We start from the raw sequence: 107,918 nt of genomic DNA, 5'->3' as shown, positions 1-107,918 counted from the left end.
TTTGCCCAGCCCCAAGTAATGTTTACACAACATATAGTGCCCGTTTAGGCATGTAGCATCCTTTTGTAAGAAGTCGGTTTTTATTTTTATCGATTTATCAGTGTAAAAAAGCTCCGGAGAGAGAAGTAGCAAGTTGAAAAAGCTAGCTTCATAATTTACTTATCTTTTATAAGCCACTTCTTTACTTTAGATGATCCTTTGCTCGCCTTACAATTGCAAACTACGCTGGGTCAGATGCCTATTCGTTCTTGTTGCCTAGGTGACCCCTTCATAAATCACAACTATGCCTCTTATCCTGCATTTGTGCTTCTTTTCAATTTTTTGAGATTGAATAGTTAATCTATCGACTATCATGAAATCGCATAGAAGTCTCTTAAGCATCAAGTGTAGTTAGGCGAGGCAGTTAGAGTAAGGAACCAAGTGTGAATTCTGGAATGAGTTTGTGGTTTAGTTGGTGTTCTGTGCTGGTGCTACAAAGTACTCGCGTAATTTCAACAGAAAATTTCTCGACGATATTTAAAAAATAGATATTTTTGACGGAATCCCTGAGCATCAAAACCAAGGGCGTCGAAGTTAACCAATCTATCAAAATTAACTATTTTCGACAGTAGTCACTGCTGCATTGTGATTAGCTTTCCTTTGTCCATTAATGTTTTACTGGTTAGCACTGCTGCAGTATTGTGATTAAGTATCCTTGTTTCGGTTGCAGGAGAAGCAGTTCTAAATGTTTAGGCATAGGTATATAAGTAAAAAAGGATCCATGACTTGATGCATGGCTAATGCAAACAATTTATCCGTACTCAGAACTCTGCGGTCTGCTAACTAATCTGTGATATGTTGTGCATCCAGTTGGCACACTCACACACCAGCTATAAAGTTCTAACAAATATATGTGGAAATAAAGCAAGACTGTGCTTGTATTTCATGAGGTTTACAAATTCTAGCCTAAATCTTCACTTCTAAATGTTTTTTTTTTTTTTAACCCAATTAAAGCTCGTTTAAATTTCATTGGGTTGGGTCGGTTTAAATTTATTTCGGTTTGGGTCGGTTTGGATATGTTACTAGAAAATGAGTGTGAGGTAAGATCACTTAGTTTTGTAATGTCAGAATTTTTTCGAGACAAGTTGAGCTCATTATCGAGTTTGTTTGTCAATAGCTTAGTTCATGATTTGTTCAAACTAGAAACTAGAAATTGTTTCATGCACTTATTATGAATTTAAGTGATATGTGATATAATGTTAGTTTAGATAGAACGGCACCTAAAATTGTTTCAGTAAAAACAATTAAAATATGTGAAAAGTAAATAAAATATGCGGGTCGGGTTAGAATGGGCGGTTATAGGCAAAATCCTAACCCAACCCATTTAAGTCGGTTTTAATAATTTTCAACCCAATCAAAATTCAATTAAATATTTTCGGGTTGGTTTAGGGTCGGTTTGGGCGGATTTTGGTAACCCATGGGCACCCTAGTTGGAATAGATTAGGGGAAAGCGCGTGCGGGTTCGGAAAACCGCAACCGGAACCGCATGCCCTCGGTTTTAAAAATCAAAAACCTCAACCGATATACTTAAAATAGATGATGTTTTATTGCGTGGAGTTTTGTATTGTGTGTTTTCCCATGATATTTACTTTACGCTTCCATGTTGTTAATTTTTGTTTTCCGTTCGAGTTCTGTTAGTTGGTTCATTTATCGGTTCAGGTTCGACCGATATACTTAAAATTCATTCGGAAACTTAAAATTATGATGTGTGATTTATAATGATCTAAAAAGTGATCAGTTTAAACAGACCGTTTGAGTAATTTTATATTATAGGTGATTTATGAGTTTTAAATAATAATAAAATTAAATTAAAGAGATTATTTATTTTATTATTGAAATTAATTTTTATTAATAAAAATAAAATACGTTGATCATAAAAATACATTCTAAATCAGACTTATTTCTAATTTATTGATTAAACTGGATTTTCATCCAATTTTCTTTTTTGTTTATCAATTTTTTATAATAAATCTATAATTAGATAGAAGATTATATTAATGAATTTTTTTAAAGCTAATAAAAATATGTTACAAAGGAAATATTAGAATTTACTTCTATATATAAAAAAAAAAGAGTTAATTGCAATTGGCACCCCTTTGGTTTCGGCTTATTGCACATTGCACCTAATAGTTTTGGAAAATACACTTTGCATCCCCAGACTTTTAACCCGTAGACACTTTGCACCCTTTCCGTTAAATTTTGCCGTTACCGTTAACTTTTGCAGGGGCATTTTGGGAAATTTAATTATATTTAATTAAAATCAGACCTTTATTTAATTTTTTTGACCATCTAAACGATATTTTTCGGAAAAACTTAAAGAACGAAAGTTGTAGAGAATAAAAAGATCTTTTTAGAACAATAAGGTTCAAAATTTTCGTAATTTTTTTTATAATTATTTTTAAAAAATTCAAAAATTAGCAATCTTGTAAAAATGAACAATCATTTTTAAATAATTATTGAAATTTTGAACCTTATTGTTCTAAAAAGGTCTTTTTATTCTCTACAACTTTCGTTCTTTAAGTTTTTCCGAAAAATATCGTTTAGATGGTCAGAAAATTTAAATAAAAGTCTGATTTTAATTAAATATAATTAAATTTACCAAAATGCCCCTACAAAAGTTAACGGTAACGGCAGAAATTAACGGAAAGGGTGCAAAGTGTCTACGGGTTAAAAGTCTGGGGCTGCAAAGTGTATTTTCCAAAACTATTAGGTGCAATGTGCAATAAGCCGAAACCAAAGGGGTGCCAATTGCAATTAACTCAAAAAAAAATTATTCAGTATCTTGTGTCAAATGTCAATTCTGCCCTTAATACTTGACCCAATCCCAAACCTCGTGCATATATATACACAACAGCGCAATCTCAAAACCCTAGTTATCGTCTCGGCCCGCTTCTCTTACCCCAAAAGGTCAGTCCTCGCCGCATCTCTATACCCTTTAATTTCACAGCTCTCTTAAGTTTAGCTTTTAACTTGATCTGTTCTAAGCATAATTTGTATGTATTGTGCTTTACATATACTTTTTTGTTGAGATAAGACTCAATTACAAGTCACTAGCATTTTATTTATCACTCGATTTCATTATTTCGCTAAATCTTGTTGTTGTATTGTTTATTTTGTCAAAATATGTTTACTGTAATTATATATTTTCATCCTTCCTTGATTTGTGTACATTTTTTCTGCATTTGCTATAATTGTTCGCTGAGAATACTCTATTTGTCATTGCTGTTATTCCGGGTCTCATTTGGATCGGATATTTTAATGTGATGTATTGCTAACCAAATTTTGTGTAAATGCTTTATTCGACTTGTTAGATTTATTCGCGGTTTCTGGGTGATTTGGCGTGGGGGAGGGTTAGAATTTGTAGCTATTGGGTTAAATGTTGATATATTTTTTAGGTGAAATATGGCTCCGAAACAGCCCAACACTGGACTCTTTGTGGGTCTCAACAAAGGACACATTGTAACGAAGAAGGAGTTGGCACCTCGTCCGTCTGATAGGAAAGGAGTATGTTCTTTTGGCCTTGATGCTGCTTCTGATTATTTTGTGTGTGCCACTGATATGGTTTTTTATTGTCTAATATATTTGTATTTTTTTTAGAAAACTAGCAAAAGAACCCACTTTGTGAGAAACCTGATCCGGGAAGTTGCTGGTTTTGCTCCGTATGAGAAGAGGATTACTGAGCTGCTCAAAGTTGGAAAAGATAAGCGTGCTTTGAAAGTGGCCAAGAGAAAGTTGGGCACTCACAAGAGAGCAAAGAAGAAGAGAGAGGAGATGTCCAATGTTCTCCGTAAGATGAGGTGCGTATCTTGTTTACAATAATTACCTAAATTGCATTCTTTTGTAGGGGGTTTAGCATCTTTGTGGTGTACTAGTGTCTAATGCTTAGTTACTCTTTGTCAACAGGGCTGGTGGTGGTACTGAGAAAAAGAAGTGAGGAGTATCAGTGGATCCTACTTTGCAGTTATACCAAGCTAATAGCAGCTGATAATTTTCTTTAGTTTGTATTTTTGTTGTCACAGTTAAATTCTGTCGAAGAAATTTAAGACTGGTTTTAGACGGCGTGTTATGCAATTTATCATGCGAAACTATGTTGCGCAATTCTAAAGTGTCGATTTAGTTTTTGTTTTTGCTTATTGTGGAGTAGTGACATTAAATTGCCTAAAATACGAAATGAGGAAATATTATGCAATAGGGTGATATAAAATGAGGGTAAGGTTTTGTTTTAAATTTGTATTTGAATTTCAGTTCTTTTATATAAGGTTTCTTTTTCAGATAATTACTACACCATATGGGTTAAGGATGAGCATATAACTCTGTTTTTATCTCAACTGTTTCAATTGCTCAAGTCATGTTCAAAAGTAGAGCTATGAAAGAACCGAGTTGGTCGACTTGTAAAAAAATCGGCTCGACTTGGCTTGTTAATGAGCTCCAGTTTGAATAACCAAACCTGTTTGGTAAGCTCAATGAGTTGATCTGAGCAACCAAACATGTTTGATAAGCTCAACGAGTTGATCCGAGCTTTTAGATATCCAACTCGACTCAATTTCAACTTGAATTGGAGTTCAACTTGTTAAATTCGACTACTTGCATAATGAAAACCGGAGTTTTTCAACTACTTAGATTTAAACTAAAACTCGACTCAATTTCAACTTGAATTGGAGTTCAACTTGTTAAATTCGACTACTTGCATAATGAAAACCGGAGTTTCTCAACTGCTTAGATTTAAACTAAATTACTCTTTCAATACAAACATTGTTTGTGGAAAACATCAGCTATGCTTGCTTTCATAAACGGAAAACAAACAGAAAAGAATATAAGTGTTGCAGTCCAGAGTCTCTGATCTATTGCATAATTATTTGTTCTTGAGATTTGTGGGCGCCAAGTAAATCTTACTTCTTTCTGAGACATAAATTTACTTACAGGTAACTGCAATGGGACTTCTAACTTTAAATTTGCCAGAAGTGAAGGTTAAGGAGCCAAATGAAGAACTACCTGGACCAGGCCTTTGTCCAACTGTAGTAAAACTGACTTGATAGTTCAATTTCATGCCCACACTTGAAAAATGTAGGGCTTTTGGTTTGACTCTTACTGATGTTCCACTTGGTGCAATCACCTGTGCAACATAGACACTCTTTGCAGTCCCCACATTTGTGACTGTTCTCTTGTGTGTAATAGTTACATTTTTTGAAGCCTTCTTGCTGAATGTTACCGCGAAGGATGGATAATTTAAGTTGCGTGACTGCACATGTTTTGAATGACCAGGACAACTGAGATTTCCCCGCGACAACAGGGCTAGCTGTGTAGAGTTATACTTAAGACTGCAAAGGTAATTTTGGATGTCTATTGTAGTGATGTCGTAGATGAGACCGGGGTTGGAAGCCTTTTCAGGATCAACATGACCTGAACCATATGCAAAAGGGGTTGCATAACCATCTGTTGAGCCCGTGTCGCCTATTGGGGATTCTTTGCTGTCTACTGTGTAAGCAGTTGTCATCAAGGCGGATTTGATTGCAGCTGGTGACCAGTCCTTATGAGCAGCCTTTATGAGTGCAGCTAATCCAGAAACATGAGGGCAGGACATGGATGTGCCTGAGATTATGTTGAAGATAACGCTTCTGTTATCGCTCTTGAGCTGTAATGGACTAATATTCGGTGGCCATGCGGCTAAGATATTCACTCCTGGTGCTGTCACATCTGGTTTGATTATGTCAGGTCCAATAAAACTTGGCCCTCTAGATGAAAATGCTGCCATAACTGGTGCAACATTCTTGTATGTTGTGCCTTCAAACGTAATTGAAGCTGATGGCTGTCTAGTTGAGTTGACATACTTCTTTATAGCATTACCAGCTAAAGCTCCTAAAGAAGTTGCAGGGATTATATGTGGATCAGCAAAGATGTCTTCACCTTCATTATCAGTGTTTACAAGCAGCATTGCAGCACCCCCTGCAAACATTACTTGTTCCGCTTTCTTGGCTCGGCTATTCCCTCCTCTTTGACAAACTACAATCTTTCCCTTCACAAGCTCCGGTGTAAGGGAGCCATTAGAACAGTACTGAGCCCCTTGTATACCTGCAGTTGCACCATACACAAGTTGCAAGCTTTTAATATTTTTCCCGGAATACAAAGAAGCCCCTTTAAATTGTTGACCATCCCCAAGTTTAACTGTGGTTGGAAAGCTCCTGTCAAGGGAGCTTGCACCCACAGTCATGATCCATGGTGCGACGTTGCCAACAGTGGAGCTATAGGGGCCTGAATTCCCAGCTGAGCATGACACAAAGACCCCCTGTTGAAACGCGCCAAGTGCTGCAATAGCTATGCTATCTCCATAATAAGGCTTTGCGATGCCACCTAATGAGAGTGACAATATATTGACTCCATCACTGACAGCTGTATCCATGGCAGCTAAAATATCTGAGCTTGAACAACCGAAAGCATAACAAACTTTATATGCTGCAATTCGTGCTGTGAACATCATTCCAGTAGCTGCGCCTTTAGCATTGCCAAAAAAGCTTGCACCTGGTACAAGATTACCAGCTGCAGTTGATGCAGTGTGTGTACCATGGCCTTCTGCATCACGGGGAGATCTGTAGTCCTCTGTTTCATTAATAGTTCCTCTAACAGATTCATAACCTTTGAAGAAAGCTCTTGCTCCAATTAGCTTTCTGTTACAATTTGAAATTGTAAAATTTGTGCCCTCTTCGCATTTGCCTTTCCAATTTGAGGGCACTGGAGGCATGCCAGTGTCGAAGAAACTAATGTGTTCAGGCCATATTCCAGTGTCCAGAACGCCGATTATGACATCAGAAGCCAAGTTCTTGGGATGCCAGAGTCCGCTGCCAGGATTTAGGCCGAGAAAACCTGGTGAATGAGTGGTGTGGAGGCTCAGCATTTCATCAGGAATGGCATAGAGAAAACCATTGATTTTGTCTAATGATCTTAGGTTTGATTTAGTTAGTGTTGCAGAAAAACCAAACATGGTTGTTTCGTAAACATATAGAACATTGGGTGGATATGCTTCTTCTTCTTTATTTTCTTGAATTGACAATTTATGAACAGAGTCCATGACATATTCATGCCATTTCATTGTCTCAAGACTTTTGATCTTCGACTTGTCCATGTGAACTATGTAAGTACCTCTATCTGTCGAAACAGATGAAGTTACTGAAACCATCAAGGCTAGTAACAGCAAGGCTGTCCTCAAGCTCATGGTTGCTGATGTATACTGCCAAAAACACAAATATATTGTCAGAACCATACATCAAGTTTATACCATAACCAAGCTTAAATTTAAATACAAATGCAGCATTTTCTATTTTATTTTCATCTCTGAGTAAAATTTTCTCAGAACATGTAAGAGATAGTGGGGGTAAGAGGAGAGGGCAGAGAGAAATAACAATGATAATGTCGAGAGAACACGTACATGCACACCTGACCTTGGCATGAAAGCAAGGAAATGAAGCAAGCCCGAGTGAATGAGTAGTGTTTGAAGGAAGATATAAATAGTAAAACAGGAGATATAAAGTGGACAACAAGAGCAATGTATTATTATGTTGGACCAGGCATGTAATCTTCTAATCTCTCACTTCTTGCTGAAGCAATGAAAGAAGAACCAGGTCGACTAATCTGAAAGGGTGAAAGAAAATTAACTTCTCTCTTTCTGTAATAATAATTTCATATTAGCTTTTTTAAACTTCGAAGTTCTATTTTTCTGCACATTGAGCAAGGACATGTTATATATTCCACAAATTCTCTAATGTTCACTAGTAAACCACCTGATTGAGTTGTGCTTGAGATTTCAAGAGTAAATGGGAGGTGAGAATCGAGTTCTGGACCTTTACTAATCTTAGGAGTGGCCTTTACTGTGAACTACACATCTGCGGACATATCTGGTATACCATACAGCCAAGCGAGAAGGCAATGAAACACAGCATTCTATGTAATTTTGGAGTTCAATGTGTGTAGAAATACTTCCTGGACTAATGGGAAAAATAAACAACAGAACTTACAAGCTGGAACAAGTAGATTTTGGAGTTTCTTGAAGCTGTGTTTTCCACTTTGCTTTGTGCATACATTTTACAAACTCCTTTGTTAGATTAGTCTAAGATCTTAACTAAATTTACTTAACAGAAGAAAGAAGAATAACAAATTATCTCAGAATGGGGATTAAGCTAATAATAGCAGAAGAAAAATACGCCATTATATTTTACTAAATTCTACAACTTGGATAAACCAGCTACAAGCTGTATTACTGTAGTAAATCACTAGTCTTAATAATCTAGTACAAATTAATTAAACATTTTGATCATCAATAAAGAGTCCGTGATGAGTCTCTTTCTTCTTCATTCGGGTACAATCATATATAAAATATCGGTTTTTGCCCTTTTGGTCTGTCAGACCCGGAAAACTGTCAGAATCAGAAGTTGCAGACGATGAATTTGTAGAAACACTAAACAGAAGACAATGTGAAATCTTTAGTTTTCATTGAACAAAAACCTCAGTTCTTAAAATTTGATTTTTTTGGTTCTTTACTAAAGAGGGGTGTGTTTACCATGAGTAGAAGTTGTTTTGTGTCATCATCATGCATATCAATTTACAAAATTAATCATTGCTTCTGTTAGCAAGCGTGAAATGAAATTCTAAGCCATATCTGAGAGGAGTAGGTGAGTGTATTAGCCTTTCTGGTGGGCATATTTCATGGCACTCTCCAAATGGTAATAATCATTAAAGTTTTCATGGAGTGAACTTTAAGTTCTGAACCACTTATGATATTGCTCCAATGTGATTCTACAGAGCATGATAGTCACAAGTACATCACACTATTAAACTATTGTCAGATAATATTTTGACACGACAGTGAGACAGAACAGTCGAATATCAGTAGCATGCATCAAGCACAAAAAAGCGCTGGACGAGAGAAACTTATTGTAACTTCTCGTGCATATGCATCAAAACCTCGACACTCGTATGTCAGAGACTTGGACCTTTTTGGTATTCCCTGCATTCCCCTTACATTGTCATCCGACAAATATTCATGTTCATATCGAAGTTTATATTCTAGACGGCCTAAATTTATACCGACTTGGTGTCTTGGGCTTGGACAGATGTTATGCAAATGAATAAAGAAACAAATGAGTAGGCTTTGTTGATAGAAAACGTGAGAGGAACTTTAGTGTAAAGAGAGAGTAATTTGTTGTTTGGACCATGGATAAATGAGAATATGTAATGTTTGGGTGTGGTAGGACATGGACAGCCTTGTTGTGGCCTGGATGGAAATGGTAGTGGGCTGTGGGCGATGATCAATTCTGTGGAGGTGGTCTGCTAACAAGATGGGGCGATTACGAAGTGTGCTGGTGAGTTGGGTTGAGCAGATAAACTTTGATGCATGGCTCAACATCTTCAGTTTTTAATATGATTTCTGTATTGCGGGAACTTATGAAAATATATAAATTATAAAAAATCTGGACTCGACATGATCTAGCATGACCCGATCCGGGGATTTAATTATGCTTGAACATTTTTGAGCAAACTGAATTTAAAGGATTTCTATGACAACAAAATAGAGTGATGTATAAAGTTGTTTGTACTCCTTTGCTAAGCAGCGCAGCTTGGTTCAATTATGTCACTACGCGGCATAGTTAAAAAGAAGTGCTTACAATTTATAAAATGAGAAGATAATTACAAGTAAGAAATAATTTTTATTTTTTCTTTAAAAAAAGAGAGTGAGAAGTAACCTGTTTATATATTTGGATAATTTTTTTGATGTTACAACCTATTGAGTTAATAAATTATTATTTAAAGTGCTATTTTACATATTTACAAAATCAAATTTTAAAAACAAAATTAAGTCATTACAAAAATTAAGATATTCAACTTCTCATATTATGATGTATAAGTTAGAAATTGACTTATAAGTTTGTTATACAAACAATGCGAAAAAACTGTAGGAATTATAACTAAATGATTTCTGGATTAGCTAAATTATTATACTCACTCCGTTTCAAATTAGATGTCCACTTTCAAAAAATCACACAGTTTAAAAAAAGTAGTTGTTCACAAATTAATTGCATTAAATGAGCATAATATGTGGTGTGAGATTGAAATAAGAGATATGTGGAGGGGATTTGATTTAGGAAATATGATTTTGCTTTGAAAGTTGAAGTGGACAAATAATTTGAAACAAAAAAATTTCTTTAAAGTGGACATGTAAATTGAAACGGAGGGAGTAATTATTTTGATTGAACTATAAATACTCCCTTTGTTTCATACTCCCTCCATCCCATTTTAAGTGTCCACTTTGCAAATTTCACACATTTTAAGAAACAATTAATGGGATGTTTTTATCATTATCTTCACACACCTATTCACCTTGGTTTTTATAAATATTAATTACGTATAGCATCACTCCTACTTGAATACCGTGTATTTCACTTCAAATTATACTATACATTCATATTCCCTACATTAATGCATTAATGAATTTAGGAAAGGCTTGTTGGTTGTATTTAATACTATATTGGAACTAGTAAAAAATTGCATGGGTTAAAGAGTATGACACATATTTTGGGAATTTTTTTTTTGGCAAAGTGGACACTTAAAATGGGATGAAGGGAGTATTACATGTCCACTATTAAGAACAAAAATTTGTTTCAAATTACTTATCCATTTCAACTTTCAATGGAGTGTAGTCAATATTTTTGTATTTCCAAGATGAGTTTTATACCACACCTTACTAAATTATATTTACTAGGTTAAATATATGTCACATAGTATTATACTTGGTCAATGCAATAAATACAATAATAAATGAAAGATTTCTACAAAAGTTAGTTTTTCTTAATATGCGTAATTTGTTCAAAAGTGGACATCTATTATGAAACGGAGGGAGTAGTAATTAAGACCTCATTTCTTAGTGATAGAAATAATTTTTTTCTAAATTATAATTTTAGACATTTCATTTTCAAATAATGATAGATGGTAAGTTTTTCGGGATATTTTACTTCTAAACTATTTTCGCTGTTTTTCTCAATTTTTTACATCACCTTTTGACATGCTTTTTAAGACTCATTTAAAGTATAGTTTCTTGATATATTTTTAATTTTTTTTCTAAATAAAAGTTTGATGTTTAAATTTTTATTAAAAAAGAAAATTTTAAATATGTTATGAAACTATAATTTATAAGAGTTTCAAAATACGTACAAACAGTTAGGGTAACTAAACTATTCCCAGTATATTTTATAAAATATTTTATTTTTTCACCCAATTTTACCAATTTCATGGTTAAAATGAGGATGGTTGAAACTTGAACCGACAGAAAAACCAAACATAAATGATGGATGGTAATCGAATAAGTTTAGATGTTGAAGATGCAATTGACCGTCAATAATTGAACTTTTTTTTTTTCTGTTTTCTTTATTCCTGTGACTTAATTTGACTTTTGTACCCAAACGCCAGAAATAAGACCAAAAGAAAGCATCCTCTAAATAGTTTGAATGATAGGCGGCTTTGATGCTCTTTGATTATCCCAATTCACGAATTGTTTTCATCTCTTCAACTCTCAGACATGGATACTGAATCAGGTTCATTCACTAACCTTAATACTTGCAATTTCCATACATACATATAATTGTTTAATTTGATCATGTGTAGTAATGGAGTTCTTGGGATGCGTGCCGTTGCTTCAAAGACTCCCTGGCTCATCTCTGCGCAAAATTGCTCAGCTCGTTATCTTTAAGCATTTTGGTATGCTTCCTTAATCTTACCTGTTTTTTTTTTTTATATTTTATATTGCGTATTGGAAGAATGGATGTAATTTACTAAAACAATCTGATAAATTTGGGATTAAAATACGCTAGGTGACTATATCGACTAGCTAAAACAAGTATAAATTAATGATGGGTTAAAATATTAAATAATCGAGAAATTTTTATCACAACAATAAGGTTGGGTATGAGTTATAACTAATGAACTATTATATATATATATTTTTAGTTAACATATTTGTAGAATTTGGCTCAGTATAGTTTATTGCTAAAAGTTTTGTTTTACATATTACCATTGAATTGTAACCATTGCCAAGGTGTTGTTGCGATCTAGTATATTGCTATGGGGTTGCATCCCCTTGGAAATGCTCTAATTTGTTTGGATCGACCAGCTTTGGACCCGTATCTTAATTTGTATATGCCTATAGTAGATTAATATTATTTTTTTTAATATTAAAACTCTCCTAATTTTATAGTTTTTTATAAAGAAAATTATATTTGATGCTAGTTTATTTTAACATTTAACTACAAATTTTATGTTATTTTGTAAATTTTGGATCAAAATATAGTTATGGCATACTTTATATATATTGATATCCAGAATGCTGCTATTATTATAATGATATTTGTTGTCTGAATTGTATTAGTAAACAATTAGGTTCACCTGAAATGAGAATGGTGCATCTTAGATTTTTATTTTTAGTTTTATAATGAACATGGGTAAATGAGTTAATTCACCACGGTATTATGGTGAAAGTTTCAGTTGGGTCACCGGCCTAAAAAAGTTTAAAATCGTATCATTGAATTGTAGTTAACTTTCAATCACATTACTGAGCTCCAAAATACTTTCATAACCGTTGAAATGCGTTGACTATTAACAAAAGTCCGTTAAGTGATGCCACATCAGTTGTAATATGGGCACCACGTCAGCAACCATGTCGAAATTTGAAATCTCGAAGCTAATTCATCATTAAACAATATGCTAACTTTCAGTTGGGCACCGAGTGGGAAAAAATATATAAAAAACAAATAAGGATATAATTTTTAAATTATATTAAATTGTAATCATAAAAAAATAGTAAATATTCAAAACTAATTAGGTGATTTGTTACCTTTTATCGATTTAATTCCTTAAATTATAATTACTAAAATATAAAACTTTGAGATTTTACATTTTGTTATCAATATCATCATTATACAGATAATGTATTATCTATAGATATTCATTTGCTTGTATCGAGAGAAAAATATATGTATTAAATTATTATATTGTATTTTAAATAAATTGTAAAGTTTTTAGAAAAAATTAGCTGATGACCAATTTGAAAATGATACAAAGTTAAGTGATTAATTCGCTGTCAAACTTGATGCCACATGAGCTTCCAACTCACTTTTCTGTTGGGTTTTTAACAGAAAATTACGGCGAAAACGGTGAAAACCTATATGAAAGTTTTTCATAGTTCAAGTATTTGACTGGAAGCTTTTTTGATACGGTGATTCAACTGAAAGTTTCAATATAGTACAATGATGGTTTAGCTTATTTACCCCAATGAGTATTTGTAAATTGCCTTTAAATAGGTTTTTTGTTTTTATAATTTTAAAATATATAAAATAATTATAGATTAGATAAATTTAATAATTATAAGTTAGAATTCCTCTTTATTGTTTAGAAGCTGTTGCACAAGTTTTTGACCTGCATCCAAGTGTATATATACCGGGGTTTTTGCTCCTTGTTAATACTTTAAAAACTGTTTTAAAATCACTTTTTAAGTTATGTGGTCCACAGGACAACCACTCCATATCATACCCCAATAACAGCATGAGGCCAATTATCTATAGGATAAATTGGAAATAAGTAATGCACTTGTGGCATTTTCTGTGGACATGCTTTACACATATTACCAATGCCTAACAATTGCTGTGCAGTTGAGCAATGCGCAATAGTCCTGCACATTGCTTGGAACTCAGAAGTTGCAGAGCAATGAGCAATATGTTAGTAGTTATATCTGTCCCTTGGCCATTCAGCCATGAACAACATCTGTAACATCATCAAAAACAGTGCATGTCTCTCATGCACATTGCTGATAACAAGTAACTCTCACATATTCTAGAACCGGAAGGAGAACACAAAATTAAGCTTATTTTACTTCATATTTCTGCATATTATGCTACATCAGAGAACCTGCTAGAGAAAAACTCAGTTTGGAATCTAATAGTTGATATTGTATTCACCCTCACAGACATGAAGATGTTAAGTATATATAATTTTCATGCAACTTCTCACTTACAAAACTTGTTTGAACTTTCATGTTAGAAATTTGTCAATGTTATTCTTCCATAAATAACAAAAGCCGCCAACATATGTGAACCATATTCTAACAAGCATTCAAGACCAAGAAAATCAACTTTCATGTAACAAGTCCCCTTTCTCAGAAATATTAATACATGTCGTCCCCTTGCTTTTTTAATTTCTCTGGAATACTTCTTCTCTTCGTTCATCTCATCAACTTCATTAAGTTTCTCCATGTGTACCTGTTGTACTATAACTTCTGCCTTCCCACCAAGTCCAAAATTTCGCAAAAGTCTTATCTTCAGAACTATTTTTTGTAGTTACCTTCTGTGAAAGTCTTTAGAACCATAAACAGAAATCTGCACATATCAGAATCTATTACTCATTCATTTGCTTCTGAAATTGGTTGCTAAACACTTTCTTTCATGCGTCTTGTTTTTATTTCAATGATAAATCTACAACTTCATCAAACACATAACTTTTTTCAAATATCCAATTGTTGGATCCTCACAGGTTTCTTTCCCGATTATTTGCCAATAAATCTAAAATATAAATATGACAATATATATATATATATATATATATATATATGTATGTATGTATGTATATATATATATATATATAGAGTTTTACTCCAATAGAAACCTGCTTAGTCTAGAAACTAAAAACCAAGCTGAAATATCACTAAATCCTAAAGCAGATACCACTAAATTCTTAAACAACCACATCTCCATCTCTATCTTCACCAACCCCACCTCCATCTTCACCAACCCCACCTCCACATCCACCATTGCCACCACCTCCGTCGTCACCTCTTCCATAACCACCACCACCTCTATGCCACCCGCCTCCTCCATCTCCACCTCCATTATTTCTCTAATAACACAATCTCCACCTCCATCTTCACCAACCCCATCTTGGTCGCTGCTTCAACCTCCTTCAGCCCCGTTCATACTTCTTTCTCCACCTCAGCTCAACTTCAAAACGCGGCGGAGCCGCCACTATTCCGGCAACGCTCCAACCCCCTACTTCAAGTCACCCACACCTTCGCTACAATCATCCTTCCTCCATCTCTACCTTCACCTCCACCATCTCCACCACCGTCACCACCATCTGAATCGAAAACGTGAACAGATCTGGAGATTTGAGCAGTTTTTCGAACATATATGGAGATTCTGGGCTGTTTCTGCAAGTTTTCACTAATTTATGCAACACATATCACTAAATCCTAAAGAGAATATCACTAAATTGAACTGCGAATATCACTAACTTGTATTGGTTTCTAGTTTTTATTTTAAAAGTGGTTTCTATTTGATCATGAGCCTATATATATATATAAATTCTTTATTATCTTTTAATAATATTTTGAGTTTATTTATGTATTGAGTCTTTAGTTGAGGATCTGTTATTTTACTAATTAACTCAATTAATAAACTTTGTTCTTCTTCTTCTTTAGTTAAAACATTTAATGTTTTATTCTTTGTTAAAACATTTACTGTTTTATTACAACAATCTTTATTGCAATTATCTTTACATCCTATGGTTATATTTGGTTCACTATTACTATTAGGGAAAATAGATTTTTTTGCCACCCAACTTGTTATTTGTTTAGAAACCTACCACTGAACTATAATTTTTTTGTTTTTTGTCACTAATGTTAGGTTCGGACTTTTTTTTGTCACTAACGTTAGGTTCGGATTTGATTATTAACACTATGTTATTTTTTTAGTATTATTAAAATATAGTGTTAGTCTGCAATATAATGGCGATCTGATATGTGTCTTTATCTTTATGTAATGTCCTAGGTAGTTTATCTTGGAGGACGAGAGTTGGACACGCATTTTGAGACTCCAAAAAATTTCAAAAATTATTTTATTTTATTTTTTCTGAATAAAATTTAATGTTGGTTTTTTTCCCCTTAAAAAAACGTTGGATTTTTTTTGTCACTAACGTTATGTTTTGATTTGATTATTAACAATATGTTATTTTTTTAGCATTATAGAAACATAATGGTAGTCTGCAATATTATGATCATATGATATGTGTCTATAACATTATATACAGTCATCTATATGTCCCTTATCTAGTTTATCTTGAAGTACGAGAGTTTAACCGACATTTTAAGAACCAAAAAAATTTAGTTTTATGAATTATTTTAAGACTCCACAAAAATATAGTATCATTTGACTTTATAGTTCTTTACCACTACTTGTCACGTATTTTAAGACTCCCACTTTATATAAATATAGTTCCATAAGTTAATTTTGAGATTTCCTTTCTGAGTAAAAAAAATCAGTACTCTCGTCCTCTAAGATAAACTACCCAGGACACATATGGAGTACTACATATAAAAATATAGACACAGATTACTATTATATTGCAGACTATCGAAAAATAGATTTCCGAAAAATATCGTTTAGATGGTCGGAAAATTTAAATAAAAGTCTGATTTTAATTAAATATAATAAAATTTCCCAAAATGCCCCTTCAAAAGTTAACGGTAACGGCAGAAGATAACAGAAAGGGTGCAAACTGTCTACGGGTTAAAAGTAAGGGGCTGCGTAGTGTTTATTCCAAAACTATTAGGTGCAATGTGCAACATGCTGAAATCAAAGGGGTGCCAAATGCAATTAACTCTAAAAAGAATAACATAGTGTTAATAATCAAATCCGAATCTAACGTTAGTGACAAAAAAAAAAATCCGAACCTAACATTAGTGGCAAAAAAGGAAAAAATTATAGTTCAGTGGTAGGTTTTTAAACAAATAATAAGTTGGATGGCAAAAAAATCTATTTTCCCTTACTATTATCATCAGTATCACTAGTGTTGTGGGAAGGTATTCCAGAATAATTATCAGAACTATAATTATTTTCAATTCGCATTTAAATTAAAATTATATCAGTATTCTCATCTGATATATTTAATTGGTTAAGTTTTTCTTTAACTCTACATTCATTTTTATAATGACCAAGTTTACCACAACCATGACATATGACTTTACTTTTGTCAATTTTTTTATTAAATTTAGGATGACTCTTAAAGTTTCTTTTCTTAAAAGTTTTTGGTTTTTTATAATACTCTAGATTATTTCTTTTATGACTTCTTGTCTTAATATGGTGCTTAGTTTTTCTAGAAGGTGCTATGGGAGGTAAGCCATATTGTTCACAAAAGGTTCCTAACTCATATTTAGCCTTATCCTTATCTTTATTAATTTGTTTATTGATTTTGGAATCAATGCACATTTTTAATCCTGTCTTTTGAATTTGACTTATTATATCACCGTATGTTAAATTATCATAGTCAATGAATCCTAAGTTTTTACTTAATTCTTTTCTAATTTTGTGTGCAAAAAGATTTGGTAATCCATTAACAAATTTTTCTTTCCAAAAAGAATTGTTACTGTCATCTCTCATCATTACTCTTGAGGTAAAAACATCTTTATACCATCTAAAATCACTTAAAGTAGGACAAGTTAAATTGCTTAACTGATCATGAATTCTTTCTGTGATATTACTAGGTGTTCCTATGAAATGTTTTATTATAGTGTATATTAATGTATTTATTCCATCAGGAGGTCCCATTCCTATATCTATATCGAATATAGGATTCCCTTCATCATCTTTCTGAATAGCATACATAATGCTATCTCTAGTTTCTGTAGTAAGATGCTTATCCCACCATGCTCTAATAGTTCCAGTAAATCCTCCGGCTAGGATCGCTACGATTTCTGGTTGTCCTAGGTTATTAAAGGACGTCAAATAACTGCTAGCTACCATGGACATGTGATTTAGTTTTATTAATAATTCGTGTTCGCTAAGACCATCTATATTCCATTCGTAAGTTTGACTAGAGGAAACAGAAAATTGATTATCTAAATTTCTTTCTTCAAACTGTAGATCTGGGGGAGTTGGTCTAGAGTACCAATTTTTTTTTTAAGCTAGTTGGATTAGGGTTTTTGAAACTTAATTTTTTAAATTGATTTCTAATATTACTGATAATAGACTCATCACTATCACTGGTATCTTCTTTTCTTCCTAAAACTGCTACGGTTTTAGTTTCTGGTTTATCTAATTTTTTAATTAACCATTTAATAGATTTTACCAGTTCTTGGTCCTTGTTGGGTAATCCCTTACCATATCTATTATTTGTTAAATTTAATAGAGGTTTTTCTAGTTTAATTTCTTGCTTTTGGATTAAAGTTTTATCTTCAAATTTTTCTTCAATTTTATCTAATTGTTTTCCTATGGTTACTAAACATTGATTAGTATAATTATTTTGTTCAATGATTTTCTTCTCTTCACTATTATTCCCATTAGATATTTTAAAAGGGGAAGCAGTAACAAAGTCGTTTTTTACTGGAATAATTATGTTTTCTACAGGTGGATGACTAGAAGTTACTTTTGATCTATCTTCTTTATTCTATTGAGTTTTAGTAATTACATTACACTTACCATAATATATTTCATACCATATATAAAATGTAATATTTATTTTTTCTTTTACCATAAATTTTTTCCATTTATTAACTATTTTTTCTCTGTCTTTATGATTGTGGTTATTCCTAAATTGACGTCTTTTTTCTTTATTATTTTTTGAATTAAAATCTTCATTTAAAATTTTCCAATTAACTGTAAATTCTTTATTAATAACAAGAAGTTGGTGATTAGTAGGTTTTGGTTCGAAATCTGAATGTGTAGGAGATAAATTTTGTTCATCTTCTTCTATTATTTGACTGTTGGTAGAATAAAAAGGACAACTAGTTTGACCTTCGTTTATTATACCTTTCGTTCTTATTTCTTTAAGTTTATGTTTACTTAATAGCTCTGAATCTTTCCTGGAGGCTGTTGATGGATCAACTAACTCTTCTAAGATTAGAGGTCTATTTGGATTATCAAAACTTATTCTAACTGTACCATCTAAATATTGTCTAACATTTTCTAAATTCATTATATTATTATTTATCGGTCTTTGGGGTGTTTCATTTTCTAAAATCCATTGACTGGGGAGATTAATATCTTTCCAAAGGATTGTTTTTGGAACTTGAATATTAGCTTCACTCGTACTTCCTTGAATTAAAACAGTTTTATCTTTAGGACTTTTGTTTAAAGAATGAATATTTAAATCTGTTTTCATAGTTTTATAATGGATTCTATATATTAAAGCTAAAGGTTGTGACCCTTCAATCATTTCGGTTATCTCTCCTGCAGTTTTAATATTTAGTGTTAAAGCTTTTAATAAATGGGGATCATTAAGAATTAAGGTAAAGTCAGGAAAGCAATTAAAATGGATTGGTCCATTATGAAGGCTAGATTCCATTATTCCTAATATACTAGGAACATAGTTTAAAAATATCGCATCTCTCAGGCATAATAATATACTAGAATTAATACCTTTAATAGTTAATGGTTTTACTGCAACTTGAATTAATCCTATGTGAATATAATTGTAACCTTTTTTTCTATATTTTTTAATTATTTCTTTATCTAAAAGAGAACAGTTTTCATGTTCTTTGTTAATAGCATAAATTCTTTCAACAGTTTTAACATTATAGTTTGTTTTAAAATTATCAGTAAACGTTGACTCGTAAATTTGTTTTGGGTTAACACTAGGAATATTCCAATTTCCTAATTCTTGACTAATGTTTTCATAACTGTGTTCTTCCTGATTAATAAAATCTGGGATAGGAGGGATCGAAGACATAGATGACCTTGAGCTTACTGAAGAGCTAGATCTAAAAAGTTTATTCATTAAAATCTAGACTGAACGTATTATCTTCTAATTTCAGTTTTTAAATGCATACCCTCTTACCTTAAGTAGGCTCATACCTATGTTTTAAATACCCTTACCTAAACTGCTCACTCTCTTGAGACTTACAAAGGTTCCTGGCTATGACAAACAAGGTGGACTACAGCAAGATAGGTGACTAAACACTGGATTATAAAGATAATGAGATAGATCTGAGAATTTCAACAAATAACTGGATAGATTACTAGGTCAACAAAAGCACAATAATCACTATGTGGCTCTGATACCAAAGGTAGGCGGAAGCAGATATAGGGTGAATCAGAGAATATTGCATAGGAATTCTAGTGAATCGGGATAAGGATCATAGTCATTTTCAAGATCATTTACTAAAATATAATTATATATAATAAAAATTGTAAATAATACTAGGTCTAGGAGCATAAGATAAACTAAATAGATATATAAACAGAATAAGCAAAATATAAATAACATATCTTAAACATAAACCATCCGTAGGTTGGTGAAACCAGCCAAATAGGTGGATATAACTAACAAAAACCAGCCATGAAGGCGGATATAACTAACAAGATTTATATTTACTAAAATATCTTTCAATATATATGGAAGTTACTTACAAGATTAGCAGAGCATATCTTGCTTGAATGGGTTCTCACTATTACAAATGTATTGTTCAAACTAAATACAAATGTAAGCTTTGTACTGGTTTCTCTCTTCAGACGCTTCAGCAAAGATGTGTTTACAGAACGAAAATATGAAAACTCTCTTACCAAAATACAATCTGCCTTCTTCTGAAGTTCAGACCTCTTTAAATAACCAGAACTAGATCACTGTGGACACAAGCGTCCGAAAATTGAATTATTACAAAAGTAAATAGAAAAATTACTTTTACAAAAGTAAAAATTCGGGTGAAATGAATAGTAGAATTGACTTTTCACTGTTTGGCTTCTTCTGCATTATCACATGGCAAAAGGATCCTGCGAATCTTGAAATAACTGGCTGTTATATGGATCATTATTTTTGTTGAATTTTGACTGGAGCCTGTCTCTTCTTTGTCGGAGGCATCTTCTTCAATATTGCTTACTCTCGCATTAATTACTTGAATCAAGGATTTCAATTCATCATTAGATAATTTACTGACTGAATCAAAATCCAAAGATGTTGAAGGACCAGAAGGACTACTACAATGTTCCTTTTCTTTGGAGATAGCTTTACTGATTTAAATTGGAGGGAATTCCTTCTAAACTTGACCAACAATCCGATTTACATCAAATTTATCCCATCATTTAATGAAAAATGTTCTGGAGACATGACTAATCTGACTATGTTGACTGATTATTGCTTCCGACTGCATTGTGGAAACAATTGTTGACTGAACTGGAGTCTTCAGGTTATATTGCCATTTTAAAATCCAAGGGATTTTATATTTACTACAAAATTGAAGCAATATTGGGATACCTTCAGATTTAGGGTTTACTTTTTGTTTACTAAATTGGGTTGTCTGGGCTTTAAGCTGATCGGGAATAATGGCATTGGAAGGGCCAAATCTAGACCACCAAACGGTAAACCATAGAGGAATCTGACTTTTGAATTTATGATCAAATTGAATAAACCAGGAATGACTAAAAGTCTGATTCTGGTATAAGAAAACTTTACTCCATGCTTCAATGTAATCATAATAACAGAAATGGTTATTTTCTACTAAATGGAGATCAGAAGGATGATCACAGAATTCTGTTTGAGAAATAATCTGTTTAATATACAAAGAATGATTCAAGACTTTGGTATCATCTTTTCTGTCCAAAATGGGCTTGATTACTATGGAATCAGTTTGAATTATCTGTTTATATATCTATTTAGTTTATCTTATGCTCCCAGACCTAGTATTATTTACAATTTTTATTATATATAATTATATTTTTGTAAATGATCTTGAAAATGACTATGATCCTTATCCCGATTCACTAGAATTCCTATGCAATATTCTCTGATTTACCCTATATCTGCTTCCGCCTACCTTTGGTATCAGAGCGAGAGGAAACTTCTAAAAATGATACAGAAAACAATCTAGTAAGCCTAGGACATTCTTTAAAAAGATTAAAAGACATCACTATCCAAAAATGGTATATCAATGTTAAATTAGTTATTAATAAATCATTCACCATAGAGCTCCCAGCTTTAATTGATTCTGGTGCTGATTTAAATTGTATCCAAGAAGGATTAATCCCAACTAGTTATTATGAAAAAACTAATGAAAGGTTAAGCTCCGCTAATGGTAGTCAAATGGATATTAAATATAAATTATCTAAAGTATATATTTGTCAAGACAACATATGTTTCAAAACGTCCTTTGTTTTAATAAAAAATATGACTGATAAGTTAATTTTAGGATTACCGTTTATATATTTATTATACCCATTTACAACCACTACTAAAGGACTAATAAGTAGTCATTTAGGACAAAAAGTAACGTTTAAATTTACTACTGAACCTAAAGAAAGAGATTTAAAAATTATTCAAGAACAATCAATTTCTAAAACTCTTAATATATTAAATAATAAAAGGAACCATTTAAAATATTTAAAAGCTGAAATTAAATATAAGAGAATTGAAGAACAATTAAAAGATAATCATTTACAAAAGAAAATAAAAATCTTCAATGACATATTAGTTAAAGAAGTATGTTCTGATGTTCCCCATGCTTTTTGGCATAGAAAAAAGCATGTTGTTAAAATTCCTTATGCTAAATAATTTAAAGAACATTTAATACAAACTAAAGTTAGACCTATCCACATGAGTCAAGAACAGATGGAACTATGTAAACAAGAAATAAATGATTTATTAAAAAAAGGATTAATCACGAAAAGTAAGTCCCCTTGGTCTTGTGCAGCATTTTACGTTGACAAAAATGCTGAAAAAGAAAGAGGTGTCCCTAGATTAGTAATTAATTATAAGCCATTAAACAAAGTATTGAATGGATTAGATATCCATTACTTATAAAGAAAGATTTAATTAATAGGCTAAGTGAAGCAGTAGTCTTTAGTAAATTTGATCTAAAAAGCGGATTTTCGCAAATTCAAATAGCTGAAGAAGATAGGTATAAAACAACATTTACCACCCCTTTTGGTCATTTTGAATGGTGTGTTATGCCATTTGGTCTTAAGAATGCCCCTAGTGAGTTCCAAAATATCATGAATGATATTCTAAACCAGTTCAGCCATTTCACAATTGTTTATATTGATGATGCTCTTATTTATTCAAATTCAATTGAAGAACATTGGAAACTCTTGAATTCTTTTTTCAAGACAGTCAAAACTAATGGGTTAGTTCTTTCTCCCAGTAAATGCTCGCTATTCCAAACCAAAGTTAGATTCCTTGGTCATAATATTCAATATGGTCATATTAAACCCATTGACAGAGCTATTGAGTTTGCAGATAAATTCCCAGATGAAATTTTAGACAAAACCCAACTCCAAAGGTTTTTAGGGTCTCTTAATTACATAGGAGAATTTTATAAAGATTTGAGGAAACAGTGCAAACCCTTATTTGAACGTCTACAAAGTAACTCTTCCCCTTGGACTTCAATTCATATTTCTATAGTCTAAGATATTAAAAAATATGTTAAAACTTTACCCTGTCTTGGTATTTCAAATCCTCTAGCTTTCAAAATTGTTGAAACAGATGCCTCTGAAATTGGATTTGGAGGAATCCTCAAACAAAAGTTAACTCCTACTTCCCGTGAACAAATTGTTTGTTTTCACTCAGGTGCTTGGAATATTACTCAGAAGAGTTATTCAACTATTAAAAAAGAGATTTTAAGTTTAGTTTTATGTATTAATAAATTCCAAAATGATATTTTAAATCAAAAATTCTTAGTAAGAATAGACTGCAAGTCAGCAAAATATATTTTAGAAAAAGATGTTGAAAATATAGCTTCTAGACAAATTTTTGCTCGATGGCAAGCTTTATTGAGTATTTTTGATTTTGATATTGAGTATATTAAAGGAAATGAAAATTCTATCCTTGATTTCCTAACCAGAGAGTTTTTATAAACAGGAGAGTCAAAATGAGTGTTAGAGGTGGCAGTAATTCAAGAAGGGAGAGGAAGATCTTCTCCAGTTAGTTATGCTAGTTCTGTCAGAGGAGCTATTGTTCCCCATCCAGTAAACCCAGTCTAAGCCATGGACATAGTAAACAGATATCAGGTTTTGGGCCAAGTCCCTAGGCCTTTTAATTCAGTTTTAGGCTTTTAGCTAGTAAACCTCCAGCTTTTGACCCTTTTGGGCCTTCAAATGCTGCTAGTAAAATATCCCAAAAGCCCATATTTAGTAAATATAGTTCTACTTCAGACTACATTGTTAATTTCGAAGTAAACTTATTTTTTGTGGAACATTTCATGAACCCAAAAAATGATCCAGTAAAACTTGCTGCCTAGTTCTTTCCTGCGGGTTGGCATTTATTCCATTTGCTCCATACAAGTCATTATCCTATTATAAAGACATTTTAATTCAAACTGATTTCATAGTAATCAAGCCCATTTTGGACAGAAAAGATGATACCAAAGTCTTGTATCATTCTTTGTATATTAAACAGATTATTTCTCAAACAGAATTCTGTGATCATCCTTCTGATCTTCATTTAGTAGAAAATAACCATTTCTGTTATTATGATTACATTGAAGCATGGAGTAAAGTTTTCTTATACCAGAATCAGACTTTTAGTCATTCCTGGTTTATTCAATTTGATCATAAATTCAAAAGTCAGATTCCTCTATGGTTTACCCTTTGGTGGTCTAGATTTGGCCCTTCCAATGCCATTATTCCCGATCAGCTTAAAGCCCAGGTAACCCATTTTAGTAAACAAAAAGTAAACCCTAAATCTGAAGGTATCCCAATATTGCTTCAATTTTGTAGTAAATATAAAATCCCTTGGATTTTAAAATGGCAATATAACCTGAAGACTCCAGTTCAATCAACAATTGTTTCCACAATGCAGTCGGAAGCAATAATCAGTCAACATAGTCAGATTAGTCATGTCTCCAGAACATTTTTCATTAAATGGTGGGATAAATTTGATGTAAATCGGATTGTTGGTCAAGTTTAGAAGGAATTCCCTCCAATTTAAATCAGTAAAGCTATCTCCAAAGAAAAGGAACATTGTAGTAGTCCTTCTGGTCCTTCAACATCTTTGGATTTTGATTCAGTCAGTAAATTATCTAATGATGAATTGAAATCCTTGATTCAAGTAATTAATGCGAGAGTAAGCAATATTGAAGAAGATGCCTCCGACAAAGAAGAGACAGGCTCCAGTCGAAATTCAATAAACAATAATGATCCATATAACAGCCAATTATTTCAAGATTCGCAGGATCCTTTTGCCATGTGATAATGCAGAAGAAGCCAAACAGTGAAAAGTCAATTTCACTATTCATTTCACCCGAATTTTTACTTTTGTAAAAGTAATTTTTCTATTTACTTTTGTAATAATTCAATTTTCGGACGCTTGTGTCCACAGTGATCTAGTTCTGGTTATTTAAAGAAGTCTGAACTTCAGAAGAAGGCAGATTGTATATTGGTAAGAGAGTTTTCATATTTTCGTTCTGTAAACACATCTTTGCTGAAGCGTCTGAAGAGAGAAACCAGTACAGAGCTTACATTTGTATTTAGTTTGAACAATACATTTGTAATAGTGAGAACCCATTCAAGCAAAATATGCTCTGCTAATCTTGTAAGTAACTTCCATATATATTGAAAGATATTTTAGTAAATATAAATCTTTTTAGTTATATCCGCCTTCATGGCTGGTTTTTGTTAGTTATATCCACCTATTTGGCTGGTTTCACCAACCTACAGATGGTTTATGTTTAAGATATGTTATTTATATTTTGCTTATTCTGTTTATATATCTATTTAGTTTATCTTATGCTCCCAGACCTAGTATTATTTACAATTTTTATTATATATAATTATATTTTAGTAAATGATCTTGAAAATGACTATGATCATTATCCCGATTCACTAGAATTCCTATGCAATATTCTCTGATTTACCCTATATTTGCTTCCGCCTACCTTTGGATATATATATATATATATATATATATATATATATATATATGCTTCCGCCTACCCTATATCTGCTTCCACCTACCTTTGGATATATATATATATATATATATATATATATATATATATATATATATATATATATACCAACTTCGCAGCAACAATAAAATACAATATAGATTATATTTTTGTAAGAATCTCAGCACATGAGTTAGAGAGAAGAGAAAGGAAAACTTTTATTACGTTCCGAAGTCTCGACTTCGAAGTTCTGCCTTGCAGAGTTGCATAAGAACCCTTCATTGGATTCGTTACAAACAAATACAAACAAACAACTTTTACAAAAGTAAAATGAAAACAAATAACTTTTAAAAAAGTAGACAATATTTGATGCCGGGTGCTACTTTGGGCCCCATCGTCACATCTCATAATGTTCACTTTGTACAAAGAAACAAACAACTTTAATAAAGTAACTTTAATAAAGCAAGTATTATTGCTGGCTGGAATCTTTGATGATTTTGGATTGAGGTCTTCATCTAGCTGGCAATAATTTTTACCCTGTGATATTTTTCCCTTCTAGAATTCGATCGTCTAAGAAATCTCTCAAGAGTTTAATATTCCTTAGATTGAGGTAATGACTCTTATAATTTTCGAAATCTTCTTGGATTTCTCTGACTGTTCTTTTAGCCTTTTCCTCTGGGGTGGCTTGACTGTATTTTTTATAGATATTATCTTTTTCAGCATTGATTCTGAGAATTTCCCAGTCTAATCTCTTTATCTCTTTGAATTCTCTGGCAAAAGGTATCATTATAATTCTGGATCCTTTCCTTTCCCCTTAAAATTTGAAGTTGTAAGGGATGCAATTAAACCATCCCAGAAATCTTCAGGAGTAGGAGTATATTCTTCTTCCTGAGATTCACCTGCTAAAACATTAAAAGAATTATTAGAATCCATTGATCCTGGTGATGACGCCGTTTTCATTGACTGATCTTCATTAAGGAAATGAAAATGTACTGAAGAATTGATTCTTCATATGGTCTAAAACCCTCTTCATGATCTTTTGATCTGATTCATTAGGGAACTTTTTCTGAAAATAAGTTTTCAGGTCCTCCATTGGAGTCTGCTGTGAACTTTGTCCATCAGGGATTTGTTTTTCATCATGGTTTATTACCATCTTGACGTTGGACTCTATCTTCTGAATATCTTCAGAACTCATCTTCGTCCACCATTTATAGAAGAAATTCCTTTGTAGCAGAGGAATTCCTAGCTTGTCTTTATCGATAGAAATTGTCCATCTCCAAATCCAAGGAATTTGAAATTTTGAGAAAAATATGAAAGGACATTGTCCAAAAATTAATCTTTTAGATTTAATGCGTGTTACCAGAGGGCTGTTATCACACCATGAGTTATATAAATTCATAATTTTTTCTGGTAGAATTTCAAGAGAAGGGCCAAATTTTGACCACCATTCATAAAACCAATTTGGTATGTGCTTATTAAGCACTTTAGGGTTTACTGAGAAAAACCAAGAATGTTTATTCTTGGGATTTTGATAATAAAATGCTTTAGAAAAAGCTTGGATATAATCCCAGTAATTGAAATAAATATATTTACCTTCAGCAATTTTTATTGCTTTACCCTCATTAGGATTCAATCCCCATTCTCTGGGAGTTAATACCTTGTTGATGTGGCATTTGCTGAAGTTTATAAAACTTTCAGGATTATTGTTCTGATAATGATGAACAATTGTTACCGATTCGGTAATTGTCAACAGAATTTCCAGATATAATCTGGGCTGATTTTGCAAAGCAGCATACCCTCTATTTTCAAGGTACCTGGTTTTCAATGACCATCCATCATTTGGAGTCATAAGAATATCTTCTTCTTCAAGGTACAGAATATTTTCTGTAATCGGATTTTCAAAGTATTCGTGATCTGGAGGAGTTTCAGTAATTGCTGCCTCTTTAAAAGTCATTGTATTTGATGATGAGGAAGGTATATCTTCCTTTTTAGGAGGTGCAGGCAATTGTTGCACATTTCTTACCCGATTATTTCGGTATACTGTCCAGTCTCCAATTAGAGGAACAGTTGATTCTGTATGGGGTAGCAAATTGTTACTCCCACGTCCTCGCCCTCGGCCATAGCCGCGGCCTCTGCCCCTATTAGGGGTACTCATTCACCCTGTAAAAATTCGCGGGTTAGATAATCAGCAAGAGAATTATTTTCTCCTTTGATATATCGAATATCAAATTCAAAGACTGAAAGCTGAGCTTGCCAGCCTGCAAATATTTGCTTGGATACAAGATTCTTGACATCCTTTTCTATTATGGATTTTGCAGAACTACAATCAATTCTGAGCAAGAATTTTTGATTTAATAAGTCATCCTGAAATTTAGAGATGCACTTGATAATAGAAAGCATTTCTTTCTTAATAGTCGAGTATTTCGACTGAGTGAAATTCCATTTTCCCGAAGTAAATCTAACAAGCTCTTCTTTTGAAGTGTTTGGATTTATTTGTTTTAAAATTCCACCATAGCCTATATTAGAGGCATCTGTCTCAACAATTTTGAAATACTTTGGATTTGCCAAAGATAAACAAGGTAAACATTTTACCTTTGCTTTTATTCTCCTTACTGCTAGAGAATGTTCTTCAGTCCATGGCTGAGGATTTTTCTTGAGCCTAGAATACAGTATTGCTGTATCTTTAGCTAGGTCTTTATAATAGTCTGAAACATAGTTCAAACTTCCTAGAAACCTTTGTAACTGTTTTGTATCTAGAATATTATCAGGAAACTTAGAAGCAAATTCTATACTTCTTTCAATTGGAATAATCTTTCCTTGACTAATCATATGTCCTAAGAATCTGACTTGGACTTGAAAAAGTTTCATTTTTGGGGCAGATATTACTAACCCATTTTTTCTAATTAAATCTTTAAAAATTTTTAAGTGTTTTATATGTTGATCTAATGTTTTAGAAAATACTAAAACATCATCAATATACACAATTATAAATTCGGTATAAGGGTTGAATATCTCATTCATAATATTCTGAAAATCAGAAGGTGCATTTTTTAAACCGAAAGGAAGGACATTCCATTCATACTGACCAAATGGAACTGTAAATGCAGTTTTATATTTATCAGATTCTTTTATTTGAATCTGCCAATATCCAGACTTCATATCGAATTTAGAGAAAATTAAAGCATTGTTTAATCTGTCTAATAAATCTTTTTTATTAGGAATTGGGTATCTAACCCATTTCAATACCTTATTAAGGGGTTTATAGTTTATAACTAACCTGGGAACACCTCGTTCCTTTTCTGCAGCATTATTAACATAGAATGCTGTACAACTCCAAGGGGATTTAGATTTTCTAATTAATCCCTTTTCTAAAAGAGAATTTATCTCCTTTTTACACAGCTCTAAATATTCATTATTCATTTGAGCTGGTCTAGCTTTAGTAGGAATTTGGTTTTCATTAAAACCATCTATGTAAGGAAGAGAAACGACATGTTGTTTTCTATTCCAAAAAGCATTTGGTAAGTCATTGCATACTTCACTAAGAAATTGCTTTTCAATAGTTTTTATTTTTTCTTTAACTTCGCTTTTATTAAGCTGCTCTTTAATACTTAAAATATTAATTTCTTCTTTAAGAAAATTTAATTGTTTTTCTTTATTAAGAAGAACATCTTTTACCTCATTAAGCATTTGCGTCTGAGGGTCTGTTATGAAGTTGAATTTAACTTCTTTACCATTTATGGTGGCTAGAATTCCTTTAGTGTCAATTTTATTAATAGGCATTAGCATATGCAAAAAAGGAGTTCCTAATATTATCCTATGAGTAATATTTTTTACAAGGATAAAAAATGCGGGTAAACAAACTTCTTTGTTACACACATACGCATTAGATAATGTATAATTTACTACCTCCTGCTGCTGTTAGCGATCGGGTAGTTTTTTCAAAATACTTAGTGGGAATTATTCCCTCTTTTATGCAGTTTAAATCCGCGCCGCTATCAATTAAAGCAATTTCATCTTTTAAAATGAAATTTTTATCAATTACTAAAGTAATTTTTACAAACCATTTTTGTGAAGTTACTTGATTTAAAAGATGTAGGTATTCTTCATTTGAAGTACTTTTTTCTATTGGGTTTTTATCTTTGATTAAATTTTTATCTTTATCAGAGGATTTTGTCTCTAATAAAGTTAATCTTCTTGATAGATTAGAATTATTTTGTTTTATATCAGAAATTTCTGATTTTAAGAAATTAACTTCTCTTTTGAGATCACCAATAGAAACTGGAGTTTCTTTAGTGTTAGATTGTTGAAATCTATTTAAAACCTCACTTAATTGGTAAGGTGCCTCAATTATTTTAGGCGTTTCTGAGTTATCTCTTATTAAGGCTTCGATTAATTTTCTTTTTAATTCGGAGTCCTTAATTAACTCTAAAGCCTTTAAGACTTTATCTTGATCTTCTGAAAGGACATTTAATCCATTCATTTCAACTATTGATTTCCAATAGTTTATTTCGTTACATTGACAATCATTATTGTCAGAATCAGAGGAAGATTGATCAGCTAACTCTAAATTATCTTCTTCAGAAGATCTTTCTGAATCAGAATTGAGAAGAACTTTCTCTAATTGCAACCTTAATTGCTCATCCTTAATCTCATTAAGGGCTTTCTTAGTCCAACATTGGTTGGCATAGTGACCAACTTTGCCACATTTATGGCAAGTTATGTCAAGCTTTTTAGCTTTTCTTTTTCCTGGCTTAGGCATAAAAGATTTTTCTTTTGGCCTAGACTTATTATAAAATTTTCTTTTATAATTCTTTTTATTAGAATTGTCATTTAAAATATTTTTAAACTTATTTTTATGTGGTTTATATTTTTTAGAAACCATTTTCCTTTTATTATCTAACCTAGGAGGTTTTCCTAAGTCGAAAGCGAATTGTTCACAGAATTCACCAAGTTGGTGTTTTTCTGAAAGATTCTGCTTTTTTAATTGGTTTTTTAGCTTAATGTCATTACATAAAGCTAATCCTTCGTTAATACAACTAACAATTAGTTGTCCGTAGGTTAAATCGGAATAATTAATATTTATTCCATCATTCTTATTTCTAAGTTGTTGCCGAACCTTTTCAGCAAAAAGATGAGGTAATCCGTCTATAAATTTAGACTTCCAATGAATTGAATTAGGGTTTCTTAACTGATAAACCCTTGATAAAAAAGTGTCTTTATACCATCTGAAATGAGTTAAAGATGGACATCTAAGGTTTTGTAAAAGAGTTTGAATTTTCTCTCCTATTGGGGTTGTAGTTCCTACAAAATGTTGTAGAATAGCTAAACACAGTGTATAAACCGCATCTTCTTCCCCAGTAGTAGTTATACTACTACTAGCATTGTTAGGTTCTATTTTTATTAATTTCTTATGATTAAAATCAGAAATTTCTGATATAAATCAAAATAATTCTAATCTATCAAGAAGATTAACTTTATTAGAGACAAAATCCTCTGATAAAGATAAAAATTTAATCAAAGATAAAAACCCAATAGAAGAAAGTACTTCAAATGAAGAATACCTACATCTTTTAAATCAAGTAACTTCACAAAAATGGTTTGTAAAAATTACTTTAGTAATTGATAAAAATTTCATTTTAAAAGATGAAATTGCTTTAATTGATAGCGGCGCGGATTTAAACTGCATAAAAGAGGGAATAATTCCCACTAAGTATTTTGAAAAAACTACCCGATCGCTAACAGCAGCAGGAGGTAGTAAATTATAAATTATCTAATGCGTATGTGTGTAACAAAGAAGTTTGTTTACCCGCATTTTTTATCCTTGTAAAAAATATTACTCATAGGATAATATTAGGAACTCCTTTTTTGCATATGCTAATGCCGATTAATAAAATCGACACTAAAGGAATTCTAGCCACCATAAATGGTAAAGAAGTTAAATTTAACTTTATAACAGACCCTCAGACGCAAATGCTTAATGAGGTAAAAGATGTTCTTCTTAATAAAGAAAAACAATTAAATTTTCTTAAAGAATAAATTAATATTTTAAGTATTAAAGAGCAGCTTAATAAAAGTGAAGTTAAAGAAAAAATAAAAACTATTGAAAAGCAATTTCTTAGTGAAGTATGCAATGACTTACCAAATGCTTTTTGGAATAGAAAACAACATGTCGTTTCTCTTCCTTACATAGATGGTTTTAATGAAAACCAAATTCCTACTAAAGCTAGACCAGCTCAAATGAATAATGAATATTTAGAGCTGTGTAAAAAGGAGATAAATTCTCTTTTAGAAAAGGGATTAATTAGAAAATCTAAATCCCCTTGGAGTTGTACAGCATTCTATGTTAATAATGCTGCAGAAAAGGAACGAGGTGTTCCCAGGTTAGTTATAAACTATAAACCCCTTAATAAGGTATTGAAATGGGTTAGATACCCAATTCCTAATAAAAAAGATTTATTAGACAGATTAAACAATGCTTTAATTTTCTCTAAATTCGATATGAAGTCTGGATATTGGCAGATTCAAATAAAAGAATCTGATAAATATAAAACTGCATTTACAGTTCCATTTGGTCAGTATGAATGGAATGTCCTTCCTTTCGGTTTAAAAAATGCACCTTCTGATTTTCAGAATATTATGAATGAGATATTCAACCCTTATACCGAATTTATAATTGTGTATATTGATGATGTTTTAGTATTTTCTAAAACATTAGATCAACATATAAAACACTTAAAAATTTTTAAAGATTTAATTAGAAAAAATGGGTTAGTAATATCTGCCCCAAAAATGAAACTTTTTCAAGTCCAAGTCAGATTCTTAGGACATATGATTAGTCAAGGAAAGATTATTCCAATTGAAAGAAGTATAGAATTTGCTTCTAAGTTTCCTGATAATATTCTAGATACAAAACAGTTACAAAGGTTTCTAGGAAGTTTGAACTATGTTTCAGACTATTATAAAGACCTAGCTAAAGATACAGCAATACTGTATTCTAGGCTCAAGAAAAATCCTCAGCCATGGACTGAAGAACATTCTCTAGCAGTAAGGAGAATAAAAGCAAAGGTAAAATGTTTACCTTGTTTATCTTTGGCAAATCCAAAGTATTTCAAAATTGTTGAGACAGATGCCTCTAATATAGGCTATGGTGGAATTTTAAAACAAATAAATCCAAACACTTCAAAAGAAGAGCTTGTTAGATTTACTTCGGGAAAATGGAATTTCACTCAGTCGAAATACTCGACTATTAAGAAAGAAATGCTTTCTATTATCAAGTGCATCTCTAAATTTCAGGATGACTTATTAAATCAAAAATTCTTGCTCAGAATTGATTGTAGTTCTGCAAAATCCATAATAGAAAAGGATGTCAAGAATCTTGTATCCAAGCAAATATTTGCAGGCTGGCAAGCTCAGCTTTCAGTCTTTGAATTTGATATTCGATATATCAAAGGAGAAAATAATTCTCTTGCTGATTATCTAACCCGCGAATTTTTACAGGGTGAATGAGTACCCCTAATAGGGGCAGAGGCCGCGGCTATGGCCGAGGGCGAGGACGTGGGAGTAACAATTTGCTACCCCATACAGAATCAACTGTTCCTCTAATTGGAGACTGGACAGTATACCGAAATAATCGGGTAAGAAATGTGCAACAATTGCCTGCACCTCCTAAAAAGGAAGATATACCTTCCTCATCATCAAATACAATGACTTTTAAAGAGGCAGCAATTACTGAAACTCCTCCAGATCAGGAATACTTTGAAAATCCGATTACAGAAAATATTCTGTACCTTGAAGAAGAAGATATTCTTATGACTCCAAATGATGGATGGTCATTGAAAACCAGGTACCTTGAAAATAGAGGGTATGCTGCTTTGCAAAATCAGCCCAGATTATATCTGGAAATTCTGTTGACAATTACCGAATCGGTAACAATTGTTCATCATTATCAGAACAATAATCCTGAAAGTTTTATAAACTTCAGCAAATGCCACATCAACAAGGTATTAACTCCCGGAGAATGGGGATTGAATCCTAATGAGGGTAAAGCAATAAAAATTGCTGAAGGTAAATATATTTATTTCAATTACTGGGATTATATCCAAGCTTTTTCTAAAGCATTTTATTATCAAAATCCCAAGAATAAACATTCTTGGTTTTTCTCAGTAAACCCTGAAGTGCTTAATAAGCACATACCAAATTGGTTTTATGAATGGTGGTCAAAATTTGGCCCTTCTCTTGAAATTCTACCAGAAAAAATTATGAATTTATATAACTCATGGTGTGATAACAGCCCTCTGGTAACACGCATTAAATCTAAAAGATTAATTTTTGGACAATGTCCTTTCATATTTTTCTCAAAATTTCAAATTCCTTGGATTTGGAGATGGACAATTTCTATCGATAAAGACAAGCTAGGAATTCCTCTGCTACAAAGGAATTTCTTCTATAAATGGTGGACGAAGATGAGTTCTGAAGATATTCAGAAGATAGAGTCCAACGTCAAGATGGTAATAAACCATGATGAAAAACAAATCCCTGATGGACAAAGTTTACAGCAGACTCCAATGGAGGACCTGAAAACTTATTTTCAGAAAAAGTTCCCTAATGAATCAGATCAAAAGATCATGAAGAGGGTTTTAGACCATATGAAGAATCAATTCTTCAGTACATTTTCATTTCCTTAATGAAGATCAGTCAATGAAAACGGCGTCATCACCAGGATCAATGGATTCTAATAATTCTTTTAATGTTTTAGCAGGTGAATCTCAGGAAGAAGAATATACTCCTACTCCTGAAGATTTCTGGGATGGTTTAATTGCATCCCTTACAACTTCAAATTTTAAGGGGAAAGGAAAGGATCCAGAATTATAATGATACCTTTTGCCAGAGAATTCAAAGAGATAAAGAGATTAGACTGGGAAATTCTCAGAATCAATGCTGAAAAGGATAATATCTATAAAAAATACAGTCAAGCCACCCCAGAGGAAAAGGCTAAAAGAACAGTCAGAGAAATCCAAGAAGATTTCGAAAATTATAAGAGTCATTACCTCAATGTAAGGAATATTAAACTCTTGAGAGATTTCTTAGACGATCGAATTCTAGAAGGGAAAAATATCACAGGGTAAAAATTATTGCCAGCTAGATGAAGACCTCAATCCAAAATCATCAAAGATTCCAGCCAGCAATAATACTTGCTTTATTAAAGTTACTTTATTAAAGTTGTTTGTTTCTTTGTACAAAGTGAACATTATGAGATGTGACGATGGGGCCTAAAGTAGCACCCGGCATCAAATATTGTCTACTTTCTTAAAAGTTATTTGTTTTCATTTTACTTTTGTAAAAGTTGTTTGTTTGTATTTGTTTGTAATGAATCCAATGAAGGGTTCTTTTCTCCCTATATAAAGGGATTTATGTAACTCTGCAAGGCAGAACTTCGAAGTCGAGACTTCGGAACGTAATAAAAGTTTTCCTTTCTCTTCTCTCTAACTCATGTGCTGAGATTCTTACAAAAATATAATCTATATTGTATTTTATTGTTGCTGCTTATTGTTGCTGCGAAGTTGGTATCAGAGCCAGGTTGGAGAAAGGTACATAATCTTTCTTTAAATTTACATTATATTAATGTATAGCTAAACTGCAGTTGTGGTTAGTAAGATAATGTTCTAGAATCAGAGAGAGAGAGAGAGAGAGAGGAGAGAAGAAAAAAAAAATAAAAAAATATAGGAATGTTTTTGCTAAAAGTATTTTATTCATCTTTGTTTTCATTGGATTTTTTCCTGTCTATCCCGTTAGGTTGATAGTGAAAACAAAGATAACCAAAAAGATTTAAATTTTATGTTTTTCTTAATAAGTCTTGATTCTAGATACAGTTAGCTTACTACCACAACGCTTTTAAATTTTGGGATATATGTCTCAAGGTGACTGGGATGATAATGATCATCAAAATGATTCTGTAAAAAATGCAGAATTGATTGAATATCCAAAGAATTTGGATAAACTAAACAAGTGGGTAATACCCTCTGTTGCTCCTAATAAGATTTATGAAATAGGATTTCTAGATTTAAAAGCAAGATTTGCTATTAAGACTTTAGAGCAAACTATCAGAATATCTGATAGTTCTCAGACAATTAGGTTATTAACTAAAAAGGATTTAGCTCCTTTTAAACAACACAGATTTATCCATATTGGATTAATTCAAGTAGCTTTTAAGCCCCTAACACTGTTAGGAGTAAACTCTAGTATCATGGCATACATAAGAGATGGTAGATGTAGAGACTTTAAACCCTCTCTAGCTGCTTTAATAGAAACCAGCCTATGTCACGGACCCGTCTATTTTGACGTATCTCCAAACTTAACCCTATCTTTAACAGATAGTAATTTGTTAGATGCTATGCAACTATCAATTCATACCAGTGGTTATAATTTTAAACCAGGTAGTGAAATAATAGCTATATGCTATAGAGTATACTATAAGGTTCTACAAACTTTGAACCCTAATATCAATAAAAAGATATTAGCCCCTCCAGGAACTACAACTGTGGTTCAAACTAATTTGTTAACTTCAAACATAGCCACTAATAGATTGATTAAGTGGAATGAAATCAATTTCCCTGAGACTTGGAATCTTCCTCAAGAATTAGAACCCAAGCCGATAATAAATCAAGAAATAGATCAAATTGTTGAGACATCAGAAGGAGATGTCGAAGTAAGATTTGGTTCTCAAAGAACATTAAGACTTCCTAGGACCACATCCTCTAGGTACTCTACTCCTAGTGAGTACTATTCGGTCCCTAACGAATCAGCTAGGGCTTCCACTTCTCAAATAAGAGAAGAAACAGGATCTGTAGAAACAATACGAATAAGTCAAAATAAAATTCCAGAAGGAATTTATAATTAGAGTAGACAGTCGCCTACTCAATCTGAAATGAGCTTCCATTTAAATGATTAATTTAAACCCAGGAAGTGAGTTTAGAAAAATTCTTAATAGAGAATTTATAGGAGAAGATAATAAACAATTTAGGGATTGGTATTTCAATAAATACAATCCTGAAGAATTAAAAAATTTTAAAAATCAATATTATGATTATATGACAAAAACTAATGATATTATATTTTTTGTCAGATGGTTTATTAATAATTATATTAATAACCTTAAAGGTGAAATATTAGTCTTACAAAAAACTTGGAAGACTAATCAAGGAGAAACCATATCCAGGTTTCCTCCAGAAAAAACAATTTTCTTAAATACTAATACTGAGGCTACAGCCTATTTAAATTTGCAAAAGGTTGAGAATGCTCAAGTGACCCTAAAAGAATTAAATTCGATTATTAGGTCACAAAACTATACTAATACGTATTTGAATTGCTTAGGAGATCAGTTAATCTCTGTTGAGCAAGAAGTTTGTAATCTTCAAAAACTTATTAAGACTCAAATTGAGCAACAAAAATTAATCTTAGAAAAGATTAGTAAAACTGAGGAGAATAAAGAAGAGTCATGTTCTTCGAAAGAAGAAACTCCCATGATTCAACCTCCTGTTTCCATACAAGGATTTAAGATGGAAACAAATCAAGATAATTTTGTTCAAATTCTTGAACAAAAACTCAAAGAAATGAGTCTTAGAACTGTTTCTGAAGCAGAACAGTCAGAAGTAGAATCTTCTAATGGAACAGAAGCCTCCGAGAATGACAGCCAAATAGGCGATGCCAATCAATTAATTGAAATGTTTGGAAATCAGAATTTAAATTCTGAAAGTATAAATCCTATTTATACTCCAAAACCTCTTGAAAAATATTATTACAAGAGACATTTCCCGCAGGATCTTCTATTTGAAGAACCTGAATCTTTTCAAAATTCTTACTCAGGAAAAGCTATCTATGAATGGAACATTGATGGCTTAAATGATAAACAGATAGTTGATGTAATACATAGAATTATTATGTATTCTACTGTCTGTAAACAACATGGAAATAGTGATAGCACTATAGCATCTTTCATAGCCACTGGCTTTATAGGTCAGTTAAGAGGATGGTGGGATCATTATTTAAATGATACCCAAAAAGAAGAAATTCTTAATCATAAGAAATTAATAAAAATAGAACCTAACAATGCTAGTAGTAGTATAACTACTACTGGGGAAGAAGATGCGGTTTATACACTGTGTTTAGCTATTCTACAACATTTTGTAGGAACTACAACCCCAATAGGAGAGAAAATTCAAACTCTTTTACAAAACCTTAGATGTCCATCTTTAACTCATTTCAGATGGTATAAAGACACTTTTTTATCAAGGGTTTATCAGTTAAGAAACCCTAATTCAATTCATTGGAAGTCTAAATTTATAGACGGATTACCTCATCTTTTTGCTGAAAAGGTTCGGCAACAACTTAGAAATAAGAATGATGGAATAAATATTAATTATTCCGATTTAACCTACGGACAACTAATTGTTAGTTGTATTAACGAAGGATTAGCTTTATGTAATGACATTAAGCTAAAAAACCAATTAAAAAAGCAGAATCTTTCAGAAAAACACCAACTTGGTGAATTCTGTGAACAATTCGCTTTCGACTTAGGAAAACCTCCTAGGTTAGATAATAAAAGGAAAATGGTTTCTAAAAAATATAAACCACATAAAAATAAGTTTAAAAATATTTTAAATGACAATTCTAATAAAAAGAATTATAAAAGAAAATTTTATAATAAGTCTAGGCCAAAAGAAAAATCTTTTATGCCTAAGCCATGAAAAAGAAAAGCTAAAAAGCTTGACATAACTTGCCATAAATGTGGCAAAGTTGGTCACTATGCCAACCAATGTTGGACTAAGAAAGCCCTTAATGAGATTAAGGATGAGCAATTAAGGTTGCAATTAGAGAAAGTTCTTCTCAATTCTGATTCAGAAAGATCTTCTGAAGAAGATAATTTAGAGTTAGCTGATCAATCTTCCTCTGATTCTGACAATAATGATTGTCAATGTAACGAAATAAACTATTGGAAATCAATAGTTGAAATGAATGGATTAAATGTCCTTTCAGAAGATCAAGATAAAGTCTTAAAGGCTTTAGAGTTAATTAAGGACTCCGAATTAAAAAGAAAATTAATCGAAGCCTTAATAAGAGATAACTCAGAAACGCCTAAAATAATTGAGGCACCTTACCAATTAAGTGAGGTTTTAAATAGATTTCAACAATCTAACACTAAAGAAACTCCAGTTTCTATTGGTGATCTCAAAAGAGAAGTTAATTTCTTAATATATATATATAGTCAAGTTCTATGGAGTACAAAAAATATTGGAGTATTGGAGTACAAGATTCATACAATATAATCTAGTCATCCAAAATCTTCATTTTTTGTGTTCTACAATATTTGTAAACATCCGACAACCTGCAGATTATGTTCTGTAACACAAAAATTGTAATCAAAAGATAGAACAATTACTTTTATAAATCGTAGGATATTATGTTCTGCAATATAACTTATAAGCAGAACACCAATCTTAATGCTTGTTAAAGTTGAAAGATATTAATGATTAATTGATAATTATGTTTAATACTACTTATAAATGATAAATTATATTTAATTTTGGATAATCAAAGATATTATTTATGATTAAACTAAAAAATTATAATTTGTACTCCAATACTCCAATGTTTATATGTACTCCATAGAACTTAACTCTATATATATATATATATATATATATATAGGGATAGGATCAAATAAAAACTTTTTAAGTTACAAACTTACAAACTTTTTTTTATTCTCCCATCGTGTTAATCCTTAGCTATATAAAGTATCCATGTTGAAAATTCATCAAAAAACATCACAATTTTTAAAAATAACGCATAAATAAATCGCGTTTTCAACACATTTATAACTGAGGTTCAACATCGGGTGTTGAACACTAATTATCATTGTGTTGAATATATCTAAAAATATGTTTAAACTATACCTCTGGGGTTTGGGTAGGGTCTAGAAAAATAAATATTAGTTAAATAACATGTTTACCTTAGTTCTTACATTTAAAAATTAGTTTATGTACTTCTCCACCACTATTTTAATCAATGTTCAACAAAATATGTTAAAAAAATGTTGAACTCAAGTTATATATGTGTTGAACAAAAAAAGTTTGTAAGTTTGTAAGTTTGTACCAGAACCCTCCCCTATATATATATATATATATATATATATATGGTGAAGTTCAAATTAGAACCCGTTTTAAATTAGAACTTAGAACTCATATAGAATCATTAGATTGTTGTTAAATCAATGGTTATGATCAAATGTTGCATTTAATATTAGTTATTTAATATCTTTTTTTACTTGATTATAGCCTATAGGTAATTAATGAATGCATTAAATGCTATAATTATATGTATTAAAATTTAATTATTGCCTTCTAATCAAATTGTTTGTTATATTAGTTGATAACATACTTCCTATGTTCTACAGTAGTATTGGTATAATTATTAAATCATATTAGTGTATAATATTTACGTGCTATAACAGTATTTGTATTTTTCTACAAAAATATTACATTATAAAATAATTTTCTACTATATTAATATATGTTCCGCAGCAGTATGACGTAATAATTTGTATTTTCCTATAAAAATATTGCATTGTAAAATTGTTTTCTAATATATTAATATATGTTCTGCAGCAGTATGACGTAGTAATTTACATTTTACTACAAATGTATTGCATTATAAAATCATTTTCTATTATATTAATATATGTTCCGTTGCAGTATATGCATAATTTGTATTTTCCTACAATTTGTAAAATCATTTTTAATTATATTAATATATGTTCCGCAGCAGTATGATGTATTTTCCTACAAAAATATTGTATTATAAAATCATTTTTAATTATATTAATATATGTTCCGCAGCAGTATGACGTAGTAATTTGCATTGAAGATCTTTAACAAATATCAGCAGTACAAGCCTATAAGTTATATGATTGAATTATATAATTTTGGAAAGTTTACATTAATCATGAAATTAAATATTGTCATTTAATGAAGGTTCTAAGGTTCTAAAATTAAGAGGTTCTATGTGGAACCTGACCCATATATATATATATATATATATTTCCCATTCTATGAAAGAGTTTCTCACAGTTATAAAGGATGTTGTGTTGGTGTTTGCTTCAATTTTTTTAAATTATCAACTCTTTTCATAAAAATTATATTCATTTGGGCTAAGGAATTAGTGACATTTCTTCCTCTCAACCTCTTAAAATTTTGATCCTCATCATTATCCAAACTATGCATAGTTACAACATAATGGTCACTTTTATCCCAAAGTTTAATCAAAGAATCATTATCATACCTAGACCTGTGGGATATTCATATTCCTATCTGTACATATGCCTGGGAGATATGATTGGGTACAATGATATCAGAAATTTATTGTGTTCATTTTTGTTCTTGGCTGATAAAGCTATCAGGCTCCGAAAGTTAATTATATTATGTCTATAAAATATTTATCTATTTTATAAAGAATCGTTTGGTCGCACAATTTAAATGCATGTGTTAATTGATTCCTCTAGACTCTTATTATTTAGGAAAGAGCAAAGTAATAGCATTATTTAAGATACAAGTTAAGGGATTGGACTCTTTTCTGGTCAATATATACAAATTAGCCTGTAAACAAGTTATTGGCTCCAGTGGACATTTTCAGCGGGCAGCCACTGTGTGCTTGTATCCTGGAAATTGGGAGAATACTTAAACTGCAAAGTAGATGAATTAGTTTCTGTTTCTTGTATATTTTTTAATACACTTTCTTATGATGGAATGATGCCATTAAAGATCAGGGAGACTATATTGTTCGAGAAGGGGATGCACTGGATGGAACCTACTTTATATGGGATGGGGAAGTAAGTTAGCTATATGATTGTCAGTTTATGGATTTTATATATGACCTTTCTAATAATTTGTATGATTGTATAGGCAGAAGTTTCCTCAGTGCAGGAAGATGATGAAAGCCGCCCGGAGTTCCAGTTGAAAAAATATGATTATTTTGGTCAAGGTGGGCATGGCTGATCTCAGTATATAGTTACATCATATATAACTTATGAATCTCTGCTCATTTTGGTTAAGTTCCTTGTATTATCCCTTTATCTTAATTCTAATTTGAAAAAGAACTATTAGTGGAGGCAATAAAGTTAGTAAATTTTAGATTTATCTGATAAAATTCTCTTCATGCAGTGAAGTTTGTGAATATTTAGCCTGAAGGCCTAGATCTCATAACCTAATTATTATCTGGCCTCTGTGTGTGTCAAGTATTTGCAAGTTAGGAGAGCATTAACAGAGAACACAAGTACATAGACAAAACATATATGATCGTGTAGAATTCTTTTGATTCCAGAAGATGCAGATTTACATTCACAAGTACAAAGTGCACAGCAGTATGTTGTTGTATGTCTCACAAATGGTATCTTCTGGTGAAATTTTGAAAATTATGGACTTCTTTTTTGTCTTTAATAGGATTTAGCCCATAATTCCATATTGTAATTTTTCTAGTTATATTGATCTGCATAATTTGATTAGAGACTGAAAGATTATCTGGTGCACATCCAAAAGGTTAATAACATGTTGTTGCTTCCATTTGAGCTATATAATGTCTTTATAGCATATGAACAAAATTATACTTTAATATATTTAGAAGTCAATTCCAGTTAGTAACTTGCACTTTTCAGGTTTGGAAGCATCCGTGCATCATGCAGATGTTGTTGCATTAAATAAGGTACTTAAGAGTCGCACACTTCTGGCATTTCCAAAACACCAGCGGAAGATATAAAAGCTTGTTGTTCTTTGTCTGTGGTGACAGCTGATTTGCTTGGTGCTGCCTCACGTGCATTCAAATCTGCTGCAGCCAAATTCCATCTGGAATGCAGATTACTCCTCTGAAGCATGCTCTCTTGTGGAGCAGATACTTCACTTGAAACCTATAGAAGTTCGTACTTTCATGTTTCAGTTTGGTGATTATGCTTTCTATCTGTATGTTGTAACATCTTAGTCTAATATTCCGATAATATTCAGTGCATGCTTCCAGTGTCATATATATTTTTGAATCAACTCAGGTCGATAATTCAGATTTGTTCATCCTAAATGCAATTTTGGAATATCCAGCTATTATTTATATTTCTTTTTAGAAAAGTTATCTATTAATACAGGAATAACTAAATTTATGGAATATCAATGTCGTTTTTTCTGGTCACTTATTATTGTTTAGGATAGGACTGGCTAAATGTATGTGTAGTGGTATTTCTCCTACGATTCTTGTTCTTAATCAAAATGATTATGGCATATTGGATTAATATTATCAAAAAAATGTTTTGTCAGTGAAATTTATTATTTGTTGTGTTTCTAGCTATAAGTTTTTTTACATTTTGCTGTGCTCTAGCAGAATTTTTAAAGGACTACTTATTTGGTATCATTACTAATCATATAATATTTCCATATATGGGGGTTTGCCTTATATTTTCTGTTTTTGTTTGAAGGTGAACATTTTTCAGGGTATCACATTGCCAGATGCTCCAAAGTTTGGAAAAGTTTTTGGAGGACAGTTCATCGGACAGGCATGAATTAACTTTATAGCTAACCATTTCCGGTGTAGTTACAGAAAAAGAAAATGAAATTTTATATAATGAGTTTGCATTAAAGACATACATTTGTCTTCATCTACTGGCATGATAACATCCGCCAACTCCTCAAAAAAATTTGAAAGTTAACAAAGAAAGAGGTTTATACTTGTTGCTAACATGCAAGAATAGTATCCATCAACACTATGTTAACTTTGTCACAGTTATATGTTTATCATAATACTGTGATGACAGTTGCTGATAGTTTACTCTAGCTTTTCCTCTTCTTTGAGATCTCATGCACCAGTTATGTCAACTTTAATCCAAGCCAGTACTTTCAGTTGACTTATTTTCATGCCTACAAAAACAACATTCATCTAAGCCAACATCTACTGTCGACTTATATTCATGTCCACAACGCATCTCGTATATATTGCTTATAGTGTCGACTGTGTAGTTATGACAAGTCTTTGTCAATTCATGTCTAAGTCGGCTCCTAATATATTTTGGAGAAAGTGATAAGTGGCTTTCTGAAAGACCTTAGGCCTAAGTCCACAGGCCCACTTTGGTACACTCCGCAAGTCTATCTAAAAGAGCTAGCAACTTTGGGATGCATTAGTTCCAGGTTTATGCTTACAAAGACACTTAAACTTATGATGTTGAATGTTACAAGAACCCTTACTTTGTTGGGCCATGGTGTGTAAAGCACTTCGGGTTGGGCCTGGGCCTTAAATCAAATGAAACACCCAAGCTTGAGTCCACAAGCCTATAGCGGCTCCTAGTTCTATTTTAAAGAGAGTGATAAGTGGCTTTTGAAACACTCTAAGCCAAAGTCCACAAGTCAGCCAGAGTCCACACGCCTATAGCGGCTCCTGGTTCTATTTTATAGAGGGAGATAAGTGGCTTTAAAACACTCTAAGCCGAAGTCCACAAGTCATTCAAGCCAAATCAACTAAGTAATGTAGGCTGGGTCCCTAATACCAGATGAAACACTCTAGCCCGAGTTCACAAGCCTATCACGGCTCCTAATTTTATTTAATAGAAGGTAACAAGTGGCTTTAGGAAACACCCTAGCCCAAGTATACACACGGCCTTTCAGACTTACTTAAGTGTGAATGCGTTAACTAAATGATGTAGGATGTCACAAACACCTCACTTGTTGGCTCGCCTGAAAGCACTTTTGGCCGGGCTTGGGGTCCTAGTACCAGATGAAACACCCAAGCCCGAGGGCCAGGGCCAAGACCAAGCCTATTTGCGTACCAAAACATACTAAAACCCACCACAGGTTGATCTTACTAACTGAAGTGGGATGTTACACTTTCTATTGCTGATGACATAAGTACTTGTAAGGGTAACTTCAAATATATCTGTATTACCAAAACATACTAGAATGTATATTTTGTAGCCTCACATTATGAAATCTTTATTCGATGCATATTAATTGTGTTTATTTATTTGGCAGGCACTGGCTGCAGCATCTAAAACTGTTGATTGCCTTAAGATTGTTCATAGTATGCATGCTTACTTTCTACTTGTCGGGGATATAGACAGTAAGATTTCTGCTCAAGTGGATTGGACCAACTATTCCGGTTATATATCTCTAAACTATATATTTACTTTCAGTTTGTCATTTAAAGAATTATATGTTTTTGCATATATTTTGGAAATAATCTGGACACAAACAACTTCCGTGAGCATAGACAATTCAGACTGAAAAACATCTCTCCTGATCGAGTGTTTCTTTTTTATCCTGGCTATAGAAATACTAAGTACGGCACCATCTTTAACTAAAACATTATGTTCTGTCTAAGGGTTGCATTATTTGATTCATCATTAGAAAGGGGTATGTTTAGGATTTAGTCTTAGTTTTAGATGTCCTGATAAAGCTACCTCTAGGCGAGTTAGCTTCGAAATAAAATAAAATAAATAACACTAAAAACACACGTCTTAGCATAAACTAAAATACAAGTGCTTGGGAGAGTTGGTGCTATGGCGTACACACTAGTAATTGGGTACAGCAGGTCCACATAACCTTTAGCTGCTCCAAACCTTTTTTTGCTAGTGCATAGACTACTTGCTCCTCCAGCCCTCCTAATGTAAACATGCTTTCTAGGTCTATCCTGAGTTATTAGGACTTACGCTTAGGTGTCAGTTTTAGATGCGTGTGCAGATTCTGGACTCTTAAAAATTTAAGATCTTGTGGATCCAAATTTGGAGGTTGGACATGGTTGCGGGGACTCGGCATGTAAAATTAGCACATTATGTATGTAATAATTGTAAATTTTGTCCTATAACTTTAATAATATGTACGTTTCGTAAATACAATAACTACTCTGAACATATATATGATGAAAGAATAACTTCAATCCAGTTTTAGAAAATAAAATGTCTTCCATTACAAAGTACTATATTAATAAGTCACCGGTTAATAATTAGTTCCAAAACCAAAGTTTCATATGTCAACATAATAGTTCTCTATAAAAACTTTAGACCATATATGTTTTTCATTAACAATTTTGTCCTATAACTTTAACAATATGTACGTTTCGTAAATACAATAACTACTCTGAACATATATATGATAAAAGAATAACTTCAATCCAGTTTTAGAAAATAAAATGTCTTCCATTACAAAGTACTATATTAATAAGTCACCGGTTAATAATTAGTTCCAAAACCAAAGTTTCATATGTCAACATAATAGTTCTCCATAAAAACTTTAGACCATATATGTTTTTCATTAACAATTTTGTCCTATAACTTTAACAATATGTACGTTTCGTAAATACAATAACTACTCTGAACATATATATGATGAAAGAATAACTTCAATCCAGTTTTAGAAAATAAAATGTCTTCCATTACAAAGTACTATATTAATAAGTCACCGGTTAATAATTAGTTCCAAAACCAAAGTTTCATATGTCAACATAATAGTTCTCCATAAAAACTTTAAACCATATATGTTTTTCATTAACCTGATCTATTTCATTAACCTAATCTACCTCAGAAAACAGAAATGTCATGTCATACTTGTTTTCAGCTACTTAAACAAAACTCATAAAGATCCGAAATGTCAAATTGCGCAAGCCCCTGCATTCCAAATGTTAGTTTTTGGTCTACATGACCAGTTTCATATGGAGTTTCCCGATGACAGAAACATTTAAAATTTTCAGTTCCAATCATCTATTATGTTGATCGTGTCCGTGACGGAAAAAGTTTTGCTACGCGAAGGGTAGATGCAATACAAAAGGGGAATGTTGTGTTTTCGTTACTTGCGTCATTTCAGGTATCCTCTCTGCTTTCTGTAGTCAAATTAAGTTAAGTAATGGCATTTGCATTCAGTTTTTTGGTTATAGTATGTGAGTGTCTGTCTTAAGATATGAGAAAATAATGTGTAAAATTTACTTATCTGTGTCCAAGTGGTTCAACTATATAGTTTTAGTTTTCTGCCAATTGGAGAATTGAGCAAGTACAGTGAACTAAACACAAAATCTTATTAACAAATTCAAGACAACAATATGTATAAGTAAATCCAAAGAAAGGTTGTACATGCCAATCTAAACCTAAGATATTTCCTTTTCTTTCTAGTCTTTTCAAATGTTGTACTTTTAACATTTGTAACGGTTTTCCCAAATTAAGAACAGAACATAAGCACTTTATATCAATTCCCTTCGAGTAGGATTTATTTTTTTCTCCAACAGTGTCCTAAAACCAGAATAAATTGGGGAGGGGAAAATTAGCTTATTATAAACTAGTCAAATCATTTTATTTGCTAAAATCGGCTTATAATCTATTTGTACCCATAAGTTCAAATAGTTGAGCTTAAAGAGAATTCAAGTAGTCGTCTACTGTATCTTTTTATGACAAAAATTTTCTTAAGCCATCTTTATAACGCAAAAGTCAGCTTCACAATTGTTTTTTACGTACCCTCAAGTGCTTATTTTACGATACAAGTAAAAAAATGAGTAGTTCACCCTGGTTGCTAATTGACTTTTTGTTTCAATAAAGAAAATAATTAATTTTGCTTAAAAAGAAGCATTCTGACATTAAAACTGTATCCTTACTTTTTTATATTGCGCGCGCACACTCACACACACGCACATATATGTATGTATCCTATGCGCTGCTTTGATTTACCCATAAATCAAACTTCCCCCTCCCCCCATTTGCCCTCAATTGATTGAACTTAAAAGATCGCCAATAAAAACAGATGAATAATTCACCACTACGAGTTTTCAAGTATTTGTTGCACCATAAGATTTAATACATCCTCTCTTGAGTGTTTCAGATTTTATAATATGTCAATAAATCCAAGTATGTGTCAAATAACATAAACTAATCTTACAGAAAGAAGAGGAAGGGTTTGATCACCAGTATGCAGTGATGCCTTCTGTGCCTGATCCAGAAACAGTAACAAAATTACGCTTATCTTTAATGTTCAGCCATTCAGTCTAATTTATCAGCTATCTTTAGACATCTATATCAGTGATTTCCGATTTTTGAACCCAACAGCTTTTATCAATGGAAGAGTTGCGGGAGAGAAGATTAACAGATGCTCGTCTATCCAGGTAGTCTTAGTCCCATAAGAGATATATAGGGTCCTACTCCACTACAAACCCTTCTTACAAATCATTCTTAAACTAAAAACTACAAACTGAAATAAAAAATTCTCTGAATCACATCGAAATATAGCACATATGATATGGAAATCGATCGTTGGAATATATATATATATATATATATATATATATATATATAATATATATATATATTGTCGTGCTCAAGAGGAAAACAATCTTTAAATAGAAACTTAGACCACTAAGGTTCTACTGCAGAACCCTAAATTTTAAATAGACTTTCAGGATTTAAATCTAAAATACATGTTTTTTTGCATCATTGTGTGTGTTCAAAAAATAATTTTAAAATATAATACATAAACATGACATGTTTTGCATGTGCAATTCTGTTGCAGAATCCTAATTAATACTAGAAATAAGGCTAAGGGTTCTAAGAGTTTTTAGACTTAGGGTTCCAAAAAGTTTTTAGACAAAGGGTTTCAAGTGGAACATGACCCTATATATATATATATATATCCCACAAGGTAAGCAATTATGTACAGTAAATTTATATTACTCGTATACACAATAAATTTATATAGTATACACATTATATTATATATATATAGTTTTCGGATTGGGTTCGGGTACTCGAGGTCAACCAAGCTGACCCGAAACACAGAATCTCAACCCTAATTCATAAAATTTTGAGTTGGGTTAATTTCGGGTTTCGGGGCTACTCGGATTTTGCCACCCATAACTTATGTAACATTGGCGAAAATGTGAGTTCCGGTTATCACTTTAATGACTACTTTGAGATTTAACCAGTTCCATTTCATTTCACTTTCACATCTATGCATTTGTTTTCAAGGAAAACTTATGTTTCCAGGAAGAGGGTATATTAGAGGTTTATTTTTCATTTTTTAAAATCTTGCATGTTTAAAAAAAATTGGCAAGTCTTTTAACTGTTTTATCAGACTAATATATAAATTAAAAATATATATTTTTTATTTGCTGATCATTTAACTATAGTAAAATCATATCACGAGGCCTGTTATGACTTTGGAAGTTTTGTGATGTACTATTATATTCTTAAGATAAATTCCATCTGCATTCTAATATTGGTAAGTTTTAAATGCATATTTAACTGTAATTAGCTTATGACCCGTGCCAAACAAGGTTTTAAATAAATATTATAAATTTATTATTTATTTGAAATATAATTTCTTTTTATTTGATTACATTGTCATCTTTCTAATATACTTATTTAAATTATGGTTGTTCAAATATAAAACTCTCTATGTATGAACATTATATTCTGTTTAAAGTTTGATTTTTACTAAAAATTTGTTTTTAAATACATGTAACGATATGAAATTATTCTAGAGTGATGTTTTATTTTAGTAAAATCATTATATTTTTTTATGATTTCCAAAGTGATGGAAAAAATATTCAACACCAACAAATATAAGTTGATTTGTAGGGTCTTTAATCTTAATAAACTTTAAAAGTTTTTTACTCATAATGTTTTAGACGTCTAATAGGTAATTGTTACGTGTAACGCTAATTGGAATTCTTGTAGGTGTAGTAGTGGTATTTGTTTTAAGAAATTAATATAAAAGTCTAACGGAGTTTTCATATTAAATAACTTAAATTCAAAACTAATTTGTTATCAATTTTTTTTATATGTCTTGTGTTTCGATCCTTTTATAAATAATACGAATTTGGCTAATAATATTAATATGAACATTTTATTTGTTTAAATTCTGAAACATGATAGGAATTTTATAGAATTGTATCGTAAATTAAATTATTTGAGTTTTAAAAATAAAAACAAATAATTTTGTTGGCGAGGTCATTCTATTGGTAGGATAATCGTTACATTACAAAATCTTAGCCAATATGAGAGTCTAACAGAGCTTTTAAGTTAAATAACTTCAATTCAAAACTAATTTTTATCATTTGTTTGACAATATCTTGTGTTTCGGTCCTTTGACTATATGCTGAAAATGGGACAATTATTTTATGGTAGTTAGTATTGGCAGTGGCTTCATTTTCATGGACTTTGCGTTTGTCATGGCAATGTTACCACCACCTTCTTCGTCTTTATCGCGATCTTGTGAAGGACACGAGTTTCAATTAAATTTTGTATTAATATGGATTTGGCTAATAATATAAATATGGAGTCTTTATTTATTTGATTTCTAAAGCATAATAGGAATTTTATAGAGTTGTTTCATATAAATCGTTTGAGATTTAAAAATCAAAACAAATAGTTTGTTGCCTTGTTGGCGATGTAATTCTGTTGGTGATATAATCGTTGCATTACAAAATTCTAACCAATATAGAAGTATTTTTATAGTAGTATGATAATATTAATTATTATATAGAAAAACCTATAGGATGATAACCAAATTTCGGTACTTTGGTATTTAGCACTTCTGATATTCCACTGAAAGGGGGGTTTTGCTTTGCTTATTAATAGAAGGTATAAAAGGTTTTGAAGTCTTTATCTGCATATTAAAAGAGTACGTCAATATTCACCTTGTAAGTTTATCGTATTCCTGGTGAGTCCTAACAGTCAGATGTAACAGGACGTACCGAAATAAAATTGCTACTCAGAAGTTTGTCCCATATCCAGTTGATATCAGGTTTTGTGATCCTAATACTTCGACGAATCAGACTAAGTCTCCTCCAAGGTATCCAACCCCCCCCCCCCCCCCCCCCCCCCCCCCCAAGATTGAAAAAAAAAAACAAAATTTATGGCTTATGGCTTATTTTTAGCAAAACTAGAGTTTATAAAACTATATTTCGTGCTATTAAATTATTGTAAAAAGTGTCACGGCTCATTGGCACCTCTTGATGCAGTCAGCGTTACTGGTTTAGAGCGAAGGGAAAAGTTTCGGATGACCAAGCTCTGCACAGGTAAGAATCTAATTTGATCAGATAAAATTGTATATTTGGTTAATGTTTTCTGCAAATGGTGATGGAAGCATGAGAAAAAGTATCAGTTGGTTTTAGAATAGGAGAGGGCCTAATGACACCACTTATCTGCTTGGTTTGGTCCTAGTGACAGATTCGCCGTCTCTAAATTTCTCTGTTTGTGCCTGTTTTCCACTGTAATGTAAAATTTTGTGTTTTGTTTAAACTAGGGAGGTTGATGACTGCTCATTAAGATTACTACATTCTCACTTGCATAGATGGGCATCGCACAGATTTTCCTAGATCTTCTAGTAACTTGTTCCTACAGTATATAACTTCTCCTAGTCTTTAAAAGGAAGTAATTATCATAAAAGCATCATACTGCAAATATCTTATAATGGCATATTGCACTCTGAAATAGCAGTCTAGTTGCTTACAACCACAGATCTGTCATCAGGAGCATTCATAACAAGATTAAATAGCTAATTTTTGTCAGAAACTACACATTGCAAAGTGGTGATGCTTATAAAGATATCAATTTTTCACTAAATTCAGATACCTTATTTAATGTCTAGCTCTTCCCTACTGGTTCTATGATCAGTGTATTAGATATTTTGTAACATAATAATCTATTGTATTTCTGAGACATTGTAAATAATCACACACCAATGTCTGCTCTGAAGCTCAAACAAATCTCAGCCTCTTGTTACCTAGAGGAGAGATATATCTGCTAAGATTTAAGCCAAGGAATACATATCTTCTTTTAGCTGAATTTATGTTTTTCTAGAGCTAAAAGTTATTATCTAATGTGATTGCAGATGTATAGCTGCGTTTACTTCGGATCTGTCATTTGTGGGAATAAGTATGAATCCACATCGTGCAAAGGGTTTGAAACTATCAGCTTTTAGTTTAGATCACGCGTAAGGGCAGAAGTTCTTTACCGCATTTTTCATGACAAATATTTCCCTTAAATATGTTTGACTTGTTAGACACTTTCTGAGGTTCAGTGATATCAAAATTCTCTTTTCAGAAGGACATGTACATTTCTGATACATTTTTCTACTTTACTTTCTACAATTGACGTAGTCAAAATATGTAGCTGTAGCCTAACTAAAACTTTTTCACAGAATGTGGTTTCACAGGCCCTTCAGAGCTGATGACTGGACATTATTTGTGGTGGGGACCAATTAATTCAATCAAATATATCATATATCTTTTTCTTCATTCCCCCTCTATTATACTATTATATCGACTAAAGGAGCCTATTGAAATATATATATAATTTATTTTTACAGATAGAAAGTCCTGCGGCTTACAATGCACGTGGCTTTGTTACAGGACAGATGTTTAATAGAAAAGGAGAGGTATGTAACTTAACAAGTATTATTTGTTTGTCCAACTATGTTCGTTTATGTGCTACTATGCAGTTGAATCGTCCAGCAACTGAGTGTGTGCATGTTGATTTGTAGCTGCTTGTAACAATAACACAGGAAGGGGTAATTAGAAAGACGAAGACCCCAGATGTTGCAGCTGTGTCGAAATTGTGATGTCACACACTTAAGTATACAAAGGAGATATACCACTGAGTCCAAGCTTGACGAATTGTGATGTATATACTCAAGTATTTGTGTTACATTTTTAAAACCCATATTTGCAGATCCATATTTTTTTAAAAACCCTTATTCATATCCTTTTGCAAGAACATTTTTATCTTGATCCATTCTGGGACCAGAGCAGATTTACGCTACAGAGCAGAAAATTTATGCGGACAGTCTAGTTGGATGTAATGAGGGTTGGCATTTCAAACCGCAAACATCACTATTTTGTTTGCAAATTTTCTCAAAGTTCTTTCGTAACTTTGTTCGCTGTCTATTAGGCGTGTTAGCTTCGAAAAGTGTTGTCAAGCGATGTTGTTTTGCATATTCAACTAGACACCCGTAAGAAACGCAAGGAAGCCGTGTAAACCTGTTTCACATAATTGGTCTGATCCATATAATCTTGCATTTGATCTCCATGTATTTATAACATGAGTGGGAGTTGAGTTCGTAAATATAACATCTCTGAATAAATTCTTGCATAACTAACATGTTTAAATATTTATAGAATTTGTTTAATATAAGATATATTTTGTATAATGAATAAATTTGTACTTAACTAACATGTCAAAATGTTCGTATTTCTTTTCTTAAGAGCAAGTCCAACACTATGCTAAGGGGTTCCCTAAAAATATTATAAAATAATATGTCTTAGTGATTTAGCACAAGATTTAGCACATGAGCTCCAATAGTACTTCCTATATTCATTCCCTATTATTATAATAATATTAAATTTAAACAACTTTGGTGTGGAGGAGAGAGGGAAATGATGTGGAGAAGAGAGAGAAATGAATATTTTAATGATAAAAATAGTTTAGGAGTGGCTAGCATATTCTAAAAATAGGGAAGGGGAAGCTTGTGCTAGTGATTTAGCGCATCACTAGCATAGTGTTGGAGTGCAATTTTATCCCATATTCCCTATTTTTGGATTTAAGACTTGATTTAGCACACCTATTGGACTTGCTCTAAGACATTTTATATCTTGTTACTCCCTCCGTCCCTAAATACTTTTCCTGTTTGTACTTTTCACGTTTGCCAACACACACTTTTCATCGTTAATATCTTTCATTTCGTAGTAGCATTAAATATAAAAACTTCACCGTATTAAAGTACTCGTGAATACGAATCTAACAAGATCACTCATGACTATATTTAGTTTTATAGATTAGATGTAAATTAGTAATTTGTCTCATGTTATGAACAGTACCGACATTACAAATAGGAAAAGAAAAAAGATACGGAGGGAGTAGTTGAGATATTACTTATTTATAATAAAAAATTAATAATTTTTTGTTCGGAACAAAAAGTTATAAAAATCATTTAAAAAATACTTTCTTTATCTCATTTATATGATCTCCTTTTATTTTTTGGATGCATCAAAAAGTATGAATCATCCATTTAATATTATACAACCACACATTCATAAAATATATTTATATATTTATTTTAATACCTGCCATCTCGTTTTTATGACTATTGTTAAGTTAAGTTTTAATTTATTAAAAACCATGTTAGCTAAATAAGGTCATATAATTTAGGTTATAAAAATTCAAAATACATGTCAGAAAATATAAAATAATTGTAAAAAATTCTTTAAAGAAATCAGTAAAACTAATTATATGAAACAAAAGCTTAACTATAAAAGTGACACCGGGACATATATACTCCGCCGTTACTTCTTCATTTTTGCTTTATCAAACGCATCGATTTTCAAACCGCAGGTGAGTTTTCATTGATTCACTTCCGTATACATGACATGACGTATTTCAGATTTGTTGATGATTATATTTGCTGCATTTGTTTCTTGTTGATCTGTTTGTTTGGATGTTCCTTTATTTGACTTCTCTATTAATTCCATGAATTGGGTTCTATTTGTTTTTATTCATCTATATATCTGTGTGTGTATATGCTTGACTTGGGTTTGCTAAGACTTGTAAAAATGGTTGTGGATCTGGTGAGTGATGGCAGGGTTTTGATCTTTAGCAAGACTGGAATTTTGGGTTCAAAGATTGTGTTTTTTCGACAGTAATGTTAAATTTTTAGAGACACTCAGAGTTGGCCTAGTGGTTAAGGTGCCCAATTGATGACCAAAATGATCTATTTTTGAGGGGGATAAGTGGGTACGTCCGAATCTAATTTTTTTTTTCCTCGGGGTCGATGACTGTGAATATTGTGACCCCTGGATACTGCAATAGACTGACTGCAAGCCCCAATTCTTTCGAGAGTTGAGAGAGAGGGGGGGGGGGGGGGGGGGGGGGGGGATAATGTGATATAGTAAAAGCTTATGTTTGTTATTCATTTGTCTTCAATTTATATGTTTCATTTTGGAAATTTCCCTTTTGATTTGTGTTATCTAGTTGTTGTTCCCGTGGATTCAGCTTTATGTGATATTTATCAGGTTCTATTGGGATGAAATCTATGTGAACATTGGAAAATAGTCTTTAGTTATATGGTTTAGTGTAGGCTATTGCCTCTACTTTGATTTTCTTTTAAAGAACAGATGCTGAGTTATTGTGTGGAAATTGCTTATGGTACCAAAGTTTGGGTTGGCCATCATTGACAATTATAATGTTCTTAGGTGGCTTTGTTTTAGTCTATAATATATTTTAAGCGGTGATCTTGAATCATTGCGTTTACTTTCTAAAAACAAACTTAAAAATTCACATTTTTTTTTACTACTCCCTCCGTCCCCCGTGGTGGTTTACGTTCACTGTTTGCACGCATTTTGAGGCTCCTATAAAGTATAGTTTCATAACTTTTTATACAAATTTTCTTTTTTATGAAACTATACTCTAAATGAGTGTGGAAAAACGTGCCAAAAAGTAACGTAAAGAAATGAGGGGGACAGAGGGAGTAGTTATCTTTGGCATATTATAAAATTAATTTGTAATCGGAAGGGTTTGGCTTTGCAGCTCTGGTATGGAACCTACAGATAGTGGATTGGGGACTAATCAAACAGATCCCGAGCGATCATCAATATTATATGGGCTCCCTGATGACATTGCCATCTTGTGTCTAGCAAGGATTCCAAGGAAGTATCATGCAAGCCTCAAATGTGTTTCAAAAAGGTGGAGAGAATTGGTTTGTGGTCAAGAGTGGCAGTCTTACCGTCAGAAGCATAATCTAGCCGAGACTTGGATATATGCTTTGTGTCGAGATAAATCTGAAAATCTTAGTTTCTATATGTTGGATCCTAACATGTCGAAAAAGGGTTGGAAGCGTGTTCAAAACCTTCCACCTCGCAGCTTGAGGAGGAAAGGGATGGGATTTGATGTGCTGGGAAGTAAAATTTACTTGATGGGAGGCTGTGGTTGGATTGAAGATGCCACTGATGAAGTATACTGCTATGATGCTGCTACAAACACTTGGAATGAAGCTCCTCCCTTGTCAACAGCGAGGTACATTTCTTTGTTTTCTGTATTCTTTATTTCTTCTTATAATTGTAAGTTTGCATGCCTACTGTTTCTTTGTGTTCACAGTGATATAATGTCTTCAGTTTACTTATTTATTTCAGATGCTATTTTGCTTGTGAAGCTTTGGATGATAAGATGTATGCAATTGGGGGGATAGGATCGGGATCAAGTGATCCACATTCTTGGGACACCTTTGACTCTTGCACAAATTGCTGGAAATCCCATGTGGACCCAAACATTGTGCCTGATATTGAAGATTCTGTGGTCTTGGATGGAAAGATCTATATACGCTGTGGAATTTCTGCAGTTTCGTCTCATGTGTATGCTGTTGTCTATGAACCGTTAAATGGCACATGGCAGCATGTAGATAGTGATATGGCATCAGGCTGGCGCGGTCCGGGTGTTGTTGTAGATGGCAACTTTTATGTGTTGGATCAGAGTTCAGGAACCAGACTGATGTTGTGGAAAAAGGACACTAGAGAGTGGGTGGCAGTCGGGAGGCTTTCACCTCTACTAACAAGGCCACCATGCCAGCTTGTTGCAATTGGAAAAAGTATATATGTTGTTGGAAAGGGGCTTAGCACGGTGGTATTCAATGTTGGGAATGCAGCAGGAAGTATGGATGGACTACTGGTGAGTTCATCTCTACCAAGATTAACTTCAGACGAGTCTGTACTTAGTTGCAAGTCTGTTGCAATTTGAGTTATTGAAATTGGAAACCGAATTCTGGCTTGGGGCTGCGAGGGACTAGGGAGTACCCTTTGGATGTTGAGGCGGTTGTTTCTTCTCCCATGATATGTCTAATATATATGCATATCTTGTTCTTTTTAATAACATATAAAACTACTAGTGCACTCTTACTGGATTCCCATTTCACACTCGATCCTTTTGCTGCTGTTCATGTAACTTTGTGACCTACATTATGTACAAACTGTGGATACAAAATCCCCAGGCAAGGATTTGGTACTCTAAGCATTTATGTCATTATGCAAACAAAAGAGTAACATTTACAAATCTGTCTGTAACTATTTTAGTGTCCAGATGTTGGCATTCTTTCACCTTCCAGCGCTACTTGTGCTTTGTTATCCATTCCAAGGGTAAAAACTGATGCTGCTTGTAGACATAACACAATGTGCAAAACCGGAAAATTTACCCTTTTCCAATTGCAGTCTGAAATTCCCTGCGACCTGAAAGCAATATCACCTTTTTTCTTCGACTCTAGTGACTCTTGCATAATTGCGTCTGATCTGGCCACTTCCGAATGAGAGCTGCAGTTTTGAAAGGCAAAGTGAGCAGAACAAGTAGGACTCATGGTTAGATCAGGATTATGTATCTTCTGAACAACCACTACTCTCTGGATAAATTTTTACACCATGGTAATCAGAAATATGATCATGTTATATACCCATCACTACTTGCAAACAGAACACATGCCCTAGAATACAACTAGATATGCATACGAATGAGTGTTGCACAGCTTTGGTGCCATAGTTCAATATTCTTCAGCAATGCCCATGTAGCAAAAATCCTCATCACTCCATCAGAATATTCTGCTGCCATTTTCAGCATTGTTCGTGAATTTTGGCGGACAAGCATCTGATCAAATAAAGCACCTTGCGCTTCTTTGAAAATGACTACTAGTTTCTTTTTATTTAAGGTCGAATTGTCTATTAAATTTGGTTCTAATATATCCAAATTCTAAACTATAATACTATAATGGATAATTTATTGAAAATATATATTTATTATTGCTTTTATCTGGTATTTGTAATTGTATACAACATCTATACAAATTTCTTTATATCTATTATCTCAGATCTGATTTCATTCGACATATTAACAAAACCTAAATCACTAACAACTTGCTCTATGTGTTACTAGTTTTGTGACTAAATATACGGTCGAACTATAAATTTTAATCATAAATTTAGCATATTAGTAAAGTTTAGTATTCTAAAAGTTTAAAATATTAAAAGGGAAATTTAATATCGTACATCAAATTTAAGTAGTAATATATTGCAATTTTTTTAATTTTTTGAATAAAATATATTGCTATTTTGTGAAAAAAGAAGTAGAAAAGAGTATTATTTGTGAATGGACCGGGTAACCGATTGAAAACCGACACAGCCCAATTAGGCTTGTATATATAATCAGGCTCGGGTGGTTCAGACCCGATTAATTGCTAGGGTTAGAGTTCCACAAAAATGTCGAAGAAGAACAATTTGGGTCGCAGGAAGAGACAGTATGAATTCGAGCTTCGAAGTAAGTCAGATTTACGTATTTTAGACCACCCCATTTATTCAATTTAAATTTTTATGTATTGATTTGTGTGTTTATGTGTTGTTTTGGCTGATTTGTTGCTATGAAATTTAGGGGAAAAAGAGCAGCTTGAGAAGCTAGCTAAGAAGCTTCAAGCCAGGAAGAGCAAGATGAAGGTAAGTGATTCTTTCGATTTCTGTATGAATGAATTGTGTGTATTATTTTGCTTTGAATTTGTTGTGTTTGTGCTTTGATTTGTGATGTATTGATGAGAAGATGATTGCTTTAGTAAATTGTGATTTAAGACTATTTTGATTTTGGTTTTGTGATGTGCAGCATGTTTGGTAACCCATTGTGTACATAATTCAGTTTGAGTATGAGACATTATGATCAATGTTTTGGGTAAAATTAGGTAACTTTAACATTTGGCGGGACGTGTTTGCTTGTGCTTAGTTGGTTATCTTTTTTAGTCTTTTAGAGGTGGTCTCGGTTCTTTCTTTGGCTGTTTATTTCAAAAATAAAAATGGTTAAGAACCTGTGCTGGGTTCATATTGCTTCATTGTCGGTTTGTACTTTTTTTTATATGATTCTGACATGTATTTGTCATAGAGATAATCAGCAACAGCTTAAAGCTCTATATCATGCAATGATTACGTAAAAACCTGTTTGAGTGCAGAATTTCAAGTGTTCCTAATTTTATCTGTTGTGGACTTGTGGTTTAATAGTTTGTGCATTTATTTTAAAGGTGGATGGTACTGAGAAGAAGAAGAAAAAGGGTGCAAGTGGTTTCACTGTTGGCAAGAAAAAGTTGAAGACGAGACTGACACCATTGGCTAAAGCAAAGGCTTCCCAGGCAATGGAAGTTGATAAATAGTTGTGCTTAACTTATCTAGTTTTCAGTGTCAACAATTACCAGGGTCGTAGCACTTTAGGTCTGTTGGAAGAAGATTTTGAAATTCATCCCAATCTTGTTCACCGAGTTGAAGGTCTTTTCTTGCTTGATATAGATCAAATGTTTTTGTTTCTGTCTTATTTTGAAGATGTTCACTGCTCTGCTGAACCCTGTTTTGCGAATATATTACAGAGTTGTATTGTGGGAGCATCCAGTTATAATTTTTATAAACTTGTTTGATTTACATGGTCAGGTTAGCTGCTACTGGATAATTGTGCACATAAATGGTCTTGCACATGTATTACTTTCATATTTAAGTAGCACAGTGATTATAATAGTCATATTCGGGGAAGTAGTCGAGTGTCTCTGCTTGCTATCCACCAAGTCACAGGTTTAAACCTCTAGCGGAAAGCTCTTTAACTTAAAATAGTGTAAAAATGTGGCATATACAAGACCTTCCTTAGTGATATGGCCTTTTTTTACATAAATCTGTCAACTAACCGAACAAACAGAATTGGTCTTAGGTGGTAAGAAAGTTGATGTTCTCAATTCATGCAAGGGATTTTTATTGAATGGAATTGTCTTGCTCAATATTGTGGATTTCAATCTTTAGTACCTGCGCTTAGAAGTGTGTACCGAAAAGTCAAACGGCCTATAAAATAAAACAGAGGGAGTAGTTTATACTTGTAGGTCCTAGAACTGTCTCTTCCAATCCAGTGTTACAAATTGGACTTGTCTAAACCAGTCCCTCTGGGAGTTGGATTTGTCTTGTTGGGATTGGTTTTTGCCCATTTGGCCCCACAAGGATTAAGCTGCCCAAGGTTGTGTGTTGGATCCTTCAAGATATTGCTGTCAGGTAAGCTTAATCTGAAGAACATGGCCTTGCAATCTTAAATTTGCTTATACTTGAGAATTAGCTACTTGCAAGGAACCTTGATGCGGGAATTTCACCGTGTTCCTGGAAGCAATTAGTTAACTCACGGTTGCTGGATGCCTCTAATAGGCTTGTTGAGGTTAAAAACACTAATAAACTGGTTTAGGACAATATTACCACATTGATAAACTCATGCTATTACTTTATCAGTTGGCATATAGCACCAGGCAACTACATATTCACAAGTTTCAGCTTCCAGCTGAGACCTGTTATTTGGGTAACCACTTCTCCTCTATACTCTCTCCTACAAAACATAAATTAGTTCCAAAATACAAGCAACTGTTCCACTGATTTCTTATTATAATTCAGGCTCTGATTCGATGCTTCTCTAACAAATGTCCAGGCAGTTGTATCTATACCCCAACAGGCAAGAGGGCCACAATAAATATTCTTTCATAATATGGGTAACATGCTGATAGGAACCCTTGAAGTGGGCAAGCGCGCCCGCATAAACTTCATTTCGTGGGCCTCAAAATTTAGGAGGGTCTTCTTAACTCTAAATGTTTTTCTAAAAATTGGTTATTTTATGATTATTTATATAACATCTTATTTTATATCTACAAATTTTGATTCTGCTTTTTTATCATCTTGGTGTCAAGTTATTTTTTCGTAAACAAGAGTCTTATATATTTCTCCCTCCGTCCCAATTTTGACTTTTTCGTGATCAATTTGACCCAACTTTAATCGAAAATTAAAAATTATTTTTTACAATTTTACAAAACTGAAAAATAGGTTTTAAAATAGATATGATGATCTTTTCAATTAATTTCATAATTTTATTCAATTATTTAATAAACATATTTTTCAGTCAAAGTCGAGTCAAATAAGTCAAATAAGACAATTAATTTGGGATGGAGTGAGTATTAATTATAAAAACATAGATATCAATTAATCAATTAAATCCATACAAATTACAAAATGTCAAGTGCATTGAATCTTTTAAAAAACTAGGATGAGTTTATGCAAGGTGATGTAGAGAAAGTAGGTCCATTGTCATAAGTTGACCAAGAAAAGGAACCAAAGGAGGATATTTGTTTGGAAAGGATCAGCAAAGTGTGGCAGCCAGACAAGTCACATGAAAACACCCCAATCTTATCCAGCTGAGAGGGTCCCGCCTGGCTGATTTTGCTGTGAGGTCGCCTCATTTCTCCACTTGTCCACTACAACTCCCTTCCCTCCACGCTACTATACAGCTCGCGTGCCTTTGTATGTACACTTCACTTTTGTTTACAGACAAATCTTACCTGCGGAACTCGGAACACATACTCCGTCGATCTTAAGTTTGGAAAATTTTGAAATTTCGAAAAAGAAAGTGTATAGAAATCAGAGGGACGGAGGGAGTACATTTTAATTTTCTTAAGAAATTCCATGCATTGGATGTCAAAAAATTAAATGTTTAACGACATAAAAATTTGTGTCGGATTATTCTTAGGTGCGTAAATATATTAATTCATTTTTTAGTCACATTTATATATATGTATTATTAAAATCAGTCAACTGGTAAGATTTCAATATAAATCAAAATATCGATTTCACTTTCTCAAATACTCCCTCCGTCCCAGTAGGTTATATACATTTGGTGTGGACACGGAGACCAAGAAAAAGTGTAAAAAATGAGTAAAGTTAGATGAAAAGTGGGTAGGTGGCGGGTCCCATTTATATTTAATTATAGATTTGTGATAGTGGAGAAAAGTAGTGGGTGTAATAGTGTTTATATTATTATAAAATGAAGATAGTGGAAGAAAGTAGTTGGTGTAATAGTGTTTTACATTATTAAAAGTTGCTATTTTGGGAATGTATAGAAATGATGGAACATCCCAAAAAGGAAATCGTATAGAAATGACCGGGACGGAGGGAGTAGGATGATTAAATTGATTCTGGACATTTCTCCTAAGTCAATTGATATTTTTAAAAGATACTCCTCCGTTTTTTAATTTATGACGTTTGACTTTTTGACACACATTTTTAAGTGATTTGACCGGATAATAAAAAATACTCCCTCCGTCCCCCTCAATTGTTTACATTGGAGGGGGACACGGAGACCAAGACAATGTATGAAAAATGAGTAAAGTTAGATGAAAAGTGGGTAAACTGGTGGGACCTATCAATATTTAATAATAGATTTGAGATAGTGGAGGAAAGTAGTGGGTGTAATAGTAGTTTTTATTGTTAAATATGAGATAGTGGGGGAAGATATTGGGTGTAATGATGAGAAAAACTTACTATTTATGGTGATGTAAAGAAATGAGAGGGACATTCCAAAATAGTAACGGTAAACAAATGAGAGGGACAGAGGGAGTATTATTTTTGAAAATTTCTTTTTTTGAATAAAAATATATAATCAAAATTTTAATTTATAAAAAAAATCAATTAAAAATAATAATTTTTATTATGTGGCCAACCCATCTAAAATTACGTGTCCAGGTCAAAAGTGTAAAGAGAGAGATTATATTTTATGATGCATCATTAATCATGTCAAAAGTGTAAACAGAGGGAGTATATTTTATGATGAATCATTAATCATGTCATCAGAGACGGAACTACTCAGGGCTAAGCCCAGGTTAGTTTTTGAAAAAAATAATTATATATTATGCAATTCATGTGTTACTTGAATCCAAGCCCACTACCAATTAGTTCTAACCCATCAATATAATCAACTGGATACCGAGAATAGAATAGAAAATGAGGAGTAACTAGGTGGAGTTCTATTTTTTCCGATCCCTAATATAGTGCAGTGAGTATATCTTTATTAGATCTCAGCACATGATGTCTTTCGACCTCATAAATATGGCGGTGGGTATATTTTTGTTTGTTTTTGACTTGTCAAGCCCGCTCCAGTCCAAATTCCTGGTTCCGTCCCTGTCATGTTAATAATTAAAATCTGAATATAATATATTAAATTTTACATGAAGTTACTTGAGATTGCATGCCTCAATCCCACATTTTATCGAAATATTTTCATCACATCTTATTTTATTTGAATAGTAAAATTTACATCTAAGAAGAAGTAGAACAATATTGGGATTTGGGACAAGGTCATATGTCGCGTGTGATTGACTCTCCCAGTGCATGTATGATCATTAAATTTGTTGGTCTCATACATATCATCAGATACTCTATCTACCACTGCCCTTTTTCTGTTGCACCTTGTTTCTCTGCATCTATCATTCTATCCAACTCCTCCTGCACTGCACTGCTGCTATCACAACAAAAAGTTCCATCAATGCACTTGTGCTCAACATCTTTTTAGCTCTTACTGCAGCACTTTCTCATTCATGGCTGCTTTTCTGTACTTCCACTGCCTCTTTTCACTGCATTTTCCTTTATCTCTTATGTTCTTCTTGTCCTTGCTAGTCAAGTTACTTTACTCAACTTTCTTTAGCATTTGCTTTGGTAATGTAATTGCATTGGTTTTAAATTATGTTCCCTCATGGTTTTGCATTCTTTTCGGAACGTAATATATGATCCTGATAAGCCTTCATCGTAATAACTAGGTGTATTAGAAGAACCGGCAGCTTAACAGTTAACACCCCCTTTAGAAATTGACAGTTCACCCTTATTACTTGATGTGGTTTAGTGATATATTAGGCCAGAGTGTACAAAATTTACTTCATCCTGTTTAACCGTTAAGATTAAGCCTACTTCTTTACCCTTTGATTTGGTGAGCTGTTAATATCTTGGAGATTGCGGGCCAATTTTCAAACAGTTTTTAAACTCATTGTTTATCTTTCAATATAGTTATTTGTTTTCATGTTGTTATGAAGCAATTGTCATTTGGTTATTCCTTCCTTTTGTGTTTGGTACATAATTTTCCATCATTTTTTTTTAATTTTAAAGCCTTCACATACATTAGCAAAAGAAAGAAAGAAAGAAAAAGAATCAGCGTCAAAGACATCTTTGTGGTCTAGTAATTTTTTTTTACTTCATATATATCTTTTTTGAATACATAGAATTTACAGAGTTTTGGTTACGTACTTTGTTAAGTACAATGTACAGCTGATGAATTTTGTTTTGTTTTAGGGGGGAATTGTAGATTTGTGAGAGCATTGCAAGTATTTTGCAACTTAATTCCGAGGACTTGGATTAAAGTGGTTCAACTGAAAGTTGGATCAAACGTGTTTTATTTGAGTCGTTTATTGTGGTAATAAGAAAAAGTAAATGTATGGATCCGAGGAATGCCATGTCGTTGTCAGGGTCACCTCCATACTATATGCAGAGAGAAATATCCGCTTCGGTGTCAGGGCAAGGTCCAGGGACAGAGCCAGGGTTTTTATTTAGTCCTGATGATCATTTTCAAACAAATATGGGTAGTACTTCATTTGGATCAACACTACAAGTGGACTCTTCATTCACAACTTCACCACATGGGGTTAATGTAGGAGCACCAGCAGCTGTGGCGGTGCCTGAGCCTCTGAGACGAAGAAGGGGAAGACCTCGCAAATATGGACCTGAGGGTGTGGCTTCTTTAGGGTTGTCTCCCTCTTCTTCCTCATCTCTTAGTAAGTTAATGCCATTTCAGAAGCGTGGTAGAGGACGGCCAGCAGGAAGTGGTAGAAAGCAACAACAATTAGCTCCGCTTGGTAAGTTCTATTTATGATTAAGATGCTTGGAATAAAGTTGAGACCTTTCTTGTTTCTTATAGATAAATAATATATTGCTAACAAGAAAGCACTGCAGAATTGTAGAGTTTCACAATCAAACAAATTCTTTAAAAAAACAAGGTCAATAAACCAGCCAGCCAACCACTTACAAAGAAGCCGCTAAGATACTAAGTTACTAACAGGGAGCTGAACTTAGGTCACCTTTATAGTATATGCAGATCATCTTAAGTTGTCTAACTGAAAAGAATCAACAGGTTGCCCAATTATACCAACCCTGGATGATTTGGACCATATGCGTTTTGTGTTCTACATTCCCCCGAAAAGGCTATGTCATTGGCACCCATGCTCTCCCACTAATAGAATTTCATGAGCTTTGGATTTAATGTCATCCGCAAGAATGAAGACCCTCTTAAACAGGATTCCTGTATGTAGAAATGTTTTTCATGTTAGGTTACCAAGTACCAGCTCTCCCAAGTCTCAAAACCTTAAGGTGTTGGAAGATAAATCCATTGTGCTATGATTTGTGTTATGTCCAACTAGCAACAGCAACTTTTTGTTGTTTTAGAACTTGTATCCAATACTTTATTATCTTACAAATTATTTGGTCTTACTTGCACATTTATGCACTCATCAAACGCTCCACACCAATGTTCTTCCACACTTCTTAGTTCTCATGCATGCTCCTTGCACATTCACTGTGCTGCTACCTGCTTTAAAGTGCACCAAAATATACATCATATCTGGCAATATTTCATATGCATAACTGTGTGCACAGGTGCATGGCTCTCTGGTACAGCTGGGATGGGTTTTACCCCACATGTCATCACCGTAGCAGTAGGAGAAGTATGTGATACCTTTATCTATTAGAATTACCATTACCCTTGCTATCAACTAGGAATCACAATATTTGATATTTTATCTTAATGGATCTAATGCAGGACATTACAGCAAAAATAATGTCATTTTTGCAGCAAGTGTCAAGAGCTATCTGCATATTGTCAGCCACTGGTGTAATATCTACAGTAACTCTTCGTCAACCATCGACCTCTGGAGGCACCCTTACATACGAGGTTTCAGCTCTTTATGTAATTTCAAATATGTTCTTCAATCTAAAATTATAATCTTACATTTATCTTTTATGACTTGTGGAGGAATTCAAAAAAAAGGAAGAAAATGGTTTCTTGCAGTTTTAAATTATGAATTTTCATACATCAATATATTGACAGTTTTAAAATTTGTAAATTTCCATTCAAATTTTACTTTGAGAACAAATAAAATTTTGAACATATTTCTCTTACTTCTGAAGGGCCGTTTCGAGATATTGTGTCTGTCAGGCTCCTACTTGCACTCTGATGTTGGTAGTTCCCGGGGCCAAACTGGTGGCCTGAGTATATCCCTTGCCAATCCTGATGGTGGCGTTATAGGCGGTGGAGTTGGGGGAGTACTTATTGCTGCAAGTCCTGTTCAGGTACTTCAAATGCTTCGGTGTATGGTTTTCTAGTTTCCGTACTTTGCTTCCATCCTGCATGATTGCTGTTGCAATTTCTGAATGAAGTTGAGATAGTCTTCATGTTTAAGACAACTGTGTGTGATACTGTGATGGGCGTTCTTGTAAAATCTGCTTTCTTGTTAATAGTCTTACTTCTTTGAGATCTACTTGGTTTTGCTGATTAATATAGTCATACATGTGTTACTGAATCAAAAATTAGTTAATACTAATCTATTCAATTATGTTTTGTCGGCCTGAATAGATGTGCATGATATCCAGGTAATAATAGGGAGCTTTATGTGTAGCAGTCCTAAGACGAAGAGTGTTGCAAATGCAGATAACACAGATCACCAGATAGGTGAAAACCCAATAAATCAAGTGCATTCTCATCTGAGTTAAGGTCTCAGTCCGACTTCAATATGTGGTAGGTCGTCTTCAAGTTCACAAGATGCAAGATTTCTTGTTGATAGTGTTTAACATTTACTTTGGTGCGGTTGACATTTCCGTAGTATGCAGATGCACATTGTGTACATATGTATATACCATTTCAAACTAGACAAGTATGTAGATAGATGTTCAACTATAGCACAAGATACTCAACTCTGTTTCTCATCTTGACTGTTTGGATGTCGGACGCTCCCGTAGACAGTTAATTCTGAACGTGTTTAATGCCAAATTAGCTGAACTAGTTGCTATGCAGTTTCATATATTTATAAGTAGCTAGCCTGTGAGATCAAATTGCACTTGGTGATGATCAGTGATGCAATATTGCAGCAACTTCATCTGTTCTTGATATTTAACCTCTGCAGTAAAGTCTGTATTTAGATTTAGACTAATCCTATGTCTTATGTTGTAATGAAAATGGATACACGTTTATCTAATAAAACAGACGGATAGTCATAGGAGGATAAGAGGGACTACGTCTACGTGTGATTAGCTAGTACTGGGTATCGGTTTATCTTAGTCTTCATAGCTGACTACAAGCTTGGCATTTTGGCTGACGCAAACCTTATATATACATCGAAAACCTTCTCAGCTTCTATCAACCAAACATTGTCAGACTAAGAAGAAAAGATACAATGAATAACTATTACCTAGCAGCATCAGCCGCTTTTCTTGTATTGTTCATTCTGCAAGCTGAAGGATGTAGCCCAAGTGGAAAGATCAGGGGAAGAAAGGCGCCGCCAGGACAATGCAACCAAGAGAATGGCTCTGACTGCTGTGTCAAGGGTAAGATGTACACAACCTACAAATGCTCCCCTCCAGTCAATGACAACACCAAAGCGACCTTAACTCTGAATAGTTTTCAGAAGAATGGTGACGGTGGGGGTCCTTCTGCATGTGACAATCAGTATCACAACGACGACACTCCTGTTGTGGCATTGTCAACAGGTTGGTACAAAGGAGGATCGAGATGCCTAAACAAAATTAGGGTGAGTGCTAATGGAAGAAGCGTGGTTGCCAAAGTAGTCGACGAGTGTGACTCTACCATGGGATGTGACAAAGAACATGACTATCAACCCCCATGCTCAAACAATATTGTGGATGCTTCAAAGGCAGTTTGGGAAGCCCTGGGTTTGGATCAGAATGTAGGGGAGGTTGACATTACCTGGACTGATGCTTAGTACCGCATTACAGTTTATATTACCAATTAACTTATCCGTATCGTTTGTGTAATTATCTGTATTGTTTGTGAGTAAAAATTAAGAAATGTAAATTGCTTAATTGTGACCTAGCCTGCTCCAAGACTCCAATTATTCTCATCATTTCATAATCATTGATTACTTGCCCACATTCTCAGAATTAAATAAAGTTGCATCTAGTTGACTCATAAATAGTCTCAAAATTGTGCCTTTAATTCAGATTCAATTATTAGATGATTCTGTATCATGGTGATATATCACCACAAATTTAGCATACAATTTTTGAATTATGGATGTCAGGAAAGCATGGCCGGAAACTTAGATACAGTATATCCTGTTTGCTGTCAGTCATCACTGACAACTTTCTGCTGAGATGCATAACTATTTTCTTATTCATAATCTTTACATTCAAACAGAGAGCAGTTTATAAATATCGGAAAAACATTTAAATTGCCCTTGTATGCGCACGAAGATGAAGTCCTCCTTCGATTTGAAGAGTCATCATAGTCCTGTAGGTCAAACTTTTTTTCCTCTCATCATCAGCATGAGCTAGCTCAAATCGAAGATGATGCAGGAGTGCTACGGATACTATCTTCATCTGCCGGTAAGCAAAGTCTTTCCCTAGGCAAATTCTTGGACCAGCCTACACAACAAAAATTCAACCATGTTTTGTTAATCATGATCACATGCATATATTTGCATTGCCAAAGCTATATTGATGGATGTAGTCCAAAATTGTGTGTTGGGTGCTGTGTGCATATATCAGATGTAGATCTTTTCATACATGAAATGATATAAATTTGAATGGTGATTCAGGTTTGAAAGTGCCATCAACAAGCCATCTCTCAGGCCGAAATTCCTCTGCATCTTCGCCCCAAATGTCATGACTTCTTCCCATTGCATATGCCAAATAGTATACACTGTCGCCCTTCGTTAATTTGTAACCATCTGGAAGAGTATCGTCTTTGTCTGCACATCTCCCATCCTTCATAAAGAATGTTTTAATCAGTGGAATCCAATTTTTAGACCGATCAGTCTTTAAAAAATAATTGCATAGATGAATTTAATACCAATGGGACAGCAGGGTATAGCCTCAGTGTCTCTGTCAGTGCTGCATGAAGGTAATGCATTTTCTCGAGTATTTCATCAGTTATATTTGCCAGGAAATCATCTACACTGGCTCTATCCCCCTGATCACTGATGACTGTTCTGATTTCTTGGACGAGTTTCTCTTGTATTAGAGGATTCTGACAAAGCACATAGAGAAACCATGAAAGCGTGTTTCCAGTAGTATCCTTGCCAGCAATCATAAAGTTGAGAATGATATCTCTGAGGTATTGATCATTCATTTCTGGATCCTTCTTGCTCTCTACCAAAAACCTCGAAAGTATGTCCTCCTTGTCGCTCTGGTTAAAATTGAGAGAGAAATGAGCAAGTGCACAAGCATATCCAGTACAGCTACTTTTACTGAATCATAAAACATTCCAGTAATAAAACTCTATTTCAATAATTGACTTACAAAATTAACTCTATTTTCTGTCTGCTCTCTCTTTTTGGTAATGAGGTTTTGCACAAAATCTTGGATGATCTTGATGTTCTTCTTAAGCGAAGCTTCTGAACCAATGTTAAGAAACCTCTTCAGCTTCCAAATTGGATCTATGTGGCGGTGAAATGTTAGTGCATTTGAGTCATCAAACGCCTTGATAAATGACGTAGCTTTTGTTGATCCCTCCAAACATCCTAAATCCACTCCAAACCCAACTTTGAATATGGAATCTAGAGTAAATTTCATCAACAAATCCTGCCAAATTTCACTGAATATCTTAGAAGCTCACAGAAGATCAATCAGAACGAGCATGAAATGATAAAATACAGAAATGAAATGAAATTTCCTGTGTCAATCGGGTGTAAGCTACTTACATGTGCATCAAAGTTTTTGCTTGTAGTAGCAAATTCAGAAACCGTTCTAACCAAATTGGCTGCTTTTTTTCTGAATATTTTACAGCTGAAGTCTCTCAACACCCTTGTTGAAAACTCATGACTCGCAAGTTTTCTCTGTTGTCGCCACTTGGCACCATTGACAGAAAAGATCCCCTGGCCAAACAATTCTGTTTCTATATCATGATTATACTGACCTTTAGGGTAATTTTCAAAATTGGTTTTTAGTACGTGCTCAATGATCCGAACATCCGTGGTGTAAATTTCAGAGTGCTCTGCAGCAAGAAGGCGGAAAGTACCATGTCGTCTAACAACTTCACCTAGGTAGTCATGCAGCCTGTTCCAGTGGAATGCCAAACCGTAAAGAGTTCCAGCCACCGGGTAGTAATCTTTACTTGTGATCGACTTTCCAGAAAATATTCGAACTACATGGATTGAGCAGGCTATGAGAAGTAGCAGTAGAAGAGTTGGTGTGAAGGTTAATATGAGCGAGAGAAGTTCCATGATGTTCTGCAGAACACAAAAATTTCTCTTAATAATATCACCATAGTTTAGCAACATGTATATATAACACAATATACATTTGCCGGTTTTAGACAATGTACTTGGAATAATATAGCCAAACCTACCACCTCCAAATATTCTTTCTTCAAGTACTATAGCCAAACTAATCACCTATCTAGGTCCCAAATGCTTCCCCTTCCAGGCCTGAAAAATTGGAAAAAGACCCATCTGGAATTTTTTTAGGTGAAATGCAATGTTACTTTTGAAATTAATTTAATTATGAAATTGATTTAACACATGGTATTTTTAGTCTTTGACGAGTTTGTATTATTCGAGATTTTTTTTTGGGGCTATTTTTTAGGCTTTGAGGTGCTTCTAGTTGCGACACATTGTCTTCACTCTCATGGTCTTCGAAAGAAGGCATACTTGGCGGAACATCTGTTAAATAGATGTTATATTCCGTTTTGTTTAACATGTATGACTAAAAAGCTGGTGTGAACTTCTCGTCCGGAGGTGTACATTCCCTTGAATGTATATCAGTTCGACACAAAAACTTAACATTGACAGATTAATGCATAATATCTTTTGTAGAACATTTCCTTCTCTAAGATACCCTCACCAGAGCAGGATTTGTGAAGACATCATTATCGTAAGAAGAGGGAACACCAAGAACTCGAACACGGTCTAAGGAAACCTGTTCACTAACGAAATATATTGCTTGATAACTTTGCGAACTGGACAATGTAGTTCTGAGTCAAATATATTTATTCCAACAAGATTCTGCCACAACACTAAAAACGCCTCTACACTCTAGAAGGAGGGAGGGCATCTTATCGCTTAGAAGACCTGGACACCAAGTTATTCTGCCACAACACTAAAAACGCCTCTATACTCTAGAAAGAGAAAGGGCATCTTGTCGCTTAGAAGACCTGGACACCAAGTTATCACCTAGAAACACACGGTACTTGTAAGTATATTGAACGCGTCAGTTATAGGTAGCGATTTGGGTCTAAATATGGATAATTAACCAGACCAAACCGATCCAAATATTGGTTTTTGGTTCAACAAAAAATCACACATTTATCACACAAAAAATCTGCTGTAGAAAGTAATTTCTGTGCTTTATCCTCTTGAGCCTTGCAATGCTAGATGCTGGCCTGGCTGCACCAGCTTCCTGCACCCCGAACTAATATTGTTTCTCAGATTCGGCTGAAAGTAAGTCGGGATCCTTCTATAATACATCAACAACAATCAGAGACTAAAACAAACATAATAGTAAAAACAAGATTTAACAAATGGCGTCAAACAAGAGCTCAACTGGAATAACTTCCGACTTGAGTGATAACAGGCTTAATTTATCGTAATTAATCTACACTACTAACAAACAATACACGAGGAATTTACAAATTTTCTTTTATTTCACTACAAGTTCTTCATAATATCAACTCAAAGCTCCTCATGATATCATTTATAGAATTCTCATTTCACCAGCTAAATATCAGATTTTTCAGTGTTTGAAATTGTGGCCAAACATATACATGTAAGTGCTAATCAGACCAATACTCGCCTAACAGAGATATGGTATAATCCAAACTAGCTGCAACTTCACTTCTAAGAAGAACCACGAAAAAAATGGTTGTTGCCGTGTACACCAAGCCGTCCTGCACTTTTATTTTTAAGAACAAAGCGCCACATCATGTTGAATTATTCTTCAGCAATCTTAAAAAAGGTATACGACAGAATCAAATTGTTGATCCCGTCCATTCTCGAGTCGGTTTCAAATTCTGGGTCTATGTAAAAGAAGACCTGCAAAAGCAAGTAAAAACTTTTAAGCGCTTCCACTAATGGAGTTTTGAAAATAAATGCAAGAGGTTTCAACAAAATAGCTGGCTACTTACAGGCATGTCAATTTGTTCGCCTGGCAGAAGTCTTTGTTCTTCAAAGCAGAAGCACTGTATTTTGTTGAAATAAACTGCAGCCTGGCAATCACCAATTGGTTGCTACAAGTCAATTTTTCTATAGAAGTATATATTTCAGTGCAGGAAAGATTTAAAATCTAAACTCTAAGGGGTCGTTTGGTTGGAGAGAGGGTATAGGGTTGGAATGAGGAATCGGGTTGAGGTGGTATGGGGTTGAGGTATCATTTTTAATATCATGTGTTTGGTTAAGTGCTGGAATGAGCATATCTAATTTAAATATTTTTAAATGATTAATTATAATTAATTTAAAAATATTTTTGAAATATTCTTTTTTATATATTTGAGTTATTAACTTTATTTGGTACTAATAATTTGAATTTAATGACATAAATAAAAATAAAAATAAGACAAACAAAGTTAATTCCTCAAACCCATGTTTCATACCCACCTCCTCCCTTGGGTATGAAGATCTCATACCTTGTAGGTTTGAGGTAGGGGTGAGCACGGTTCGGTTTGGACGGTTTTGGAGGTCCAAACCGAATTTTTCGGTTTGGAAAATGCACAAACCATAACCAAACCAAATGTTGTAAAAACCAATCCAAACCGAACCGATTCTTAACGGTTTGGTTCGGTTTGGTTTCGGTTTAATACCAAAATATTAAAAATATCATAAACTTTTATCAATTAAAATAATTCCACGTGCTCCCTTTTTTTGTCACTTAACAACATACTTAATAAAAGATAAAGATGAAACTTGTATAATTATTTGATATAAGTAATTTTAAGTGCTACCCTTATACGTTGTTATGAAAAAAAAATAATTCATTTTATTTTAAAACTAAACAAAAAATTTTATTTAAAAGAGAAAAAAAGAAAGGTTGATTATTAATGACGAGTAGATAAAATAAGAATGGAGAAAAAGGGTAAGTATAATTTTAAAAAGTAAGAAATATCCATATTATTGATCAACACTTGAACTTAAATACTTAAATTAAATTTATAAAATTAATTACATAACATATGTGATAACGGTTCGGTTCGGATATTTCGGTCGGTTTGAAAGTGAAAACCGAAACCAAACCGAAAATTTTCGATTTTCTAATTACCAAAACCAAAACCAAACCAAACCGTTAAGAAACCGAAATATTCGGTTTGGACGGTTTGGATCGGCTGGTTTGGATCGGTTTCGGATAATTATGCTCAGCCCTAGTTTGAGGTATGGGTTTGAAGGGAAAAAAAATCTAACCAAACACCAAATATGAGTTTGGAATAAATGAAACCCATACCTGATACCAGAATGACGTGAACCAAACGACCCCTTAAAGCACTAGGAGAACCTTTAATACCACTCGGGTTTATATAAAGCAGCTGATTACGCTGATAATTATCAAATTGGGCACTCACTTCACATCAATATATCATCCGGAGCACTCTCGAATTTTGGGTCTCATTTGAAACACTGTTTTCAGAAATTGTATCAGTCTTAAAAGTAAAAAGTTAAGTTCGAAAACAAATTGACAGTTTGAGATGTGTTACTCATGGGGATTTAACACAGTAGGCTATAGAGAATATGTAGGTACGATTAATTGAATTTATGCGTTCAAAAAATGGCTATATATGTATTATTAGAGTTCTTCATAACCCATCTCTTCCACCATCAATTTTACCCATTTTTTGGATGCGGAAATTCAATTAATTGTACCTGCATAATCTCTATAGCCTACCGTGTTAAAGCCCCATGAGTAACACTTCTTAAACTGTCGATTTGTTTTCGAATTTAACATTTTATTTTTAAGACTGATACAATTTCTGAAAACAGTGTTTCAAATGAGACCTAAAATTCGAGAGTGCCCCGGATGATATATCAGTGTGAAGTGAGTGCCCAATTTGATAATTAACCCAATTATTAAGTACACTCCCCTAAAATAGATAAACATTTTGCCCAAGGTTTTTTGTCAAGCATGAAGCACTTTAAACTTCATCATAATAAGTATTAATCAACTTGCACAGTATGTTAGCTTAGATGGTCCAACTTAGATGTCAAACTAGCTTAGTATTGTATCAGGTAGGTTGCCTTGCCTCTTTAATCTCGCCTACTCCCCTCCTCCCCACTAAAGTAAATAAACATTTTGCACAAGGTTTTTCGTCAAGCATGAAGCACTAGAAACTTCATCATGATACATATAAATAATCCATATTGATCAACTTAGACAGTATGCTGGCTTAGTACGACTTAAATGTCAAACTAGCTTAGTATTGTATCAGGTAGATAACCTTGCATCTATAATCTCGCCTACTCTATGCATATACTATTCAAGGTATGTTTGGCTCATTTGTTTAAATACATCTTATCTTAATACAAATGCAATTATTATTTATAAAATAAGATAGGATTTGAACTGAACACAAAGAAAAAAGTACTATCAATTCCATGTTAAGTATAGTTGGAAAAAAGTATTATCCAACTGAAAAAAACTTTCAATCAGGTCACGTAACAGGAAAAAAAACATGCAATAAATAATTAAACTGATCAAACCTTTCACAACCGTTAAGTATAGTTGACTTTAGACAGAACTCCGTCTATTTTTGCATTATCAGCTGCCACGTCAGTCATTTAACCCGCTCAATTATAACCCAATCCAAATTGCAACCACCTCCTTTTAATCCAAAACTTAAAACCAATCCCCTCTTAACAGTTGGTTTATCCCCATTTATACACAACCTCTCTTCTTCCTATATAAACCCAATTGCAGAGAGATATGGTAAGAAGTCGATACTACCCCAGAGTCCCAAAGTTCCCCACTTTGAATAAAAGTTTTAAAGGGTACTATTATTTGACTGATAGTTTTTTCAGTTGGATGACCTATTTGCCAGTTTGTGGTCAGTTGAGTGACGAAATTGCATTTACCCCGTCTACCATCTCATGTCTAAGACGAGTGACTTTAACAATAAGAACTATTACAGAAGGCTTGAGATTAATTTGAGGCTTCATCTTCTAATTAATCTCTAACATTTACTAAATTATTATGACTCACTTCGAGAATATAAACACTACTACGGCAGTCTACAGCAATACATTTATGACCTAGTAAAGAGCTGACTGTATACCTTCATGGGGGTAACATTGTACGTAGACATGCCAGTAATGGGTTTTGAACTTCGATTTTCAGCAGTGTAAAAAGCAAGTGCACTTTCTCCTGGCTTAACCCTTACCTGTAGTTACAATTGAAACCAATGAAATTATGATCCTGTTAAAGGGCTTATAAGATAGACGAGTAATTACAAATTTATTCATACAAATAACTCAAATTTATCAATGTATAGCACTTATTTACAATATAGAGGATGCATATATTACTAAACCTCTCTTTGTGTTGGAACAAACTTCCAAGGCATTCCATCGGCAACATCAGCATTAAACTGCACCACTATCTCCCTATAGTATCGTAACAGAAGACATTAACTATAGGATAGAAATACAAAAACAATTACGGAGAATAATAATACACCCCACTAGATTATATATATGCAATTATATATATGCACAGCTTTCCATAATCAATAACAGACATTTACCCCCATATTTCAAACAGAGTTTAAACTTAAGAAAGATTGGATTACTATCTAATAAGGAAAAGATTGTTCACCCGAAAAGTCTAACATTAAATTTAAGATTTGGTTAATGAACACAGCCTCTACGTATGCTACCTCAGGATAAGCCAAATGTGAAACTAATATACACGGATATATAAAGTCATAAATTCAGTCTACAAAAGTAGAGACTATTAAAGCTTTGCCGGTTGCAGGAAACACGATGATTTTTACAGAATCTTACAGTAGGAATTAGTATTTCTTCTCCATGCACTAATCAATACAAAAAATCATATACACACTAATTAGTAAGTTAAACAGTATAAATAAATGGAAAAAAGTTGTTTTCGTATCTACACATCAAGCAAAGATATAACTAGCTTCATGTAAAGGATGAAGTCATGAATCCACTAAAACTTACAGTTTTCACAGTGTTAAAGATAGAACTGAATTACAGAAGAAGCAAATGTAAAACCTGTTGGTAACTGTTCCATCTTGAGCATGTCGGGCAATCTTTTCTTCAACACTCTATACAACAATTTAAACATGTTAACTCGCTAAAAGATGAGATACCTTATATTATAAATTTGGAGTGGGCATGAACCAAGATATTCATTGTTTACCTCACGACGTTGAACTGTACCACCATAACCAGTAGCTTGGCAGAATCTCCTATACAGAGGGACTGCTGCATAACTACATCCCACCATTGCAAAAACTAAACCAGTCAAATATATAAGCATTTTCTGTGATTTTCTTTCTGTGGCGGCATGAGTGCTATATAGGCGGCGAAATCCAGAGGACGAATAAGAAGACTGTTTTTTTGTTTCTGACATGATACTATAGCTACTCAATAATGCACTTCTTGAATCACACTTGGACATGAAATTGTGAGATTCACGATAGAATGCTCTTTCATATCTACTATAACTAGGTGGCACAAAATGATAACTTGGACGAAGAGGTTCCAGCAAAGACCTGACACCAAAAGGATGGAAAATTTTCATGGACAATACAAGAAGCAAATACATTCACAGGGAAACTAACAGAAACATCTTATGCATCAAGAAAGGCTGACTGGAAATTCACCAATTAAATTTTTACATTTTTACATGAAGAAAATTTAAAAACAAGAGTGTATTCACAGATTAAGTTAACATATGGATATTTATCCCGGAAAACAAACAAAGAACCACATAAATGAAAGGGTACCTGGAACAAAAGGGATCACGATAAAGACTTGGGTTAAAGGAACGTAACAGCGTTATACGGAACCTAGACATCGACATATTGGGGTGAAATGAGTGTCAAAGAGCTTTAGTTGGCATCTGCACAACAACTAACCCATCGAATTTCCGCTCATACTCATAATTTTACAATCCAAAGTTGCAATCACTTCAAAACAACACTACCTGCAAAAATCAAAATGCCAACATAGATGTTTACAAGTAATATATTTATTGTACTCATAACGACAAAACAATTTTAGTGTTCAGAAACATGATCACTAACATCAAATACTCAAAGCAAACAAACAAATTCTACAACATTTTCAATTAAAAACACCCATTTTGTAAAACTCAAGATCAGTGATGTATACACACAGAGATAGATAAAGCAATTAAAAGTAGGGAGAACAGAAATTAGGCATACAGCAGACAGCCAACACGACAGTATAGTAAGTACAGAGGAATGGACGATGATGCGTGTATGTAAGTGATGCAAAGAGAAGAGATAGATACAGTACATACGTATATACCTGGTTGGATTATTACAGAACACACAACAAGTTGTTTGGGGGCGGCAACGCACAGCACACAACGGCGGACGCTTTGGACGAAAATTGGGCCATCATAGTTTGTTTGTCCGGCCCAAATTGGTTCCACATTTGGTCATCAGCCCATTATATTTTTTCTTATTCTATCAGATGATTTTTTTTAATTTGTTCGCAATATCACTTTTATAGAATATATATCTAGGTTATAAAACAGTTTATTTTATTTTGAAATTCATTAACTTAGATCGAAAATGTCCTAATATTTTATTTTTTTCGATTTCTCAATAAAAAAAATAGACAACTAATTTAAGGAATATGGTTGCCGTTGGAACTGTGACAATATAATCTATTAAAATAGAGTTCAGCTTCAGACGCAGCGGACTCCTTTCTCCTTCAAGGTAAACCAATGTACTTATATAATCATGTAAGAAACACGGGATATAGCCTAGTGGATGTCCTGGATCTCTTGATACTAAGAAATCAGCATATATCGAGCGGTCAGGATCATATTAAAATTTTAATATGATCATGTCCGCTCGATATGCATCCAACAGTTCAAGATATGTGTGTTGGTTAACCAGTCCCGGGCATACGGCTGCCAGGGACCTGGACCATATATATATATATAGGTTCATGATCAAATAGAAACCAATTTTAAAATAAAAACTAGAAACCAATACAAGTTAGTGATATTCTCAGTACAATTTAGTGATTATCTTTTTAGGATTTAGTGATCTGTGCTGCAGAATTTAGTGAAAACTCAATCTCCAGATATTAACCAGCTTAGAATCTCCAGATCTGTTCATGTTTTCGATTCAGATGGTGGTGATAGTGGTGGAGATGGTGGAGGTGAAGGTGGAGATGGAGGAAAGATGATTGTAGCGGAGGTTTGGGCGGCTTGAAGTAGGGGGTTGGAGCGTTGCCGGAATAGTGGCGGCTCCGTCTTTGAAGTTGAGTCGAGGTGGAGAAAGAAGTATGAACGAATCTGAAGGAGGTTGAAGCGGCGATTAAGATGGGCCTGGTGAAGATGGAGGTGTGGAGGTTGTGTTGTTAAAGAAATAATGGAGGTGGAGGTGGAGGTGGAGATGGAGATGGAGGTGGTGGTTATGGAGGGCGTGGGCGGCATAGAGGTGGTAGTGGTTATGAAGGAGGCGACGACGGAGGTGGTGGTAGTGGAGGTGGGGTTGGTGAAGATGGAGGTGGGTTTGATGAAGATGGAGGTGGAGATGGGGTTGTTTAAAAATTTAGTGGTATTTGCTTTAGGATTTAGTGATATTTCAGTTTGGTTTTTAGTTTCTAGGATAAGGAGGTTTCTATTGGAGTAAAACTCTATATATATATATATATATATATATATAGGAATGGGATCAAATAAAAACTTTTTTAAGTTACAAACTTACAAACTTTTTTGGGCCATCAGATTAGATTTGATCCTAGGGCTGGGGCTGACTTAAAATTTTATAATAGAGGGGTAATTTAGTCAATTTACGTTTAAACAGTTATAACCTATATAAACTAAAAAATTAACAGAAGCGTATTATTGTTTGTTGGAAATTTTTGCCGGCTAGAGAGAGAAGACGCATCGGAGAGAGACGACGGCGAGTTTCTGAGCTGGAGAGAGAACAACGCGGTTTTCGACTACAGATTTACGCATACTTGAAGGTAAATTACTGTTTTTTTTACATAAATTTGCTGTTTAGTTGTTTTCTTCAGCTCGAGATATACGATTTGATGTGTTTTACTTGTTTTATTGTTTTTTCTTTGACGCCTGTACTGTATTCGTCGGGATTAGGTTGTTTGGAGGTGTTTTGTGGTGTTCGATTGAATATTATAATAAAAAATTTGTTTTTTTAGGTGGAGATTTGGTTATTACTCTGTACGATTGTTCTTCTTGTATGCGATTGTGCTATGGACTTGAATTCAGGTACGACATGATTTTCTTTGAGTTTAGTTTGTTGATTCTTTTTTTAATCTGAATGTTTGTTGTTTCGTTGAATGTATGATTAACTTTTGTTGAACGAGTTGTATATGAATCAATTATTATATGTAATTATAAAGTGTTTGTTGAATATTAGTATGAATTCTGTTGAACGATATGTATATGACTTAAATATGTTGAATTCTGGTTGTATTTATGTTGAACTTTGTTTACGTGCATCTGTTGAATATAATGACTTATAAGTGTACTTATAAGTATGAATTATAATTGTATTTAATTTGTTGACTGTAATTATAAGTGTTTGTTGAATATAAGTATCAATTTTGTATGATTACTCTTACTTGAGTACTTTTTGGGATTTGAACAAGATATTTATTGAATCTTTGTTTTCTTTATGTTGAACTTTGTTTATGTGTAACTGTTGAATATAATGTTTTGGGATTTTCAGTTTAGTTCTATAACTTTTTCAGGTTTTGGTGATAAAATTGCTCAAAACTTTGATGCTAATACATTGCCTATGGATGTTGTGGCTATAGAAGATGATGATTTGTCTTTGGGAGAAGTTGATGATTTGTCTTCGCGTAAATATGTATCTCCAGGTTCTACAACGTATTGGTTGCCTTGTATGGTTGATAGTAAACCTAATGTTGGAAAATCATTTAGGAGTATAGATGAGGCTGCGCATTTTTATGTTGATTATGGTCGTTCTTGTGGATTTGATATTAGGCGTGGTAGTGAGAAGCGATATCGAGATGGACGTATTCAATCGAAACGTTTTCACTGTTCACGAGAAGGCTTTTATTCTAAAAATGGTGAGAAGAATGATGATGGCTCATTTTGTTCAAAACAAAAGAGGAAAAGTATGTTTACTAGATGTGGATGTCCTGCTATGATTGTGGTGAAACATACGAAGGGTTCAATATATGAGATTACTTTGTTTATTGAACAACATAATCATAGGTTTGCTAGTGCTGATGGTAAGAAGTTTTTGAAGGCAAACCGGTCAATGACTGTTGCACATCAAAATTTTGCATTTGATTGTTCAAAAGTCAGAATAGGTCCTGCTCGTGCGTTTGGTTTAATGAAAGAGTTTGTTGGAGGGTATGACCAGATTGGGGCAACAGTTGTTGATTTTAAAAATTGGAATAGAGACTTGAAGAACATAATTGGGAATGCAGATGCAAAAGTAATATTGAATAAATTTCAATCTTTGAAGGATTCTTCTAATGGCAGATTCTACTATGAACATGATGTGGATGAGTCTGGAAAATTGACAAAGTTATTTTGGGCAGATTGTGTTGGTCGTAGAAACTATGATGTGTTTGGTGATGTTATTTCAGTAGATGCCACATTTAGTACTAACAAGTAAGAAATTTATGTTATTTTCTAATGTATTTTGTGTATAGCTTATTCTCTTTTTTCTTCAATTCTTAATAAACATATATTTGTTTTCAGGTATAACATGGTTTTTGTTCCAATCTGTGGTGTTGACAATCATAGAAAGTGTGTAACTTTTGGTGCTGGTCTACTTTCAAAAGAAGATATAGCTCATTACAAATGGATTTTTCAAGCTTTACTAAATTGTATGGGGCGACATCCATTATGCATATTGACTGATCAATGTGCTGCAATGAAACAAGCAATTGCTGATGTGTTTGATAAAGAAAAGACAAGGCATCGTCTTTGTATGTGGCACATCATGAAAAAATTTCCATCCAAGGTATCTTCTGTTGAACCTCCATAACATTTGTGTTGAATATATGTATTTGTGTTGAATATATGTTTTATTGGTGTTGAATACATGTCTTAGGGGTGTTGAATATATTGATTTGTGTTGAATATGTGTTTTAGTAGTGTTGAATATATCTATTTTTTATGTTGAGAAATTTGTATGCCTGATATTTGTTAGTTTTTTTTTTAAAATGTATTTTTAGGTTGGTGTGGTATTGGCAATGGATGGTGGATTTTTATCAAAGCTTAAACCTTTTGTATGGGGTGAAAATTTGGATATATCTGAGTTTGAAGCTGGTTGGAAATCTTTGATGGATGAGTTTAAGATGACTGACAATGAGTGGTTGTGTGATATGTATGAATGCCGACATTTATGGATTCCAGCATATTTCAAAGAAGATCCTTTATTAGGAATATTACGGACAACATCTTGGTCAGAAAGTGCAAATTCATTTTTTAGTCATTATCATCAACCTGGTGATACTCTATCTCAGTTTTATCTACGTTTTGAGACTGCAATGGATAAGCAACGTAATATCAATTCAGACTTGAATCATAAGTCTAATGTTGCGTTCCCAAGTACTGATACAGAACTATTTTTGGAGAAGGATGCTGCAGAGTTATACACACGTGAAATATTTTATAAATTCCAGAAACAAGTACGAGATGCTTGTTTCCATTTGGTAATAAAGGATATGAGTGGTGTTGAAGTAAAGAAGTTTGTTTTACATGATCTTAAAGCTGCTAAAGAATTTCAGGTATTTCTGAAGTACTAGTAGATTGCATTTGATTATTATTTAATGCCTTTTTTAGTGTAATTTATTTTCTATGTTTGCATGTATTGTATATTTCGTATACAATGTCTTAGGGGTGTTGAATATATGTTTTAGGGTTGTTGAATACATGTCTTAGGGGTGTTGTATATATTTATTTTTGTTGAATATATGTTTTAGTAGTGTTGAATATATTTTAGTTTGTGTTGAAATACAATTCAATTTGTGTTGAATATATGTTTTAGTAGTGTTGAATATATGTAATTTATTTTTCATGTTTGTATGTATTTTATATTTGATATTAAATCACTTATATTTGGTACAGGTTTTGCACATTTTGGAAAATCATAAACTTGAGTGTTCTTGTAGGATGTTTGAAAGAATTGGTTTGCCATGCAGTCATTTGATTCTTGCATTAAAACAAGTTCCTGTGCACAAGCTCCCAAGGCATCTTGTTCAGAATAGATGGATGAAAAATGCTGAGAAAAATGCAACAAATTTGTTTCAAGCACATCAAGTGATGATAAAGAGAAATTTAGTGTTATTGTGAATGATATTTGGTTTGATTTCAATTCGTGTATGGGGTTGGCTGGTGACAATAAAGAAGCACTTGATTTGATTCAAAGTTGTCTAAAAGATGTAAAACAGAAGTTACGTGGTTGGAAATTTGAAGGGAAGCTAGTTGTGGGAAACAAGAAAGATGTTGTTGAAAAGTTTATTGGATCAGAGATTCCAGTTAACATTGAAGTCAAGCCTCCAAATCAATGTCGGAACAAAGGGTGTGGAACAAAGAGAATTAAGAGTGCTGCTGAAAAATCAACTATACTTTCTGGTAAACTAAAGAGGATTTGCAGGTATTGCAAGACAGAAGTTTATCATGACTTTAGGAATTGTCCTGTAAGAAAAATGCAAAATTTGGATGAGAATTCTGCTGGGAAGAAGAAACAAAAACAAAGTACAGACAACAGTGAAAGTGGCATGGGTGACAATTTTGAACTCTAGTTTTTGTATAGTTGAATATTTGTTATTTTGAAGTTTTGTTTTGTTGAATTCTTATATAAATAATGTTGAACACATATACTTTCATTCTTGAATTTCTATATAAATAATGTTGAACACATATATTTTCATTCTTGAATTTGTATATAAATAATGTTGAACTAAAACAAATTAAAATAGAGAATAAAATGGATCCAATCTCTACATAATAAAAAATCTTAAGGGTTTGGTTGGGGGTATAGAAAGATGTCATTTTTTATTTCAATTTATAACCCTAATCACACACTTACGAGATATTGTTTGGGGTTTTATTTGGGATATAGAATAACTCATGAATTCAACCGTCTTTGTACCCATGTTCAACACAGATAAATGTTGAACATGGATTCATGGGCTGTTGAACTGGGGAAGAATAGTACATATAAAATACATTGATACTAAAGAAACAATTATATACAGATCAATTAGCATAAAATTATATATTTTCATTCTTGAATTTGTATATAAATAATGTTCAACTAAAACAAATTAAAATACATTGATACTAAAGAAACAATTATATATTTTCATTCTTGAATTTGTATATAAATAATGTTGAACTAAAACAAATTAAAATAGAGAATAAAATGGATCCAATCTCTACATAATAAAAAATCTTAAGGGTTTGGTTGGGGGTATAGAAAGATGTCATTTTTTATTTCAATTTATAACCCTAATCACACACTTACGAGATATTGTTTGGGGTTTTATTTGGGATATAGAATAACTCATGAATTCAACTGTCTTTGTACCCATGTTCCACACAGATAAATGTTGAACATGGATTCATGGGCTGTTGAACTGGGGAAGAATAGTACATATAAAATACATTGATACTAAAGAAACAATTATATACAGATCAATTAGCATTCATGCAATTACATATTTGTTTCTTGGTGACCAAGGAATTATGTATTATGCAAAATGCACATAATAGCAATATATTTACAAGCAAAAGATTTAAAAGTCTGATCAAATTGTGCTTAGGCACGTCTTTGTCTTTTTGCAGGAGCTTTAGTATCCTTTTCCTTTTTTTCTTTCGCTTTCTGCTTCTCCAATTCAGCTTTTTTCATATGTTCTTCAAAAATCTGATACTCCACATGATGCTTCTGTTTGTTGCATTCATGCAATAGAATCTGGTGTGCATATCTTGTCCTCAGAACATCTAGCTGTTGGTCTTGGACTTTTCCCTCAACAGCGAGTCCACAATCCCAATTTTTTGAAACACCCTGGTAGTGCTCCATGTGTCTCATGACAAAAAGACCACAATCAATATGATTGTGCTCAGTTCTCCACTTCATTTCCAATCTAACAGGCACAAGAGAAGCTATGTCCTTCGCCTTTGAATGATTTTTTAAAACCATGTATCTTACAAGGAAGTTTCTCTGTTAAAAAGCATACATTAATTGAGAGAATTCCATGTCAAATTCAAGTCAAAAAAGAATATGATCATTTTAATAAAGTAGTAATTACTTACAATATTTTGAGGTATTTGCTGGTACTTTGCATCGAAATCTGGCTGCAGAGCACTACTATCAATAACCTCAAAACTTGGTTTTTTAATGTTGAAACATAAGAGGTAGTGATGGTCGGAAACTGTCATGCTGAAGAAAATCTGTTGGAAAATATTAAAACAGTAAAATTAATAAAAATAGAGTATATAATGAATGCTGTGTCTAAAAATCAAAAACTCAAAACAGTAAAAACAATGATAAATGTTGAACATGGGTTAATGGGCTGTTGAACTAGTTGAATACAGTGATATTTAACAAAGAATTATATTAAAACATTTAAATTAATTAAAATAGAGAATATAAAGGATCCAATCTCTACATAATGAAAAATCATAAGGGTTTGGTTGGGGGTATAGAAAGATGTCATTTTTTATTTCAATTTCTAACTCTTATCACATACTTACAAGATAGTGTTTCGGGTTTGATTTGGAGTATAGAAATAACTCATGTTCAACCCCTTTTGTAGCCATGTTCACCACTGTTAAATTTCTGATCAGTAGAAGATAAAAACAATAACTCAAAAGGGTTTGGTTGGGGGTATAGAAAGACCTCATTTGTTATTTTAATTTTCAACCCTAAGTCACATATTTATGAGATACGGTTTAGGGTTGGGTTGGGGTATAGAAATAACCAATGTTCAACCTCCTTTGCACCCATGTTCAACACAGACAAATGTTGAACATGGGTTATTGGGCTGTTGAAGTAGTTGAATACAGTGATATTAAATACATGATTATATACAGATAATTAGTCATTCATGCAGCAACATTAAAATAAGTTAAAATTATAGTTATCATATATATAATATCACTGAATAATGAAGTAAATATTTTACCAAGTCAACATCGTTGAATTTGATGTGATCATAAGCAGCGAGAACATCATCAAAATCTCTTACAAACTTTTTGAAATGTTGCTCTTCCTCCTCTGAATTTGAATGTCTCAAAACATAGACCTACAAGTAATCATAAAATGTTATTCACATGGTATAATGATATATTTTACTTTTTAAATTCTATTGACAATTCACTTACTGTCACATGATGAGGAACAAATAGTCTCAGAGGTGATTGTTCTGCTTTATACATTTCATTCATATTCAGAATGTGGCAGAAAGCATCAACAACTTGTGCTGTCACCAACTGTTTCGGCTGGAAAGAAATGCAATTTGAATTGTCCAGAATTGCGTTTGCAGTGTCAAAGTAAAGGAAACTGTTGCAACACAAATATTATTAAATATTATCCATATACTCAACATAAAATGATACAATATTCAACAAAAATCTTAATTTGACTGGAGGTTAAAAGAAACTTACTATCCTTCTGGATCAATTGTCAGAAGCCAATCTTTCAACTTTTGCTCTTCTTTGTTAATCTTTGTGCTGATTCTTGTTAACCTTATTTTCCAGGGAGATTTCAACACTTCAGCTGCATGTATTATTCTTTTCCCCTTGTCCACCTGTGCAGCTTCTTCTTCTGATTTTCGCTGTCTTTCAAGCTCTGCTTCCTTTTCAACTTGAGTCAATCCTAAAGAAAAACTAGGAAGGACTTCTCCAGAGCTTTGCACATTTGGTTGGGCAGTTGTTTTTATTGTCAGCTTCTGTGGAGGAGGAACAGTTGAAGATACTACATTCATCCTTCTTGATGTGTTGAATATAATTTTTACTTTCTTTCCATCCTATTGATCATTATAACATTCAGTTAATCACTATAGAAGTAACCCATGTTCAACCTCATTTGGACACATGTTCAACACGGATGAATGTTGAACATGGGTTAATCGGCTGTTGAACTAAAACAAATTTAATATACTAAAACAGTAAAATTAATTAAAATAGAGAATAAAATGGATCCAATCTCTACATAACAAAAACTCTTAAGGGTTTGGTTGGGGGTATAGAAAGATGTCATTTTTTATTTCAATTTATAACCCTAATCACACACTTACGAGATAATGTTTGGGGTTGAGTTGGTTTATAGAAATAAACTATGTTCAACCTGGATTGAACCCAAGTTCAACACAGACAAAAGTTGAACATGGGTTATTGGGCAGTTGAACTAGTTGAATAAAGTGATATTAAACCCACGACTATATTATATTAAAAATTCTTAATAGTTTACCTTTTTAACAAGCTGTGCTGCTTTACGTGAACTGACGTCAAGAGCTTCTGGTGCTGCTTGTTCTTCAACTGCTTCTTCTTTATCAGCTCCGTGTTCAGCAACAGGCATCTCAGTATCACTGGTGCGTTCATCGTGAAGCCCAGATACAGCCTCCGTTGCTATCCCAACAACATTTACGTTGCTTGCCATTTCTTGGGCCCTGATTTTTTCTTGGTAATCCTTTTCAGCAGCATCAAGCATTCTGATCACCTCACTTCCCATTGATGACTGCACCGGAGAAACAGTGTTCTCAACTGGTTTTTCTTGCTCAATTTCTTTTGATGACTGAATCGGAGAAACAGTCTTTTCAACTGGTTTTTCTTGCTCAATTTCTTTTGATGACTGAACCGGAGAAACAGTCTTTTCAACAGGTCTTTCTTTCTCAATTTCTTTTTGCACTCCATCAGCTCCTTTTTCTGATTCAACTTCTCTTTCTTCCTCAACTTCCTGAATATTTCTTTCCTTTTCTACTTGTCTTTCTTCCTCAGCTTGTTTTTCTGCTTGAACTTCTCTTTCTTCAGAAACCGGATTGCCCAATGGTTCAAAATTATATTGAGAAGCTCCGTCAGTTTCTTTTTCTTGCTGCCTTGATTGATTTTCAAATTGGTCAGCCTCACTACAGACAAAAACTTGGGCAGCTTCAACCCTCGTCAGAAACTCTTCATTATTATTTACAGTGTTGTAATCAATACAACTTTTCAAACATTTGTTGAATTGTCTGTTTGCAGCATCAAATTGCTTTCGACTTTCAACCAAGATAAAAGCCAAATTCTCTAATTCAACAATCATTTGTTCCTGTAAAAAACAATATCATATATTCAACAACATTGATATATATATTCAACAAAATATTGAAACTTAAAGACATAACCTAACAAATTCAACAAATTTTAATTTTAGATTCAACAAAATATTTCAACTAAAAAAAACAATCTAACATATTCAACAGAATTGATATACAGATTCAACATCATATTTCAACGAAAAGAAACAAACTAATATATTCAACAAAATATTGCAAGTCAAAAAAACAAAGTCATATATTTACTTACTCTCTTTCTTTCTTCATCAAGATTTCTATCAACTTCTTGTGTCTGTTCAGTGCTTTCATCTGCAGACCTGATTCTTCCTTTTCCAAATAAATTTTCAGAAGTTTCCTTCCTTTCTCTTGCTCTCAAATCTTTATCTGACCAAGCTGTGAATCTTGGTATGGTGCGGACAACTTCAGTTTCAATTTTAATCCACACTCTATCCACATAGAACAACTACATATAACATAAAAAAATATGTTATAATGACAATATATATTTTTGAACATGTTCAACACAATTCAAAAAGAAATTCAACATGTTCAACATTGGAAACAAGAATTCAACAGATTTTAATATTAGATTAAACAAAATATTAGATTCAACAAAATATTAGATTCAACAAATTGTAATATTAGATTCAACAAAATATAGATAATATATACTTACAATGAGGAAAACCAGAGGTCCACAAAAGTACTTTGTTGCTGGATCCTTTGCCCATTCCTTTTTACAATTTTTTAAACTCTGCAAAAGATAAGAACACCAATTGTAGACACTGTAGCGATTGATATCTCCTCTAAATCGAACTAGTCGCTGATCAACAAGCCCGTTCGACACTGTTTGAATGAGAGTGTTCCCCATTAAAACCAGAAAGTTTGTCTTAAAATGATCATCAGCAGTGCCTTTCTTAATCTCACTGACAAGATCACTTGTCCTAACATGACTTTTTCCAAACTGTGCTCTAAAAGGTTTCTCTTTTTCTGCCTGTGAATCTTCATCTGTCTCAAGTTCAACAGGAAGAGTGCCCTTTGGTAATCCTAGAACCAGATGTACATCTTCTTCAGTAATTGGAATTTCACCACATTCCAAATTTAGGACACATTTGTCCTCATCAAACGATTTGAGCAGTTGAAATCCCAGTCTATGTGGAAGCTCCTTAATTGAAAAATTAAGGAGCTCATGAAATCCTGTTGCTCTTATCCATTGTGTTTGTTCTGCAGATAGTTGACTTAAAACTTCACAGAATTTTGAAGGTGAATTTCTTGTTCTTGTTCTGTTGGAGAAATCCCTTGCAGAACCTGGCTTTTGTATGTCTTCTTCGTCATCTTCATCATCTTCATCTTCATCTTCATCTTGCCTCTGCTTTCCCTTTTGGCTTTCTTTTGCCTTAGCTTTCCCTTTTTCCTTTCTTTTTTTTGCACCAGTACTTGACTCTGCTTTTCCCTTTTTTTTTAAAATCTAATCTCTCATTGTAGAAATGAGCTGATCTTCATCTGACGTCTCTACTGATTCTTCTTGATCAGTAGGTTGATATTCAGATGTATCAGATGTATCTGACTTTTTCCCTGCAATTAAATAAGAACATATTGTTCAAAGAAAATATAATGAAATATGAACAATACAGCTATTAAAAATTCATAACATTTAAATAATTCAATTATCAAACCTCTTTCCACCTGTAGTGCTAACCATTCATCAGAGTCATTCTGTAACTCAACAGATAAGTATGAGTTATCAAATTCCTCATCATTAGCAATGGCAGCTTCTGTAGGACATATCGATGTTTGATATGTACTGGTGGATACAGAGATCATCACTATACCAGTTAGTGATTTTGTAGGACATATCGATGTTGATAACTGAACATTCTGTGATTTCTCACTAGAAAAGATTTCAGTTAAACATTGTACAACATATCTTTCTTGTGATGATGTCCTTGTAGGATTTCGCAGAATTGCTAGTAAAGGATCTTCCTGAATAGGTGCATCTGACAAAATTTAATCACTTATATTCTTTATTAAATCATTGTTTTTGTTCTTCAAATTAAAGTATTTAACTATAGGTTCAACAGAATTCAACACAATATCAATAACAATATACAATGGGTACAGCAGTGCAACAAGGTTTTCAAACATGTTCAACACAAATCATTCACAAATTCAACACAATATCTACTGGCAACAGCACTGCAACAAGGTTTTCAAACATGTTCAACACAAATCATTATCAAATTCAACACAATATCTACTGGCAACAGCATTCCAACAAGGTTTTGAAACATGTTCAACACAAATCATTAACAAATTCAACACAATATCTACTGGCAACAGCACTGCAACAAGGTTTTCAAACATGTTCAACACAAATCATTCACAAATTCAACACAATATTTACTGGCAACAGCACTGCAACAAGGTTTTCAAACATGTTCAACACAAATCATTCACAAATTCAACACAATATCTACTGGCAACAGCACTGCCATAAGGTTTTCAAACATGTTCAACACAAATCATTCACAAATTCAACACAATATCTACTGGCAACAGCACTGCAACAAGGTTTTCAAACATGTTCAACACAAATTATTGACAAATTCAACACAATATCCACTGAGAACAGCATTGCAACAAATTTTTCAAACATGTTCAACACAAATCATTCACAAATTCAACACAATATCTACTGGCAACAGCATTCCAACAAGATTTTCAAACATGTTCAACATACTTTAAGTACAAATTCAACAAATAAAAATCGAAATATTCAATACTTCAAAACATTTTTTACTATTCAACACAGTTCAAAACGTATATTATCACATTCAACATTATATCAAACATTCAACACTTTTTAAACCGAATAACCTAAAATCAAAAAAATTAACCTAAAATCTCTAACTGGAAAAAAATGCACAAATATCTCAAACATTTAACCTAAATTTACTGAAACTATAAAATCAAAGCTTTTACGAAATAATGTAGAGATATTACCAGCGACGCTCTGTAATTCATCACTTTTCCTCTTTGGAGCCATTGTTAGTGATCAAGATCTTGAGAGTTGAACGACGACTTCGCTTGAGAATGTAGACTTGCAGTTGATTAAGATTTGCTGAAGATTTGCTGAAGATGATGATCGAAAATCGCTGTGTGTAGCAGTGGGTTTGTGTGTAATGCCGTTTGAGTGTTATGGCGGTTTCGTGCAGTTAAATATTTAGGAGATCGTGCGTTTTAATTAATGTGTCAGAAAACGAGCGGCTTGCAGTTATTTACAAAACTGTCACCGCGCCTTTTCAAAATCTTTTAATCTCAGCCGCTTGTTTTGTTTAGATCTGATGGTGTAAAAAAGTTTGTAAGTTTTTAACTAAAAAAGTTTGTACCGGAACCCTCCCCTATATATATATATATATATATATATATATATATATATTTACACGAACATATACTTATTTTTTTTAAAAAATATATATATATATATATATATATATATATATATATATATATCGTGTACATTCGTGTATATAAAATAAAAACCCGAACCCGTCACTAAATTCAACATGTATTTTTGTGTTCGTGTACCGAATATTGAAAACCAAACCCGAACTTTTCGTGTCGTGTTCATGTCGTGTTTTCGTGTCGTGTACCAAATTGTCAGGTCTAGTTCTACACATGCTCGACACATGTCGAATTTTGCCTCTCCATAAGGTGCAGATAATGACCTTATGAAGATCTGAAATAACTTGCTGCGCTCTAGTTAAGAGCGATGGGAATGTCATGATGGAGAGAACGAAATTATTAAACGTTTAACTAAATTATAGTTCAAATTTCATTCTATTCTTTCTATTTTCATTTACCTTGACCATAAACAACATTAGTCACTTAAGTTCTATGCATGTGTTTTATTGTTCAGGCCTGTAACAGTCTAGAATTCAAATGTGTTAATTTTCCGTTTAATTTCACTGCTTTTTGAGACATACTATTTTCTCATTCATAATTCCTTACATTCAAACAAAGAAGTTCATAAATATCATAAAAACATTTAAATAGCTCTCGTCTGTGCACGAAGATGAAGTCCTGCTTCGATTTGAAGAGTCATCATAGTCCTGTAAGTCACATTTTTGTTCCTCTCATCATCAGCCAGCTTGAATCGAAAATGATGCAGCAGTGCTATGGATACTATCTTCATCTGGCGGTAAGCAAAGTCTTTGCCTAGGCAAATTCTTGGACCAGCCTACACAACAAAAATTCAACCAAATTTTGTTAATAATATGCACAAACATATATATGCATTACCAAAGCTATATTGATAGATATATTCCATAAGTGTGTGTAGTGTGTTAATTGTTGTGTGCGGTGTGCATATATGAAATGTATATCTTTCCATACATGAAATGAAATGAATTTGAATGGTGATTCAGGTTTGAAAGTGCCATCAACAAGCCATCTCTCAGGCCGAAATTCCTCTGCATCTTCGCCCCAAATGTCATGACTTCTTCCCATTGCATATGCCAAGTAGTATACACTGTCTCCCTTCTTTAATTTGTGACCATCTGGAAGAGTATCGTCTTTGTCTGCACATCTCCCATCCTTCATAAGCAATGTTGTAATCATCAGCATACGAGTGGAATCCAAATTTTTAGACCGATCAGTCTTAACAAAATAAATGCATAGATAAATATAATACCAATGGGACAGCAGGGTATAGCCTCAATGTCTCTGTCAGTGCTGCATGAAGGTAATGCATTTTCTCAAGTATTTCATCAGTTACATTTGCCAGGAAATCATCAACACTGGCTCTATCCCCCTGATCACCAATAACTGTTCTGATTTCTTGGACGAGTTTCTCTTGAATTAGAGGATTCTGACAAAGCACATAGAGAAACCATGAAAGCGTGTTTCCAGTAGTATCCTTGCCAGCAATCATAAAGTTGAGAATGATATCTCTGAGGTATTGATCATTCATTTCCGGATCCTTCTTGCTCTCCACCAAAAACCTCGAAAGTATGTCCTCCTTGTCACTCTGGTTAAAATTGAGAGACAAATGAGCGAGTGCAAAAGCATATCCGGTACAGCTTTTTTTACTTGATCATTAAATATTCCAGTAATAAAAGTATATTTCATGAATTAACTTACAAAATTAACTCTCTTTTCCGTCTGTTCTCTCTTTTTGGTAATGAGCTTTTGCACAAAATCTTGGATGATCTTGATGTTCTTCTTAAGCGAAGCTTCTGAACCAATATTAAGAAACCTCTTCAGCTTCCAAACAGGATCTATGTGGCGGTGAAATGTTAGTGCATTCGAGTCATCAAACGCCTTGATAAAAGATATAGCTTTTGTCGATCCCTCCAAACTCCCTAAATCCACCCCAAACCCAACTTTGAATATGGAATCTAAAGTAAATTTCATCAACAAATCCTGCCAAAATCCACTGAATTAATATCAATCGGAACGAACATAAAATCACAGAGTATTGAAATGGCATGCAATTTTGTTTATCTATCAAATTTAAGCTACTTACATGTACATCAAAGTTTTCACTTGCAGTAGCAAACTCAGAAACGGTGCTAACCAAATTAGCTGCCTTTTTTCTGAATATCTTACAGCTGAAGTCTCTCAATACCCTCGTCGAGAACTCATGACTCGCAAGTTTTCTCTGTTGGCGCCACTTAGCGCCATTGACAGAAAAGATCCCCTGCCCAAACAGCTCTGTCTCAATTTCATGATTGTACTGACCTTTCGGGTACTTCTCAAAATTGGTTTTCAGTATGTGCTCGATAAGCCGAACATCAGTGGTGTAAATTTCCGAGTGATTCGCAACAAGAAGGCGAAAAGTACCATGTCTCTTAGCAACTTCTCCCAGGTAGTCATGCAGCCTGTTCCAGTGGAAGGCCAACCCGTATATCGTCCCAGCTACCGGATAATAATTTTTACTTCCGATTGATTTTCCTGAAAATATTCGAACCACAAGGATCGAGCAGGCCGCGAGGACTAGTAGCAGAAGAGTTGGAACAGAGGCTATGATCATTGAGAGAAAATCCATTTGTTTTTCTGAGTTCTTGATGATATCAGTGTAGTTTAGCTAGCAACATGTATATATAGCATATAATATGAATGATACACATTTTTTTGTACAAGTTACAATCTTTGACTAATACTATATCCATTTGCAACATTGTTATTAGTCGTTTTCTCTGTTCTAAAAGTTGGCATTAATCATGATTGATCACCGATTAATCTCTGTTCCGTACTGAACTGATTAAATATCTGATTATTCAACTAATCACCTGATTAATCTCTGATCAATCCAATTAATCTCTGATTAATACTTGTTCCGTAACTTTACCGATTAAGTCCGATTTTCTCTTTTTACAACAGTGGTTGTTTTACATATATAAATCATTTCAAGGCATCAGCATTTAATTTTATAAGTTCATGACGTCTGGATGACTGGTTCTCCCAGTTGACAATTGAAAACAATCCCTGGCAATAGTTAGAGGTCGAGCATTGCAACTCACAGGCCGCATTAAACCGGCTGCTTACGCATATTTAAATTTCTGTAATAGACCATTAATTGACGTGTCATATAAATTATTCGGAGGCCAGCTTTTTTTAGTTATGATTATACGTTACTGAGCCTTTTTATATGAATTTTCGCACGCAATTTAATCATAGATCTCAGGGCCAGCCCCATAATCAGGAGTTTGCATATGCTATGACAACAGGACTTGGTTTTTATAAATCAAATTGAATGTTTGCAAGTGGCACCTAGTGAGAGTGAGCCATGGTTGGTTTTGTGTACATCGAACATTTTGTCGATATTTCCAAGTTGGTGTCCTTGTTTTTTTTGTTTTCAATCATGCTTTGTTTATGAACTGCAAGCCATTTGCCATTTCTCTGAGGTGCCGGCATTATAGGTAGTATTTTGAGCTATATCAAAGTTGACATTGTGTTGATATACAACCGACCACCATAGGATGGTTGACATATTTAATGCCATAGCTTGAATTGTCATCGTGGGTGTATACACTTAATTATTGATGCAAGTGTGCATGCATGTACGCGCGGGGGAGTAATGAGAAACGATTTAGATTGGTTACCCAAATTTCTTCCCATATTATTGATGATAAATTAGTTTGATGAGTTATTATATGTGAAGAATCTATCATATATAATAGAGTTATGATAAATGTAATACATGATATTTGAAAAATATTTTAATTATAAATTTTAGTATTTAGTATTTTTTACGCGAGAGAGAGAGGGTAATGATTAGAGAATAGAGTTATATGCAAAAATAATTCTTAAATTCAGATCACAAGTTATATGACACTGATGATGCGGCTTACAAGTCAATTTTTATTTATTTTTGACTAAATGTGTAACAATGAATGCTAATGCAAAATGACTTTGATCTTTATGGTTTACTCATGTTTTAAAATTTTATCTCTCAACTTCTTATCTATTATCTTGTTTTCATCAATACCCTTTATTAATAAACGAAACCACGTTTCGGTGGAACATCGGTACCAAAATACCAAAATTCAGTCACTTTCATATTGATTAAGATTTTATAATCATTATTATATTATATCAAAAGACTTTTATATTGAATAAAATTTTATTATTAAAGATCTCAATATTCAGTACGACAGTGAATGACTTCTGTATTGATTAGAATTTTATTATTAAAAACTTCAATATTAATTTGAACAATGTTATATAAATTTTTTATTTAATAACAATAACCATTATAGAATTATGAAAAGATTTGCATATTATTAGGATTTTATACTTATTATTATACATTTTTAGAATTTTATAATTATTATTATACAATTATGAAAAGAATTTTATATTGATTCGGATTTTATTCTTAAAAATTTCAATATTGGTTAAGATTATTATCCTACTGTAAAAAGACATCCATGGTGTTTAGGATTTTGTAATATAACATTTATCCTATCCGCACAGTTTATCATGCTTCAGAATCCAAATAAATAAAGGAGTTCATATTGATATTAATATAATATCCTATCAATAGAATAATAATGTCAACGAAATTATTCGTTTTAATTTTAAAACTCATACAATTTAATTTACGAAATAAATTTATAAAACTTCTATCATATTTCAGAATTAAAATAAACAAGATTCAATATTGATACCAAAGTACCAAAAAACTTGATCATATATTTTTTAATAATAATAATTATTATCATTCAGCGTTTTTCATAAAATTACGATAAAGACGAATAAGGCGGTGGTAACACTGACTTGACAAATGGAAACTAAAAAAATAAAATCATTGTCCATATTGCAACATATAATAAAAGAACCGAAACTCTAGACATACGTCAAATATTCGTTTTAATTTTTAAAACTCATACAATTTAATTGACGAAACAAATCTATAAAATTTCTATCATATTTTAGAATTAAAATAAACAAGATTTAATATTGATACCAAAGTACCAAAAAACTTGGTCATATTTTTTCTAATAATAATAATTATTATCATTCAGTGTTTTTCAAAAGATTGCGATAAAGATGAATAAGGCGGTGGTAACACTGATTTGACAAATAGAAACTCAAAGAAAATGAAGTCATTATCCATATTGCAACATATAATAAAAGAACCAAAACTCTAGACATACGTGTAATATTTGATATCAAATTACTTTTGGAAAATTAATTAATTTTGTCAAACTACAATATCAGTTTGCCAAACAACTACAACAACAATTAGATCTACAAAAACTCCAACTAGAATTAAAACTGAAACGAGTAGTTTATTTTTAAATAATTTTGGACGCCAATACTCTTATTTTGTGAACTCCATCAAACATGGACCCATATTGTTATTAAATAAATTTAAAGTTGGATCAAATTTTAATATATAGAAAGTCTTATATTAAATAACAATAATTTAAATATCATTTAAAAACAATAATTTAAATAGGTATAATAAAAATATGATAATGTAACTAAAAAGATATTATTCTTCCAATAAATAATAAATTTTAAAATTTTATTTAAACCCGTGCCAAGCACCGGTCATCTAACTAGTATATACTCCCTCCGTCTCTAAATACTTTTCCTGTTTGTACTTTTCACGTTTGCCAACACACATTTTTAATCGTTAATATCTTTCATTTCGTAGTAGCATTAAAAATAAAAACTTCACTGTATTAAAGTACTCGTGAATACGAATCTAACAAGATCACTCATGACTATATTTAGTTTTATAAATTAGATGTAAATTAGTAATTTGTCTCATGTTATGAACAGTACCGACATCCCAAATAGGAAAAGAATAAAGAGACGGAGGGAGTATAAAACAAATATAAACACACACATGTATGCGTGTGCGCGAACTTCGGTACATGTTCAATAAAAAATCTTATATAATATATAGTAATGAGATATCTATATATATTTTGTACCATGTCCGGTATATAATATGTTATAAAATTTTTTATATAGAGTTTTAATTGAATAAATGTTTGTCGTGTAATATGTTTCGCAAAGAAAATATTGTAAAACAAAAGCAAATATATAAGCACGAGAGATGTTGCAGGGCATGCAAATTTTTGATTTGTACTATGCTTGTTTGGATGACACTATTTCTGGTTTTTTTCTAAAAAGAAGCCGGCTTCTACTTTTTTTACTCGTTTGTGTAAAAATCAGAAATACTGGTAAGAAATTGAGCATGCTAGCTTTTATTTTGGACTTCTACTTTTTTTCGAAATAATTTAATCACTTATAAATCTTAAGTCATTTTTCATTTCTATTCTAATTCAAATAAACATTTTTTTAATATTATCCAAACGTTAACCGCCCCTATATATAAAGTACTCTTTAACACAACTCTATGTAAATAATCAAATAAGATAGATCAAAATTTATAAAAATAGGTAGTCCCTTGACTGTTAAAGGTAAAAGACGTCCATCGATAAAGATAGACCACAAAAAATCAAGTGCAACAGGATCGATTGACTAAATGCATAGAATATCTACGGTTAAATTCTGCACTTTTAAACTAGTATGATGTTAGTCTTTTTAAATATTATTTTTCATAAAAAGATTAATTTATACATTGTTTATGTGCAAGATATAGTGATTAATAAAACAGAATATTTGGATATCATGGAGATGCACAAAACACTCCTTCACAACACAATAAGAGTATCCTTCGTTGAAAAATATTCCTACCGATATATGAACGAACTCTGAAGCTTTCAGTCGTAATTGAGTTTGAATATTGTACATGTCACTGGATTAATAATTTGTACATATGATAAGTTGTAAATATGAAAAAATTAATCCAAAATAAAATTAAAATTAATTCTCATCTATAAATTATTACTCACTTAACTAACAATTATTTTTTTTTAAAGTCAAACAGTCGGAAGAACGCTCATAGTCGACTGTTCATGCAACTATTAGGTTATGGATACATGAGGGCAAGGTCAATGATACTAAAAATGTGGAACTATTATTATAATTTAATATTAATCTATATCTTCTTAATGTGTGCAATGCCCGTTTTGCCTTTATATCCACGGGTTACCCATGTTTTACCCAATTTTTATATACTAAAATACCTATGTTACTTATATCCTGCGCGACCCGTTTACAACCTGCGCGACCCGTTTACAACCTCTTAACCGGCTAGATAACCAACTGATACAGTACCTTGCCAGCTTGCCTTCTTCACGACTATTAATTCCCGATTGATTGTGTTGATTGCTAAATACAGATTTCTTCTCTTCCATTATGGAAACTGCACGTAATCAGGGATGCATTTTATACTATGCTTTTGATTTTTCAAAATTCAAACATAATTTCTTTGCTTGCTGTCAAAGAGTTCTTGTGTGGGTTTGTAGAGTGGTTTTTGACAGTATTCTTGCTGGCTATGGATTCACGTTCGCAGCAGCCGATGATTAATTTGTCGGGCTCAGGTTCGTACAAAAGAGGCATGATTTTGCAATAGGATTGGTTTAATTGTGCTTTGCACCTCCGTATGTGCGAGACTTATGTGTTGTCTTTCATGTGTAGGTCGGAAGAGGAACAAAGAAAATCAATCAGATGCTTCACTTGCTGGTATTCGCGAAACAATTGCCTCACATTCATCATTTGAGCCGTGTTTCTTCTTCCATTAATTAAATTATTTTTTTCACTCCACTATATAATCAAGTACAACAAATTATATGTACTCGTTTGTAATAATTGAACTTCTTATTGATTTGTTTTGTTTATATATACAGCTAGTTGACAGACTGTAATGGCCACTACAAGCTTTTTAGTGCCAAGGACGAGAGCGAAGACTTCGAGGCAGCTAGCTTATTACTGCACTGATTTCATAATTTTTAGTGTTGACATGTAATTTCACTAGAAGATTTATGGGTTGTAATACATTTTAATCTTAATATACATTGATTAATTCCTACGTTTAAGTTTTTGTAATTTAAGTTTAATTAGTGCTATTGACTTTGTGTATTTGTTGTTGGATTTTATTTCATGAATGAATGATACGCGCGCAGGGTTAATATATGTATTATATAATATAAATATGGCACAGCAGGTGGGAAAAAAATTAAAAAAAAAAATACTTTAAGCCACGGCATTTTGACAACCGACGCTATAAGCTTACTCTTTAGCGTCGGTCGTTTGACTAGCGACGCTTATGACTTACCAAAAAATCATGACTTTAAGCAACGGCATATTGACTAACCGACGCTAAAAGAAGGACTTCTAGCGTCGGCTCTTTGACCAGCGACGCATAAACTTGAATTTTAAGCAACGGCATTCTGAAGACCCGACGCATAAAACACACTTTAAGCGTCGGTTAAAGGGTCTATTGCGTCGGTTTTTAACCGTGGCTTGAACACTTTAGGCGTCGGTCTTTTTAACCGACTCAGTAGAAACCACCCTATAGCGTCGGGTTCATATACTACGCTGAAACACCGACGCTAAAGGCCTAATTTGACCGTAGCTAAAAGCCTTTTCTGTACTAGTGACGTGTTTGTGTTTTCAATTCATAACCAGCACATTTTGGCAGGTATTCGTCAACGAGGTTCTGGAAATGCTCTGGATTTGTTCCTACAAAGACGCGCTGAAAGCATTAAGAGATCCAGGACCATCGGCACTTCGTCAGAGTTCGACAAAAACAGCAGAGGTAAGAATAGTCTCCGCGCATTGTCATTGTGTGCAATTGTTGATTTGTGATCGATGTCTTACACCGTCATGGTCATTCTGCGCTTTTTATTATTGTAGCCACGAGTCAGGTCCCTCTATCAACTATTGATCAGAGTGCATCATATCAATGTGAGTTCAAACATAATTTTAGACTATGCTTTTAATTTTAGACTATGCTTTTAATTTTTCAAAATTCAAACATAATTTCTTTGCTTCCTGTCAAAGAGTTCTTGTGTGGGTACAGTATTCTTGCTGGCCATGGATTCACAGATTATTGCCGGTGGTCAGTCTCACAACATCGAGTTCTAAAATCATTAGTCCATTCCCTTGATTATTGCTTTTATATGTTATATATATTGACATCACAAATGCACTAATTTGATATTATTATCTTTCTTTTCCAGCTCAGAAGCATGTATACAATTTTAGATTTAAACCGTCAAGGTCGCTGTAATTCTGTGGATGCTTATCTGCAATAGAGGGTGATAAACATGCAAATTTGTGGTAATGGTCACGATACTCAGTAGTATTGATAATTATGATATGTAATATTAATAACATACTATTTTTAAATTATAGCCAACCAATATAGCCAATACCATTGAAGCACAATGTCTTACAGGTTCGGCAAATTTTACGTAATATCTTACAGATCCAATTTAACCAACGATTATAACCAACGCCATTGGAGATGCTCTTATACTGATAAGATTTTATGTCATTCATATATGCATACTTCAAATTTAGCAATGCAAAAGCCTGTCATAAGTTGGAGTTAACCAAGTGCCATTTGATATTCAGGAAGCTCTATATGATAACCTGCTAGAAATTTTAGTAAGCTGCATTACATAGTCGGCAAGAAATTGTATATTGCACCAACTTGATTAAGAGTTTGTATTTTTTAGTTAATGTCAGTAGTAGGGATGAGCAAAACCGAACCACAAACCGAATAAATATGGTTACGGTTTGGTTTCCGGTCGAAACCGAACCAAACCGAACCACGCTCATCCCTAGTCAGTAGTGTCCATGATTCGTTGGGCTATTCTTAATTATGTTGTTAAAATGATATACTTTTAATAAATTTGTTAAAAGTATAGTTGAAATCACAATAAAACATGACCTATCAATTATTTGTCCAAATGATGTCTGTGACAATTAGGATAATATCAACTTAATAAATTCTAAAAGTGTTATTTTTGTTATACAACGAATTTTTTTCAAAATTATACTCTCATATGCAAATCATAATATCAATATAATTATTTGACTATATTTTATTAAATTCCATTTTTTCATTTTATAATGTTTAATACTCAAAACTCCATAAGATAATTTTATTTATCGATAACAGACAGGGTTTAAGCACACATAGCGGGCTCATCAAGCAACAAACTCTCAGTTACATTACTGGGAATGTTGTCACCCGCCACATCAATAAATCTTCTTGGAAGTGTTTGCATTCAATATGAAATCAGTCACTATCTGCAGATTACAAAATAGTTACATCCTTATTTCATATTGATACATGTAATGAGATTTTTTTATCAGTTAACAGTAATCTGATTGTATGACTCAATGAATAATTCGAACATATCATTTAATACATTGAGCACTTCTTTTGGATGTTGGTTTGAGTTCTAGGTGATTAATACTGTTCTCCCATTCTATTGTTTTATTTTATTTTGAAGTAGCTTTATCAAAACATGGATTCATATAAGAGAATGTATTAAATTTAAATTTAAATGATATTAATAACTAAATCAGCACACATGCTAAGCTCTATTTTTCCGATTATGAAAGCATTACAATGTAATAACATTTATGTGATAATCTAATATTGCACACAACATTCTTAATAAAGGCTCTGCAAAAAGAATCAATCAAACCAAGCCACTTAAAAATGGAGCAAATTCCATAATTTTCACATTTTTTAATGTAGATTTTTCAGAACTTCACATGACAATCTTATTTATTAAAATATACAGGGTCTCCGCGCGCTTCCGCGGGCATAATTCCCTAGTATTAATAATACGGCATAATTCCCTAGTATTAATAATACTTAAAAAGCATCATATCAGTAACTGATTTTGTATAGTCAACTAATTTTTTTCAGTTAATTAACTTTTTTTATTAATTATGCGTATCAATTTGTTCACCTTTTTAACCTTATCTATATATTTCCCTCTTCTTATGATCTTTTAGCGATTAATAGAGAACATCCTGTATTTTGCGTTAATATAGCATAAAATGTTTACTTTCATTTATACCAAACTGGTATCCTCTGATCAAGTGAACAGAAATTTACTCTTGGGACTGTATTCTAGTCAAGTTAAAACAAGACTGGAATTAACAATTCCTGACTTGCTATGAGTTGAGCTCAATTAATCACCGATATGTGTACAACTTGAGAGTTGAGATGCTTGTGTGTTTTTTTGACTGATATGATTTATAATCTTATGATTGGGTGGCGAGCCAGAGTCAAACTAATTAATAATTTTCAGACAACAGAAAATAAACTCTTAATCATTAGATTTATAGTCTTATGATTGAGTGGAGAATCAAACTAATTAATGATTTTCAGACAACAGAAAATAAACTCTTAGAATATTCAGATACTTGTATGTTTATTGACGGGAAAGCAATTAAACTCGATCTTTATTAGTTGTCACGCGTGCTCAAGTAATTACATGCGATCACTTTGAGCTTATTTAGTCAGAAGATAAAACATAAAACATAACCATAATTCCTTAAGCATCAGTCCAGGTGATATCAACCTCTCCAATATTCTCATCCAGACCCAAAGCCTTCCAAACCGCTTTCGATCCATCCACTATATTATTATCACAAGGAGGCTGATAGTCATGTTCATCATCACATCCCATAGTCGAATCACATTCATCAACAACTTTAGCATTTACACTTCGGCCATTAGCACTTATAGTGATTTTTTTCAGGCATCTTGATCCTCCATTATACCAACCCGTCGACAATGCCACGACAGGAGTATTGTCATCATGATACTTACTGTCACATTCGGATGGACCACCGCCGTCTTTGCCTTTCTCAAAACTGTTTAGAGTTAGAGTTGCCTTGGTTTTTTGAGTGACAGGAGGAGAACATTTGTAAGTGGTGTAGGTTTTCCCCTTTTTACAGCACTCGGAGCCGTCCCCTGTGTTGCATTGGCCGGGTGGGGGGTTTTTTCCTTTGAGTTTTCCGCTTGGACTGCAGCCTTGGGCAGGGGTGCTGATCAGAATCAGCAGAAGTGAAGCAAGAAGAGATGCTAAAATAAAGCTCTTCATTTCTTTGTGTCTTTTGTATTAATTTGTTTCAGCTGTGGAAAAATTACTTAAGATTGGGAACTATATATAGATCGAGGGCTGGATACTACGCGTGTGACTGCAGATTCTTAATGCATTTACAAATGTATAGGATGTACTAGAAGTTAATAATCCGAAAAGAAAGAAACAAAAATGGAGACACTGAAATTCTTTTTCATCGGTGAGCACACCACTGCAAACATTCCAAAAATGGAATAAGACATTTGCATCACTTGATGTGGTATAAGTATTTAATCCATTGTAGGCGGCTGGCAACTAAAGTTGATCAGTTAGAGGACAAGAAATGCATTTAGAAATAGATGGTTTAATATTTAGTATTAGTAATGTTGTCTTATTGAAATCTTGGCTATCTGACAGAGACAAACCAGTAGAATATTCATCTGTGTTGTTTTGCATGATCACAAAATCATGCAGCTGTAGATTGCCTTCTCAATCCTAGGTGATTTTCAAGATATGCCTAGTGTTACATAGCATTGGAATAAACTTTACTTGAGGATGACCCCAAAATGAAAGAATTCTTGATACACTACAAATGGTATTGCCAAATGCACGAGTAAACAAAATGTTAGAAAATGGTGTTTTAAGTTCATAATTTTATTATGTTCTTGTTGTTAATTCCATAATCTAATGATTGGAAGTTGTTTCTAGATATTAGAACTTAAACTTTCATGTATGGGTTTAAGAATTTTCTTAAGGAAATCCATAAGAGAAATGAAGTTGAAGTTAGTGGCTTGAAAGAGCTTGAAAGAGAATGTTGTTTGTCCCACATTGAAAGAAATAAAGGGGGGTGTTGGCTTTATATAGTATAACACACATGGGTAGTGCATAACTACTAAGGTGTGTTATGGTGCGTGGTGTTCTCACGAGCCCGCGCGCGCCGCCGCCGCCGCCCCGCCCCGCCACGCCTCGGCTCGGCTCGGCTCGGCACGTCACGTCACGTCACGTCACGGGTCGGGTCGAAGGGCGATTTGGGCGAATGTCTCGGCGTCTCGCGTACGCGAGGCGACCTGGGCGGGGAATTTTATTTCGTATTGGTTTAATATAATATTTTAATTAGAATTTATTTATCAGTTGGGCTGGGTTGTGTCTGTTGGGCTCAATTGGACTGGGTCGGATTATACAATTGTGGGCTAAGTCAGATACAATGAACCTGGACTTGTAACTGATGATATATTCAGAAATTAAAATATATATATATAAAACGGCTGGTTTAATGTGTGGATTAATATATATCAGCTGTTACATTATAATAAATCAGCTGTTACGATTTATTTTTAATGTGCAGCTTAAATTCTTATATTAAATTTGGGTGGTCAGTTACACTTAGCCTCTAGTATTACCACACCTACATTCTCTTCTTCCTCTCTACTTTCTCTCCCAAACACAGTCAGTTCAGAAGTTGGTTTTCTGGCGAGTGAGGAGTTAGTCGTTGTTGAGCTTCGAAGGTGCTGTAGTTCAAAGCTCTGAGCTGTTTTATCCTGGAGGAGGTGTTGCAAGCATCCCCAGTGCAGCAGGTGGGGGCAATATTCTCTTCAAGAGCAGTCAGGTCTTCGTATAAGGCCTGACGACTCAGCTGTTCTTGTCATTTTCGTGTTGTACATGTCGTTGCCTCAGGCTATGGCTACTGGTACAATTTCTCTCCTTCCTCTTGTCTTACAGTCACTGATATGCATGTGTTTTACCTTCGCGTTTTGTTTAAACTTGCTTGGCCTTGGCTTGTTTAATATGATATATAACTGCCTCTATGTTGTTATAATAATCAGAATTTCCAACATTCTTGAAGAGAATATTTGTTATATATTATTTAGCATAATGTCGAGTGAAACTGAGGTTCCCGTTGTTGGTGGTGGTAGTGGTTCTGGTGCATCTGTGGTGGCCATTGATTGGACCACTTACAGTTTTCCACAAGCCGTTGAATTAACTGGCTTGCCAGAGAAGTTCAATGGTGGTGTAGGCTTTTCTCGCTGGCAGAAAAGAATGAAATTGTGGTTGACTGTAAAGGGTCTGTGGCCTGTTGTGGAGTATGAGAAACCAGTGGTGGATCAAGAGAAAGCTGAAACTGTAAAGGGCTTTGCGAAGTGGGCTGAGAAGGATGGTGTGGCCAGGGCGGCCATTCTGGCTGCTCTCACTAACACATTGTTTGATGTGTATTCCTCTGATGCCTATTCTGCAAAACTCTTATGGGAGAAGCTGGACCAGACACATAATACTGACTCTCAGGGTCTTGAGAAGTATTCTGTGGCTAAGTTCCTTGAATTCAAGCTGGTGGACAACAAGTCCATGACTGAGCAAGTGCATGAATTCGAGATGATAGTGCATGCTTTGAAGGAGTCCGGAATGGACCTCCCTGAAAAGTTCAAGGTTATGAGTGTGATTGAAAAGCTTCCGAAGTCTTGGGAGGAGTTCTCTCTCTCCCTGAAAAGACAGAAAGGAGAGATCACCTGGACCAACCTTATGCTGGACATCTCGGTTCAAGAACAACACAAGTCCAAACAAGGACATGTGATGCCAACTGAGGCCGGGAGCTCGAAGGTAAATGTAGCTACTGTAGGACAGAAAAGGAAGGGTGTGGCTAAGAAAGTTAGCGCTAATAAACCTAAGAGTGACAAGGACAAGGCCAAGAAACCCAAGGCAAACAAACCGTGTTGGTCTTGTGGGCAGGTTGGGCACTGGAGTAAGGACTGCCCTACAAAGAAGGCGAAGAAGGCTGAGGTGGTAGCACAAGCGAATGCTGTGCTTGCAACTACAAGTGGGCCTGTAGTGAACATGGTTGTTGGTGAGGCCACGGCTTCTGAAACCAACGCAGACCGGTATGTTTCCTACAACCCTGTATTATTTTCTACCTATCTGTCAAATGAATGGTTGATAGATACTGGAGCTAATGTGCATATTTGTGCTGATATTAGTTTATTTGTATCTTATCAACAGAGTCATAGCTTGACAGTGACGATGGGGAATGCTAGTGCTGCTCAAGTACATGGAATAGGAAACGTGGATCTGAAGTTCCCTTCTGGACGTATTCTATCCCTAACTAGAGTGCATTATGTTCCCGACATGCGTAGAAATATAATAAGTGGAAGCTGTTTAGTTTCCAATGGCTTTGAAATTTCCTTCAAATGTAATAAAGTAGTTCTTATTCACACTGGTACATTTTTTGGCAAGGGTTACTTGTCAAATGGTTTATTTGTAATTAATGCTGAACCCGTTTTGGGTACATTAAATAATGTTATTCTTCCTTCTGTGAATTGTGTTGAATCCTCAAGTTTATGGCATGCTAGACTAGGTCACTTAAACTTTGGTGCTCTTAAGAATATGATGAACTTAGAGTTGATTCCAAAACATACCATAGAAAAGAATTCTAAATGTCAAGTATGTGTGTCAGCTAAACAAATAAGGAAACCTTTTCATAACATTGTTAGGGATTCAGACTTGTTAGATTTAGTACACACTGATATTTGTGAATTTGGTGGTGTGTTGACTAAGGACCAGTTTAGATACTTCATTACCTTTATAGATGATAGTAGTAGATATTGTTATGTTTATTTACTTAAACATAAGGATGAAGCACTTAGTAAATTCATTATATATAAAACTGAAGTAGAAAAACAAACTAGTAAGGTACTTAAACGTTTGAGATCTGACAGAGGTGGTGAGTATACAAGTAACTCCTTTAATGAATTTTGTGAAAACAATGGTATAGTTCATGAAGTTACTCCACCATACACACCTGAGTCTAATGGGGTCGCTGAGCGAAAGAACAGAACATTTAAAGATATGATTAATAGTATGCTAATTAACTCTGGGTTGCCTAAATACATGTGGGGAGAGGCTCTAAATACGGCTTGCCATATTTTGAATAGAGTTCCTCTGAAACACATGGATAAGACACCTTTAGAGTTATGGAAAGGCAGGATGACTAGTCTTAAGTATCTTCGTGTGTGGGGGTGCCTTGCTAAGGTACTTGTCCCTGAACACAAGAGAAAGAAACTAGGACCAAAGACTGTTGATTGTATCTTTCTGGGCTATCCTGAGACCACTACAGCTATGAGATTTTTAGTAATAAAATCTGACATAGATGGTATAGTGGCTAACACGATAGTTGAATTTCGTGATGCTACATTCTTTGAGGATGTCTACCCTATGAAGACTGGTATACCTCAAGAGACCTATGATAAGGATCCCACTCACACATCAAGTTCTATTCCCGATCATGTGGAAAAGATGACAAATGTGGGGGCGGAACCTGGTAGTAGTTCTACTCCTAATGAAGTAGAGGAACCAAGGAGAAGTAAGCGTGCAAAGGTAGTTAAGGATTTTGGAAGTGATTTTATCACTTACAATGTCGAGGACGAACCTTTAACTTTCCGACAGGCTATGGACTCTTCGGAGTCTAGACATTGGAAGGGTGCTGTAAAGAGTGAAATTGACTCTATTGTTTCTAATGGAACATGGGAGTTGGTTGATCTCCCTCCTGGGTGCTCTACTATTGGGTGCAAGTGGGTCTTCAAGAGGAAGTTAAACCCTGACGGCTCAATAGATAAGTACAAAGCTAGACTGGTGGCAAAAGGGTTTAAGCAAAAGGAAGGAATTGATTACTTTGACACATACTCTCCGGTTGCTAGGATGGTAACAATCCGTATGCTTATAGCATTGGCTTCGGTCCATGGTCTTATCATCCATCAGATGGATGTAAAGACGGCTTTTCTTCATGGTGATCTTGAAGAGGAGATTTATATGGATCAGCCTGAGGGATTTGTTGCATCTGGCAATGAAAGGAAAGTATGTAAGTTAATCAAGTCCATCTATGGCTTGAAACAAGCTCCCAGGGATTGGCATAAAAAGTTTGATGATACTGTATTG

General features: G+C 33.3%; 13 protein-coding genes across 25 annotated transcripts; 8 read left to right on the top strand and 5 right to left on the bottom strand.

Annotated features, from left to right (window-relative positions):
* Window positions 1–2,847: 2,847 nt before the first annotated feature.
* LOC108196756 (large ribosomal subunit protein eL36y) lies at window positions 2,848–4,170 on the top strand. Its single transcript, XM_017364188.2, has 4 exons — window positions 2,848–2,946; window positions 3,435–3,543; window positions 3,637–3,836; window positions 3,943–4,170. The coding sequence occupies exons 2-4, from the start codon at window positions 3,442–3,444 to the stop codon at window positions 3,971–3,973; spliced, it is 333 nt and encodes a 110-aa protein (XP_017219677.1). The 5' UTR covers window positions 2,848–2,946; window positions 3,435–3,441; the 3' UTR covers window positions 3,974–4,170.
* A 558-nt stretch (window positions 4,171–4,728) lies between these two features.
* LOC108196755 (subtilisin-like protease SBT1.1) lies at window positions 4,729–7,607 on the bottom strand. 3 transcript variants are annotated; one of them, XM_017364185.2, is made up of 2 exons: window positions 7,460–7,607; window positions 4,729–7,261 (listed from the first exon to the last, which is right to left on the bottom strand). In XM_017364185.2, the coding sequence occupies exons 1-2, from the start codon at window positions 7,478–7,480 to the stop codon at window positions 4,952–4,954; spliced, it is 2,331 nt and encodes a 776-aa protein (XP_017219674.1). In that variant the 5' UTR covers window positions 7,481–7,607; the 3' UTR covers window positions 4,729–4,951. The 3 variants fall into 3 exon arrangements, with proteins under 3 accessions (XP_017219674.1, XP_017219675.1, XP_017219676.1); XM_017364186.2 differs by having other exon boundaries at window positions 7,468–7,532; XM_017364187.2 differs by having other exon boundaries at window positions 7,473–7,520.
* Window positions 7,608–11,457: 3,850 nt separating this feature from the next.
* On the top strand, window positions 11,458–52,721 carry LOC108196071 (acyl-CoA hydrolase 2). Of its 4 annotated transcripts, none has more exons than XM_017363166.2 (17): window positions 11,458–11,615; window positions 11,686–11,778; window positions 41,746–41,813; window positions 41,887–41,965; window positions 42,636–42,682; window positions 42,767–42,892; window positions 43,440–43,517; window positions 44,983–45,070; window positions 46,697–46,809; window positions 47,871–47,933; window positions 48,036–48,091; window positions 50,674–50,778; window positions 50,948–51,004; window positions 51,820–51,921; window positions 52,129–52,177; window positions 52,297–52,365; window positions 52,471–52,721. In XM_017363166.2, exons 1-17 carry the CDS (start codon window positions 11,600–11,602, stop codon window positions 52,546–52,548), a joined length of 1,287 nt encoding a protein of 428 aa, XP_017218655.1. In that variant the 5' UTR covers window positions 11,458–11,599; the 3' UTR covers window positions 52,549–52,721. The 4 variants fall into 4 exon arrangements, with proteins under 4 accessions (XP_017218655.1, XP_017218654.1, XP_063937533.1 ...); XM_017363165.2 differs by having other exon boundaries at window positions 44,983–45,109; XM_064081463.1 differs by lacking the exon at window positions 47,871–47,933.
* Window positions 52,722–54,184: 1,463 nt separating this feature from the next.
* LOC108193641 (F-box/kelch-repeat protein SKIP4) lies at window positions 54,185–57,067 on the top strand. 2 transcript variants are annotated; one of them, XM_017360385.2, is made up of 3 exons: window positions 54,185–54,317; window positions 55,509–55,994; window positions 56,111–57,067. In XM_017360385.2, the coding sequence occupies exons 2-3, from the start codon at window positions 55,516–55,518 to the stop codon at window positions 56,709–56,711; spliced, it is 1,080 nt and encodes a 359-aa protein (XP_017215874.1). In that variant the 5' UTR covers window positions 54,185–54,317; window positions 55,509–55,515; the 3' UTR covers window positions 56,712–57,067. The 2 variants fall into 2 exon arrangements, with proteins under 2 accessions (XP_017215874.1, XP_017215875.1); XM_017360386.2 differs by lacking the exon at window positions 54,185–54,317 and having other exon boundaries at window positions 55,494–55,994.
* A 1,051-nt stretch (window positions 57,068–58,118) lies between these two features.
* LOC108195190 (uncharacterized) lies at window positions 58,119–59,412 on the top strand. Its single transcript, XM_017362142.2, has 3 exons — window positions 58,119–58,271; window positions 58,383–58,444; window positions 59,014–59,412. The coding sequence occupies exons 1-3, from the start codon at window positions 58,214–58,216 to the stop codon at window positions 59,140–59,142; spliced, it is 249 nt and encodes an 82-aa protein (XP_017217631.1). The 5' UTR covers window positions 58,119–58,213; the 3' UTR covers window positions 59,143–59,412.
* A 3,759-nt stretch (window positions 59,413–63,171) lies between these two features.
* On the top strand, window positions 63,172–66,903 carry LOC108196714 (AT-hook motif nuclear-localized protein 9). Of its 5 annotated transcripts, none has more exons than XM_017364121.2 (6): window positions 63,172–63,383; window positions 64,115–64,674; window positions 65,471–65,538; window positions 65,634–65,765; window positions 66,002–66,163; window positions 66,464–66,903. In XM_017364121.2, exons 2-6 carry the CDS (start codon window positions 64,257–64,259, stop codon window positions 66,581–66,583), a joined length of 900 nt encoding a protein of 299 aa, XP_017219610.1. In that variant the 5' UTR covers window positions 63,172–63,383; window positions 64,115–64,256; the 3' UTR covers window positions 66,584–66,903. The 5 variants fall into 5 exon arrangements, with proteins under 5 accessions (XP_017219610.1, XP_063937938.1, XP_017219613.1 ...); XM_017364124.2 differs by having other exon boundaries at window positions 63,204–63,452; XM_017364122.2 differs by having other exon boundaries at window positions 63,204–63,487.
* A 139-nt stretch (window positions 66,904–67,042) lies between these two features.
* LOC108196715 (kiwellin-1) lies at window positions 67,043–67,919 on the top strand. The gene has a single exon (XM_017364125.2). It carries the CDS (start codon window positions 67,264–67,266, stop codon window positions 67,807–67,809), a length of 546 nt encoding a protein of 181 aa, XP_017219614.1. The 5' UTR covers window positions 67,043–67,263; the 3' UTR covers window positions 67,810–67,919.
* A 100-nt stretch (window positions 67,920–68,019) lies between these two features.
* LOC108194885 (cytochrome P450 704C1-like) lies at window positions 68,020–70,393 on the bottom strand. The gene is made up of 5 exons (XM_017361823.2): window positions 69,748–70,393; window positions 69,347–69,628; window positions 68,898–69,233; window positions 68,612–68,812; window positions 68,020–68,470 (listed from the first exon to the last, which is right to left on the bottom strand). Exons 1-5 carry the CDS (start codon window positions 70,324–70,326, stop codon window positions 68,273–68,275), a joined length of 1,596 nt encoding a protein of 531 aa, XP_017217312.2. The 5' UTR covers window positions 70,327–70,393; the 3' UTR covers window positions 68,020–68,272.
* A 1,172-nt stretch (window positions 70,394–71,565) lies between these two features.
* Window positions 71,566–77,657, bottom strand: LOC108193399 (cytochrome c oxidase assembly protein COX11, mitochondrial). Of its 3 annotated transcripts, none has more exons than XM_017360025.2 (8): window positions 77,539–77,657; window positions 76,992–77,191; window positions 76,403–76,757; window positions 76,255–76,307; window positions 75,552–75,624; window positions 75,297–75,401; window positions 72,168–72,248; window positions 71,566–72,075 (listed from the first exon to the last, which is right to left on the bottom strand). In XM_017360025.2, exons 2-8 carry the CDS (start codon window positions 77,066–77,068, stop codon window positions 71,974–71,976), a joined length of 846 nt encoding a protein of 281 aa, XP_017215514.1. In that variant the 5' UTR covers window positions 77,069–77,191; window positions 77,539–77,657; the 3' UTR covers window positions 71,566–71,973. The 3 variants fall into 3 exon arrangements, with proteins under 3 accessions (XP_017215514.1, XP_017215515.1, XP_017215513.1); XM_017360026.2 differs by having other exon boundaries at window positions 77,531–77,643; XM_017360024.2 differs by having other exon boundaries at window positions 77,433–77,544.
* Window positions 77,658–78,679: 1,022 nt separating this feature from the next.
* On the top strand, window positions 78,680–82,549 carry LOC108204107 (protein FAR1-RELATED SEQUENCE 5-like). Its single transcript, XM_064082046.1, has 6 exons — window positions 78,680–79,218; window positions 79,411–79,480; window positions 79,966–80,860; window positions 80,951–81,215; window positions 81,430–81,984; window positions 82,325–82,549. Exons 2-6 carry the CDS (start codon window positions 79,465–79,467, stop codon window positions 82,547–82,549), a joined length of 1,956 nt encoding a protein of 651 aa, XP_063938116.1. The 5' UTR covers window positions 78,680–79,218; window positions 79,411–79,464.
* Window positions 82,550–91,456: 8,907 nt separating this feature from the next.
* On the bottom strand, window positions 91,457–93,605 carry LOC108195349 (cytochrome P450 704C1). The gene is made up of 5 exons (XM_017362312.2): window positions 93,041–93,605; window positions 92,656–92,937; window positions 92,207–92,542; window positions 91,909–92,109; window positions 91,457–91,753 (listed from the first exon to the last, which is right to left on the bottom strand). The coding sequence occupies exons 1-5, from the start codon at window positions 93,560–93,562 to the stop codon at window positions 91,562–91,564; spliced, it is 1,533 nt and encodes a 510-aa protein (XP_017217801.1). The 5' UTR covers window positions 93,563–93,605; the 3' UTR covers window positions 91,457–91,561.
* Window positions 93,606–98,080: 4,475 nt separating this feature from the next.
* Window positions 98,081–99,884, top strand: LOC135147963 (uncharacterized). The gene is made up of 4 exons (XM_064082045.1): window positions 98,081–98,483; window positions 98,581–98,625; window positions 99,584–99,700; window positions 99,799–99,884. The coding sequence occupies exons 1-4, from the start codon at window positions 98,336–98,338 to the stop codon at window positions 99,882–99,884; spliced, it is 396 nt and encodes a 131-aa protein (XP_063938115.1). The 5' UTR covers window positions 98,081–98,335.
* Window positions 99,885–102,325: 2,441 nt separating this feature from the next.
* LOC108195674 (kiwellin-1) lies at window positions 102,326–103,077 on the bottom strand. The gene has a single exon (XM_017362651.2). The coding sequence runs from the start codon at window positions 103,017–103,019 to the stop codon at window positions 102,468–102,470; it is 552 nt and encodes a 183-aa protein (XP_017218140.1). The 5' UTR covers window positions 103,020–103,077; the 3' UTR covers window positions 102,326–102,467.
* Between the last annotated feature and the right edge of the window lie 4,841 nt (window positions 103,078–107,918).

The sequence above is a fragment of the Daucus carota genome, chromosome 7 (genome assembly GCF_001625215.2).
Source record: "Daucus carota subsp. sativus chromosome 7, DH1 v3.0, whole genome shotgun sequence".
NCBI classification, from domain to species: Eukaryota; Viridiplantae; Streptophyta; class Magnoliopsida; order Apiales; family Apiaceae; genus Daucus; species Daucus carota.
The sequence above is the reverse complement of the archived record's forward strand: the minus strand, read 5'-3'. Positions and strand labels throughout refer to the sequence as shown.

Excerpts from the sequence above, each read along its gene's own strand:
- LOC135147963 (XM_064082045.1), top strand. The coding sequence starts at position 98,336 with ATGCTTTTGATTTTTCAAAATTCAAACATAATTTCTTTGCTTGCTGTC. Across the intron at positions 98,484-98,580 it reads GATTAATTTGTCGGGCTCAG|GTCGGAAGAGGAACAAAGAA; the intron begins GTTCGTACAAAA and ends TTTCATGTGTAG. Across the intron at positions 99,701-99,798 it reads GTTCGACAAAAACAGCAGAG|CCACGAGTCAGGTCCCTCTA; the intron begins GTAAGAATAGTC and ends TTATTATTGTAG.
- LOC108195190 (XM_017362142.2), top strand. The coding sequence starts at position 58,214 with ATGTCGAAGAAGAACAATTTGGGTCGCAGGAAGAGACAGTATGAATTC. Across the intron at positions 58,272-58,382 it reads GTATGAATTCGAGCTTCGAA|GGGAAAAAGAGCAGCTTGAG; the intron begins GTAAGTCAGATT and ends TATGAAATTTAG. Across the intron at positions 58,445-59,013 it reads CCAGGAAGAGCAAGATGAAG|GTGGATGGTACTGAGAAGAA; the intron begins GTAAGTGATTCT and ends TTTATTTTAAAG.
- LOC108204107 (XM_064082046.1), top strand. Across the intron at positions 80,861-80,950 it reads GCCACATTTAGTACTAACAA|GTATAACATGGTTTTTGTTC; the intron begins GTAAGAAATTTA and ends ATTTGTTTTCAG. Across the intron at positions 81,985-82,324 it reads AAGCTGCTAAAGAATTTCAG|GTTTTGCACATTTTGGAAAA; the intron begins GTATTTCTGAAG and ends TATTTGGTACAG.
- LOC108194885 (XM_017361823.2), bottom strand. The coding sequence starts at position 70,326 with ATGTTGCTAAACTATGGTGATATTATTAAGAGAAATTTTTGTGTTCTG. Across the intron at positions 68,813-68,897 it reads TATACCCTGCTGTCCCATTG|GATGGGAGATGTGCAGACAA; the intron begins GTATTAAATTCA and ends TTCTTTATGAAG. Across the intron at positions 68,471-68,611 it reads TCAAATTTATATCATTTCAT|GCTGGTCCAAGAATTTGCCT; the intron begins GTATGAAAAGAT and ends TTTGTTGTGTAG.
- LOC108195349 (XM_017362312.2), bottom strand. The coding sequence starts at position 93,562 with ATGGATTTTCTCTCAATGATCATAGCCTCTGTTCCAACTCTTCTGCTA. Across the intron at positions 92,110-92,206 it reads TATACCCTGCTGTCCCATTG|GATGGGAGATGTGCAGACAA; the intron begins GTATTATATTTA and ends TTGCTTATGAAG. Across the intron at positions 91,754-91,908 it reads TCAAATTCATTTCATTTCAT|GCTGGTCCAAGAATTTGCCT; the intron begins GTATGGAAAGAT and ends TTTGTTGTGTAG.
- LOC108196714 (XM_017364121.2), top strand. The coding sequence starts at position 64,257 with ATGGATCCGAGGAATGCCATGTCGTTGTCAGGGTCACCTCCATACTAT. Across the intron at positions 64,675-65,470 it reads ACAACAATTAGCTCCGCTTG|GTGCATGGCTCTCTGGTACA; the intron begins GTAAGTTCTATT and ends CTGTGTGCACAG. Across the intron at positions 65,766-66,001 it reads GAGGCACCCTTACATACGAG|GGCCGTTTCGAGATATTGTG; the intron begins GTTTCAGCTCTT and ends TTACTTCTGAAG.
- LOC108196755 (XM_017364185.2), bottom strand. The coding sequence starts at position 7,480 with ATGCCAAGGTCAGGTGTGCAT. Across the intron at positions 7,262-7,459 it reads TGCCAAGGTCAGGTGTGCAT|TATACATCAGCAACCATGAG; the intron begins GTACGTGTTCTC and ends TGTTTTTGGCAG.
- LOC108193641 (XM_017360385.2), top strand. The coding sequence starts at position 55,516 with ATGGAACCTACAGATAGTGGATTGGGGACTAATCAAACAGATCCCGAG. Across the intron at positions 55,995-56,110 it reads CCTCCCTTGTCAACAGCGAG|ATGCTATTTTGCTTGTGAAG; the intron begins GTACATTTCTTT and ends TATTTATTTCAG.
- LOC108193399 (XM_017360025.2), bottom strand. The coding sequence starts at position 77,068 with ATGTCGATGTCTAGGTTCCGTATAACGCTGTTACGTTCCTTTAACCCA. Across the intron at positions 75,625-76,254 it reads GATGGAACAGTTACCAACAG|GGAGATAGTGGTGCAGTTTA; the intron begins GTTTTACATTTG and ends ACGATACTATAG. Across the intron at positions 72,076-72,167 it reads GCGAACAAATTGACATGCCT|GTCTTCTTTTACATAGACCC; the intron begins GTAAGTAGCCAG and ends TTGCTTTTGCAG.
- LOC108196071 (XM_017363165.2), top strand. Across the intron at positions 11,779-41,745 it reads CGTTATCTTTAAGCATTTTG|ATCAGGGAGACTATATTGTT; the intron begins GTATGCTTCCTT and ends ATGCCATTAAAG. Across the intron at positions 51,922-52,128 it reads GCTTTTAGTTTAGATCACGC|AATGTGGTTTCACAGGCCCT; the intron begins GTAAGGGCAGAA and ends ACTTTTTCACAG.
- LOC108195674 (XM_017362651.2), bottom strand. The coding sequence starts at position 103,019 with ATGAAGAGCTTTATTTTAGCATCTCTTCTTGCTTCACTTCTGCTGATT.
- LOC108196715 (XM_017364125.2), top strand. The coding sequence starts at position 67,264 with ATGAATAACTATTACCTAGCAGCATCAGCCGCTTTTCTTGTATTGTTC.
- LOC108196756 (XM_017364188.2), top strand. The coding sequence starts at position 3,442 with ATGGCTCCGAAACAGCCCAACACTGGACTCTTTGTGGGTCTCAACAAA. Across the intron at positions 3,544-3,636 it reads GTCCGTCTGATAGGAAAGGA|AAAACTAGCAAAAGAACCCA; the intron begins GTATGTTCTTTT and ends TATTTTTTTTAG. Across the intron at positions 3,837-3,942 it reads AATGTTCTCCGTAAGATGAG|GGCTGGTGGTGGTACTGAGA; the intron begins GTGCGTATCTTG and ends CTTTGTCAACAG.